The sequence below is a fragment of the Sorex araneus genome, chromosome 2, assembly GCF_027595985.1.
Source record: "Sorex araneus isolate mSorAra2 chromosome 2, mSorAra2.pri, whole genome shotgun sequence".
NCBI classification, from domain to species: domain Eukaryota; kingdom Metazoa; phylum Chordata; class Mammalia; order Eulipotyphla; family Soricidae; genus Sorex; species Sorex araneus.
In genome coordinates, this window is record NC_073303.1 from 366339964 (window position 1) to 366478705 (window position 138742).

At 57.7% G+C, this 138742-nt stretch overlaps 2 protein-coding genes across 8 annotated transcripts in view; both read left to right on the plus strand.

Annotated features, from left to right (window-relative positions):
• The first annotated feature begins 18726 nt into the window (after window positions 1–18726).
• ZNF532 (zinc finger protein 532) lies at window positions 18727–91725 on the plus strand. Of its 7 annotated transcripts, none has more exons than XM_055125420.1 (11): window positions 19992–20190; window positions 21074–21150; window positions 21242–21351; window positions 60980–63573; window positions 73975–74156; window positions 78070–78246; window positions 80693–80855; window positions 82535–82816; window positions 85028–85140; window positions 86594–86741; window positions 89073–91725. In XM_055125420.1, exons 4-11 carry the CDS (start codon window positions 60997–60999, stop codon window positions 89568–89570), a joined length of 4140 nt encoding a protein of 1379 aa, XP_054981395.1. In that variant the 5' UTR covers window positions 19992–20190; window positions 21074–21150; window positions 21242–21351; window positions 60980–60996; the 3' UTR covers window positions 89571–91725. The 7 variants fall into 7 exon arrangements, 6 of the variants coding, with proteins under 6 accessions (XP_054981397.1, XP_054981398.1, XP_054981395.1 ...); XR_008628460.1 differs by lacking the exon at window positions 19992–20190 and having other exon boundaries at window positions 20274–21150; window positions 89073–90924; window positions 91133–91725; XM_055125422.1 differs by lacking the exons at window positions 19992–20190; window positions 21074–21150 and adding an exon at window positions 18727–18867.
• A 6085-nt stretch (window positions 91726–97810) lies between these two features.
• The window catches only part of LOC101548454 (O-acyltransferase like protein-like), a 47566-nt gene continuing 6634 nt past the window's right edge, over window positions 97811–138742 (plus strand). The window contains exons 1-13 of the mRNA XM_055124860.1: window positions 97811–97816; window positions 99161–99275; window positions 110546–110685; window positions 114184–114262; window positions 118929–119070; window positions 122852–123036; window positions 124474–124653; window positions 125163–125265; window positions 129570–129671; window positions 130869–131034; window positions 132160–132239; window positions 134449–134562; window positions 136760–136889. Of these exons, the coding sequence (XP_054980835.1) occupies window positions 97811–97816; window positions 99161–99275; window positions 110546–110685; window positions 114184–114262; window positions 118929–119070; window positions 122852–123036; window positions 124474–124653; window positions 125163–125265; window positions 129570–129671; window positions 130869–131034; window positions 132160–132239; window positions 134449–134562; window positions 136760–136889 (1542 nt within the window). The remainder of the gene's footprint in view (window positions 97817–99160; window positions 99276–110545; window positions 110686–114183; window positions 114263–118928; window positions 119071–122851; window positions 123037–124473; window positions 124654–125162; window positions 125266–129569; window positions 129672–130868; window positions 131035–132159; window positions 132240–134448; window positions 134563–136759; window positions 136890–138742) is intronic.

Here is a 138742-nt window from a genome sequence, read left to right on the forward strand (position 1 = left end):
CACCGTTTTTGCTTGGGGGAGTCTCTTTACCCCGCAGCCTGTGTCTGAGTCTGGGGGTGGGGAGGCCCGCAGTCCTGCCGCGGGTCTGTCACTGTGTGCCTGAGAGGGTGGGGACGCTCTTTGTCCTTAGCCGGTTGTGACGCTGCCTTTCGGGGAAGGCAAAGTGACTTCAAGGTCACAGAGCTCCGCTGCTCGCAGGCCCAGAGCTCTCCATCCACCCAGTCACATCTTCGCGCTCAGGGGGATGCAAAGGTGCCCATGGCTTCTCTTTCAGTGCTGCCTCTTACTGAGGGACACTGTTACTGAGGGACACTGGTCCCTTCCACTGGCCTAAGTGAAACCTGACGCTCAACAGTTAGTTAAAGGCTTGGTGAGGGGGCCAGAGCACTGGTACAGTGCCAAGGGCATTTGCCGTGCATGTGACAAACCTGGGCCCAATCCCTGGCACCCCATATGGTTCCCTGAGCACCGCCAGGAGGAGTTCCTGAGTGCAGACTTAGGAGCAACCCTTGAACATCGCCTGGTGTGATCCAGAAAGAAAGGATGGAAAGAAGGATGGAAGGAAGGAAGGAAGGGAGGGAGGAAGGAAGGGAGGGAGGGAGGGAGGGAGGGAGGAAAGAAGGAAGAGAGGGAGGGAGGGAGGGAGGAAGAGAGGGAGGGAGGGAAGGAGGAAAGAAGGAAGGAAGGGAGGGAGGGAGGGAGGAAGGAAGGAAGGAAGGAAGGAAGGAAGGAAGGAAGGAAGGAAGGAAGGAAGGAAGGAAGGAAGGAGGGAGGGAGGAGGGAAGGAGGGAAGGAGGGAGGAAGGAAGGAAGGAAGGAAGGAAGGAAGGAAGGAAGGAAGGAAGGAAGGAAGGAAGGAAGGAAGGAAGGAAAGAGGGAGGGAGGGAGGGAGGAAGGAAGATAGGAGGGAGGGAGGGAGGAAGGAAGAAAGGAAGGAAGGAAGGAGGGAGGGAGGGAGAAAGGAAGTGAGGAAGGAAGGGAGGAGGGAAGGAGGGAAGGAAGGAAGGAGAGAAGGAAGGAAGGAGGGAAGAGGGGAAGAAGGAGGGAAGGAGGGAAAGAGGGAAGGAGGGAAGGAAGGAAGGAAGGAAGGAAGGAAGGAAGGAAGGAAGGAAGGAAGGAAGGAAGGAAGGAAGGAAGGAAGGAGGGAGGGAGGGAGGGAGGGAGGGAGGGAGGGAGGGAGGGAAGGAGGGAAGGAAGAAAGGAGGGAAGGAGGGAGGAAGCTTGGTGGTGGGTGGAGCTAGCACAGCAGGTAAGGAGCTGGCCTTGCGCATAGCCGACCTGGGCTGCATCCCAGCCGGTCCCTTGAGAATGGCCGGGAGAGATCTCCCAGCACAGAGCCAGGAGGAAGCCCTGAGCATGGTGGCTGTAGCCCCCAAAACAACCCAAAGGCAAGCAAGCAAGCTCGCTGGCAGTGATGTGGAGGTGATGGCTTGCTTTCCCTTCCCTGGCCCGCCAGAGGAGTGTCATGTCCAGAGCAGCAGCCTTGGAAGAAGCGATGCCCGGAGAGCAGCGGGCGGGCGCTGTGCGGGCCGGGCCAGGCACTGGGGGCCGGGTGCTCACGGGGCAGCGTCCGTGACAGCTGGAATCCAGCCACCGTGTTGACACACGCAGGGCCCGAAGCCAGCAGGACAGCGCGGGCCTTTTCTCTGAGCCCGAATAGCTGTCGGGGGTCCAGGCGTGCTCGTGTGGGCTGTGGGAGGGGCAGGGCAGGTGGGGTCCACACTGCGGTTCCCTCTGCCTGGGGGAGGCCGGGGGTAAGGGGTCTGAGGCCTAACCCTGGGGAGGCGCAGGGAGCTTTGCACACGGGGAGGGGCGCCTGGGGGCAGGCTAGGTGCCCAGCACAGGTGCAGACAGACGCGCCTCGGACTCTCCGAGCAGAAGCTGAGCTGCAGAGGGCTGAGGGCGGGTGGGGGGGAGGCAGCTGGTGCCCCATTGTCGCCAACACCACCTGGGCCTGCCAGCTGGCCCCTCCCGGCTGGGAGGGTTCCGGGTCAGCTGGGTCAAAGCCCCAGTGGTGCCCAGAGCCTGTTTTCCCAAGGTTCTAAGCTATCCAGCCCCTCCTCCGAGGGACGCATTCTCGCTTTAGATATGCTAATGCTGTCAATTAGATTACAGGCCGGTCTTGCCTTGGCAGGCTGGGCCTGTTCAAAGGACTTTGCTTATCTCAGGCCTTTTATAGTGGCTTTTTTCCCACTCATTTGCCCCTGAAGGAGGTAAACCTCTCGCCCTAATTCTGAGTTCCATCAAGGTATCTGCCCTCCTCCAGCTCAAACCGTAGGTCCATCCATCCATCATCATTCACCCATACATACACATGTAAACATCCATCTGTCCACCCACCCATCCATCCGTTTGTCCATCCACGTCCATCCATCCATCTGCCCATCTCTCCACACGTACTTATTTACATTTGGACTACAGACTTGCTCGCTGCCATCCATAGTTGCTTTGGAAAGTGGGAAACTGCTGGAAGACCGTCCCCCTGGAGAGGCAAAAGTGATTCCTGGCAGCTCAGGGATGATGGAACATTCTAGAAGGAACAGATGCACGAAGCACCCCGGTATGGGCAGAGCAGCTGCAGGCAGGGCACCCTAGTGTGTAAAGGCCTTGATGTCTTCCCACAGTGCTCGTTCCGGAGCTGCTGTGAGTTCAGAGGCTCTTGCCCATGAAGGCAGGAGAACGGTCTACGAGCTGGAGAAACCACGTTGGACAAAATGTGTGGATTTACGGGCGATCCTGAGCCCGACAGCGCTGCAGATCTGACCCCAACCCGGCTCTAGCCTACCTGGCCCGCAGCGTCTCGCACCTCTTTTTTTTGTTTGTTTTTTTTTGTTTTTGGGTCACACCCAGCAATGCTCAGGGGTTACTCCTGGCTTTGCACTCAGAAATTACTCCTGGCAGTGCTTAGGGGACTATATTGGATGCCGGGGATCGAACCCGGGTCGCCCACATGCAAGGCAAATGCCCTACCTGTTGTGCTATCGCTCTGGCCCCAAGGAAGCCCATTTTATTATTATTATTATTATTATTATTTTGGTTTTGGGGTCACACCCGGCGATGCACAGGGGTTACTCCTGGCTCTGCACTCAGGAATTAGTCCTGGTGGTGCTCAGGGGACCATATGGGATGCTGGGATTTGAACCCGGGTTGGCTGCGTGCAAGGCAAACGCCCTACCCGCTATGCTATCACTCCAGCCCGTCTCGCACCTCTTTGGTTTGCTTGTTTTATGGGTTTGCTTGTGTGTTCGTTTTGGGGTCACAGCAGTGCACAGGGTGAGCAGAGCGATAGCACATCGGCGGGGAGGGTGTCTGCCTTGCATGTGGCCGAGCCAGGTTCCATCTCCTGCACCCCGTTTGGCCCCCGAGCACTGCCTGGAGTGATTCCTGAGTGCAGAGCCAGGAGTCACCCCCGAGCATCGCCAGCTGTGACCCAAAAAGGCCAAAAGAAAAAAAAAAAAGAAAAGAAGAGCAAAGCAAAGAAAAGAAAGGAAAGGAAAGGAAAAGAAATCACTCCTGGGGGTGCTTGGAGGACCACACGGGGTGCCGGAGATCAGCCGAGATCGGCCATGTGCAAGGCAAATGCCCCACCCGCTGTATGGTAGCTCCAGGCACCATTGTCTTGTGTATTGTTTGAATTTCTCCAGAGCACAGAGCCAAGTGTGGCCCCTGAGTACCACCGTGGGGTCACTGTCAATCACTGTCACTGTCGTCCCGTTGCTCATTGATTTGCTCGAGCGGGCACCAGTAACGTCTCCATTGTGAGACTTGTTACTGTGGGGTGTGACCCCAAAATTAAAGACAAATAAAAGTGGGGTGGAAAGTGGCCACACAAGAACTCGAGAGATGTGTTTAGTGTGTGTGGGGGGGGCCCTGAGAGCAGCTGAGCGGGGCGCCACCCCCAGACGGAGACCTGAGCTCCGCCGGGAGTGATCCCAGACCACCGCCTGGTGTGGCCCAAACATGAGAACAAGGAGCGGGTGTCTGCTTCTTATTGAATGTGTGTGGCTCAGCTGGGTTTGCTCGGAGGATTTGCTCAGAACTGTCCGTTGTCCAGAGGGCGGTTGGCAGTTTGGTATTTGCTGGTCTTAGTCCAGAGGCTGGACCAGAAAGGGAACTTTACCTCCTTCCAGTCGGTCATGACGGAACCTTTTCCAAGGAGGCTGTGGGGGCCAGGTGGGGTGAGCTGGGTGTGGCCAGCAGGGCCCTGTGGTCACTCCTGGCACCCAGGCCTCGTGGACACTGCTGTGCTTGTGCTTTCTTTTTTTTGTGTTTGTGATTTTTTTTTTGAGGGGGGTGTCACATGCAGCAATGCACAGGGGTCACTCCTGGCTCTGCACTCAGGAATTACTCCTGGTGGTGCTCAGGGGACCATATGGGATGCTGGGAATCGAACCCGGGTCGGCCACGTGCAAGGCAAACGCCCTACCTGCTGTACTATTGTTCCAGCCCCGTGTTTTCTTTTTCTTCTCCCCCACCCCTGGGTTCCACACCACACCAGGTGTGCTCACTCAGCAATGCTCACCCACAGTGCTCACCTCACAGTGCTCACGTCGAAATGCTTTGCAGAGTGAGCCCGGAGTTCCGGGCTGCAAAGTATGTGCTCCAGCCCTTCGAACCATGTCCCAAATTCATGACTCTACTTTCTTTCTTCCTGGCTCAGAGCATCTAAAACACAAGGTTGGGGCTTTGAAGGAATGGGGGTGTCGGGGGGTCAAGATGCAATCCAGGAGAGGGAGCAATAGCACAGCGGGGAGGGCGTTTGCCTTGCTCGCGGCCAAACGGGTTCAATTCCCAACATTCCATATGTCCCCTGAGCACTGCCAAGAGTAATTCCTGAGTGCATGAGCCAGGAGTAAGCCCTGTGCATCGCCGGGTGTGACCCAAAAAGCAAAAAAAAAAAAAAGAAAACAGATGCAGTCCAATTCATATTGCCACATTTAGTACACAAAGATCCAAGACATGCCACTAAATTTGAATTCCAGGCGAGCAGGAAATACTTATGTTGTATCAGTTGGTTCTGGAGAGTGAGTGTTTGATTGAGTATTTGACCTTGCAACCTTAACTCTTCGGTAAATGCTGTGGGTCGAGGGCGGTGGCACAAGGGGCTGGCACCCACAATGGTAGGGGATGGGTCCAAGCCTGCAGGTTCGAGATTGAGCAGACCGGAACGGAGCAAGGCATCCACTAGAACAGTGAACGGCACAGAAGGGGTCTGAGGCTCAAGTGCAAGCTGAGAATTGGGTTCTGGGGGCCGCAGTCTAGCAGGGACGGGTGCTGGTCTCGCTGGTGGCCAGTCGGGCTCAATACCCAGCACCCCGTGTGGTCCCCCGAGCCCAGCCAAGGAGAGGTCCCTGATGAGAGCCAGGAATGACCCCTGAGCACCGCCGGGTGTGACCCAAACATGACAAAGAATTGCACCCTTCGGGGCCAGGGAGATAGTCCAATGGGCATGACACTTGGCTTGCCATGGGGACCCAGTTTGACCCCCAGCATCATGTAGAGTCCTCTGAGCACCGATGGGAGTGACCCCTGAGCACAGAGCCAGGAACAAGCCCGGAGGACAGCCAGGTATGACCCCAGATCAATCAAACAAAGAAGAGATGCGGAGAGAGAGGTACCTGCTAACGCCGGCACCTGGGGGAATTGAAGCAGGTGAAGGGAGGCGTGCTGAGAAGGTCATCGAACTGGCTGTGCTCTCTCTTGGGGGGGAGGAAGGCGAGGGGCCTGCTAGAGTGGTGGGGTCTGGGGGAGGTTGAGAGCGACAGGCCAGCTGGGAGGGCGCAAGAGCCGCAGTGCACTTCTGAGAGCTGCGGGACTGGAAGCGTTGCCAGCCTTTTCTCTCACTGCCTTGGCAGTTCACTGGGGCTTGGGGTGGGAGGAGAGATCGCGGCTAGAAACCCAAGAAAGCGGGTCCAGAGCAAGGAGGGCCACCCAAAGGCATGCTTCTGCCGCCCCCCAGAAGTGAGACTCAGGAAAGGGCCAAAAAGCAGAACCTTGAGAAAATCCACAGTTAGCTGAGGAATGCAGAGAAACCCACAGAGGGGGAGGCTGAGAAGGGGGCTGGGGGCGGGGGGCGGTGTGCTCTGTGGACAGAGAAGCCAAGACGAAGAGGAGGAGGAGACGGGGCTGTGAGGGGGAAGGAGCGCCTGACAGGGGTCCCAGACAGGTCCCAAGGCAAAGAGATGGGCGCAGCTATTAGTACGGTGGGGTCGGGTGCTTCCTACCCGCGCAGCGAACTCCGGTCCCGTCCCCAGCACTGTACGTGTTCCCCTGGAGCACTGGGAGTAAGCCCTGAGCACTTCCGGGTACAGTCCAAAACCTGAAAGAAAGCACAGAGTTTGGGGGGCTGATGAGGAAGGTCTTGAGTCTCCTGGCTGAGAGGATGTTTGGAGCAAGAGTGGGCTGAGCTAATTAAAAGGATTTTTTTTTTCCCATTTTGGTTTTCGGGCTGCACTGAGTAATACTCAGGGCTTACTCCTGGCTCTGTGCTCAGGGATCACTCTCCGCGGGCTTTGGGAATCCTCGGGGGTGCTGGGGATTGAACCCAAGTGTGCTGCGAGCAGGGCGTGTGCCTTTCCCACACAGTACACTGTCCATCACTCGGCAGCTGGTTAAAAGGTTAAAAGGCAGCAGGGCGGCCCCCGAGATGCTGTAAAGCTGCCTTTGCAAAGCTGCTGGGAAGGCGTGGACCCAAAGGCTGGTCTTGAGGTCAGAAAGGAGAGAAATGCCGCCCCAAAAGACGCCTCTTAAGCATAAGGGTTATTGGGGCTGGAGCAATAGCACAGCGGGTAGGGCGTTTGCCTTGCACGCGGCCGACCCGGGTTCAATTCCCAGCATCCCATAGGGTCCCCTGAGCACCGCCAGGGGTAATTCCTGAGTGCAGAGCCAGGAGTAACCCCTGTGCATCGCCGGGTGTGACCCAAAAAGAAAGAAAAAAAACACATAAGGATTATTTTGAGCTGGTTATGATTTGTAGGTGGAGGGTTGGGTTATACTCTGTCATGCTCAGGGGCTATACCTGGTTCTGTGCTCAGGCGTGAGCCCCTAGTGCTGCTGGGGGGGGCAATATATGGTGAAGGGGCGATAGTACAGGGGGTAGGGCCTTCGCCTGGGTTCAATCTTCGGCATCTCATATGATCCCTCCCAGCTCCAAGAGTGATCCCTGCACATGCGCGCACACGCACACACGAGTGCGCGCGCGCGCGCGCACACACACACACACACACACACACACACACACACACACAGAAGCTTGAAACACGATCGTCCTCAGTTCTTCCTTGTTTTGTTTTGAGGCCACACCTGGCAATACTCAAGGCTGACTCTTTGTTCTGTGCTCAGGCATCACTCCTGGTGGGCTCAAAGGACCATCTTGGATGTCAGGAATCGAATCCAGGTCAGCTGCGTGCAAGGCAGGTGCCCTACCCACGACACTATCACTCCACCCACCTCAACCCTCCAACCACCCTTTTCTAAGAACTATTTCTCTTCCTAAGGGGAATCTCTTTGCAAGGGTTTTCCCTCTCCAAGGCAGGTAAGGATCAGATTGCATGAAGAACTCTTACCTACAAGAGGGTCTGGGCAACCTCCAGGCTCTGTTACCTGCTTTTTTGACCTGCCCAAACTCTCCAGACAAATCCTCTCTCCCTTCCCCAGACAAACCTTCTTCAACTGATGATATCTAGGAGGCAGCTGAGGGAACTTAGATTTCCCGAGTCTCTCTTGGGCATACAGGAGATACACAAGGTTGTGCTGCTGGTGCATTTTTTCTTTTTTTCATCAACAGGATCGGAGTGGGGGATATTTGGGGGAGGTTGGGAGGTTGGTCATCTCAGCCAAGAATCTAGAACAGTAGTAGCACTGCACCGTAGCACTGTCGTCCCGTTGTTTACCGATTTGCTCGAGCGGGCACCAGTAACGTCTCCATGGTGACACTTGTTACTGTTTTTGGCATATCGAATATGTCACGGGTAGCTTGCTAGGCTCTGCTGTGTGGGCAGGATACTCTCTGTAGTTTGCTGGGCTCTCTGAGAGGGATGGAGGAATCGAACCCGGGTCGGCCACATGCCAAGAGAAATTTTTTTCCTCCCCTAGAGGACTGGTGGTGGTTTAAGCTTGCAGTTGTCCATGTCTAGTGCTGTGTTGACTCGATGCTAGATGGGGGCACAAGTTGGAGAATGAGGAGAGAAGCAGCTTGTCAGTAAGGGGACCTTGTGCCTCCCCCTCGCCCCCCACCCCCAGCTCTGTGAGGAGTCTAGACGTCTTTCCTACAGGGCTTGAGTGGGGACTCAAGGGGGGTGAGGCGACGGCTCTGAATCTGGGAAGGGGCCGATCTGGCGCCCTTCGTTTCCCGGACATCCGTGACCAGGCCCGGGAAACTATGCAATACCGTCGCTTCCACGGGGAGGAGCGAGCGTGGAGTGTCCCACTCGGGATTCCAGCGCGTGGCTTTTATCCTGTTGACCTCAAACAACTCAGCAGCTCGTTATTTCACCAGCAAAGTAGGTTTCTGGGGAAGCAACAACAAAAAGCCCCGTGGAATGCGCTGCGGTCTGAGGGCTGAGGGCGAGCCACCGCACACGCCCCAGAACAAAGGGAGAAAGGCGCCTCTGTCCTCGAGGGGCTGCTCGGAGGAGGAGAGCTGGCAGGGTGCGAGTCCCGAGCGCAGGGGCGGGGCTAAGCGGGCAGCCAGGCAGCTACACTTCAGCTGTGGGGGGGTCATGGGGGGCTCTGGCCTGGGCACCGAGTGTGGGTGAGAGAGAGAAGGGACATAGGAAAGTGCCTGCCATAGAGGCAGGCTGGGGCGGGGGCGGGGGGGCGGGGTGGCAGGAGGGAAACTGGGGACATGGTGGTGGGAAAGGTACACTGAGGGAGGGGTGGGTGTTGGAACATTGTGTGGCTGCCCAGACCATGAACAGCTCTGTAACTCTCTATTTCACGGTGATTCACTTAAAAAAAAAAAAGATTACTGAATTAGGTTTTTGTTTCCAAGTTTAATGCTTTTGCTGGATCACCTGTATAATTGAAGGCATATAGTTAAGAAGTTACCCTGGACATTACCTGTGAATTAGTTTCTAATTTAAATGCAGGTGGTACTATCCTAATATGTTGTGGACATTAACCATGATATGCAAAAAGTAGAAATTAAGGGGCTAGAGAAGACAGCACAAATGGTCCGGGCATCTGTCTTGCACATACCTGACCTGGGTCCAATCCCCAGCATCCTATATGGTCCCCCGAGCACCACTAGGAGTAATTCCAAAGTGCAGAGCCAGGAGTAACCCCTGAGCATCGCGGGGCTGACCCCCAAACAAAAACAAGACAAATCAAATAATGCCATTTTCTTATAGCTAAGGATGTAATGAAATGTTGCACTGAGTCTATTTTGACCTTTGAACTATTCATTTTCTGGGGGCTGGAGTGATAGCACAGCGGGTAGGGCATTTGCCTTGCACGCTGCGAACCCGGGTTCAATTTCCAGCATCCCATATGGTCCCCTGAGCACGGCCAGGACTAATTCCTGAGTGCAGAGCCAGGAGTGACCCCTGAGCATCGCTGGCTGTGACCCAAAAAGCAAATAAATAAACAGACAAATAAATAAACTATTCATTTTCTTTATGGTACAAAATATCATGAGATCCAGGAAACTCTTGAGTATTTTGGTAGCAGGGGGGCGCTCAAAGGACCTGGAGCCCATAGTTTGCGTGGGTGATCCCAGGAACACCAAAGGGATGGAGTATAGCAACCCTGGGCCCCTCCACCTCCCTGGCACCAGAGGAGAAATAGACCCCCAGCGCTGCCATGGGCGCCCCAACACCACCCCTCTGCTTCTTTCAATAGGACATAGAAAAGGGTCCCGAAGGTCTTGTCCTTAGTTTAGTTTCAGGGTTGTTTGAGGCAATGTCAGAGTGGGGTGTGTGTGTGTGTGTGTGTGTGTGTGTGTGTGTGTGTGTGTGTGTGTGTGTGTGTGAAGTTTCTCCTAAGCTTTCTACACAGGAAGGGTGGGTAACTCTCACCATTTATTTAAGGATAATGGTATAATGGTATATGTGGTATCCCAGCCATCAACTCCGTAGAGGGATTTGTTGAAATTTGGATGACAGAGTGCTGTTTCCCGGTACCAATTATGATATTAATTATGATATTCTGTAATGTGCACTGAAAGATGTTGCACTTATATTCATATATTATGTATATGTATGCATATATACACATATATATATCATTTTGGGGGCGCTCGATGTGGTGTTGGAGGACTATGAATATGATGCTGGGGATCAAACCCCGCTCCAGCCCTTTGGGCCACTTCCTCAGTCATGATTTGTTTTTTCTTTTGCAGGGGAGGACACCTGACAGTGCTCGGGGCTTGCTCCTGGCTCTGTGCTCAAGAATCAGTCTTGGTGGGGCGCGGGGGAACCACGTGGGGTGCTGAAGATGGGACCGGGTGGGCCATGTTCGGGACAGACACCCTGCCCGTGGTCCTCTTGCTCGGCCCCGTCATCCATGTTTTTATATCATCATCACAGGATTGGGGGAGCCTCCCGCACCCTCCCATCCTTGGCAACACCCCCAACTGGGCTGGTGGTTCAGCAGGGCCCAGGATGTGGTGCTGGGGCTGGAGTGATCCCTGGGCACAGAGCCAGGCGTGGCCCTGAGCTCCACCAGAATGGTCCAGAAGCAGAACAAAACAAAACAAATCAAACAAGCAAATCCCCTAACGATGTGGTGCCGGTGGACCTTGCATGGGCAGAGACCACCGGGGCCACACCCCACCGAGCTCGGGGCCTTCCAGGGCTCCATCCAGAGGGATTTAATTTATTTTGGGGGGTGGGGGTTACACCCGATGATGCTCAGGGGTTACCCCTGACTCTGCACTCAGAAATTACTCCTGGCTGTGCCTGGGGACCTTATGGGTTGCCGGGGATCGAACCAGCGTCAGCCGTGTGCTTGGCATACAATCTACCCACTGCGTATTGCAATTGCTCTGGCCCTCCGTCCAGTGGTGCTTGGGGTGGGGGGAGCATATGGTCCCAGGGATTGAACCGGGGTTTGGGGTACGGTACCCGGTGAGTTCAGGTGCACACGCGCACACGCGTGCTCAGGGATCACTCCCTAACAGAGCTCAGGAAACTCTACTGGTGCCAAGGGTCAAAATGGGTCGGTCACACATAAACAAGTATCTTATCTTACTATCTCTAGGCCTTACATTTTATATAAACAAACAGTTTTAAATCCATGGAAACCCTCCATCTGAAAGGTTGGGATTTTGTTTGTTTGTTTGTTTGGTTCTGGGGCCACACCCAGCAGTGTTCAGCACTTACTCCCGAGATTCTACACTCAAGGGTGACTCCTGATGAGCCTGTGGGTACCATATGTGGTGCCAGGGGTCGAACCTGGGTTGGCTGAGTGCAAGGCAAATGCCCTACCCACTGTGCTGTCATCTTTCCAGACCCTTCTGAGAGTTTGTCGTTGTGTTTTTGTTGTTGTTGTTGTTTTTTGCTTTTTGGGTCATACCCAGTAGTGCCCAGGGGTTGGTTACTCGTGGCTCATGCACTCAGAAATCACTCCTGGTGGTGCTTGGAGGACCATATGGGATGCTGGGAATCGAACCTGGGTTGGCCTCGTGCAAGGCAAATTTCCTGCACACTGTGCTATCGCACCAGCCCCAGCGTTGTATTTTATTTTTTATTTATTTTTTGCTTTTTGGGTCACACCTGGCAATGCACAGGGGTTACTCCTGGCTCTGCACTCAGGAATTACTCCTGGTGGGGCTCAGGGGACCATATGGGATGCTGGGAATCGAACCTGGGTTGGCTGCATGAAAGGCAAATGCCCTACCCGCTGTGCTATTGCTTCAGCCACCATGTCGTTGTGTTTTATGGAGGCCAGGTGGAGATGCTCAGGGACTGCTCCTGACCTAATGCTGAGAGGTCACTCCTGGCAATGTTTGGGGAACCCTACAGTTCTGGGGAATCCAACTCAGAGATCCTGCATGTAAAGTCATGTTCCTGCCCATCTCAATGCACATTTGAGCCTCTATTCATGGGATGGTTGTAAAGTTCTTCTCATAAAAGCATCCCTGGGGGCCGGAGCCGTAGTGCATCGGGGATGGAGTTTGCCTTGCATGCAGCCGACCAGGTTCAATCCCCAGCATCCCATATGGTCCCCTGAGCACTGCCAGGAGTAATTCCTGAGTGCAGAGCCAGGAGTAACCCCTGGGCATCACTGGGTGTGACCCAAAAAGCAAAATATAAATAAATAAACAAATAAATAAATAAATAAATAAAGGCACCCCTGATTTAGTACCAGGATTAAGGCATTTGCCTTTCATGGGACCAATTGGGATTCAGACCCTAAGCACCACCAGGAGTGACCCCAGAGTACAGAGGCACGATTAAACCCTGCGCACTGCCTGGCGTGGTCTCCAAACCAAACCAAATACAAAAAGAAAAACCGGCTTCACTGATGATGCCTTGTGGCACCCAAGAGCCCTTGACTTTTTAACTTCTTGCCTGTGAGAGTGTGGCCATTTAGAACAGTGACCCAGAGAGGAACTTTGTGTTGGAATCTTGTCATTTAATCCCAGGACGAAAGAATTCCTGTGGAAGACGGGACTGGAGGATAGTACAGCGGGTAGGGCGGTGGACCCGTGACTTTTCCATGTAGACGGGATTAGAAGTCATCTGCGTTGGAGGCACAGATGTTAGTGACTGACTCAAAACTCAGAGAAGAGGCGGGGTCAGGAAGACGGGGCTGGAATCAACAGATATTTGGGAGCTAGAATCGACCGTACCCATTGATAGAGCAAATCAGAATGTCCAAGTGGCCCCTGAGAAGGAAGGCTGTGGGGACTGGGGGTGGGGGGTGCCAGATGGGTGTCTGGAAAGGGGGTCCTGCCAGCAGGTCCTGGGTAATCTCTGGAGCTCCATCTGTGAGGCGGAAGGTGAGACACCCTCAGAGCAATGGAGACGGATGCCTCGGCCAATTTCAGCAGTTTGGGCGCTGCTGGCCCTTGGGAAGGGGTGTCAAGTAAGGCAAGGTGGTCCCACCTTTGCATGCCTGAGCCAGGTCCCCAAGTGCTCTGCCAAGAGGGTGCCAAGCAGTGAGCTGCGAGGCTCCTGGCAGGAACGTTTACTCTGCATGTGCCACAGACTAGGCAGTCCAGTACTGAGGGCGATGCCCGAAGGCCTGTGTCCCCTGGACCTCCTCTTCCGGGCATGTTCATTTGTCATCCCTGCCTTATCCACCCATAACCCCTGTGGGCACTGCAGACACTGCGCTGTGTGGCGCAGATGGTGGGGTGTCGGGGCAAGCTGGGATGGGGGTGGTGGTGGTGAATGCCCCTCTCCGGTAGAACCGTGTCCCCATCTCCTGTACCTTCCCATCTCCTTCTTTCTTCTTTTTTTTTTTTGCCTTTGGGTCACAAAAGCCAAACCCAGCCCAGCGATGCTCAGGGGTGACTCCTGGCTCTGCATTCAAGAATGACTCCTGGCTGTGCTCAGAACACCATATGGGATGCCGGGGATCAAACCCAGGTTGGCTGCGTGCAAGGCAAATGCCCTCTCCACTGCGCTATCTCTCCAGCCCCCCTTCTCTTTCTTGAGATCTTTTCTCAGATGTCTTCCTAGCGTCTTTTTTTTTTCTTTTTGGGTCACACCCAGCGATGCACAGGGGTTACTCCTGGCTCTGCACTCAGGAATTACTCCTGGCGGTGCTCAGGGGACCATAAGGGATGCTGGAAATCGAACCCAGGTCTGCCTCATGCAAGGCAAACGCCCTCCCCGCTGTGCTATTGCTCCAGTCCCCTCCCTCCCCACAGCATCTTTCTGATCCCTTCTGGAAGGACTGAGTAGGAAATAGCCAGGGTGCCCCTCCCCATGAGTTCCTTTTTTTTTTTTTTTTGCTTTTTGGGTCACCCCCTGGCGATGCACAGGGGTTACTCCTGGCTCTGCACTCAGGAATCACTCCTGGCGGTGCTCAGGGGACCATATGGGATGCTGGGAATCGAACCTGGGTCAGCTGCTGTGCAAGGCAAACACCCTCCCTGCTGTGCTATCGCTCCAGCCCCGCCCTCCCCCCTCCAAGTTCCTTTTAAGGAAGCCCAGACTTAAAGCAAACAGTTAGCAAAAGGGAGGGATCTCACCAGGCACTCCAAGGCTTCCTCTGAGGAAGGTTCTCCTCTGGTATCTCACCCCACACCCGGGCTCTTCTGGAATTCTCTGGATGGGGTTCACAAAAGCAACTTTCCTTGGCTCTACCCTTATGGTTTCTTTTTTTTTTTTTTGCTTTTTGGGTCACACCCAGTGATGCTCAGGGGTTACTCCTGGCTTTGCACTCAGGAATCACTCCTGGCAGTGCTTGGGGGACCATATGGGATGCCGGGGATCGAACCCAGGTCGGCCACATGCAAGGCAAACACCCTACCCACTGTGCTATCGCCCCAGCCCCTACCCTTATGGCTTCTTGGGTCAGGCCACTGGCCCCACAGTTAGGCCTACAGAGACTGTAGAAGAGAACTTGATTCGTCCAGTAGCTGGGACACGTTTGGGAAAGCCTTCTGAAGGAGGCCCCCCCTGCAGGGGTCAGCTAGCGGAGGCCAGGAGGCTGTGAGCCTCAGGCATGCTGCGTAAGCCACCCTAAGTCTAAGGCCACGGATGACTCAAAGCTACAAAAACCCAAGCAGATGGGACTGCCCACGCCAAGCTTTCATCGACTATAACCAAGGACACCCCATTCTTTCTCTGTCCAGCCCTAGCCCTCAGGAAGTGTGATTCTAGCCACTTCCGGTTCCCTGCGACCACATTGGAACTGATTTGTGCTCCAATAAAACATCTTAAGATACAAAAGAATTGATGCTCCTAGCTTCTCTTTCATTAGAACCGAACTTCACCCTTTCCGCACCAGAGAGGTTGTCTAGCTGGTCGGGCTCTTGCTTGCCAGTGCTGGACCCTGGGTCCATCCCCAGTACCACCAGGAATGAGGACAGAGCCAGGGGTGGCCTCAAAAAAAAAAAAAAAACCAAAAAAAAATCCCTGGATAGTATTGTATGAAAGAGCTTTGCAGGCATTTTCCAACAGGGTGGAGAAAGGGGAGATAGGATGGTGGCTTTGCTGCAGAAAATCTGTTTATAAAATCACGAAGCAAGAGGAAGGAGAATCCTTCCCAATACCTCCCCTCCATCTCTGACTGGCAGGTCAATAATCATTTAAATCTGACTTTGATTCCTTCCAGGGTATGTTTCTGAAGATTGCAAACCAAACATAAAAATAAAACAACTCCCCAGATCCTGAACCAGGAACACTCACCCTGATTTTATCGATATTTATTTTATTTTATTTTTGTCTTTTGGGTCATACCTGGCAGTACTCAGGGATCATTCCTGCAGGGCTCTGGGGACCACATGAAGTGCCGGAGATTGAATTCGAGTCAGCCATGTGCAAGGCAAGTGCCCTATCTGCTGTATTGTTGCTTCGGCCACAGATTATATAAATATTTTGATGTTAAAAATAAGAGATGTTTTCCCTTTTATCTCTACTGGCTGCTCCACTACATTCTAGCTCTTTAAATTGTAATATCAGGATCAAACAACAGTGATTCCTTAAACATCAAGCCAACACATTTAACCAAAAAATTCCCTCCTATGAACTTCTAGGCTTAGCTTTGTTCTTGACTTACTCTGGCTCTGCGCTCAGGAATCACTCCTGGCGGTGCTTGGGATCAAACCCAGGACTGCCACGTGCAAGCCAAGCACCTAACCTGCTGTACCATCTGGCTGTAGCTTAGTTTTAAACGTAGATGTGTGAAGCTTAAGTCTGTTTCGGGGTGGTCTTTTAAGGAAGAGATAAAGAAAAGGCTTCTCTTTTTTTTCTTCTTTCTGTCAGGGAACTCACCTATACTGATGTGCTCTGCCTAACAAAGGAATTTCCTGATTTCAGATTTCATAGTGGAATTTGGAGGGAAAGTGATGTGCAGACTGATATTTGTGTGTAGACACAAAGCAGCAAAGCATTAATGGAGGGAGGGAGGGAGGGAGGGAGGGAGGGAGGGAGGGAGGAAGGAAAACAGGGAGGGAGAGGGAGAGAGAGAGAAAGAGAGAGGACAAAGACAAAGACAGAGATACATGCACACACACACACACACACACACACACACACACACACACACACACATACGGAGGGATTTCACAATTCACCAAGCAGAGGAAAAATGAACACAGTGAGAGTTAGCAATAAAAACAGCAACAACACAATCCCAAAGGACATAGAATTCCTTTAGTTTCTATTTGGCATGAGAATAATATGATTTCTTTGTTCTGCTTTTTCTTATCTACAAGCTCTCAAATAGTTTATTTCTTTTTTTTTCCTTTTTGCACAGTTACTTCTATTTCTGCCCAAAGCAGAGTGGTGCCTGAGGTAGTGTTCCTTACATATGTGGAATAACAGAAAGAACCTTTGTATTGATGTTTTTTTGGATGAAGGGCAATAACGTTAAAAAAAAAAATTAAAACCCCAAACCACAAAACACCAAAACCAAAATACTTAACACCCAAAACTGTTTTCAGCTCTGAAAGGCAGTGATTTTTGTACACTGACTGGTTTGCTTTGTAGCTTTGTAGCAAAGATGCTTTGCTTTGAACATAGATCTCCCGGGGAAGAGAGCGCCTCTGAAACCCTCTTCCTAAAGACAGAGCAGAAATCATTTGCAAGAAGGTGCAGTCTTTTACCTTGAGTAGTCTATAAATTTGAGGTGGTTTTTATTTTATTTCAGTCTTTGCTCGTGGTGCTGGGGATCGAACCCAGGTCTCAGACTGGCAAAGGAAGGGGCTTCACAAATCCTGAGCTTCCTGGGAGTGGGGGTGGAGGCCTATGTATGGATTTTTGGAAGTAGACGCCATGTTAGCTGTTGCAGTTTGTACAAATGATGAATTGTGCATTTAGGCTAATTCCTTCCAGCTTGGCCCAGCCCGGAGCCCGGCAGAGAGGCCTACTCACAAAGGCCCTGGAATTGATGAGGCAGGAGTCGTTCTTCTGCAACCCGACCCTTCCGATAAGCAAGCCAGGCCGGGGTTTGGGTCTAGGATTCTTGCAACTATTCAAACTCCCCGGAGCTGTGCATTCAGGGGAAAGGATGGGGGAAGGGCCGGAGACGATTTCGGAATCCACAAGGATTCCAGCAGCCGGAAGCCCAGGGCGCCCTGTGCCCTGTGCCTTATGGAATTCCGCATATTAGGACGTGTTCGGCCTCTCAAGAGTTCCCCATTAGCAGCTCCTAGTGTATTTCTCAAGGCACTGTGATGTTTTTACACGCATATTAATGAAGGCCCACCTCCGGGAGAAGAAAGGGGGGGATAAAAAGGCCTCCTTTCCAATGAAATCAAGTCCAGGTCAAGTTAAAACTCAACCCACGGCTACCGGCAACTGCTGGCAGGCTCGGAGCCCGGGGAAGTTTCAATTTCATCATCTCCTAACCCTGATGGCTGCAATGACGTTGCCGGCAGAAGGTGGCCAAGAGAGTGGCCAGTCTCTCTCTGAACACGTGGACCCGCGTCCCGTTTAGGGGCAACGCCCCGCGATCTGCGGCGGGCAAGACCAACCCTCCCTGCGGGGAGCCGACCCTTGGGGGGTGGGTGTCATTTGCATGAAAAATCCGCAAGGGCCAAAAAAAAAAAATGTAGTTCCGATTTACATCACACAGTGTCCCTTCACCGAGAACAATGGCATCGGGAGGGGAGGGCAGGCGAAGCCCGGGCGGGCTGGGACGGGAGCGGCGACGTGGTGGCCGCGCGCGCTGCAAACGCCAGGCGGGTTCCAGCCGCCTGGGAATGAAGCCCCGAGTGCGGAGCTGCTTCCTCCACTCCCGGCCGGTCCACCCCCCCCACCCCCCACCCCCCAGGGAGCCTTCCCGGGTCCTGGGGACATTGTCCCAGCTCTTTCCACTTTGCCCTATTTCCAGGGTAAGCGCGATTAGCTGGCCGCGGGGGGTGGGGTGGGGTGGGGTCTTTGCTGTTTCCTTTACAAAAAACCTTCCGGGGAGCCTCCGGGTCCGGGAACCCTGGGGTGGATGAGTGTGTGTGTGTGTGTGGCGAGGAGGGGTGGTGGTAGGGGGGGCGTTGTCTGCAGGACCCGCAGGGCTGGACAAACAGCATACCTGACCCGGGGCCATAGATTGGCTTCCTCTCTGGGCTTGGAGGCTCGTCCACCTCGGTGGCCCAGAGCGGTTTCTAGATGTATCTGTTTGCGTTCAGCCCGCGGTGCCCACCTGCTTTGACGCACCCCGCGTGCTGGTTACAGTTGCACAGCCTTCTTGGGATTGCAAAGACCAGCTATTACATCTCGTTTCCTCAATATCATCTCCCCGCCGACCCCCTCCACGAAAAACCAAAAAGAAAAAAATAATAATAAATCTAAAACCAAAACGCTCCATGAAGCGAACATGCCATGTTTCAATCTGGCCCTAGTGGCTTTTTCCCACCCCCCCCCATCTGAAAAGCAAAACAATAAAATAAAAAAAATATAGAAAATAAAAACACAACATACACACACCAAAACCCAAAACCCAAAACAACAAAAACACCGTGTGTCTTTTCCACCAGGGCTTTCTCCCCACCCCAGGGGGTGTCTTCCATTCTTTTGTGGCTCAGTTTAAGGCGAAAAGGGCTCCAAACCACTAACTCCCCCGAAGGGAGTCCCCCTTCCCGCGGCTCCCGGGAGCGCTTCACGTTGCAAGGGGCTGCGGACAGCGTGCTCCTGCCTGGCTGCTCGGCCACCATTACGACCATCAGCGGCCACCACGTTGCCTCCAGGCTCCCGGGGCGGTGCGCGGGCTCTCCAAGCATCCCGGGCGAGGCCTTGCGTCCTTCCAAACTCGAGTAAGTCGCGGCTCGGGGGCCCCTGGCCAGGACGGGGTGAGCGCCCGCAAGGTGGTTTGCAAAGAAAAAGAGACCAGGAAAAAGAAGGCAGCGAGAAAAGAAAGAAGGAAAGAAAGAAAGAAAAGAAAGAAAGAAAAAAAAAAAGCCCGCCCGAGCCAGCCCGCAGCCCCCGTCTGGCCCGGGCCTCCCCGCGGCGTCCGGGGCGCGGCGGCGCCGGCGGCGTCGGCGGCGGTGGCCGGGCCGGGGTGAGTGCGGGGCTGCGGGGCTCGGCGCCGCCCCCTCCCCCTCCGCCGCGCTCCCTTTTGTTCGCGCTCGGCTCGGGCCGCCGCCGCCGCCGCGCCGCCCGCCCGGGCCCCGCGGCCCCAGCCTAGGCCCCGGCGTGCGGCCTAGAGGCGGCGGCGGCCCCGCACACGCCGCCCCGCGCCCGGCCGCCGCGCCCGGACCCTGGACGCCGCCGCCCGCGCCGCCGCGCGCCGCCGAGGTCATCCGAGCCGCGGCCCGGGCGCCCAGGGCTGGACCCCGCCGCGCGGGCCCCAGCCCGGGGCGGGGGGCGCGGGGCCGGGCCGGGCCGGGCCGGGGTGGGGTGCGGGGGGTGCGGCGCCGGGCTCGGCTGGGGGGCCCCCCCGCGTGCCCGCCCCGCGCGCGCCTGGGGCGCCCGGGCCCTGGGCCTGGGCGGCCGGGGCCTGGCGCGGCCGGGCCTGGGGGCGCGCGCGCCCTGGCGCCCCGGCGGGCCGCCCGCGGTGGGGGGTGCGGGGGGCTGCCCCGAGGGCCCAGGCGGCCGGGCCGGGCCCCGCAGGTTCCGAGCTAGGAGGGGGGGGGCCCACGTGAGCGCCGCCGCCCGCCCCTGCGCGCGGGCCGCGCACCCAGGCGGCTGCGAAAGGCCCGAGCGCCCCTCTGGCGCGCTGCCCCTTCCTCTGGCCCCCCCCGCCCCCACCAGCCGCCCGCCCTGGGTTTCTTCCCCGAGGTGAAGGGATTCGGACTTCTCCCCCCCAGGTGCTTGAAAGAAGAGAAGGTTGGAGGAGGAGGAGGAGGAGGCTGGGGGGGCCCCGCTGCTGCTGCTGCTCCTGCTCCTGCTGCTGCTGCTGCTGCTGCTGCTGGGAGCGAGGAGAGGGACGCGGGGAGGGGGCTGGGTGGGGTGGGGGTGACAGACAGCGAGGAGCCTGGTCAAGCCACCAGCGCTCGGCTCAGGAGGCCAGGCCGGCTCCCGCAGCCGGCGCATCCCCACCTAGATTGCTTTCTTGGGGGCTCTTTGTCAGCCACCAGCCCAGGGAACACACACTCACACACGTACACACAAAAGATCTGGGAGCCAGGTTGTGGGAGGTAAGTGGGGGAAGGAGCAGGAGGGGAGAGCAGTGTCTGCGGGGGGCTTGGCGGGGGTGGAGGGCAGGCGGGGGGGTTGGGCCCTGCTGGGCTCTGGGGTGCTGCTAGGGTGAGCCTCTCTCCCAGCCTGGGCCGGGGCGTGTGTGTGTATGTGTGTGTGGGGTGCGCGCGTGTGCGTGTGTGGCAGTGAGTGGGGTGGCAGGGGGGTGGGGGCCATCATGACCTTCCCCTCTGCACCGAGGCCTGAAAGGGAAAGGGCCCCCCCCAGCAAGATTCACCCCCTGTGCTGCTGATTTTCAGGGACTTGTTGGCAACTTAGCGAGGGTTGCCATAGCTTTTTTATGTAGGGTGACCAGAACCGGCTGAAACTGGTTTGAGGCAGATCAGCTCCTGAACACAATGCAGTCCCTGAGAGTTACTACAGTGGGATAGCAGCTTCCTCCCTTCATGGCAGCCAAAAGCAGAGGCGCTTGCAGGAAGGTGCACCCCAACACGTTATGTGAATGCACACTTAGACACCACACGCCTCTGTGTGCGACTCACCCAGCCCTCCACGAGTCTGTGTAGAGAAGATGGGGGAGAAGTGTGCAGGTTTGCAAGGTCTGAGCTTCCTTGGGCTTTTTCCTGCCTGTTTTCTTCTTTTTTCCTTTTTTCCTTTTGCTGAAGGGATGGACAAGGAGCTGAGATTTATGGCCCTTATTAAAGGAGAAAATGTGCCTTGTAGGGTGGGGACACTTGGTTTGTACAGTCTCTCTCTCTCTCTCTCTCTCTCTCTCTCTCTGTGGTTTGGACAGAACCAAACCAAACTGAACTGATGGATTTGTAATGGGAGTTTGTGGGTTGCTGGAGAATGCTACTTTGCATGCTTTTTCTTCTCTTGCAGGCTATGTTGTGCTTTGTGCTTTTCTTTTTAGAAGCTACTAAAGGGTGTTGGGGCACTTCTATGACGAAGGCCAAAAGGTAACAGTATTGTTCTAGCAGAGGAGCAGGAATGCTTGCCAGAGATGCTTTCAGCATACATGCCGTCTTTTTTTTTTTTTTTCCCTTGTAGGCCTGTGGACTGGGGCTGCTTTTAACCCTTTCAGATTTGCAGAGAATGCAGCCGTGTGGCCGTAACTGAACATTGGTCCAAAGCCCTTCCCAGGGGTCAAGGTTCACAAGGTGAGATTTGATCTTTTGAGCATGAATTTAAATCTGTATTCTGAAGTCCCTCTCAGCCCCCAGCCTGGCCGTGGATGGGCACCCTGGCCAGAGCAGCTGGGTTCAGCTGGAGAAGAAATACTCTCAGGGCTGCCCAAGTGCAATGGGGATTCGAGTGACTCTGGTGGCATTGCTAGCCAGGCGAGCTTCATGGAATCGCCCCGTGTCAGGCGCTTGGAGAGAGCCAGGCCTGGAGAGAAGCAGGTTTTGAGACGGGGAGGCGGCTGGGCCTGGTTTGCATAAGACTCAAGCAGCGCCCTCAGCCTTTCCCCCAGGATTCCAGGAAGAGGGAAGGGAAGAGGGCCGGGAAGCCCTTCGCCAGCCCCTGGCTGCCCGGCCTCCTGTTTAGGAAGGCGCTTGAGGAGGAGCCTGAAGGTACCTTTGCCTTTTGTTCCTTCACCCCCGTCGTCCTTTTTCCCCCTCCCCGGGCTCCCTCTGAGCCTGAAAGGTTTTCCCCCTCCGAGTCAGGCGGTTGGAATGGCTCTATTGATTTGGGGGGCTGCTGACGGAGAGGTCGCCCTTGGATTATTCGCGGCATGCCTTTTGCTGTGGTCCAGGGAGGCCGTACCAGGAGGAAACCGGGGCGCCTGGCTTCATTTGTGAAAAGATGTCTGTTAGGCGAGGCTGTGCCGGGGGCCGCCACGGGAGCCAGCTCCGGGCAGCCTGCACCCCTCAGCGCCCCGGGGGCAGGGAGAAGAAAGAACAAAAGCACGGGGGGCTCGCAGGCACGTTTCGCCTTGGGGTTCCTTGCGAGGATTCCTGCAGCTTCCCCAGACAGGAAGCCAGCGGCCCCCGGATGCTCCCCGCCGCACTGATCGCCTTGGCAGATAGAACCAGCCCTGGCCTGGTGGCAGGGACAGGGCGGCCGGGACGTGCCCAGAGGAGACAGGGTTGAAAATAGATCTCTCCCCCCTGCTCGGGAGGGTTGTTTTTTGGGGTTCCTCTTTGAGCTGGGCAGAGGGGACTTTTGAAAAATGCCTTTAGAATCGGGGTAGCTGGGGGCTGGCAGGAGGTTCAGGGAAGGGTGTCAAGTACAATGAGGTTTTTTTAAAAATTAATTGTTGGACAGAATCCCCCCCCTTGCCCTCCCCCCATGGCAGAGTATCAGCGTGTGATCAGACTGGCAGAGGGAGGCGAGAGAGCCTGGTTAGCTCAGAAGACTTGGTGCCGTATTTAATAGAGATAAATGTAATCTCGGCCGCTAGACCCCTAAATGGCTTACATGACGGGACAAAATTCTGTACAAATCAGTGTGCTCAAATTGGTTTCCAAGTCGACATTATTTCTGACGGCCAGAGGTTCGGCGTCTGAGGGTGGCAGAAATCTGCCTGCAAAGCAGGGAGCCCCGTCCACCACGTTGTGTGTTGTGTGAGCTGCCGCTCTGGCTTTTCTGGTGCCAAGGAAAACTCAGATGGCAGCGCTGATAAACCTTCATTAGCTTAATACAATAAGCTGCCTTAGAAAGTAGTCCTTCACTGCCGACTGCGGAAAGTCAGTGATTTTTATTTCACTTTGACAGCCCAACCTGGCAATGACTCCTCCTTGATCATAATGCCCAAAATCATCTCTCTCTCTCTCTCTCTCTCTCTCTCTCTCTCTCTCTCTCTCTCTCTCTTCTGGTCAGGCATTGCATGTTACAGAATGTTCTGGTTTTCTCTCCCTGTGGTTTCCAGCTTTGTTCCTTCCTCCCTCACCCCCACCGCCCCCTCAAGGCCCCTGGAAAATAGCATTTCTTTTGCTTTGAGGCCAGGGTTTCCCGCCCCCCTCAGCTTGGGGAGCTGGTTCTCGGGGCAGGTATGGGGCTCCCCTGGGCCTGGGCTTTGTCGGAGGTGGCGATCTCCCGCGGGGGAGAACAATGCAGCAGGCCCAGGTCGGGCCGGAGCCCGAGGCACGCCGCCTGGGCGAGGCGCTGGGAACGGCAGGCGGGGAGCGGGAGGCGCCGCCCCTGGACGGGCTGCTCTCCGCCCGCCCGAGTGGCACCTCCCTGGCCCCGGGGCCTGTGTCACCTCCCCCCCCCCCACACCTCAGCCCTGGCTGCGGCCATACCTGGAGCCGCTGGGGCTGGGCTGGGTGGGGGTGGGGGGTCGAGCCTCCAGGTTTCCAAGGAGATGGAGGGGCCGCCCCCTCCCCTCGCTGGAGGAATGTGTGGGCTCGCCTAAGGAGCCGGAGAGGCCTGGGCCGGCCGCCTGCAGGGACTCTTTGCGTGCCACCGAGGATCACCCAGGGTGCTCGGAGGGTTGGTGGCCCCACGTGCTCGCAGGCCAGGCCGAGGCCCAGGTTCCCCTCGCCCGCGCCGGCCTCACAAAGGGCTTCTGGGCTGCTCCTGCGAGGCGCCCAGCCCCCCTCCCTGGCCTCCCTGGAAATGCTTCCCGGGGCTGGGCTCTGGCCCACCCTCTGCCTTCCTGCTCCGCAGGAACCCGGCCCGGCCCTGCCCTGCCTGGCGCTGTGCAGAGCTGCACACCAGCCCGGTGGCCGCCCAGGGAAGTGTGCGTGTGTGCGTGCGTGCGTGTGTGCGTGGGTGTGTGCGTGTGTGCGTGTGTGTGTGGGTGTGTGCGTGTGTGTGTGTGTGTGCGTGTGTGTGTGTGCCTGTGTGTGTGTATTGGGGATTGCTCCCTGCCCACCCAGTTTCCGTGGTCCAGACAGTCCCCCTCACCCCACCTCTGCGTTTTCCTTGTGAGCGGCCACCGAGTCAGCTCGGGACTGACCCGTTTCTGCCGTCTGGGTTCAACTGCGGTAAAATTCTCTCTGGAGCAGCTCTTTGGGTCTGTGGGGTCGGACAACTGGGAACCCCCACCTCAGTCGGCCCATCCTGCTCCCCTGAGCCAGAGTCCTCTCTCTCTCTCTCTCTCTCTTGGCCCCGGCCCCTCAGCTGCTGATGGTGGTGTCCCCGCCTTTGTTCGCTTCCGGAAGGTCACCCAGACGGCCTCAGTGCCCTTAGCCACATACACTTGCCGGTCAGTGGCACCCGTGTGGGCTCCCATTCTCTGTCTCTGCCTGTATGGGCGTACCGCAGCGTAGACCCTGCAGCCAGCGATGACCCCGACAGGGGAGGGCAGAGTAGGGGCTTGTTCCAGTTGTAGGTAATCAAGACTGTGGTTGCGCTCCATTTTTTTTTTTTTTCAGTTTCGCGTGGTGGTTCTCAGGGCTTACTCCTGGCTCTGTGCTCACGGATCACTCTTGGTGGGGCTGAGCAGGGGTGGGGGGGTGGGCAGAGACACACCCTGTGTGGTGCTGAGGATGGATCCCAGGTCAGCCACACGCAAGACAAGCGCCCCACCCGCCGCCGTGTGGCTGTTGATACCGAACACACACATGGGTTTTGTCTGAAGCCTTTTCCTGCCCCGTGGCTCCATCCTTGGCGACTCCTAGATGCCCAGGAATATAGACGTTGGAATGAGAATAAACTGGGCTTGTCAGCTCCCCAGGAAGTGCTCGCCTCGTGGCTACTGTGGATTCTTTCGCAGCAGGAGACGGAGAGACTGTTCTCGAAAGACGTGAGTGAAAATTGAGTGGGCTACTAGAACACGCTGATGCGCGGATGATGATGTGCCTTAGAGCCCGGAACTAATCGGAATTAGACACTCCCCTCACGGCCCCCGCCCCCAAGGAAAGGGAAACCCCCTGGAGCTGGTAAAATGCCCTTTATTTCCTCCAGCACTTATTTGTCATCTCTTTGGAAACGAGTTAATTCTCAGAGTGGTCTTCAGGTTCCGGGAGGGGCCTGACAGGTGCAGTGTCAGTTTGGAGAGGGGGACGGAGATCTCGGAGATCCGGGTTGGAGTCTTGGTCGCCTGAGCAGATCATTACTAATTGTGACGTGACTGATTGGCGGCCACCAACTCTTGGTTGTGTTTGAGTATCTGAACGTACTTAGCCTCCCTGTCTTGGAACTATGGAAGCCAGGGAAGCCGGGAAGAGCTGAGGTTGGAAGCGGAGGTCGGGCTGTTTTTCTTTTTCTTTTTCTTTTTTTTTTTTTGCTTTTTTGGGTCACACCCGGCAATGCACAGGGGTTACTCCTGGCTCTGCACTCAGGAATCACTCCTGACAGTGCTCAGGGGACCACATGGGGTGCTGGGAATCGAATCCGGGTCGGCCGCATGCAAGGCAAACGCCCTACCCGCTGCGCTATCACTCCAGCCCCCTGTTTTTCTTCTTTTCCAAGAGGTTGAACCGGCTCTGTGGGAGCTGGGCAGAGGCTGAGGTTGGGCTGTCTGGAAAAGGGGAAACGGTGCAGAGGAGGGGTTCGGAGGGGTCAGGAGGCGCTGAGCAGAGGGCTTGGGGGTGTGGAGGGGAAGGAGGGCAGTATTGTGGGGGAGGGGGCGTTGCAGGGGTGCCTGTGCTGCATGGAGAGGGGCGGGGTGTGCTCACTGACCTTCCGCAAGCCGGGGACAGTGGGTGCTGGAGGATGGTGGGGGATGGAGGAGGTAAGGCCCGGGCCAGACCGGTCAGGTGTGGCCTTCCTGTGGGCCCAAGACAGAGGTTTTGGCGCCTTAGGGGGGTTGGAAGGACAGAAGGAGGAAGGACCGGGAGGGAGGGCAGGAGGGGGGGATGAGGGCGGTGTCTAAGGTGTGGCTCCCACTGGGTTTGGGGCTGGAGCCAGACCCCCTCCCACACACTCCCACCTCCCCACTGTGTGACTTGCCACTGGTCGTCCCGTCCCGTTGTCCTGCAGCTCCCAGGTAGAGGAAGCGGAAGGCCAGCGGGGTGGGGACGCCTGGAGGAGGGCTCCCTCCCAGAGGAGTCCAGGGCTCCCTCCCAGACTTGTGCTTTTTTTTTTTTTTTTAATGGGAGGAGCTGTCCGGGGAGCTGGCCTTGGCCTGCAGGCTCTGTTTGGCCCTGAGGGGTCCTTTGGGAGGAATTAGCCCTTGCACATACCTGGGCTGCCCTGCAGGCCTGGCCTTGCCTTCCTGTTCCTCCTTTCAGGACAAAGCCTTTGGGGGAAAGGGAGACTCTGGCAGCCCAGGGGCAGGTGAGAAGCTAGGGGTACCCCCGGAGCCCTGCACAAACACCCCGGCCTTGGTGCTGGCCCTGCCAGGTTGGGCTCCGGGCTGTTCTGCCTTAGGGGGCGCGGGCAGTCGGGACTGGGCTGTGGAGCCCTGGGGAGGAGGGAGGGTCCCGAGGCCGCGCAGGGTGGCGGACACAGTAAGAGTGCGTGCTGCAGGGGGGAGGGGGGAAGGGCCCTGGAAGCAGCGAGGGTCTCCCGGATTGAATCCCACAGAGAATCTGTGTACACAGGAGGGGGTGGAAGTAGCATGTGGCAAAGACTTGAAACCTCTTCACCCTGGCTCTTGGGTGAGGATGCAGATTGGAGCCAGGAGACATTTCTTTGAAACAGATCAGAAAATCAGATGGAGTGGAAAGTGGGAAATCTGTTGCCACCCCAAGTGCTATTGAAAGATCTTTATGAATTTCCACACAGGAAGTTCTCAATTCTGCTGGCTTTAGCAGGAGGGGAGGGGCATGAATCCTGCTGGTTCTAAATCTGGAGACCTCATCAGTAGTTTTTAGATAAACTGTAAAAAGGGCTTTTGTTCGTTTTGGTTTTTTTTTGAGTCCACCCTGAGGTGCTGAACGGGGGCTGACTCCAGGCTCTGTGCTCATGGATCATTTCTGGCCGGACTCAGGGGGACCGTGTGTGGTGCTGGGGACCGGACCGGGTTTGGCCACGTGCAAGGCCACGGCCTTACCCACTGTGCTACCTTTCTGGCCCCGGCAAATGCTGTTTCAGCTGTCCCTTGTATTCCCTGGCTCCCTTCTGAGTAGTGCGTGTTTGGTTTGGGGCCCTCCCCAGAGATGCTCGGGGCTTTCTCCCGGCTCTGTGCTCAGGGTCACTTCCCAGTGGTGCTGGGAGAATTGCGATGCCAGGAACTGACCGAGGCGCAGCACAGAAATGTGGGCTTTAGGGTTTTTTAATTTAATTTAATTTTTTTAAATTTAAACCATATCTGGTGGTCCCTGAGACCTGTTCCTTGTTCTGTGCTTGGAGAATTCAGGGAACCAAGTGCTGGGGATTGAACTGGGGTTGGTGGGAATGAGAGGCGAGGCCCTTAATCTAGCTCTCTGCCCCCCTTCCAGTTTTTTAAAATGCAGTTTATTTTATTTGGGGGCCACACCCTGCAGTGTTCGGGGCTTATTCCTGACTCTGCTCAGGGGTGCTGGCTGCATACAAGGCAGGTGCCCTCCCTGAGTGACCCCTGAGCAGTGCTTGGGGATTCACCAGGGTCCCCGCCCTCCCTCGCCTGCCCCTCGGGCCCCTTTTATTTCTGGTTTTAGTTTTGACTCACCCTTCGTTTTGGCTCAGTGCTCCGGGATCTCTCCCTCGCTGGTTCTTTGTATTCTTTGATTTTGAGCCGGTGATGCTCAGGGGTTACTTCTGGCTCTGCTCTGCACTCGTGTCACTCAAGGTGGAGTTCTAGGGACCAATGGGGTGTGGGGGTGGGGGGGCTGTCAAATCTGGGTCAGCTGTGTGTAAGGCAAGTGCCCTCCCGCTGTTCTGTGGCTCCAGCCCTCTCCCGCTGTGGCCTGGGGCACTGACCGCTTGTGGAACCGGGATTTGAACTGGGGTCACTGTGTGCAAGGCAAGCACCTTGCCGGCTGTACTGCCGCCTTATTTATTTATTCATTTATCTATCTATCTATCTATCTATCTATCTATCTATCTATCTATCTATCTATCTATCTATCTATTTTTGGATCATACCTGGTGATGCACAGGGGTTATTCCTGACTCATGCACTAAGGAATTACTCCTGGCGGAGCTCAGGGGACCATCTGGGATGCTGAGAATCGAACCCAGACCAGCCGTGCGCAAGGCAAACGCCCTACCCGCTGTGCTATTGCTCCAGCCCCCCCTTTTTTTTTCCTTTTTAACTGGTGGTGCTGGGCGGGGAGGCCCCTGGGGCACTGGAGATCCAGCCTGGCACTTGCAAGACGAATGCCACCGGCTCAGACCGCATCCCCGGGCTGGCTGGCCTTCAGGACCTGAAAACCCCTCTGGCCTTGTATTTTGCGTTCTGCCAGACTCCGCCGCTTTCCATAATCGAGGCTGCCAGATATGGCGAAGAGGAAAGGCAGGCTCCGGCTTTCTGCACCGTCCTCAGCTCAGCTGGCTCTCTGAGGGACGGCGACTCCCGCTCTGCAGCCCTCGGGCCCTGCGCCGGGTGTGGATGGTGACAGTTGTCTTCCCGGAGGAGCAGTTTTGTTCTTCTCTGGTCCGGGGTGTAAGAGTGAGAGGGATGGGAAGCTGGGCTGGGAAATCCCCGAACCCCTGAGTCTCCTCGGGGGCGTGGGCCGTCTCCGGCTTCCCTGCCGAGGCAGCGCGGGTCCCCGCGGGCTTGGCTGGGCTCCGGGCCCTGCTCTTGGGACACCCGGGCCGCTGCTTCTGGAGGGTTCGACCCCAGCTTCTGCTCGCGGTCCCAGCCCTTGCGTGGGACGAGGCCTCGCTTCATCCAAGTCCTGGTCACTGAGCTGGTCCCCTTTCCCGTGTTTGTGGAGTGGCTGGGCCCCCCTGCCTCGAGCTCCTGGTGGGCAGTACCAGGCCTGCCTTGACCTCCTGCATGCAGGGCACGTGCCCGGCCGTCGGCTGGCTCCTGCCTCCACACGCGGCTGCCTGAGGAGCAGGCAGGGTTCGAGGTGCAGCTGGCAGCCTCTGGCCGACTTGCGCCTGGCTGGGGCCCTGCCGGGACGACCTTCAGTGGCCCCCGCCCAGTTCTCCACACACCCCCTTGGGCTTTATTTTAGCTTTGGACCACACCCAGCGGTGCTCAGGGCCTGTCCCTGGTGCGGGGTGGGGAGCGGGTACACTGCAGTGCTGGGGCGGGGGGTGCCGGGCTTTGTGCTCTCCCCGTCCTGGCCCAGGTTCCAGGGTCTGAAACTGCTGTGGCTGAAATTGGGGAAGGGTCTGAAGAGAGCGCTGAGGGCCAGGCGGTGACCTGGAGCCCTCCCTGGAACCCCCCAGGGAGCACCTCCCCCCCCCCCAGGCTAGTCCCTGAGTGAGCCCCACCCAGGCCCCCTGAAGGAAACGTGGGCAAAGTGCTGTTTTTCTCTCCTTGTTCGAATGCCCCCCAGGGTCGCCCCCTTTGTCCCCGGTGTTCCTGAGTCACGTCTCTGCATGACAGGGTCTGGCCCAGCCTTTCTCAGCTTTCGGGGTCTCTAGAGCCCTTGGAGTATTCCCCAGGCCCTCCCCGGCAGGGCCACAGGTGAAAATCACATACATGGGGGGTCAGGGGTGGCGGGGGCATGAGATTAGGGCGCCCCAGGAAGGAAGCAAGGTTGGAAGCCGGCCGCAGTCTAGCCGGCGTTTCTCAACCCTCCCCCCCCCCCCCCCCGACTTCTGGCTCACTTCTGTTTTCTTCACTTCCCGCTTCCCTGCGTGGCCCCCTAGTTTCCGGCCAGGGGGCCCCCTGGAATATTCTGGCCACGAGAAATGCTGGTCTGTGTGTTGGGGTGTCACTGGAGAACGGGGGCTGCCTGGTTGGGGGGACGGGCGTGCCCCCCGTGTCCGCAGGGGGACTGGTCACTCTGATGGGCACAGCAGTGGCCCGAGGTCTCCGCCCGGCTCGCCGTCACTCCTGGTGGTGCTTGGGGGTCAGTGTGCTGCGGTGGTGCTCGGTCCCTCGGCCCTGGCGAGAGTCTGCGTGTGTGCCTGGCCCCCAGGGGGTTGGGCACGAGGGGCCGCACGCTGGCTTGGAAGCTGGCCTGCTTCTGGCGGAGCTGGAGTCCGAAGCTCCCACCGCTGCCCACGTTGCCTTTGCAGGCGTGCCCGTGAGTGCCGGCCAGCCGGAACTGACCCCTGGGTCGGCTCTGGGGAGGGGACCCTGGGGGTCCTGGATGAGCATGGCTTCAGCGGGCCCCCTCTTCTGCGTTATTCTGGCCTGTCTCTCTTGACCCCTGAGCTGGCAGCCGAGCTTTGATGAGACAGGAAACCGGCTTTTGTTGGTTTGGGGCTGCAACTTGCAGTGCTCCCTGTTGACTCCTGGTTCTGCGGTCAGGGATCACACCCGGCCGAGGGGGGACTAGATGGGGGGCCGGGGATCGAACCTGGGTGGGTTGTGTGCAAGGCAAGCGCCCTCCCCACTGTGCTGTTGTTACTGCGTAAGTGGGTTTTCCTGAGCCGGTTGGGTTCTGGGGCATGTACGAAAGAATTGCACACAGATCTCGGAATTTACGGAGTTAGACTTTTTTTTTTTTTTGCTATTTGGGTCACACCTGGCGATGCACAGGGGTCACTCCTGGCTTTGTACTCAGGAATTACTCCTGGCGGTGCTCAGGGGACCATTTGGGATGCTGTGAATCGAACTCGGGTCAGCCACGTGCAAGGCAAACGCCCTACCCGCTGTGCTATCACTCCAGCCCCCGGAGTTAGACTTTCTTGTACAGTTCCAGTCGATGGGTCCAGGCCTCTCCCTTGACCCATGTATGAGGCCACTCGTCCTGTCCCTGGCTGTTCGGTCCAGTGCACGACAGCTTCCTAAGTCCTGCCCCTTGCCCCCTGCTCGCCTCCAGCGGCGCTGGCCCGGTCTGGTCCTGCTCTGGTCTCTCCCCGGGGTTGGCTCCCTGGGCTGAGTCCTTGTCCAGCCTCTTGAGGACAGGACCCAGTGCTTTCTAGACGTCTCAGTTTTCGTCGCCTCCAGCCATGGTGACATGCTTGGGGCCTGTCGCTGGGCCTCTCTCAGACTGCCCAGTGGCTCCTGTTGTCCTGGCAGACGCGGCACGAACACGTGGGCAGGCCCTGCCGTCCTGCTGGTTGCCGGAGCATCAGAGCCAGGCCTGACTCTGTCCAGGCCGAGGTCAGTGCGGGGGCTGGAGAGAGCCTGGGCTTAGCCGCCTGTTTCCCGGTGTCACTTCCCACCCCTGACCCTCTCTTCCTCTCTTTGGATCCGGTGGCTTTTCAGTGGCGAGATTTAAGCCGACCCGCTGAGGTATAGAGCTCTCCCGGCACTCCTGCTGGCTCACCCTCTCTCCGGCCCTGGGGCAGTTCTGTTTTTCTTTTCTTTTTAAAAAAAAATTTATTATTATCAATTTGTATTGATTCACCGTGAAGTACAGTAACAAAACTTTAATGTTTGAACTTTGATCATACAGTCATCAAACACCCATCCCTTCACCAGTGCATGTTTTCCACCACCCAAATCCTCAGTATCACCCCCCGCCCCCCGCCTCCATTCCACACCTCTCCCTGCCCGTGTGGCAGAGTATTTGCACAATCCTCCCTTTCTCTACTTTAGTTACCTTCGATATTTCGAGACCAGTCCCACCACCGCTCATACCTGCCGAAACGGCGATGCTAGACAATGTGTTTTGTATGGCTTATTAGGGATACAATATAATGTAGGAATTCTGAAAATTTTAATAATTAGGGTCTGGAGAGATCGCTGCAGCAAGTTGGCTCGGGTCCGGGATTCGTTTGTGTGTCTGGTTCATGGCTGTGTGGGAGCTTAAGTAGACGTGGGCGGATGTGGCGTCATCTCAGAGTCCCGTGGGGGGGTAGGGGGGAAGGAGAAGGGCCCGCTCCTCCCCTCTCCCGAGAGGCCTGGCGTTTCCTATGAGGCCTGGCGTTTGTTGCCGTCACTGCTCACTCGTACCTGGAGCTGCTTGTTGACTTCTAGATTTTCTATTGGTTTTTTTTTTTTTTTAATATATTCTTTATTGAGGTGCCATAATTTACAGAGTTATTCATAGCACCCAGCTTTATAGTCGTTCATGATCAAATGCCAGGGGTACAGTTTTCTGTCATCAGTCCCATCACCAGTGTCAGGGGCTGCGCTCTCGGCTGGGCTGGGAATGAACCCAGCTGACAAAGTGTCCTCCCCGCTGTGCCGTTCCTCCGGCTCCCCTAGGACAGTTTTATTAATTAATTAATTATTTTGCGCCACACCCAGCGGTGCTTAGGGGGTTACCCCTGACTCTGCACTCAGGAATTACTCCTGGCGGTGCTCAGGGGACCACATGGGGGATGCCGAGGATCGAACCCAGGTCGGCGGCGTGCAAGGCAAACGCCCTCCCCGCTGTGCTGTGGCTGCAGCCCCTGGGAAGTTGTAAAGCCTGAGGTTAGCTCTGGGAGACAGGTGGGAGGGGGCTGGGGTGCCCGTTGTCATTGTCCCAAGTCTCTCCCCCCGCAGAGCAGCCTTGGTGAGCGACTGCCCGTGTGTTTCGGGGGTGCAGTGCCCCGTCCAGGGGAGAGACAGTCAAAGCTGTCGGGCTGTCGCTGCGTGGACCCCTGTGCCCGACAAGGAGTCAAGGGAGCCGTTGGCCCTTCTTCGGCGTGGGAGGGACCCTGAGAGTGGCTGAAACGCCTCCCCTGCTTTTCCGGGACTAGTCGCCAACCTCCAGCTCAGAGTCGAGAGTCGCGTCCTGGGGCCGGGCCCCGAGGCCCCGGGAGAGCGTGTGAGTCCCGCAGAGGCTGTCCTGCCGCGTCTGGCTGCACTGCAAGCAGCGGGTGTTTGGGCTGCACACTGACGGAGACTGGCCGTGTTTGGTCTGGGGAGAGCCGCCAGCCTGTCCTGGGACAGCGTGCCCCGCCCCGTGTCGCGGGAGCCCTGCTTGAGTCCTCGCCCTCCCTGGGCGCCAGTGTGGGGTCTGGACCGGGGGGGTCCGCACACGGCGGCGGACTCATTGCCCTCAGCTCCCCTCAGAATCCGGAGCCCGGGGCAGGTTGTAGGAAGGGGCGTGGGTGGGCTGGGGGGAGGGGGGACAGCACTCGGGCTGGGTGTGGGTCCACCCGAGAGAGGGGCGGGGCGGAGCCGCGGGGCGGAGCTGCTTGCAGCCTGGACGGGGCGTGGCTGTAGGCGGTGGAGGCCTGGCCAGCCTGGCCACGGGCAGCATGAGACGGGCCCGAGACTGGGCAGGTGGCGTGGGAGGGTGTTGGAAGGTCCAGCAGAGGTGGGCGGGCTCGGGCCCAGGGGCCAAGGCGAGAGCCAGAGAAGCAGGCGGCGGCGGGCTGGGTGGCCTGGGGGGGGCGCCTGTTCACAGGGGAGGGTCTTCGGGGTGACGGGTGCCCGCACACACGGCAGGGGTGGGGAGGGCGAGCAGCCTCACCTCGCGACCGTGGCCCCTCTTCTCACCTGCCCCGCGGCCCGAGTGCACACGCTGGCCGGAAGGCCACGGAGCAGAGGGGCTCGAGCTGCGTCCTCCGTCCCTGGTCCCTGTGCCGTCTCCCCCCACCCCCCCCCGCCCCTCCCCAGGCCTGGAGGGCAGCCGTGGGAGGAGCGACAGGAGGAAGGAGAGACCGTGCACCCCAGGAGAGCTGCTGAGCCGGCCCGTCTCTGGGTGGGCTCGGGGAAAAGGAGAGGGTCGGAGTTGGGCAGCTGAGACCGGGAAGGGAAGCGGGCCCAGTGAACCTGGAGGCGGGGGGACTAGCTGGTCACCCTGGGGCGGCCGCCGGGGCAGCCGTGTCTGGCTGGTACCCCGGGCCTGGCGTGGCTGGGCCCTGCAGCCACCTGCCGAGTGAGCGAGCCGTCTCGCCCGGGGACCAGGGAACAGGCCGGGCCTGGCGGGGGGAGAAAGGCAGCAGGGGCCTGCTCTCTGTTACTCCGGCACAAAGCCACTCCGTCTGGCCTTGGTATTCGCTCCCTACGCACGACGCCAACGCCGACTGTTTGAGTAGTGCCCTGCTGGAGGGCCTGGAAGACGGTCACGCTGGCCCAATGGCTGGGGACACGTTAGGCCAGTGCATGCTTAAGGCCTCTCCTGAGCACATAGGTGCACATCTACATCTGTGTGTGTGTGTGTGTGTGTGTGTGTCTGTGTCTGTGTCTGTGTAAGGCCTCTCCTGAGTGTATACATGCACGTCTACATTTGTGTGTGTGTGTGTGTGTCTGTGTAAGGCCTCTCCTGAGTGTATACATGCACATCTACATTTGTGTGTGTGTGTGTGTGTGTCTGTGTGTGTGTGTGTGTGTGTGTGTGTGTGTGTGTGTGAGAGAGAGAGAGAGAGGAGAGAGGGGGGGAGGGAGGGAGGGAGAGGGAGAGGGAGGGAGGGGAAGGGGAGAGTGAGAGCTGCTTCGTACAGCAAGTCTCTGCCTTATCTGGCCAGTGTTAATTTGGGAGAAAGATTTAAACGCATAGTTCAGCACTTGAATAATAATAATAATTAGCTTTAAATGTTTTGGATGGGGATGACTCAAAATAGAATTTCAAAATAGAGTTTTGAAGAATTACATTCCTCTCATCGTTAGCGTCCGGGCCGGGTGGGGGGGGGCTTGTCTGCTTTGGAGGCAGTGTGGGGGGCTCACCGTGGCGGGGGTTGGGGCACCGGGCCGTGCTGGACCTGGGCCGGCCCCTGGAGCTGTCGTCCCAGTCTGGGGGGTGAGGGGCGAGGTGCGGGGGTGAGGGGGGTCTCTATTTGAGAGCAGGCTCTCCAGGGGCCACTCCTGCTGGTGTCGGGCAGTGACGGAACCCTGGGCCTTGTGTGTTGGCCACAACCCGAGGTCCGCAGTGGTCACTGCTGACCCGTGTCTGTGGACGTGTCAGGTTCAGCGGACACGTGTCTGGTTACAGTGCTCCCGTTTCAGGCTGTGGGGGAGGTGCTGGTGTGTGGCCCTGTCCTCCGCCCTCGGTCTCCGGCTCGGCCCGGCTCCGTCCGGCCTGTGCAGGGGTGCGGCTCCTGGTGCCTGTGCCCTTCCCACTGGCTCCCAGCGCTCGAAGGGCGAGCACGCACGCGCAGCTGGTTCCTTTTCTGTTTTCCCCTTTCTGGCTTCAGGGCCACCCAGCGGTGCTCGGGGCTTTCTCTGTGCCCAGGGATCACTCTCGGAGGGGCCGGCAAGCTCGAGGCGATCCCGGGGATTGAACTCGGGTCTGCTGCGAGGCGTCGTCCCCGCCTTGTGGGGCCCTCTCCTGCTCCTGTCCTCTGGCTGAGTTTGTTTTGTTCTTCGGCTCACAGTAGCAGGCCCTGCGAGAGGCTGTTGAGTAACTTGCCTAGAAACGAGTCTTGCTTAATCAGCTTAAAGATGTTAAGTAACTTGCTTAGAATTCTGTATGTTTATATTTGGGGGTGTCGGGGGTGAACCCAGGCCCCTTGCACGCCAGGTTGGAACTTGGCCCCTGAGCTGTGGCCCCAAGTCTTGGCTCTGTTTTCATGTTTGTTTTTTCCACTAGTGTTCTGGGGACCCCACCTGGCTGCGGGGTGGGGGGCGGGCGCAGAGGGCATGTGCTGCTGGGGGTGTGACCACGCGGTGTGCTCTGGTTCAGAGTTGTGTCATTAGGGAGAGGCGGGTGCGGGGGATCCGGATGATTTTCAGGAAACAGGGCCATGTGAGGGCCCAAGGACGCGGTGCTGGTTGGGGGACCTGGGCCACCCGCAGTGCTGGAGAGGGACTCGGGTTGGCCGCTTGTGAGGCACATGCCTTTGCCCCTAGACTGTCAGTTCCCTCACGCAGTTGTCACTTCTGAGGCTGGTAGGAGCCTTAACCCTACCCTAACCCTAACCCTAACCTTAACTCTAACCCTAACCCAACAACTAATCCAACAACTAACCCTAACCCTAACCCTAAACAACCACTAACCCTAACCCTAACCCTAAACAACCACTAACCCTAACCCAACCACTAACCCTAACACTAACCAAACCCAACCACTAACCCTAACCCTAACCCAAACGTAACCCTAACCCTAATCAACCTCTAGCCCTAACTCAACCTTAACTCTAACCAAACCCCTAAATCTAACCCAACCCCTAAATCTAACCCTAACCCTAATCAACCTCTAGCCCTAACTCAACCTTAACTCTAACTCTAACCAAACCCCTAAATCTAACCCTAACCCAACCCCTAACTCTAACCCTAACCCTAACCCAACCCTTAACCCTAACCCTAGGTCTAATCCAACCCCAACCCCTAAACTAACCCTAACCCAACCCCAACCCCTAAATTAACCCTAACCCAACCCCAACCACTAACCCTAACCTAACCCTAACTCCATCCTAATTCCTATCCCTAACCCTAACCCAGCCCCTAACCCAACCCCCTAACCCTAACCCAACCCTTAACCCTAACCCTAGGTCTAATCAAACCCCAACCCCTAAACTAACCCTAACCCTAACCCAACCCCTAACCCAACCAACCCCTAACCCAGCCCCTAACCCTAACGCAGTGGGCTTCAGCGTCTCTGGGGTTCGTCCCACTGCCCCCCAGCCCAGTCATGGCTCTTTCTCTGTTCTCAGGGCCAGCGGGTGCTTCTGCTCCTTCCTGACGCCAGGATGTGGCTTCCAGGATGCCGAGCGTGGGCTGGGGTGGGAGTGTCTGAGTCCTGGAAGAGCTGGTGATGTGTATCAGCTACTCTCGGGGGTGGGGCCTCACTGTCCCTCCTGTGCTGGCAAGGGCCACGGGTCCCCGTAATTCCTGGTCTCGGGCACTGGGCTTGGGGCAGTGACTGAGCGGGGAGAAGGTGAAGAGGCAGCGGCTCCTTTCCTTAGTTTTCTTCCCTTTGCCACAAACAGGCCCACGCATGCGTGTGTGCGCGTGTGTGCATGTGCATGTGTGTGTGAGAGAGAGAATGTGTATGCACGTGCTTTTTTTCTTAATTATGGGTCTTACAACAGAAAGAGCCTTTAACTTTCGCTGTACTTAATGAACCAAACTCCTGGTTTTGGGGCGACACTCATAGTGCTTGGGGGTGGTTACTCCTGGCTTGGGGCTGAGGGGGTGGTGTGTGTGTCATTTGGTGCTGGGGACCGAACCCAGGACTCACACATGCAAGGCAAGAAATCTGCCAGTGAGCCATTTATCCCTGGCCTTCGGCAAATGTTTTTATATGTTTAATTTTTTTTTTTTTGCAGGGGCGGGGGGGACACGCCTGGTGGTGCTCAGGGGCTTCTCTCAGCCCAGTGTTCGGGGTCTGTCGTGGCGGTGCTTGGGGACCACGAAGTGCCAGGGGTCGGACCCGTGCCTCCTGCATGCGAGGATGCTCTCTGGCCCGTCGAGCTGCCAGGGGCCCCAGTCACACAGGTTTATGACCATCCGTGTGGCCGGAGCGTTCGGGCGGAGCCTGTCAGAGATGCCTTTCTCACGCCTGGAGCTGCGCTGGGCCTTCTCGGTGCCCGAGGCCTGGCAGGGGCTCCCAGAGAACATCTGCAGGAGACACAGCCGAGGGCGAGACAGGGTGGGAGCGTCCCCCACCCCCACAGGCAGCGCCCCCCGCCGCTCCCGAGGAGGGGGAGAGTTTACTTAATTTCTGGGGGCCTTATCCGTGGGCGATGCTGGGGGCCGCAGCCCAGGCCTCATGCTGGGAGAAATGTGCTCTCCTGCTGGGGGCCACGTCCCGCTGGCCCCTGGGTCCTCACCTCTCGGTCGCCCAGGCAGGGCTGGCTCTGCTCAGGCACCCGGGGCCTCGTGGGTCGGAACTCAGACCTTGCGCTGGCCCTGGGCAGCACTTGCAGCCCTGGAGCTGGATTCCGGATTTCCCGTTTGGAGAGAAACCCCAAAGTGGTGCTCAGGGCCGGGGGGGTGCTGTGCTGGGTGTGGGAGGTGGTGGGGGGCGGAGGGGTGCAGTGCCAGGGACCCAGTTCATGGCCTTGGGCGTGCCAGCCACGGCTGCGGTTCTCAGAGCGGTTTCCCTGGCCTGAGAATGGTGAGAACAGGATTCGAGTTTGTTCTCATTCTTTCGGTTTGTGTTGGATCCGCTCCCGGTGGTGCTCAGGGGTCACTCCTGGAGGGCTCAGGAGGCCCCAGGGGGTGCTAGGGATGAACTCAGGCCAGCCGTGTCTGGGGGGGGGGCACCCCAGCCGCTGTGCTAGCTCTCCGACCCCTCATTCCCAGGGTGGAACAAAGGTGTTGCCCTGGGAAGCGTCTGTGGGGAGGTGAGCGTGGGGCGAGTTCCCAGCTGCAGCTCCACGGGGGAGGTTCTCCCTGGGGGTTCGCACCAGCACTTGCAAAGTTCAGGGGGGTCTTGAGAATAGGAAACTGTGTGCATGCGTGCGTGTGCGTGCGTGTGTGTGTGTGTGTGTGCATATACGTGCAGTGTGTCTGTGTGCATGTCTGTGTGCCATGCATGTCTATTTCCATGCGTGTGCATGTGCACGTCTGCGTGTGTGCACATGTGCTACGCGTGTCTGTGTCTCTCTGTATGTGTGTCTGCATGTGTGCACATGTGTGACAACATATATCTGCGTTTCTGACCGTGTGTGCCATGTGCCACTTATGACTGTCCATGCGTTGTACACAGGTCTGTGCACATACGTTGTGCGATTGTGTCCGTGTCTGCATACGTCTGTGTGCCCGTGCGTGCACGTGCATGTCTGCACATGTGCTGTGCGTGTCTGTGTGTACGCGTGCATGGCCAACCTTGCAGAGTTCCGGCCTTGAAGCCCTGTGACCCCCTTTTGCCGAGAGGAGTGTGTCAGCGAGGTTCGGGGCCTGTAGTTTGATGAAGTTGGTGGCGAGTGTAGGAGCTTGCTGAGTGGGGTGCGCCCTCTCCGGTCTTCCTCCTCCCCCTCCTCCCGCGCCTCGAGCCCGCTGACGTCACCAGCCTCCTTCTCTGCTTCTGTTTTCTCTCTATTCTGGGAAGGGAGTTTTAGAATGAGTTTATTTTTAACGCCGCCAGCCAGTGGGCATGCCGGGAGTGAAAACTTTGGGGGGGTGCTCTCATTCTGGAGATGAAAGGACACCTTTGTCACGATCCCAGAAGTGGTGGAAGTGAGTGTGGTACCCAGTGAGGGCCGCCAGCCCCTGCCTCCTGGAGCCGGGGTGCAGCTCTGCGCACGGGGGGGTGGGCTGGGGGAGCCTCGCCTGCCCACAGGGAGCGGGGGTAGGTCAGGGGCCCTGGGGTGCCTGGAGGAGCCGGTCTGCCTCTGTGGCAGGAGACGCTCTGGGGGGCGTGGTGGGTGCTGGGAGCGGGTCTCTGCAGATTTGGGGGAGGAGGGAGAACACATCTTTTCCTCAGATGAGGTTGCAGTAACGGATGGTAGTTGTTGGGGGTTTAGTGGCCGTAGGGGACTGTCCTGGGCACTGAGGGTACCACCGAACAGCATCCCTGGCCTCAGCCCGCCAGCCGGTGCCAGTAGCACGCACCCCACCTCCAGCCCCCTGTCCCACCAAGTGTCCTACCCTGGTGGACATAGCCACGGACCAGGGGGAGTGGAGGAGGGGCACGGAGCCCTGACGAGTGAAGAGCCCCCTGGGGGAGACCCCCCTCTTGAGGAAGGCAGGCAAAGCAGCATCCAGCTGGCAGATTCTCAGGGAACTGAAGGTACCTTTTCTGGTTCTTCAGGCTGAGCCTTGCGCTGTTTTTCACATGTCATTCTATTTGATTGGGGTTGGGGCCACACCCCGAGGTGCTCAGGGCTTACTACTGGCTCCACACTCAGGGATCACCCCCGGACCGTATGTGGTGACAAGACAGGCCTGAACAGGCCGTGTGCAAGGCAAGCAGCCTCCCTGCTGGACGATCACTCCAGCCCCTGCAGCTATTTTAAATTCAGATTCAAATTGATTTTTTTAAACAAGTGCTCGAAACCTGAATGAGAGCTAGTAGCAGGTCGAGCTTCTGCTTTGATTGGCGCATTTCCGGGACCAAGGCAGGATGTAGTTTTGATGTGCAGAAACTCAGAAGGTTCTCTTGGTAGCGAAGGGGAATTGCTTTGAAGTTCTCCCTTTCTCTCCTCAACCCGCCACTTCTAATTTAGAAAATCTGTGCTCTGCTTTAAGCTAGAGTTGCAGAGAGGCTGCATAGTAACATGGGATTTCTAAAAAAATGCCAAAATCATATTTCTTCTAATGCTTTTCCGAGTTTCAGTCCTATACTAGGAATCTTTGGTTTTTACGACTTAAGTGGACGATAAGTGATTTTTTTTTAGTTTTGAAATCCTGGAATTCACCCAAGCAGATTTCTTTTTTAAGGCATCTAACAGTGAAGATACCAGAGGATTTTTTTCATGCTTTCTCATCACGGAACACTGAAAATCCCACGATAAGTAGAGGCTGTAATGAATTTTCCTGGAGTCTATTAGTGGTGACAGGTTTAGGCCAGATCCTTGCAGTATCTCTCTAAATTCATCGATGGACTAGCTAATTGCGAGGACATATGCCTCACGCTTTAAACAAATGCCTGCGGTAAGAACTGGAGCTTATGCAGACGCGTCATTGAGAGCTTTGTCAGGCGTGATGAGTTTGATCGCCCTTAGGTTCATAGGAAATTTAAACTTCTTTAGAAATAGGAGATTCTTGAAAATGTAAACTCACTTAGGTAGATGACATTTGAAAGATTTAAATATTTTATCCCTGCTGCTTTCCTGTGCTCTTCCAGCTGTCAGGAGACCCCCCCAACCCCCAACACACACACACACACACACACACACACACACACACACACACACACACACACACACACACACACTCTGTGAGAAAGTATAGGGAACTATAGCACGGCCTTGCACACAGCTGACTCCAGTTCAACCCCTGGCACTGCCCGGAGTGATCCCTGAGCACAGAGCCAGAAATAAACCCTGAGCACCGCTGAGTATGGCCCCAAGCCAGAAATATTTAAAAATATTTAAAAGCAAAGTAGTTTTTAATTTCTTTGCCTCGTCCTGGATGCAGCCCAGAGTTTCACGCATGCAAGGCAACTGCTGAGCTATACGTATCCTTGCCCTGAACAAAGTTCTCAGAAACTCATTGCTGCATGCTTATTTTACAGAGCAGGGACCTTCTTGGGCCGGAGAGCTAATGCAGGGGGTGAGGGGCTTGCCTGCGTGCCGCTGACTCTGGCTTGATCCCCAACACCGCATCTGTTCTTGGGCATCTCCAGGAGGGACCCCTGAGCACTGTGGGGTCTGGTCCCATCCCTGACACCTGTTAAGGGAGCATTGTCAGGGCTGGGAATATAGTACAGGGGCCAGGGTGATCGCATGGGGCCTTGCAGGTGGCCGACCCTGGTCCCACCCAAAGCACCACTGATTCCCCCAAATGACACCATATGCAGCCCTGCAGGCCTGGAACACCCCCTGGTGTCCCCAGCACGGCTGAGCCCCAAGTGGCACTGTGTCCTTGCACTGGACTGAAGCCCAGTTGGCAGAGAATTACTGGGGTTTCTGCACCTCCTGAACATGGTGTGTGAGAACCCCCAAATCAAGTGTTCAGCAAAAAGGAACAGGTAGAGCCAGACCTCAGGAATCTAGACGGTGAGGTGGTTGGTAGGGCCCATCACGATGCTGGTGCTCAACACCCATGGCTCATACCTGAATGTCATTTTTTTTTTTTCCTTTCTGAGTCACACCCGGAGATACTCAGGGCTTACTCCTGGCTCTGCCCTTAGGAATTACTCCTGGCGGTGCTCAGGGCAATCATATAATTGAACCCAGGTCCAGCATGTGAAAGGCAAACGCCATACCCACTGTACTATTGTTCCAGCCCTTATACTTTAATGTCTTCACTGTCATTGTCACTTCGTTGTTCATTGATTTGCTGGAGCGGCCACCGGTAACGTCTCCATTCGTCCCTGTCATGTGCTAGTGTAGCCTGATGGCGTATTGGGGGCTCTTTCAGGATCAGGGGAATGAGGACCATTGTTGTTACTGTGTTTGGCATATTGAGTATGCCACGGGTACCTCGCCAGGCTCTGCCGTGCGGGCAGGATACTCTCGGTAGCTTGCCGGGCTCTCCGAGAGGGACGAAAGCTTTGGGGCGGCCTCCGCAGGTGTTCCAGTCTACCGAATGTAAGCGTTGGGTCGACTGGCATGTTGTAAGGATCTGCACACTGACAAACACGCACCTGCCTGCGTCTCTGGGCAGCACCTGGGACACCTGCGGCCTCGGGTTGATCTCCTTGAGGTTGATGGAGTGTGCCCGGAGGTTGTTGAGCAGCTGGCAGAGCAGGACCCCATCGCGGAGGGTCTGTGCCAGGTCGAACACCTGCACCGAGTCCCAGGGCACCCGGTGGATGGCTGACAGCACCCCGCAGTGGATGAGCCACTCTGCGCAATGCCGCCACGGTTCTGTGCCCGACGGCGCTGTGACTTGGCCTGGTCCGGGCAGGCTGCGATGCTGCGGCCACCGCGCGGTTTCTCCTTGCCCCGCCGACACTTTCTGTCCGAATCTTGCAAAACAGCCGGCGGTGGCCATCAGGAACCACGTGCTGAGCTGCACGTTGTCTGAGGCGGGATGGTGAGCCGGGTTCGGGAGAGCGCGAGGGGTTCGGGTGGTGCCGGTGCCATCTTGCCTCCAATCAGATAAGGGAAAGGAGGAGGGAGTGTCTGACGACGTGTCTTAGGAGGGTTTAGGAATATGTTCGCTCATACGTGAAGCTCAGCCAGAGCGTGTGGAAGGCGGCCTGGAGCTGGTGGCGGTTGGGTAGTGGAGGTCGGCTGCCGGGGCTGGGTCCCTTGGGGCGGGGAGGGCTCTCACCTGCCCCCCATCTGGGGTGCCCCGAGTGAAAACAGTCTGGCGCGGAGTCCGGTGGCATGGCTAGGGGGGCCTCATTTTATGCTCCCTTCCCGGAGAAGCCACTCAAATGTCTTAATTAGCAAATTGCAACTGGTGTGTTAAGAAGAAAGGGAAATGAAAATGAAGAAGTAGGAAAACAGGGGCTGGAGCAATAGCACAGTGGGGAGGGCGTTTTCCTAACACGCAGCTGACCCGGGTTCGGTTCCCAGCATCCCATATGGTCCCCTGAGCACCACCAGGAGTAATTCCTGAGTGCAGAGCCAGAAGTCAGCCCTGTGCATCGCCGGGTGTGACCCAAAAAAACAAAACAAAAAAAAGTAGGAAAACAATAGAGAAAAATCAATGAAACAGATTTTGTGAAATGTCAGCGAAATTGATAGATAAATCCCCAGTGATGAAGGAGAAAAAGGGGAAATAAAAGTAATGAGATGGAGCACCTCACGGTAGGAACCACCCCCCCTCACATTAGCCTCTCTGAGGGTGCTGCCAGGAAAGTAAACTCGGAAGCTTGGGTCTCTTCTGTGAGAAATGTGAACTCCCCAAATGTATCCATATGAAGAGTCCTAAAGTGATTTTTCCAAGTGAAGTAGCCCACACTTTATATTTTTAAAGTATCTTGTGCATTCATTTCAAGTGTGTTAAAAAAAATTTTTTTTTTAAGCCCATAAGTATTTGAGGACTCGATAAGTGGCAATGAATTCTTTCAACTGTCTCAAAAGCTCTTTATTCATCTCCGCCACGGGCCGCAGGGACGCCTTTCCCGTCGGCACTCAGCAGACGCGGTCACCTGCACCCGGGCCTCTGGGCTGCGTTTTCCTGCAGAATCCTGCAGACAGTGCTCGGGGCGTTTCTGTGAGACTCGTTTCTCGGGCGACTTCCGGGTTCTGGTTTTGGTGGTGCCGGCGGGGTTTGGGCCATCCCTGGCAGTGCTCAGAGCTCGCTCCTGGCTCTGTTCGTTTCTGGTGGTTCCCGGGCTACCCTGTAAAGTGCTGGGGGTTGGGCCTGGGTTGGCCGCAGGCAGGGCGGAGCCTTCCCTGATGGAGGGTCTTTCTGGTCCCCAGGATTCGCTCGCTCTCTCTCTCCAGCTTCTGCCGTTTTTTTTTTTTTTTTTTTTTTTTGCTTTTTGGGTCACACCTGGTGATGCACAGGGGTTACTCCTGGCTCTGCACTCAGGAATTACCCCTGGCGGTGCTCGGGGGACCATATGGGATGCTGGGATTTGAACCCGGGTCGGCCGCGTGCAAGGCAAACGCCCTACCTGCTGTGCTATCTCTCCGGCCCCCTCCAGCTTCTGCCTTTTTAATCTCAGTGTGTTCCGCGGGCCTGGGCTTATCTGGTCTGGAATGCCTTGACTCGTGGCTCTAGGTGTCTTATCTCTGGTTCCTGGAAGTTCTCTGCATGGTTTCTTCAAACAAGCTTCTGTTCTTTCTCTTTTTTCCGTTGGAACCCCGAAGATAGCAGTATTATTCCCCCTGATACTTGCCTCTAGTGCGTGTACTATACTCATTGGTTTAAATTCTCTTTGTCACTAGTTTACACCTCTTTATGTGTGTGTGGGGGAGAGCAGGCCACCCCTGGTGGTGCTCCGGGCTTCCTCCTGGCTCTGTGTTCGGGGATCACCCCTGGCTGTGCACTGGGGACCATAGGGCGTGCTGGGGATTGAGCCCAGGTTGGCCAAGTGCCCGCCTGCTGTACTATCTCTCCGGCCTGGTCTCTCCCCCCCCTTTTTTTTTTTTTTTGAGGAAGTGGGGGTGGGGAGTGGCGGGTGGCACATGTCCAGAGCATACTCCTGGCTCTGTGCTCAGGGATCACTCCTGGCGGGGCTTGTGGGACCATGTGGGGTGCTGGGGGGGATTGAACCTGGGTCGGCCGTGTACGAGATGAGGGTCCACCCACTGTACTCTCTCTCCACCGCCCTGTTCCCACCTCTCGACCTCGGATTTTCACCTTCTTCCACTTGATCGCTGAATCCCTCCCTAGCATCTTTTGTTTGCTTCCGGTCATGCTTGGGGGTGTCCGGGCTTACTCTCTGCTGGCTGGCCGTGGTCCAGGAAGTTTGGGTGGGGGGTGCTTTCCCCCCTGCAGGGCTGCACCGGGCTTGCAAGCGGTCAGACGGATCCTGGCAGCTCAGCTTGTAGGTAGCGGCAGTGGAAGGGGGAGGGGAAACACACGTTTGTCCCCCTTGATGTGCCCTCAGGGGCTGTAGAGGCTGGTCTGGTGTCCAGTGCTTGGTGTCCAGCAGGATCCGGGCAGCACCCCCGGAGAGCCCCTGCTTAGCCATGCAGATGCCCCGAGCACAACCAGGCGTGGCCCCCAGACAAAACAAAGGAAGCAAGGTGCTAAGGGTTGTGGGGGTGCTGGGTCTGCTCAGGTGAAGGTGTTACTGAGGATGCCGAGACAGGCTCTGGGCCCGAGCTGTTGCCCTCACACGCCCTGTGCCCCGACCCCGCGGAGCTGGTCTTCCCGGTGGCTTTCCCGGCTCCCCGGGGCTCCCGGAGGTGAAGGCTGGGTCTGCAGGACTGTGTGCACTTTGGATCCTGGGTGCGGCTCTTGGAGCCTGGTGGCCCGGTGTAGCCTCCAGTCAGCTCTCACGTGTGTCTGTCTGTGCTTCACGTTAGAGCCATGGGTGTTTTGTTTGTTTGTTTGTTTGCTTGCTCACCGGAGGCGAGTTCCGTCCTTTGAAACGTAGGCTCTGCTTTCCAAAGAGCGAGAGGCATATTCAGGGCGCGCTCCGGGCAGGCCGGGGTAGTCTGTTCCCCGGGCCCCAGAACCTGCGGCAAGTCAGCACATTGCTATTTTGGACGCTCGAGCAGGAGAAAGCGCCGGTCACGTGGGCTGCCGGCTGTCGCTTAATCTGGGGATGTTTGCTGCAGGTTTAGTCACGGGGTGATCCAGCGCCTCGTGTCCCCAGTGCTCTGGGTCGGGGACTCGGGGAGATGGATGCCGACATGAGGGTTCTGTCCTGAGCGCCGGGCAGGCTGGGGGCCGCCTTCCCTCCCGTGCGCGTGTGGGAGTGTCTGCGAGGGGGGGAGAGGAAACCCCTGGTGTGAGTCCCAAGGGAAAGCGCAGTGGCGTGGCGGGGGGGGGGACTTGAGCATTCTGGAGCATTTGGTGGCTGAGCTGTTTCCCCCAGGACTCGGGGAACGGAGAAACAGGGCCCCAGGCTGGTCGGTAGAAGGTTCATTTCTCTCTCCTCCCCGGCATGGTCCGATCTCTCCCCTCACAGCACAGTGGTCGTAGGTTTTTTTTTTTTTTTTGCTTTTTGGGTCACACCCAGCAATGCTCAGGGGTTACTCCTGGCTTTGCACTCAGGAATTACTCCTGGCAGTGCTTGGGGGACCATATGGGATGCCGGGGATCGAACCCGGGTCGGCCGAGTGCAAGGCAAATGCCCTACCCGCTGTGCTATTGCTCCGGCCCCTGTGGTTGTAGTTTTGGTCCTGGTCCCCGTCATCATAGTTCCCCCATGCTGGCCTCCTCGCAGGCGCCAGAGTCCTCTCTCCCCTTACCTGCTTCCTCTCGTGTGGCCCCGTAGTCCTCTGCTCCCGGTCACGGCTGTCATCTAGTCGTCCTTCTCGTCCTCAAAGACCCCAAAGTTCCAGAGTCTCCGAAGTCTCAGTCCTCCTCCCCTCTTCCCTTGCAGGAAACACGGAGGGTGGGGCACACAGGGGTGGGGTTGAACATTGTCTAACAGCCAGCAGAGGTAAAGCCCCTCCTTCAGGGGAAGTTCTAGGAGATCAACTCAAGGACAGAATCTCACCTGAGGGTTCAGCACTCCAGACGACTTGGAGATCCGCTCAAGGGATCCGCTCAAGGGCGGGATTCCACCCAGGGTGTGTTGCTTTCTCCTTTCCTCAGCTAGTGATCTATTTAAACAATCATAGTAAACTTCACTGTCACTGTCATCCCGTTGCTCATTGATTTGCTCAAGTGGGCACCAGTGACGTCTCCATTGTGAGACTTTTTACTGTTTTTGGCATATCGAATACGCCACGGGTAGCTTGCCAGGCTCTGCCATGCGGGCGGGATACTCTCGGCAGCTTGCCGGGCTCTCCGAGAGGGACGAAGGAATCAAACCCGGGTAGGCCGTGTGCAAGGCAAACACCCTACTCGCTGTGCTATTGCTCCAGCCCCATAGTAAACTTATTTCTTATAATGTTTCTAGTCATTTTGTGTGAACACAGTAAGAGATATATTAAGCTTAAAGGGTGACTCTTTCTGGGGACATCTTGTTATATATTCCAGACAATAGTCCTCAGGCCAGGTTAGTCTTTCCTAACCCCAGCAAGGTCCTTACTTGGTTACTTCTGTTTGGGTCATGACAGAGTTTGTCCTATGACCATGCCCTTAACCTATTATACTTATGGCGCTAAGCTTGTCTCCTTTTGATGCCAAGGTCGCTCACAGCTTGCCCTGGGTCCATCCAGTCCCTTCGTCGGGACCCTGCTTTTGGAGTGCTAGGAACTGAGGCTTAAGTCAAGTGAATATGGATGCCCAGGAGTAAATATTATTTTGGAGTCAATTAACACCCTTATTCCAAAGCATAGCATGAACTGTCGTCCTGTGTCTATACAAAAAGGACACTGCTAAATAAACTGTGCAAATAACATAAAGAAAAGAGAAAAGCAAGATAGGATTATTAGTGCTTGATGGGGTTGGGCATGCCTCAGGAGCACTGTTGTGGGAGTAACTCAATAAACCTAAGCTCCTGTGGGAGGGGCAAGGACAACCCAATGTCATCCAACACTCGAGGACTGCTGTTGTGGTCACCGTGTCCTCTTCCAAATCCTGGTCCCTCTCTGCAAGCCCTAGACCATGCTGCGCTGGCCTGAGATGCGGTTAGCCCCGCTTCCTGAGGAAGTGGCCGTGTGGCCGAGAGCCCGAGAGCACATGCCCTTTGGGTTTTCTTGGGCCAGGGAGGGGCTCAGACGGTGAAAGAGCCCTCTGCAGACAGGCTTGGTCACGTTTGATTGATTTGCCGTTGGTAGTGCTGGGGGTCGAACACGGGGCCTCATTGCAGATGCTCAGGGGTTACTCCTGGTTCTGCACTCCTGGTGGTGCTCGGGAGACCATCTGGGATGGCTGGGGTCAGACTCGGGTTGGCCACCTGTAAGGCCAGCGCCTTCCCTGCTGTGCAGTCCCTTGGCCCTGGAGGCTATTTGATTTGATTTCGCAGTTTTTAAAATCCGTCTATTTTAAGGTGCTGTGATTTGCAGTTCTGTTGAGGATCAGTACTTGCACCATCAACATTGTACTCAGCGCGCGAGTGTTGGCTGCCCCCCCCGCCCCGCCCACGTGCCAGAGTCCTCCCACCCTGCCCCTGCTCACTCCTGTCACTTTCCACCTTCCATCGCTCCCTTCCTAAGGATGCTCGCAGCCCACGTGTGAGAGAGATCGCTCTGCATCTGTCTGTCCCTCTCCTCCTGACTCACTGTGATCAGCGTGATCCCCTCAAGGTCTGCCCCACCGGTGCGAATTGCCTGGTTTCATCCCTCCTGCCCGCTGTGTGGGATTCCGTCGGATAAACATGCCGCGATTTCTCCATCCACCCGCTTGCAGCCAGGCGCTCAGGTTGTCCCCTGGCCTGGCTGTGTGTGCAGGGAACAGAGGTGTGCATAGATCCTCGAGGATTAATGGTTTTGTAGTTTGGGGAGCCAAGAAATGGTGTTGCAGGGTTGTATGGGAGTCCTGTTCTTACTTTTTCGAGAACTCTTGGAGGACTTTTTTTTTTTTTTCCTTCTTTTTTTTTTTTTTTTTTTTTGCCACACCCAGTGGTGCTCAGGGCTTACTCCTGACTCTTTAAAAGTGTTTATGGCTCATTCCTGGCAGGGCCCGGGGAACCGTATGTGATACTGGGGATTGAGCCCAGGTTGACAGAGTGCAAGGCAAGCACCTTGACCGTTGCCCGATCTCTGCAGCCTGTGATCCAAGACTTTAAAAAATTTTTTTTTCAAAAATTCATATTTTGTCTGTGGGGCCACACCGGGTGATGCTCAGGGGTAACTCCTGGCTCTGCACCCAGCAATCATTCATTCCTGGCGGGCTCGGAGGACCATAGAGGATGCTGGGGATCAAACCCAGGTTGTTGGCGTGCAAGGCAAGCGGCCTCCCCACTGTGCTATTGCTCCAGTCCATGACACAAGACTTTGTATCAAAGACCACTTCGTGTCTCCGAGGCCCGCGTGTAGTGTCCACTCTTCCTGTTGGCTGCCCCCTACCTTTCCTTCCGCGGCCTTCCCTGTCCTCCTCTCCCTCCAAGTAGGCCGATGGTGCCTGCCTTCCCTAAAACACTCTTTATAGCGGATGGCACCATTTTTATCACTTATTTCTTTTTGGGTTTGGGGGCCACACCTGGCAGCATTCGGGGCTTCTGGCTCGGTACTCGGGGATCACTCCTGATGCACAGGGGGCCGTATGCGGTGCTGGGGATCAAATCGGGGGTGACTGTGTGCCAGGCACGTGCCCGTGAAGCTCTGCCAAGAGCCGGGGTCCTTCAGGATGTTCCATGAAGGTTCTGGGTAGGCTCAGAGCTGTGTGGTGGGGCAGAGCATGCTTACACTGGGAGGGGAAAATGCTTGTGATGTCAGAGCCACGGCAAAGGCGGTTATCCTAGAACTGTGCGTCTGTAACCCGGTGCTTCTGCACACAGTGGCGGGCCACACCCGCGATGTCAGCGCTGACCTCTGGCCAGGCCCTCTGGGAACTTCCACTTTCTGTGGCTTCTGTTCTGGCTCTTGGTGTTGGGGTGGGGCCTTCGCCACTGTTGCAGCAGAAATGCCGGGAGGGCCAGGGGGACAGGGAGGTGCCCGGCTGCTCCCGCCTGGGGCCGGGGGGCTAGCTCACGCTCCTTCCCACAGGCCACCGGGCTTCTGACGGGGTCACGGTGCTCCCTCCCCTGAGATGGTGAATCTTAGACGCTCCAAGGCCATGGGGAGGGGCTGCCCTCTGGACAGCGACTGGCCATAGGAAGCCGGAGGGCGCCCGTCGTGGCCCTGTCCCTCCCCTCCCTGCCCCACTACTATAAAACACTGTGGCTTACAAAGTTCATGGTGATCAGTTACAGGCATTCGACATCCCACTCCACCAGGGTCACCTTCCCTCCATTTTCCAGCCACCCCCCGAGCCCGCCCCCATTAGCAGGCCCACGGTAATCTGTTTTATATTGCTTATTACCCCTGCACGGTTAGCGGGATAATCACGGGTTATTCCCATGGAAGATGATTCGCGAACATTGTTGTGTCTCACCATTGGCACATTAGGAACTGTCTGTGGGTTTACTAAGTCGGAAGTTATGCCTCTGTGTTAATGTTTTTGTTAGTCCAGATTGGTTGGCTTTTTTTTTTCTTCCTGTTTTGGGTCACACCCAGCAATGCCCAGGGGTTACTCCTGGCTCTGCACTCAGAAATTCCTCCTGGCGGTGCTTAGGGGACCCTATGGGATGCCGGGGATCGAAACCAGGTTGGCCGCGCGCAAGGGAAATGTCCTCCTACCCGCTGTACTACCCATCTGGCCCTTGGTTTTTTTTTGTTTGTTTGTTTTTGTTTTTTGCTTTTTGGGTCACACCCAGCGATGCACAGGGGTTACTCCTGGCTTTGCACTCAGGAATTACTCCTGGCGGTGCTCAGGGGACCATATGGGATGCTGGGAATCGAACCCGGGTGTCGGCCGCATGCAAGGCAAATGCCCTACCCGCTGTGCTATCGCTCCAGCCCCCCTTGGTTGTTTTTTAACGTAACATCTGATCCAAGCGGGTGCACTGCTGCTGGCCTGTGAGTGTCGTAGAGTTTGGGGATGTCAGTCTTCCGGAAGGATCTTCAGCAGCAGCCCTTGGGAAGCTCGCTCTGCGGCGTCAGGCTCCTTCCTGAGCGAAGACTGACCGGTGAGATGGAGAGTTTCACGAGAGGGCTGAGCTGGAGAGCTGCCCTCTGGAGTGGCCCCCTTTGGGAGAGCCCTGCCGCCCGCCCCCCTGCGCCTGAGGTTGCTGGTCACATCTGCGTTATCCTGGGTCGCCAGAGGGAGGAAGCCCCTGCTTCTGGCCCTGGACTCCGCCGCTCCGAGAGGTCCAGCTGTGGCCCAGCCGGGTCCGGGCAAGGTTGCTGACCTCCCCGCTCTGCCCCCCCTTCACTAGGGTAATCACATCACAAGTGACACTTTTTTTTTTTTTTTTTGGTCTTTTTGGGCCACACCCGGCAATGCTCAGGGGTCACTCCTGGCTCTGCACTCAGGAATGACTCCTGGAGGTGCTCGGGGATATGGGATGCCGGGGATCGAGCCTGGGTGGGCCGCATACAAGGCAGATGCCCTTCCCGCTGGACTGTAGCCCTGGCCCAGGTGACGCTCCTGACAGAATGTTTCCCCTTTTCCCGAAAGGTGTGAACACCTGAAAACAAGGTGCTTAGCCCAGTAAGTGTAGGCCCCGCCTGGCTGTTCCTTCCTCGTCCGCAGCTCCCTGCCCCTTCCCTGAGGACTTGCGTTCGCTTCTGTGCTGGCTGCTCCTGAGACTTCGCTTCCCTCAGGCCTGAATTGCCAGGCGCTGCGGCATCTTAGGGATGGAGCTGGCGTGCTCCGCCCGGGCGGGCGCTCTCGCTTTCTCGGCGGTTTCAGCCAGATGGATGTCCCGGATAGTTTCAGAATTCCCCGTGCCACGTGGTGATGGGGCCGTTGGTTACAGGACACGCCCGTGGGACTCTGTGGGAGCACTGTGTCATCAGCAACGCCCTGTGTCTCCCCCTCTCCCCTCCCCCACCCCTGTCCCTATGGGCTTTCCTTGGCCATCTGTCGCAAAGCTTTTCCCCGGGGAAGACAGCAACTCTTCTTTATGGTGTGCTTCTGAGATGCGTTTAGGGGCGAGAAGGGTCCTGGGGTCAAGTTGACCCTGGGGGTCGTTGGTACATTGGAATATTGAAGATCGCAGCAGTGGGGTGCAGGCAGGTAAAGGCGAGGAATCTAGCATCAGCTTCCAACTAGATAGGCCTAGTTAGACGTCTTTGTTCTCTCCACATGTCCACACGCTGCTCCTCTGGGGAGACAGTGATGGGGCAATAACCCTGCTGCGCCCAGGGGACCCTCCCTGGTTCAGCCTGTCCCCTGGTGGCCCTGCCCGGTCCCCTCCAATCCCTCCCTTCCCCAGCCCCGCCCCTCCAGCCCTGCCCACTACCAGCCCCGCCCACTCCTGACCCCGCCCACTCCTGACCCCGCCCACTCCTAGTCCCGCCCACTTCCAGTCCCGCCCCTCCAGCACTGCCCACTCCCAGCCGCACCTCTGACCTAGTCCCGCTTTTTCCCAGCCCTGCCCCTTCCTAGCCCTGCCCCTCTCCCCACACACACCCCTTTCCCAGCCACGCCTCCCCCCCCCCCCCCACACACACACTTTTGGGCATTTTTGTTTTGTTTTTCTTTCTGGGTCACACCCAGCAGTGCTCAGCACCTACTTCTGGCGCTCTGCACTCAGGGAACCACTCCTGGCGGGCTCCGGAGACTGTGTGGGATGCGGGGATCCCACCTGGGTTGGGCGGATGGAAGGCAAACATGTGCTCCACTGCATGATCCAGCCCCAGCACTGTAGCACTGTAGCACTGTCGTCCCATTGTTCATTGATTTGCTCAGGCGGGCACCAGTAACTTCTCCATTGTGAGACTTGTCGTCACCGTTTTTGGCATATCAAATACGCCACGGGGAGCTTGCCAGGCTCTGCCGTGTGGGCAGGATACTCTCTGTAGCTTCCCGGGCTACCGGGAATCGAACCCGCCGGCCGCGTGCAAGGCAAACGCCCTACCTGCTGTGCTGTCCCTCCAGCCCCAGCACCTTTTCTTATTTTCTTTTTCCCCCCATTTTTGTCTTAGGGCCGCATCCGGTGTGCACTCCTGGCTCTGCACTCAGGGATTTTTCCTGACGTGCTCAGGGGACCACATGGGGTGCCAGGGATCAACCCTGGGTCGGCCGTGGGCAAGGTGAACGCCCTCCGTGCTGTACCGTCCCTCAAGCCCCGTCGGGTGGCCGCTGACGAATTCCTGTGCCCCTCACAAGGGCCCCCCACAAGGATGAAAGCTACAGCAGTGTCTGTCTGGTGTGTCTGCCGGGAGTGGATGTGGCCAGCCGAGACCGCTCCTGTCTGGGTGGGCTCGGTGTGTCTGGGTGGGCTCGGTGCCCCTGCAGACGGGTCGCTGTGTCTTTGCCCTGCAGACAGGTACCGGTCACTGTGTCTTTGCCCTCCAAGGGGGTCTTGGGCCTCGGGTGCACATCCTGTACCAGAAGCCACCTCCGTCCTCCCAGTCTCCTTCCCAGACGTCTGGTAGGTGTCGTGGAGCTCTCGAGTGGAAAGGGCCGAGTGAAGTCAGCCGGGGATTCAGCTCCCGGCCCCCGGAGGCTTTGAACAGGAGGAAGGTGGATTAGGCCATCGGAAGATAAAACTCTAAGTCCGGAGAGGGACTCCCAGCTCTGGGAGGACCTTCCGTTTCAGATGGGGAGCCTGGCCCCGCAGAGACATGAAAGACCCCGAAGCTGGGGCCGAGACCCTTCAAAGGCCTTCAAAGGGCCAGGCCAGGGCTGGGGTTAAGCCTGGCTCGTCAGCCCTCCCCTTTGTTCTGGCTGTTCCTTCCCCCGAGGGCTTGAACAGGGGTGGCAGAGATTCTCAGGGTGGGTTGGGGTGGATTTTCTCTTTGAAATTGGTCGGGGTAGGGGCTGGTTGTGAACACTTCCTTCTACGGTTGCCCTGAGTTGGATGGGTCAGTTCAGTTGTTTCCAAATTAAACAAATAGTTTTTGCCGAGTCGATTTTTGGAATATGAATCCTGCAAAGGTTGTTGCCGGAGCCCTGAAAGCTTTTCTTCCCACCATCTCCTTCCCCATTTCCTTCCCCCAAAGACCTTGACATTGGGGAGAGGAGATCGGAAAAGAGAGAAGTGCCTTTAGAAGTCCTTTTTTGAGTTTTCACACAATCCGATATTGCAGGGGGAAAAAAAATGAGGCTGCACGGGGATTTTACTTAGATAACGCTTTCAGAGCAAGAATGGTGGTCGCACCCTTTGGCTGTGCAATGGGACTGCGGTGGGTTTGAGGTGGGGTTTGTGAGCACTGCTTTGTGCCTGTTTCCTGAGTCTGGAGAGAATGATTTCAAGTTGCTTCCATGGATGAGAGATAGTGAAGTTGGCATCACTGTTTGTTTGTTTTGGGCCACGCCCAGAGGTGCTGGGGCATTCGTGCTGGCTCTGTACCCATGAACTGCACCTGACAAGTGTTCGGGTGACCGTATGGGTTGCTGGAATTGAACCCTGGGCCACATGCCAGGCAGATGTGCTACCCACTGTCCTATTGCTTCCTGTCCCTGAAATTAACATTATCGTTGCGCTCTCGTTGGTCATGTATTTTGGTTGTGGGGCCACAGCCAGTGGCGCTAGGTTTATGCACGGCCCTGCACTCAGGGTCACTCCTGGTGGCCTCGGGGGGAAGCCTACGGTGTGCTGGGAGTCGAGCCTGGGTCTGCTGCGTGCAATCCTTACCCTCCGCACTGTTGCTCCGGCCCCTGTTGAGCTCTCTTGGAAAGAGTTTTTAATGTTTTGGTCAAAGAGAGACGTGTAGGCCGACTTGGAGAAGCCCAAGCCAGCTAGCCCCGAGCGCCTGCAGCTGTCAGCCCTGCTCTTCCGGTGCTGATGGTTTCTCCTCAGCGCGGGCCTCCGGACTCCCCCGGGCGGTGTGGGCGGGAAGGATGTCCGGGGTCAGCCTCATCCATCCTCCCCGCGTCCCCGGCCAGCCCTCGAGGAGTCATGGGGCTCGAGCGCCAGAGCCTTCCTTGGCCCGTTGTCTGAAACAGGGATCGTTCTGCCGGGCGCCCCCAGGCCTGCCTTTCCTGGGGCACGGCCTGGGGCGAGAGTACAAATGGGGACCAGAGGGCCGAATAGTTAAAGGGGGGGTCAGGAAACATCGAAAAGGGACATTTAAATATTTCAGAGGTGTTTACCATATGTTGAATATTTCAGAGGTTTCTCTCACGTGGGGGCCGTGGCCAGGCCCCCCACCTCACCCCCAGTGCCTAGAACCCCTTCCCACACCACCCTCAGGGGCCAGTTGGAGTCACCTGTGCCCCCCCTCCGCCCTGTAGTGCAGGCAGACAGACAGACAGGCTCTGGGCCTCCTCCTCACTCCTGGTCTCCTGGTCATGGGCTGGGGCAGGGCACGCCGGTCAGTCAGGGTGGGCTCCCGGCTCCCCCTCCCCCTGTAGTCCGGGCCAGCTTCACAGAGAGGACCCGAGCCCCGGCAGTCCAGTGGGCTGCCAAGAAAACTCCGTGTCTGTCTTGTGAAGGGCTGGTCCTCCTGGGCCTAGGGCAGAGACCCCCAGGTGGGGGACTTGGTGGGGGACTCGGTAGGGGGTGGGGGGTGGGGGGCCTGCCCGTGCACGGCCGAGTGGGCAGGGGTCTGCCCTGCTGCCCTCACTGAGGCTTGGGCCTTGCCGTTCTTGCTACGGGCCAGAAGCTGGGGCCTGACGCTGGCCCCGGCTGGACCTTTGTCATTGGATGGCGAGACGCAGCCGTGAAGGAGGGACGGGAGACGGAGTGCAGCGGTGACCCGGCTCCTCGAGAGCCAGAGCAGGTGCTGGGCTGGGCTTTGGTTCTTGGGGGGAGTTTGGGCCACCCCGAGTGGGGGGTGCTCAGGGCTTCCTGCTGGCTCAGCGCTCAGGAATTACGCCTAGCAAGAGTCGGGGGGGGGGGGGAACCTGCGGGGTGCCAGGGATCGAACCCAGGTTGGCTGTGTGCGGGGCAGTCGCCTTCCCCGCCCGTTTCTCTTTCGTTCCTGAAGCTCCGACGGCACGGGGCGGCCTGCTCCAGCCTTTCCCTGGGGACAGGGTCCGTGGGTTTGGGGACCAAGTAAGTCCTTGCCGTGTGCTGTCAGGCCTGCCGGCCGGGGCCAGGATTCCTGCCCAGGGTTCCGGCATCGATTTCTGCTGCCGAGTTCCCCGTTCTCCCGCCTCCACCCCCCTCCCCCGGCACCCCTTCCCCCGTGTCGCTGCGTCCTGCTGTCGTCCCGTGGCCAGCCTCCACACCTGCTGGCCTCTTTGTCCTCGGCGCTGTGTGTTTGGGGGGTTTCTCATGTTGGCGGCCTCCTTCACGTCACCTGCTGGCCCTGCCCGAGAGGGGTCCTGCTCCCCTACCTACAGATATGCCCGTCCATATCTTTCCCGGGCGCCTTGATTTCTCTTACACCCTGTGAAATGTCTCGGGCTCGGACGGATGCATACAGGGGCCAGGACAAGAGGCCCCGTCAGGCCCACGGGAGGTGCAGCGAGCTCGTTCCTCCGGTCAGCCCGGGTTCTTGCTGGGGGTCAGGGGAGGCGGTCGCCGGAGGACCGGCTGGCCTGGCCCTGCCGGTGTGTGTCTGGGCCGCAGGAAAGTGGGAGGTGGACACGCGGGGCTGAGTGCCGAGGGGTCCCGGTTAAGGTCGGGTAGCTGGAGTGAGCCTGGGGAGGACCGAGGGGAGGCCAGCTGGGCTGGAGGAAGGAAGGGTGGGCGAGGCCAGCCCGCAGGGCTCGCCCTGGAGTTGGCTGCCCAGGGGGGGAGGCGTGGCATGGGGAGGGGGAGGGCCCGGGCCAGCTCGGCAGCAGCCCGGGTGGGCCTCAGCCCCGGGGGAGGGCCGCCGCGGCTGCCTGGAGGTGTCCGGGCAGCTGGCGAGGGAGGCAGTGTGGGAACGCGCAAGGCACGTCCTTGCTGGCCTCCCAGCGTGACCTCTGAGGGCCCGGTGCTGGGGTGGCCGTAGGGAGAGGGGCGCGGAGGTAGGAGGCCGGAGCTCCCGGAAGAGGCTCTGGGCGCGGGCAGGAGGGGCCGGGAAGGGCCACGGGGGGCCTCCCTGGCCCGCCTGCAGGCGGCAGGAGAGGAGGAGGAGGGCAGGGCAGGGCCGGCTTCCCCGAGACGCGCCGGCTCTGGGTTCCTCTCCCTGGGCACGGTTTGGACTCTGCTTCCCTGCACGGCCTTTCTGTGGGGGTTCACTGACGGGCGGGTGTGGGGCCCCCCGGGCAGGCGGGGCGCTCAGGAGCCCTTCCTGGCGGGCCTCGGGGCGACCACGCAGAGCCAGGGATGAAGATCGGGGCTCCTGCCCACCCCCGCTCCCCAGAACTCGGGCCCCAGGCCTCGGCGCTGTCTCTCCCTGCCCTGCCCCCCGGCCATGCTGAGCAGGGAACAGTAGGTGATTCATCAGAGAAGCCCAGCACGCCCCGGGCCAGGGCTCTGTGTGGGGCCCGCGGGCACCGCCAGAGCTGGGGAGGCCCTCGGGGTCGGAGCAGTTGTGCCCGCGGCTGCCCGCGGCGTGCCTGGTGCCCTGCGGAGGTCATCATTGGCGTCTGGACAGGCCAGCGCTGTCCCTGGACGCCTGCCGTGTGGGCGCGGGGCCTTGGGCGGGCGGCTGAGTCTTGGGAGACGCTGTGGTAGCTCCGTGTCTCGTTTGCTTGGTTGGTTCTGGGACCTGCACCCGGCGGTGCTCAGGGATCACTCCCGGCGGGTGCCGGCGTGGCCGTGGAGTGCCTCGTCCCTCCAGCCCCGTTTAGCTTCCCCCAAGGCTGCCCTCGCCGGAGACGCGCCTCCCTGTGTGTGTCTGTGCGTTGGTGTTGCTGTGAGGAAGCCCAGGGCCCCGCGGGGCACGGGCCCCAGTGTCCTCGGTCCCCCTCGCCCGGAGGGAGGCCCTGGGGCCCGGCCTGCTCTGCGAGAGGTCACGGCCAACATCCGTTCCCAGCTGGCGGCCGAGCCGTGGTGGAGGCCTGGCCCACCCCGGCCGCCCGGACTGTGGAAGGCGGTGCCCGAGAGACAGTTCCCAGGGCAGGGACGGGGGGCAGGGGGGCGGGGGGTGGCGGCAGCCGGGGCCGAGGCCGCGATTTGGAAGATGAAAGGCAGTTGGCTGTGCAGGGGTGGGGCGTGAGGCCCGGAGAGCTGGACGCCCCTCCCTGCTGGTTCCTGAGTCGAACCTGGAGGCCCGGGCATGGTCCCACGGGGAACGCAGTCCACGGGAAGAGCAGCGCCTCGGAAGCGAGTCACCAGAACGTTCTTCTGCTCACAGGAGGAGGAGGAGAGTTTGAGGAAGGGGTTCGAGCGCCGGAGTCTGCCGGAACGTCTCCCTGCAGCGGGGCGTGGGTGGCCGGCAGTGTGGCCGGCGGCAGCTGGGCTGCAGAGCAGACGCCGATGGCCAGGGCAGGGCCCTGGGGGTCCCCCACCGCGGTTGACGGGCACTCTCCCCTGGACGAGAGCAGGAGTCCGTTTTCGGGGGCCTGGGTGAGCCCGCGCCGTCACCCTGCAGGCCGCTGGGGACTCGGGGGTCAGCACTTGCCGGCCGAGCGCGCCGGCTCTCTCTCCGGGGAAACCGAGACATGAGCCGTCCTTGGGAAAGTTCTGGAAGGCTTCATGTTCGATTTGCTGTTGTTCGGGGGCCACGCGGGGCTGGGGCTGGGCCGGGGGTGCGGGTCAGGGCTACAGCCGGGCTCTGGCCCTCGCAGCTGTCTCCCCGCGGGCTGTCAGTCCCCAGAGAGGAGAGAGGGACGTCCGAAGGAACAGCGGCCTTACTCGGCCTGCCTGTGCCCGCCAGGACGGAGGCGAGGGGACGGCAGGGCCGGACGAGAGGCAGGGGGCCCGTCACGGCCCAAAAGCTCTTTTGATTTCTTCTTTATTTATGTTTTGGGGGTGCACACCTAGCCGTGCTCAGGGCTTACTCTAGCTCTGTGCTCAGCATCCACTCCTGCTGGTGCTCCCAGGGAGCCTCTCGGGTGCCGGGGTAGAACCTGGGTGGGCCGCCAACACCTGCTGTGCTTTTGCTCCGGCCCCTTGATTTCCTGGTAACATTTTTGTTTGTTTTTGTTTGGAGGCACCGCTATTTGCAAAACGGTTAATGGTAGGATTTCAGGCCTAAGACATCCCAGCACCCAGCCTCTGCCTCCCTCTGTTCCAGTGCTCCCTCCCATCTTAGCCCTCACCCCCACCCCCTGCCTCAGTTTCCTTTTCTGTCACTGGACCATGCATTTTCCATGTCTTTGGGTGGAACGGTTTGTTTTTTTTCTTTTTTTGGCCTGCAGCGCCAGTGCTGTGAGTGAATGCCAGGTTATTTCTGTGGCATTTCTGTGCGAAATGAAGAGGCTTAGTGCCTTTGAAAGGAGACATATTTCAGGGGGTAGAAATGAAATGAAAAACATTTGCTAGAATAACTAAAGCCGATCCTGCTGGAAAATGAAGCCATCGCGGAAGCTGAAATGCCGTCTTTTAATATTGTCTCTTAATGGAGACAACAGTAATGCTTTTTTTTTTTTTTAGTGGGGTGAACACTGAAGCAAGCTGCCGACCGTAAACCTCTCTCCCCTGTGCCTGCTCTCACGGAGGTGGGAGTAGAGCCCTTGCCCCCTGCCCCGCTGGAACACGTTCCCTTGTGGTCCAGAACGCGGGCCGGGCAGTGACGGCCGGTGAGCAGTGCTGGGTCGTGCGGGGCCTCTTGGCCGCGGGCCGGCCCTGTGCCCAGCCAGCCACCGTGGCCACCGGCAGCTCAGGTTTCAGGGCTGCCGCCCTCACGACCCCGGGGGAGGAGCGTGTGGGCAGGCCGGTCACGATGGCCATCTGCTGCTGCCCCGCGGGGCTCCGCACTCAGCACCCAGCACCCTGGCCGGGAGCTTCCCGCCGTCTGCTTTTCCGCCCACGTCTCATGCAGGTGCCCTTGGAACGGCCTCCCGGAGCCAGTGTCCGAATTGCCACCGTGTCCTTTGTTCTCTGGGCGACACCTTGGTCACGGGACCACGGTGCTGGGGCCCTGCTGGGTGAAGGGAGGCCCCTCCCCCCTGCACACACACACTCGGCCCAGGGGTGTCCAGAGCTGTCCCCAGTGCAGCCCCCGTTAGCTGTGCAGGGCCTGGGGGTCACCTGCCCTGTGTGGGGACCCCCCGGGCAGGGTGGGAGACGGGCAGGGCCTGCGTGGACGGCCCCCGAGCGGTGAGCCCCCTCCCCACGTCCCTGCGGCCCTGCTGGTGCCCGGCTGTGACCCTGGGGCTCCCGAACAGCCAGCACCGTGGCGAGTGGTGTGGGGCGGGGCACCGTGAGGCTGGTGCTGTGTCCCCAGGCCTCCCCTGGCCCCAGGGCCCTGGGGCAGCTGGTGCACCGCGGTGTTTCCCTGCCAGAGGCCCGCGGTGGCCCTGGCACGGGGCAGGGAGTCTCAGCTGGGACTGCCCTCCTCATGTGGCGTTTCCACGGGGACGGTTGTGGGGACAGATCCTGCCTGGGCCCCCAGGAATCGCCCCCTTATTCTTAGGACAGGGACCTCCTTGGCAGCGCCACCCCCCGTGGACAGTGGCCTCGTGCTCGGGGTGCCCTGCCTGTGCTGGGCCTCCTGTCCGGTGTGTGGTCGGCGTCCCCCCGGGAAGCCCGAGGGGAGCTCAGTTCCGGCCCCCCACGGCCCCCCTGCACCCAGCAGGAGTCACTCCTGAGGGCTGTGGGGGGCCCAGTCGGGCAGGGGCAGGGGAGCAGTGGCGGCCTGGCAGGGGTGTGTGGGCGGAACCCACCGCCCGCCTCACCACCTTTTGGTGCCCCTGCCTCCTGCCCGCTCCCCGTGCTCCCTGCCCTGTGAGCGTCTTCCGTCCCGGTTCCTCCCGACTCCTCCCTGCTCCTCCCCCTCTTCCCTCTCCCCCTTCTCTGTCCCTTCCCTGGACCACACTCCAGGCAGCATGGGACCTGTGCTCTGTGTGTGTGTGTGTGTGTGTGTGTGTGTGTGTGTGTGTGTGTGTGTGTTTGTGTGTGTGTGTGTGTGTGTGTGGTCAGCTGGGGTGTAAGCAGGGGTGAGGCCTGACCGGTCTCCCACACACCTTTGCACACAGAAGAGCTCGAGGGGTGCTGGGGGCTGCAGGGAGGAGGGGGAGCTGGTGAAGCCTTATTTGGGGGGATTTGCTGTTTTCAGGGGCCACACCTGGTGGTACTCTGGGGGGTCCGCTGGTGCTGGGATGGCCCCTGCAGGCAGTGCCTGTGCTCCCCCACCTGCCTACCTGACCCCCGCAGTCGCCCCTTCATGTATCTGCCCGGAAGGACGCTTTCCTGAGCGACCCTCACGTCTCGGCCGAGTGTGGGGGGTCCCCCTACCCGTAGGCTGTCCCCCCTCCTGACGCTGCGCCCCGTGTTCGCACGCCGGCGCCCCGGTGTCCGAGAGGCCCCGGCCGGCCTCCCCCCAGCGGGCCCCGGGTGCCGAGCGCTGACGCCTTGTCCTCTGCCCCTCTGACAGGACGCCCGGGCCCCTCGATGACCATGGGAGATATGAAGACCCCAGACTTCGACGACCTCCTGGCGGCCTTCGACATCCCGGACATGGTGGACCCCAAGGCAGCCATCGAGTCGGGGCACGACGAGCCCGAGGGCCACATCAAGCCGAGCGCGCCCGCCGAGGACGACGCCCACGCGCCCGCCGCCGCTGCCGACGGCGGCGTCAGCGTCATCGTCAAGAACGTGCGCAGCCTGGACGCCGCCGAGGGTGCCGACAAGGACGGCCACGCGCCGGCCGGCAATGGCCTGCACAACGGCTTCCTCAGCGCCGCCGGCCTGGACGGCTACGCCAAGGATGGCCCCAAGGCGCCCAAGGCCGGGGACGGGCCCGAGGGCGCCCTGCGCGACGCGGCCTTCAGCCAGTTCAGCCCCATCTCCAGCGCCGAGGAGTTTGACGACGACGAGAAGATCGAGGTGGACGATCCCCCGGACAAGGAGGACGCGCGTGGCGGCTTCCGGGCGCATGTGCTCCCGGGGGCCGCCCCCCACCAGGACTACGACAAGCTCAAGGCCCCGGGCGCGGAGAGCGGCGGCAAGGCCGGCTCGGCCACCGGTGCCGCCGTCGCCCTGACCTCCACCGCGGGCGGCGCCGACAAGGGCAAGGCGGCGAAGAGGGAGGCGGACGTGGGCGGTGGTGCGGCCGCCGGCCTGGCCACCTACGAGCCCTTCAAGGCCCGGAAGACGGAGGAGAAGCTGAAGGAGGGCTCGGAGAAGGGGCCGGAAGCCCGGGCCCACGAGGCCAAGCTGGGCGTGGAGAAGGGCGAGGGGGGGCTGGGCGCCAACCCGCCCCCGCCGCGGGCCAAGCCCTCCTCCAAGCTGTCCTCCTGCATTGCTGCCATCGCGGCCCTGAGCGCCAAGAAGGCCGCGTCCGACTCCTGCAGGGAGCCGGCCGCCAGCCCCCAGGAGCCCTCGCCCCTGGCCAAGGACGCCCACGAGAGCCCCCGGGCCGCTGAGAAATCCCCCGAGGCCCCGAGCCTCATCGACGGTCCCAGGAAGGGCCCCCCGAAGCCCCCCGACAGCCCCCGCAGCATCTCCAGCGAGAGCAGCAGCAAGGGGTCCCCCGCTTCGCCCGCCGGCTCCACGCCCGCCATCCCCAAGGTCCGCATCAAGACCATCAAGACGTCCTCGGGCGAGATCAAGAGGACGGTGACGCGGGTCCTCCCCGACGTGGAGCCGGACGCCGCGGGCAAGAAGCCGCCCGAGCCGCCGGCCGCCGTCATGGCCTCGGTGACATCGCTGCTGAACGCGCCCGCCGTCCTGGCGTCCCCGCCGCGGGCCCCGCTGCCCTCGGCCGCCGTGGTCACGGGCACGGTGACGCCGACCGAGCTGACCCCTAAGCAGGTCACCATCAAGCCGGTGGCCACCGCCTTCCTCCCCGTGTCCGCCGTGAAGACGGCCGGCTCGCAGGTCATCAACCTGAAGCTGGCCAACAACACGACGGTCAAGGCCACGGTCATCTCGGCCGCCTCGGTGCAGAGCGCCAGCAGCGCCATCATCAAGGCGGCCAACGCCATCCAGCAGCAGACCGTGGTGGTGCCCGCCTCCAGCCTGGCCAACGCCAAGCTCGTGCCAAAGACCGTGCACCTCGCCAACCTGAACCTCCTGCCTCAGGGCGCCCAGGCCGCCTCCGAGCTGCGCCAGGTGCTGGCCAAGCCACAGCAGCAGCAGATCAAGCAGGCCATCATCAGCGCCGCGGCCGCCGCCGCCGCCGCCCAGCCGCCCAAGAAGGTGTCACGGGTGCAGGTGGTGTCCTCGCTGCAGAGCTCCGTGGTGGAGGCGTTCAACAAGGTGCTGAGCAGCGTCAACCCCGTGCCCCTGTACGTGCCCAACCTCAGCCCGCCCGCCCAGGCGGGCATCACGCTGCCCGCCCGCGGCTACAAGTGCTTGGAGTGCGGCGATGCCTTCGCCCTGGAGAAGAGCCTGTCGCAGCACTACGACCGGCGCAGCGTCCGCATCGAGGTCACCTGCAACCACTGCACCAAGAACCTGGTCTTCTACAACAAGTGCAGCCTCCTGTTCCACGCGCGCGGCCACAAGGAGAAGGGCGTGGTCATGCAGTGCTCCCACCTCATCCTCAAGCCCGTGCCCGCCGACCAGATGACCGTCTCCCCGGCCAGCAGCGCCGCCGCCGCCGCTGCGGCCGCCGCAGCCGCCGGCAACACCCCGCCCAGCGCCAACGTGGTGGTGTCCGTGTCGGCCACGGGCGGGGGGGCGGCGGCGGTGGCGGCGGCGGCCACGGTGACCACGGTGGCCGGCACCGCCCCGGCTGTCCCCGCCTCTGTTGTCGGCGGCGGCGGTGGTGGTGGCGGTGGCGGCGGCGGTGGTGCCGGCAACAGCGGGGGCGCCCCGCACACGGCCCCCAAGATCCAGTCGGGCATCACCGGGACGGTCATCTCAGCTCCATCCAGCACGCCCATCGTCCCGGCCATGCCCCTGGACGAGGACCCGTCCAAGCTGTGCCGGCACAGCCTCAAGTGCTTGGAGTGCAACGAGGTCTTCCAGGACGAGACGGCGCTGGCCACCCACTTCCAGCAGGCGGCCGACGCCGGTGGACAAGTAGAGTATCTTCCGCCTGGTGGGACGGGGGCGGGGGCGGGGGTCTCGGGGGTGGGGGGTGTCCGCGGGGCTAGGGACCGCCGGCTGGGTTGCATGAGGGGGAGCGTGTGGGTGGGGCCGCGTTGCTAACGGGGTTGGGAGGGTCAACCTGACCCCAGAACCCGGGCCCTTGGGCGGGGCCGCTCCGCCGGGACTTGGGGGTCTCCTGCCTCAGGGTGGGGCTCGCTCTGCAGCTCATCTCCCTCCTCTGGGGCGCGGCGTGGGGGTCGAAGACGCCCCTCGGGAGCCCTCGTCTGGCGGGCATTCTTTCCGTCCATGCAAGCCGGGACGTCTGGAAGCCGGGAGACTCGGCCCCGGCCGTGGTGCCCGCAGGAAACAGTCTTGTGACGGGTCAGGTGGCGGCGCCCGGCAGCGTGTGGCTCCCTGAGCCTTTGTGGGTGCAGCCCTGGCGGCGTCACACCCTCGGGTCTTTGCTCGGGACGGACAGCCCCGTCGACCTAGAATCCCTGGTGGAGCCCGTGGGCCCCTGGCGAGAGACCGCCCCTCCCCCAGCTCTAGGCAGGCCCAGGACGTGGGTTTGGGTCCTGGGCAGAGACAGCACTTAGGGAGCTTGTGGTCACGCGTCCTCACTGGCAAACTGGGTTGTCCCTCCCCGTCCCACCTGTGCCCTGCCGGGCCCTCACTGAGAGGCTGGTGCAGCCAGGGTGGCAAGTTCTTTGCTGGAGTGTGAGTCTGGAAAGCCACACCCGCCACTGCCACCCTTTCCCTGGGTGTTGGCCTGTGCTGGTAGTGGGGGGGGGGGGACTGAGAGAGGGCTGAGGGAGGGCTGTGGGGGGGGCAGGCAAGCAGCAAGGAGTCCCGAGGGCGGGTTGTGCAGCTCAGGCCCCCGTGTCTCCTGGGCGCCCACGGTGAGACACTCAGGGCCAGGAAGGTGACGCGTTCCGGTGACTGTCCCCACTCCCGATCCCCCCCCCCTCCGAGGCGCCTGCCCTCTTCTGCCCTGGCGGGGCCAGCCGGGCCTCCCTCTCGTGCGTGGTGCTGGCCTGCCGAGGCGGCATGATACTCTCGATGTTTATCCATTTATAAGCAAATTTCATGACTTCATCTCTCCTAAAAGCTGCATAGTATACCATTGGGTAGATGTACCAAAGTTTCTTTAACCTGTCATCTGTTTTAGGGCACTCGGGTTGTTTCCATATTTTGGCTATTGTGAACAGTGCTGCAATGAATATATAGGTACAGATGTCATTTCTGCTGTGCTCTTTTGAATCCTCGGGATATATTCCCAGAAGTGGTATTGAGGGGTCATGTGGAAGCTCAATTTCTAGTTTTTGAAGGACTGTCCATATTGTTTTCCAGAAAGGCTGGACCAATCAGCATTCCCACCAACAGTGAAGGAGCGTCCCTTTTTCCCCACATCCATGCCAGCATTGGTTGCTTTTGTTCTTTTGAATGTGTGCAAGTCTCTGTGGTGTGAGATGATAGCTCATTGTTGTTTTGATTTGCATCTCTCTGATGACTAGTGATGTGGAGCACTTTTTCATGTGCCTTTTGGCCATTTGTATTTCTTTTTTGAGGAAACTTCTGTTCATTTCTTCTCCCCATTTTTTGATGGGGTTGGAGGTTTTTTTCTTATACAATTCTACAAGTATCTTGTATATCCTGGATATTAATCCCTTATCAGGTGGATATTGGGTAAATATCCTTTCCCATTCTGTGGGCTCTCTCTGTATTTTGGTCACTGTTTCTTTTGAAGTGCAGAAGCTTCTTAGTTTGATGTAGTCCCATTTGTTTATGTTTGCTTCCACTTGCATGGTCAGTGCTGTTTCGTCCTTAAAGTTGCTTTTAGCTTCAATGTCATGGAGAATTCTCAGCAGGTTAATTTCTCAGTGAGGTCTGTCCTCAGACGGTGGAGTCTGGCTGGCAGTGAAGAGACTGCGTTGCTTTCTTCCGGGAGCTTGGTTTTATAGTCTCTGGCTGTTGGCTGTTGGTGGGATTACATGGCGGTGCTTGGGGGACCATATGGGATGCCAGGGATCGAACTGGGTTGGCCACATGCAAGGCAAACGCCGCCCTACCCACTGTGCTATCACTCTGGCCCCGTGATCTCAGGAATTCTTGAGTGAATCTACCTGGGCCTGGGGTGTGTGTGTGTGTGTGTGTGTGTGTGTGTGTGTGTGTGTGTGTGTGTGTGTGTGTGTGTGTGTGCAGGCTCTGTGTATATGTGTATATGTGTGCAGGCTTGTAGATCTCAGCCTATACCTGGGCCTGGGGTGTGTGTGTGTGTGTGTGTGTGTGTGTGTGTGTGTGTGTGTGTGTGTGTGTGTGTGTGTGTGTGTGTGTGCAGGCTCTGTGTATGTGTGTGCAGGCTTGTAGATCTCAGCCTATACCTGGGCCTGGTGTGTGTGTGTGTGTGTGTGTGTTTTCATCATTTTGGCAGGGTGGACAGTCCCTTTTCCTTAGAAGTGACGACACTCTAACAGTCTCTGTGGGGGGATGCAGGTGGGGGTGGGGGGCACAGCAAGGTGGGGTTTGGAGGGGTCTCGGCGGGCTTCGGCTGGAATGGAGAAGAGCAGCCTGCGTTTTCTCCGTGTTAGCCTCCCTCTCCTGTTCTGGCTTTATCTGTTTGGGGCCACACCCGGCCGTGCACCAGGCTTACTCCTGCCTCTCCTCCACTCGGGGCTGGCTCCTGGGGGCCGTGCAGGATGGGGGATCAGGCTCGTGTCCGCGAACACCCTCCCCGGCCTGCAGGCTCTTGCTGGGGACCTTTTTCCTCCCTCTGCAGTGACGCTTCTGGTCGGTGTTTGAAGTCCCGTGTCTTGGACCTTTTGGGTCAGCGAGAAACTCCACCTGCCTGTCTCCCTGTGAGGGCCGGGCGCACCCGTGCCCAGCGGGCGGCGTGGGGCATGTGCATTGGGGTGTGACTGTCTCCGGGCCTGCCTGGGTTTTGTGGCGAGGGCGTGAGCCCAGTGTCCTGCGTCTCAGCTCCCAGCCCGTGCTTCTCTCTCTGGTGCTCCCGAGACCAGCTGTTGCTTCCTTTCCCTCCGCTGCCCTGAGTCCACGTGGGGTCCCCAATCCCTGGACCGAGGTGTACCGGGGCGCTTGTCTCCCCCAGCAGAGGCTCTTCCCACCCCTGCCAGTGCTCAGGGAACCACATGGGATGGCTCTGTGCAGAGCAAGTGTCCTACCCACTGTGCTACCTCTCCGGCCCCCTCTCCCCACTGTTCACCCGCTCTGGCTCTGCTAGGGAGTGCCCAGTGGGTGGGCTTCTTGCCCTCTTTCCTTCAAGGAAGACAGCTGCAGAGAGAGCACAGCAGGTGGGGGGCTTGCCTTGCTCACTGCCCACCTGGGTTTGATCCCCACCGCCCTGAATGGTTTCCTTAGTCTCATTAGGAGTGATCCCTGAGCACAGAACCAGGAGTCCGTCCTGAGTCCACCAGGCCTGAACCCCCCCACCAAAACTCCATGAGGGTTGTTCTACCTCAGGTGGGATGAAGGTCCAGAGGACCAGGAAGCGACCCCCCTCCCCCCATCATTCCAGTACTGCCCGCCCCTCTCTCCGTCTCGCCCAGGTCTTTGGGTACCCTGGGCTGTCGTCCTTCCCAGCTCACACGCATCAAGTTGACCCCCTTTGAGATGACCCGTGGACAGGGGTCACTGAGAGTTGGCGCCTGTGGACAGGCTGCCCAGCACTGATGGCCCTAAAGGGTCCGAGCGGGTGTGTTCTCAGAGGCCCTGTGTGCGGTGTGGCCCTGCTGAAGTCCGGGCTGGCCCTCCCCCTCCCGGGGTCCGGCCCAGGCCCTCTGGGTCCCACTGCCCCCAGGCCCACGCCCAGGACTGGGGGGGCTACGGCGTCACGTGCACGCCAGTCTTCAGGACTCGGCCTGCACCCACTTGTCGTCCCGTCCGGAAGTGCCGGCAGAAGAGTCCATCCCTAGGACAGATGGACACGACCATGGGGACAGACAGCCACTGGGACAGACAGCCACTGGGACAGACAGTCTGCCTTTCTGGCTGTGCAGCCCCAGAGAGTCAGACACATGCCACTGACTTTTCTTCTTTGGCTTGCGGGCCCCGTCCAGCTTGCTCGTGGAGTTACTCCTGGCTCTGTGCTCAGGATACTGGTGGGGCGTGTGGGACCAGGTGGTTTTATTTTACGTTGATTTTTGTTTTGGGGGCCACACCCAGCAATGCTCAGGGGTTCCTCCTGGCTCTGCTCTCAGGAATCCCTCCTGGTGGTGCTCGGGGGGACCATATGAGATGCTGAGGATCGAACCTGGGTTGGCTGCGTGCAAGGCAAGAGCCCTCCCCGCTGCGCGATTGCTCTGGCCCCGCGAGCCTCTGGCTTCCACACAGTCGGCGCCGTGGGGCTGTCCGCTTTGAACCTGTCTGACTGATGGTCGCTGGCTCTGGGGCACAAGGAGGGGTGGGATCAGGGGTTCAGGCATTGTCTTTCTCCCCAGGAAGCATTCCGAGCTGAAATCGCCCTCCCTCATTCAAGGGCCTCGGGATGTCACGGCCTCACCCCGGAGGGCAGCCGGGGCCACCCTGAGCCGTGTACAGGGCGGGCGCCGCTGCTGTGGCAGCTGCCAGTGGACCAGGAAGGCCCGGTTCTTTATTGCTCGCTCGTTATCCTTTGCGCCTTGTCGTGCTGATAACCTGAGATAGAGATGTGGAGGTTCTGCCCTTACCGGGTCAAAGGGATTGTGAAAGTAAATAAGTAATAACCAGCTGAGTAAATCCGAAAAGCTAATTGCCTTTATTAAGTGGCTCGTGGTTTGGGCGCCTTCCCTTCTGGCTGGGGAGGGCTCGGGAGAGGGTGGGTGGCTTCTGGCCATGTCGCCTTCGGAGCCCAGGAGGGGCCTGTTGGGCAGATGACCTCAGCAGCGCTGACCAGCCCGGTCATGCCATGGGGCCCAGTGAAGGGTTCTGTTTCTGGGCGAGGCTCTGGCTGCAGTAGTTTTTTTTTTTCTTTCTTTTTGGGTCACACCCGGCAATGCACAGGGGTCATTCCTGGCTCATGCACTCAGGAATTACCCCTGGCGGTGCTCAGGGGACCATATGGGATGCTGGGATTCAAACCCGGGTTGGCCGCGTGCAAGGCAAACGCCCTACCCGCTGTGCTATCACTCCAGCCCCCAAGGCTGCAGTAGTTTTTTAAATTTTTTTTTATTTAAGGTAGTTCACAATATTTGATTACATTTAATATTCAAATGTCACTGGAGCAATAGCATAGCTTGTAAGGCATTTGCCTTGTACGTGGCCGACCCGGGTTCTATTCTTCGTCCCTCTTGGACAGCCCGGCAAGCTACTGAGAGTTCCCACCCGCGGGACAGAGCCTGGCAAGCCACCTGTGGCATATTCGATACACCAATTCCACCACCATGCCACCTTTCCCACCACCGTATTTGGGATGTTTCCATCCTAAACCCCAATCCCTGGACCAAAGCAGAACCGAAATAATATATTTTGTATTATTTGTTGTGAAAAACCGCTGAAAATGCTATAAAAAAGTATCCATAGAGGAAAGATTGTGAAGATTGTTCTATTTTGGCAGGGGCCAGTAAGCCCTTCTATAAGAGATCACTAAAAGGTTAAAGGTTGAGCCTTGTGAACCTTCATATATATATGTCTATATATATAGACATATATATATATATTCCTCTATGATTGGTTGCCTGCTATTTGACCCCCATCAAGTGTGGTGTGGTATCTTGGAGTATGGGTAGAGTGTGTCTTATGATGTGTTGTGTGGCCATAAATCTTCGCTGTCCAGGAATAGGTTCACTCATGCGTGAGGCTCAGCCCGAGCGTGTGGGGTGTGTGTGGCTTTGAACATGGTGGCCCTTGGGTTCTGGAGTTTTTTGGCTGCTGGGGCTGGGTCCCTCGAGGCCTCGAGGGCTCTCACCCGCCCCCCTCTGGGGCGCCCTGTGCAGTTGGTTTTTGTCTCGGCCGGCTGACAAGGTGCTTAGCGTAAGTGATTCCATCTTGGGGCGTCGCCTTTCTGTCTTCTCGTAAACAGATTATTCGAAGAATGACCCCTGGGGGTCACTTCTGGACTAGCTTCCAGGGTGCCAGGCAGAGGGGACTTAGCCGCAGAGGGTGCTTTCTTGCTTTCTTCCTACAGTTTCTAGAACTTGCCGGGTGACACGGACCTGTCGCCCCCTGGTTAGATGGTGCCCAGGGCTCCAGCCCGGCCTCTTGTGTGTCGCCCGCTTGCTCGGGCAGCGTTTGGCCCCTTTGCGGCAGACTCTGGCTGTGGGTTTTCTGGTCCCGTTCTCCTAAGCACATAATTTTAATTTTGGTCAGACGAGGCTGGGCTCAGTTTGTAGGTTCGTGCTCCGAACCCTTCATTTCTGGCCCAGCGATCGTGTGGGTAGATTAGACGTGTCCGCCCCGCCACTCTGCAGATTTGCTCATTTAGCTGTCAGCCCTCGTTAGGGACATTTCAGCGCGGCAGAACGGTTTGCAGCCGGCCCGGCCAACCAGCGCGGGGAACAAAAGGTAGAGAGAGTCCTTCTGTGAGGCCCGGTGCTGTTTTGTTCCAGTGACAGGCTGTCTCCACGGTCTCCTTGTGAAATCGGATGAGAGGGAAAGCCAAGAGGTGCCCTTTATTGATGATGTTGTTTTTGGTGATTATGCTGTAGGTAGAGGGTGACGGGTCGGCTGTCAGTGAGGCAGAAACAGTCACACGCATCTGGGCTGACAGTCAGGCGGGCACAGATGTGACCTTTCGATCACGTTTCAGGCTGTTGCCCGCGCTGGGGCTGTTGGAAATACAAGCGTCAGTGGGTGCTGTGCTCAGTCCCAGGTCTGCCTGGCTCATCCTCTCCCCTCCCCGTACCCGTTCAGGCTCTTTGCCTCCTTACCAGCGGGCCGGAAACCCGGAGGGCCATTGACTGCGTTGCCTGGACCAGGTCTGACGTTCGTAAGCCCTACCCGAATCCTTCCGTGGGATGGCCAGGGGCCCCTCGTCCCCTCCCTCCACGCCTGCCGCAGGAACCGCTCAGTGGCTGGAGCACACGTGTTACATGCAGGGCGCCTGGATCCCGTCCCCTTCACCAGGTGGTCCCCCCGAGCACTGCAGGAGCAGTCTCTGAGCACTGTAATTAGAGTAACAAACCATCACAACAGAACAAAGGCTATCCCCTGGGTGTCAGGGCCTGGGTTGGGGCAGAAGATGGAGTGGGAGGAGCCGGGGCCTGACCTGAGACAGCATCTTCCTTTCACTCGGGAGGGGGGCTGCTAAGGTGCTTCTTCCTCTAGCCCTTAAGACACCCATGTTCAGGAGGCCTGCGTCCAGTGTCGCCGACACACGCCTTACCCCCCCGGGGCCTTCTCTCTGGGGCCGGCCTGGCTGTGCTGCACGACTGTCCTCTCTGTAAGTGGCCTTGGCTTGTGCAGTAGAAGGGTAAGGGTTCCCGGGGTGTAGCTGAGCTCACGGATTAAGAACAGACAGCGTTGGGCCGGAGCCATAGCACAGCGGATAGGGCGTTTGTCTTCCACATGGCCGACCTGGGTTCGATCCCCAGCATCCCATATGGTCCCCTGAGCACTGCCAGGGGTAATTCCCGAGTGCATGAACCAGGAGTAACTAACCCCTGTGCATTACCAGGTGTGACCCCAAAAGAAAAAACAAAAAGAACAGACGGCGGGGAAGCCCTGGCCTGTCCGTGTGCTTAGACGGCCCTGAGCCTCATCGCCCCAGACTCCCGGGGTCCAGAGAGGCTGGCCGGACCTTCTCCGTTGGACCCCATGTGGATGTGGGTCTTTGCCCACCCGGGACATGCTACTTGAAACGCTTGAAGCGGGACCAGCAGGCAGAAGGCAAGGGCCCCTCTGTCCCTTCCCTGGCACGTGCTTGTGTGGAGATCTGCTGCCGCCACGCCGGGATCCAGAAGGCCAAGGGCACCTGCCCTCGCCAGCACAGCCCCCCCCAGCCCCCCGCCCCTGGAGCACGGAGGCACGGGCCTTGGGCTTGGGCTGCAGGCGGCCCTGGGGCCTCCCCGCCTCGTTTCTCATGGACTGGTGTCTGGCCTCTGGGAGCTCTCCTTGAGTAATTCCCGTGTGTGTTTTAGTGACCCGTCAGGATCAAAAGCCTTCCACCCACCAGCACGTCTGCAGCCAGTTCTGCACGGCCACTGAGGGGCCACCAGACCGCCTCTTCCTCTGACTTTCAGGCAACACTCGTGCTGGGGAGTTTGCTCTAAGCTGCCTGAGGGCCGTCTCTCTCTCTCTCTCTCTCTCTCTCTCTCTCTCTCTCTCTCTCTCTCTCTCTCTCTCTCTCTCTCACACGCACACACACACACACACACGGTGATGCTCAGGGCTTACTCCTGGCTCTGCACTCAGGAATCTCTTATCTTCTGGCAGTTCTCAGGGGGCCATATGGGATGGCGGGGATGGACCCCCCTCCCCCGCACCCTCCCTTCCCTCCTCCCCCCACCTCCCCACCGTTGGCCTCGTGCAAGGCAAGTGCCCTAGACCATTGATCAGTCTGAGCTGAATGTATACCCTTGGCGAGCCGTGTTGAAATTAATGTGCTCAAGTACTAGGAGGAGGGGAGGGAGGGAGAGAGGGAGGGGGGGAAAAAGAGAGAGAGAGAGTATGGGAGAGGGAGAGGGAGAGAGAGAGAGTATGGGAGAGGAAGAGAGAGTGTGGGAGAGGGAGAAAGTGTGGGAGAGGGAGAGGGGAGGGAGTGAGAGGGAGGCTGTGTTCTTATTACTGGTTTCATCTTAGTGGCGTAGAGAGTGTTTGAGTGTGCGTTTACTGAAAAGCAGCCCAGAAATACATATTTTAAGAGGCTTGTGGAAATTCAGACATTGTAATTCTCTGCCTGGGATTAATGAGTACGTGGGGAAGCAAATGGAAGACTTGAGTTCAAAGAGACGAATGCCTACCTGTGATAACGCGGATGCCAGCAGGATCTTATAATTAACGCATCTGCTGACTGGTTTCCTTGTTGCGGCTTGTTTTAATCTTTGGGAATATATGTTATTAGAAAAGGAATGTATTTTTAATGATGCTAAATGACCTCCTCAAAGCTGCCTGTCATGTTCTTATTTTGTGATTGTAATAAACATTTTATGGGATGAAATTCGTCTTTCGGTCCTTTCAGGAGAAAACCAAGAGAGAATTTTCTCCAGTGAGTTTTTTGTTTTTCTTTTAGTTGATTGAAGATTTAAACAATAATTTGGGGGTACAAGTCAAACCGCCGAGAGAATAAAGAGTATTTAAAAAATATTTTTTTCTTACTCCATTGTCAGTATGATCATTTTTAACCTTAGGCAGGCTCTGTATCTTGAGGCTTTCTTTAGTCAATTCTACAACAACCTGTGTATTTTAGAAGGTGGTAGGTACCCAATGTTACATGAATGTTTAAGTGGTACTCAAAACACATTTATATCAGCTGTCATGCTGGGGTTATTTTGCGGGTATAGAGTTCTCAGTTTATATTTGAGATTTTTGTTTTGGTGTTTCAAACGATGCCGTATTTAGTGCTTCAAGGCTAGGGGTGAGTGAAAATCACATGCATCGGCCTTTCCAGGTGTGTCGCCATGGCAAGCCCTGGGCTGCCCACGGGATCAGTTCTTTAAGCTCTCTGAGGTCCAACTTGGTTCCAAAATGTGTGGATCTGAACTCAGTCGATCCGTGGTAGTTACCAGTCACGCATGGGTCAGTTCGACTGTTTATTGTTTGTTTGCTTTTTGGGTCACACCTGGTGATGCTCAGGGGTTACTCCTGGCTCTGCACTCAGGAATGACTCCTACAAGTGCTTGGGGCACCATACGGGATGCCGGGGATTGAACCCTGGTTGGCCGAGTGCAGAGCAAATGCCCTACCCGCTGTACTGTCGCGCTGGGGAGACCGTGGATGGCTGTGACCGGTCTTTGGTATTCCTCTAGCTGGGGCCGCATGGCTGGACGGCCGAGACTAGAGGAAAACCAACACGCCCACGGGATGCTCCTGGTTCCTTTCATTTCGAGGAAAGTCGGTTTTATTTTGGCCGAGGTGTGGGGCTGTCACTGCCGCCCCGACAGATGCCCGTGAACCCGGTGTAGGCGAGGGTCTGCCTGCCACCCTGATTTGCGGGCCCCCCTCCCCCTGCTTGGCGGTAATGCAGAGTCAGGTGGGACCCAAAAAGGCGTCTGCCCGTGGCCGCCCTTCCCTCGCCCCTGTACTCTGGGGTGACCACTTAGGGACACCGACGGGTCCTCAAGACTCCGGCTCGGGGATTTCCCGTTGCCCTTCCAGAGGTCGCTTTAACCCCGGGGCTTCTAGTGGGGCGGGGGCCGCGTGGGCGAGGGGCCCCGTTGGCTGGCTGCGAGTTCTAACGAAGCTTCTTTACGTCCCGAACGACACTTCCTAGGACCAACCCTGTCTCCCCTTTGGTTTGTCTAGAAGACTTGCACTGTCTGCCAGATGCTGCTCCCTAACCAGTGCAGCTTCGCCTCCCACCAGAGAATCCATCAGCACAAGTCGCCCTACACGTGCCCCGAGTGCGGGGCCATCTGCAGGTCGGTGCACTTCCAGACGCACGTCACCAAGAACTGCCTGCACTACACGCGCAGAGTCGGCTTCCGGTCAGTAGGGCGCCGGGACCCTGGGGCGGGGGGCGGGGAGGGGCGGCACGGCGACACCCCAGCCCCCGGGGAGCTGACGGCAGAGTCTCTGATGGCCCCCCGTGAGGTCTTTCCTCTGTGCCTGCCCTGCGCACGCGCGCACAAGCACGCACACACACGCACACACGTGCGCGCGCCCACCTACACGCACACACGTGCGCGCGCACCCACACATACAGATGCACGCATGTATGCGCACACACGCTCTCTGGGTCCCAGTGCCTGTGAGAGCGCACTTGTGCCCCCTTTATCGAGGCACCCGTGTTGGAGGGGTCCGCCGCTGATGTCGCGCTCCCTGGAACCGTCCTTGCCCCCCTTCCCCACGCAGCCTGGCTCCGGGCTCCTTTCCGCACCCCCTCCCAGCACTTCTCTCAGCTCTTCTCATCTTTCTGGAAGCTTTTTGGGTGTGTTTTCTCCGACACCCACGTGGCGGGTCTCACGTTGGTCTGGCTGGTTCAAAGCGGGGACCCTCAGCTCCCCCGGCTTAGGGCCCTGAACATCCTTCCCCTACCCCCCGTGGGTTTCTGATCTCCGAGACCCGCCTCGCTGCCCGCGGGCCTCTGCTCACAGAGCTGATGCTGTAGCCTGCGTGGTGGGTGGCCTGGTCATCCCGGGCCCTTCATGCTGTTCCCCCTTCGGAATCAGAGTTCTGGTGTTTTATGGAAGTACGTCTTTATCGGTGTGAGTTTGATTTTCCTTGAATTGAGGCGATGGTTCGTTGCTTTCCCAGGAGGCTCCTGGCCTTTGCACGTGCTTTTCTCAAGCTTCCAAACCCGAAAAGCACCAAGACTCCCTGACTGGGAATGGCCCTCACGGAAGAAGACCTGGGGTCTGAGTGCTGAGGAACCTGGGTTCCGTGGCCCTTGCTCTCACTTGGGTCGGGTGTGGATGGTGCGTCCTGTCCATGCTGTGGTGCCCCCGTCTTCAACGTGGCCGGTGCACGCCCAGTGGCGCCGGATATTGTGGAATAGACGGAGAGTCTAGGTGTGGGCTCCGGGGGCCCAGGAGGAGTCGGTGGGTGAAGAGGCCCTGGGGGTGCCAAGGCTGTGCCCGGTGGGGGCCGGGATCCTGAGTCCCGCCGGGGCTTGGAAACTCGCCACTGGCTTCTGTGTCTAATCGCAGGGAGCAGTCTGCAGCCGTTTTCCTGGTGCTGTTCTTTTAACCCACGCCAGACCTCGCTCAGATGGTCGGTTTATTTTCCTACTAAAATAACAGGGAGCCTGGGCTGGAATGAGCGGAGGAAGCGAGGCGACTGAGAGCCGGCTCCCGCTGGCCTCTTCCGGGTGGGGGCAGGCGCTCAGCCGCTGGCCCTACAGAGGGTCCTCCTGGGACCCAGCCTGCCCCCCCCACACCCCCCGTTTGCAGAGTTGCTCAGATTTGCTGCTTTGAATTTTCACGTTTAGTCTAGATTCCCCCCCTGGACTTCAGCCTTCAAAGGGGCTATGAGAATACTCTGTTTCTTCCTTTTGGGTGGGTTTCTGGGCCACTGCCGAGGTGCTCAGGGCTTCCTCTGGCTTTGTGCTCAGGGATCACCCCTGGCAGGGCTTGGGTTTACACGCGGTGCTGGGGATCGAACCCCGCGTGGCCACGTTCAAAGCAGGTGCCCTGCCCGCCGTGCTGTCTCTCCGGCCCTGGGTATTCCGCTGCTCCGTGCGCGGCCACTGCTTTGGGCGAGGAAGGAAAGTTTTCCCACGCTCCCCACCCCCAGCCTACGCTTGGTCCTTCGCAGTTCCCCAGCTAGCCCGGACCCGGACAGGGTTCGCCTCCCGCCCTCTGTCGTGGCTCCCAGGTGGCGAGGCCGCGCTCTCTCGAGCCACAGCCTCCTCCGCTCTCCTCCGCCTCGTGAGAGCCCAGGCTCTGTCCAGGAAGGGGAATCAGTCGCAGTCCTGTAGGCGATGCACTTTTTTATTGTCGTTTGGGGGCCACACCCCAAATGATGCATGGGCCTCACTCCTGGCTCTGCACTCAGGACTCACTCCTGGCGGTGCTGGGGGGACCCTGTGGATGACAGGGATCGAACCCGGGTTGGCCGCGTGCAAAGAAAGCGTCCTCCCCGCTATACTGTCGTCACTGTGACCCAGGTTTTTTTTTTTTTTCTGCTTTTGGGGTCACACCCGGCGATGCACAGGGGTCACTCCTGCCTCTGTACTCAGGAATTACCCCTGGCGGTGCTCAGGGGACCATATGGGATGCCAGGGATCGAACCCGGGTCAGCCTCGTGCAAGGCAAACGCCCTATCCGCTGTGCTATCGCTCCAACCCTTCTGACCCAGCTTTTTTAAAAAAAAATTTTTAATTGGAAAAAGAAGCTGGAGGGGGCCTTGGGACAGAAAAGCCGTCGGGTCTGTGAAGGAGTTTGAGCTCAGGAGGGAACCTCGAGCCCTTGACGTCGGCTGGCCTGTGGCTCTTGAACTTGCTGTTCCAAGTACTGGCCCTGCCGACCTTTCTCCCTCGAGGGCCTCCATCTCCCGGGGCCTCCCGGGTTCCGTCTGCTTGCCCCGAGCCGCCTCCTTCCCCCGCATTTCTCCCTGGGTCCTGATTCTCTGGCCCTCGGGTCCCTCTCACGCCAGGCTCCCCCTCGCCCTTCCTTTGTCCTCGTGACCTTCAGCTGCCGGGTTCCTGCCCTGGAGGGGAAACCTTTTTCCTGCATCGAGATGTCTCGTTTCCCCGGCGACCGTCTGTTTCCGCCTGCTGGCGCCTGCCTCTGCGCAGGGCTGTGAGGCCCCGGACGGTTTCCTGCCCCCCTGCCCCCCGCCGGTATCAGCTCTTGCTCACATCTCCACTGCTGGACCTCAGGCTGCCGGACACTCGGGTCCTGGGCGCTTCGCTGGGAGGCCGCCCGTGTCCTCCGAGGGGGCGACCATCCTGAGTCTGCCCTACGCGTCACCTCGTAGGCGACTCCAGAGGTGATTCACTCCCAGAGACAGCCCAGGCCGGTGGTCGTGGCCTGTGGTACCTGCTGGTATGCGTTGGCACCAGCCGTCCAGCTTGCTTGCCGCCCCGGGCCCACGGCACCAGGTGCGGAGAGTGGACACTCCCGCCCTTGGCCGTGCCGTTTGGGGGCAGGGTGCCTCAGCACCCGGCCAGGGGTGTCCCAAGTGCTAGTGGACCTGTCCCCGATCTCCAGCAGGGTGCTCACCTTCTCCTCCCCACTGTCTGGAGTCTTCACGGGCTTTTTACTTTTTTTCTTTTTCTTTTTTGGGTCACACCTGGCAATGCACAGGGGCTACTCCTGGCTCTGCACTCAGGAATCACCCCTGGCAGTGCTCAGGGGACCATATGGCAATAGCCCTCCCTGCTGTGCTATTGCTCTAGCCCTTTCATGGGTTTTTTAGAAGCCTGAAAGATGTTCAAGAAATAACAAAAACAACAACAGACGAACCCTGAGAGTTTCACTCTTCTTTCTTTGTGATTTTCCTTCGTGGCTGCATAAAACTACGTGTCAAGCACGTATGCAGGCGGAGCCCGTGTGCTCGCGTGCCCATGTGGCCGAGCACGTGTGCCGCCCGCATCTCCCCTCTTGAGACGCGTGCTTTCATGCTCCCGTGTCTGATGCCGGGCTGTGTGTAGAGGTGCTCTCCACCTTTGGAGAGGCCTGCATTCTCCCTGGTGCGTGGTACCCTCTCTCTCACTTTCCCTGCTTCCTCTCCTCCCAAAAGCCTCCAATAAAATCTGTTTTACTTAAAACACACACACACACACACACACACACACACACACACACACACCATACACGCAAAAAAAAAAAAAAAACTCTTTACATGTCACCCATAGGAGGAAAACAAAATAGACCAAGACCCACACCGCCCCCAAGGCTGCTGGGCCCGGCGGGGGTCCGGACAGCCTCTCACGCTCCCGCTCTGCTTCCCCGCCAGGTGCGTGCACTGCAACGTTGTGTACTCCGACGTGGCCGCCCTCAAGTCCCACATCCAGGGCTCGCACTGCGAGGTCTTCTACAAGTGCCCCATCTGTCCCATGGCGTTCAAGTCGGCCCCCAGCACCCACTCCCACGCCTACACGCAGCACCCGGGCATCAAGATTGGAGAGCCCAAGTGAGTGGGGGGGGGAGACGGGGCATGGCGGGGAGCGGGGTGCTCCCCGGAGGGGGTGGGGGGCGGGGGCTGGGGGAGGGGCAGGTCCCCCACGACGTCCTGTCTGCAGCTGTGGCCTGTTCCGTGCGCTCCGACGTCTGTTTTGCTGAGCAGGTGATATTATATCGGTCGGGTTTGTTTTTCCGTTCGTTTGTTTTGGTTTGGGGGCCAGCCCTGGCTGTCCTCAGGGGCTGTTCCCGGCTCCGTCTTCAGGAGTGGCCGGTTTGGGGCCCAGTGCTCAGGCCGTAGTCCTGGTCTCACACTCAGGAATCACTCCTAGTGCTGCGTGGGGGACTGGATGGGCAGCCGGGAACAGAATGTGGGTGAGCTACTTGCAAGGCAAACGCCCTCTCTGCTGTATTATTGCTCCTGCCCCTTGGATTTTGGATTTTGGTTTCTTTTCTTTTTTTTTTTTTTTGCTTTTTAGGTCATACCCAGTGATGCGCAGGGGTTCCTCCTGGCTCTACACTCAGGAATTACTCCTGGCTGTGCACAGGGGACGGTATGGGGGGTGCTGGGAATCGAACCCGGGTCGGCCGTGTGCAAGGCAAACACCCTACCCACTGTGCTATCGCTCCAGCCCGGATTTTGTTTTAATGGGATTTTTATCAAGTAAATTCTAGGAGATTGTTTTCAGGGCAAAGGGTGGGGTATGGGGATGACCCAAGAAACTTAGACACTCTCACTCCCCCATCTTCCAATTTCTCCATAGCTTTTTCCTTACAGAAATACCATTTATGCAATAGCAACTTTTTTTTTCTTTCTTAACCTGAAGTTAGTTTGAGATCTGGTACCTCAGTTGATGGCTTCACAGCTGCTCTTGAGCCTTGGGCGAGAAAAGAAAAATTTCTTTTCCCTGCCTCCGCTGTGTTCTGCGTTTGGTCCGTTTCTGCCTCTGTCAGCTGAGTCTCTGCTGACGAAGCGGGACGTGAGCGGCCGGCTGGCGGCTGCCCACAGAGGAGGGAGGCTCGGCCTCCATCCCGTGTGGGCAGGGCTGGTGGGAGGAGGCTGAGGGGGAGGCCGTGTGGGGGCAGGGCGGTGCCGTGCCAGCTCCTGGCCTCCTGCCCTCCTTCCAGCGCTGGCTCGGGGGGCTCCTCGAGGATCTTTTTATTCCTCTTGGTGCCGACGTGGGCTGGCATCCTCCTGAGAGGAGGCCCCCCGGCTCCCGGCTCTGGGGGCATTTTTGCCCAGAGCGCCGCAGTCACGAGGCCTTAGGGAGAAGGCAGCGTCGCACCAGGCCTTGCTAGGTTTTACTCCAGCACCGTCTTTGGGGGAGATGTTGGCAGAGCACTGTGGACGGCTGGGCAGAGCGCCCCGAGGGCCGGGAGACAGGCTTTGAGTGCAGACCACCCACATTCTGTCCCTGGCAACCACCAGGAGTGACACTCCTGGGACTGCTGGGTGTGGCCCCCAAGCCCAGACAGATGGCATGGGAATGGCTCTTGCGCCAGCTCCGATACAGTGGGATGTTAGTGCGGGGGGGCCTTCACTCTGATCTTGGCAGATGCTCAGAATGAAGTGGACTTTGAGTACAGCGGGGAGGGCACTTGCCATGCGCGTGGCCCACCCAGGTTCTGTCCCTGGCAACCCCATGTGGTCCCTGCCCTCCCTGGCCCCGCCAGGAGTGATACCTGAGCCGGGAGCCAGCCTTGAGCACTCCTCGGTGTGGCCACAAACCGACTGAAACACACTGACCGATGGATGGAGAAGACCAGGGGTCAGCATCCAGCGGGAGAGATTTCCCCGGGCGCTCAGAGCCGGGCACAGGGTCACCTGCGGAAGACCCAGGATCAGCACCAGCACGGGGGGGGGGGGGGGGACAGGCTAGGCCCCCGGCACTGCCAGGGCGCCCCCAAGACAGGACAAAACCCACAACAATACCTGCTGTGAGTTTTCTCCCAAGCAAAGGCAGCGAGAACCGCCCAGCGCGGGCGGGCTGACACCCAGGGGTGTAGCTCCCGGGGCCTGGTGGGAGGGAGGGAGGAAAGGCAGCGCAGACCCTGGAGTCAGGTCCTGAGACCACTGGGGCCCCGAAAGGGCCTGGGTGGGGGGGAGAAAGAGGATCGAGACCCCCCACTCCTGAGTACTCCCGGGTCTGACTCCAAAAGCCAAAACAGAAAACCCTGAAGTACAAAGTCAGGAAAGGTCGTGGGGCCAAGAGGCAGCGTGGGGTTACGGCGCCTGGCTCGCAGTGTGGCCTGGCACAGGCTCGAACCCCGGAACTGCGCCCAGTCCCCTGAGCACCACCAGGAGTGAACTCTCCCGAGAGGCACGGGGAGCGGAACTGCACTGTCAAGCCCGTTGCTCTGCGCTATCCCGCCAGTCCTTGGAGCGTGCTCCAGGGCGTCTGCCTCCCTGCCGTCCCAGCGGCCCCGGCTGATGCCCCCCCCGCCGCCTTCTCTCCTAGAATCATCTACAAGTGCTCCATGTGCGACACCGTGTTCACCCTGCAGACGCTGCTCTACCGCCACTTCGACCAGCACATCGAGAACCAGAAGGTGTCGGTGTTCAAGTGTCCCGACTGCTCCCTCCTTTACGCGCAGAAGCAGCTCATGATGGACCACATCAAGGTGCGCGGCCGCGGGGCTGGCCCCGGGTGGGTCCCGCACCCTCCTGGCCGGAGACCCAGGGCAGCAGGGAGGGCGCTGGTCTGGCACACGGTTGACCCGGGTGTGGCCCCTGGCACCCCCTGCGGTCCCCTGAGCACAGTGGGGTGTGACCCCCCCAAAATTAAAAAAATTAAAAATTAAAATAAAAATAAAAGGGGGAGGGGCTGGAGCAACAGCACAGCGGGTAGGGCATTTGCCTTGCACGCGGCTGACGCAGGTTCAATTCCCAGCATCCCATATGGTCCCCTGAGCACTTCAAGGAGTAATTCCTGAGTGTAGAGCCAGGAGTGACCCCTGAGCATCGCTGGGTGTGACCCAGAAAGAAAAATAAAAGGGGGAGCCAGGACCAGAGCGACAGTACAGGGTCAGGCACTCGTCTTGCATGCGGCCAACCTGGCTTTACTCCCTGGCACCCCATATGGTTCCCCAAAGCACCCTCAGGAGTGACCTCTGAGCACAGAGCTAGGAGTAAGCCCTGAGCACCACCAGGTATGGCCCTAAAACTTATAAAATGACAAACAAATCCAGGACCGGAGAGGTAGGGCCTTGGCCCGGTATGTAGCTGACCAGGGTCAATCCCTGCCACCCCTCAAGCTCCCCCGAGCCCTGAGCAAGGCGGGATGGCCCTCAAAATAATACATAAGATAATAAGCCATCATTACGGTTCTGTTTTTTTTCCTTCGTGTGAATCTGGTGACTGTGATGATTAATTTTTTTTTTCCTTTTGAGAGCTTGGAGGGTTTTATGAGACTTTAGAAATGGGGACAGTGGCAGATTATATTAACAGTGTACTGGGGCTGGAGTGATAGCACAGCGGGGAGGGCGTTTGCCTTGCATGCGGCCGACCCGGGTTCGATTCCCAGCATCCCATATGGTCCCCTGAGCACCGCCAGGGATAATTCCTGAGTGCCAGGAATTATAGAACCAGGAGTAACCCCTGAGCATCGCTGGGTGTGACCTAAAAAGAAAAAAAAATTATATTAACAGTGTACTTAGAAAGTAAAGGCCTTTGCTTTGATTTTTTTTTTTTCTTTTTCCATTTTGGGTCATACCTGGCGATGCACAGGGGTTGCTCCTGGCTCTTCACTCAGGAATTACCCCTGGAGGTGCACGGGGGACCATATGGGAATATGGGATGCTGGGAATCAAACCCGGGTTGGCATCATGCAAGGCAAACACCATACCCACTGTGCTATTGCTCCAGCCCCTCTTGCTCCCTTTTTAATGCATTGTGAGGAGCGGGCACTCAGAGAGCAGATCTGGCTTCCGCCAGCCCTGCCCATGGGGTACGTGGCTAGGCCCCGCGCTCACACGGGGGTCTCCGTTCCTGAGGGCACACACCATCCTCTTGAGAGGCTGGAAAGGTTTGCTCCGGAATTCTACAGTCCTTGGACCAAAAAAACATATTAAATTATCAGGAAAATCTAAAAACTGGTGGATGAAAGCATTAGGGCCCAAGGATCAGATCGGCCCAGACTTACCGGATATGGGTGGGGGGGGACCGGGCCAGCGGAAGGTGGAGCAGAGAGGAAGGAGCGTGGCCTCGTGGCCGTGCAGGCCGATGCCCGCCGCCCCGCGGTGCTGCCCGGTGCTCGCCGCAGTGATGTGTGACCACGCTCTCCTTTCCTTGTACGACACAGTCTATGCACGGCACGCTGAAGAGCATCGAGGGGCCTCCCAACCTGGGCATTAACCTGCCTTTCAGCATCAAGCCCACGACGGCCAACCCGGCGGCTCCCAGCAAGGAGGACGCGCGGCCCGTGAACGGGAAGGAGAAGCCGGAGAAGAAGTCCCCGTCGCCCGTGAAGAAGTCCATGGAGCCCAAGAAAGTGGCCAGCCCCGGGTGGACGTGCTGGGAGTGTGACCGCCTCTTCACGCAGAGGGACGTCTACATCTCACACGTGCGCAAAGAGCACGGGAAGGTGGGTGCCCGGCCGGGACCCGGGGCCGCGCCCTTCCAGCTCTCTCGGGCGGTGTTGCGTGTAATTGCCTCCCCTGCCTCCCCCAAGGTGGACATGAGATCGCTGTCCACATTGTCCTTGTGACCAGAGAACAGGAACTACAGTTAAAAACATTTGAATTAAAAAATAATTTTTTTTCCTCTTTTGGGTCACACCTGGAGATGCTCAGGGGTTACTCCTGGCTCTGCACTCAGGAATTACTCCTGGCGGTGCTCGAGGACCCATATGGGATGCTGGGAATCGAACCCGGGCCGGCCACATGCAAGGCAAACACCCTACCTGCTGTACTATTGCTCCAGTCCCTTGTTTTTTTTCTTTTGGGGGGAGGGGGTAGGGTTGTGGGGGCCACACTCTGCAGTACTCAAGGCTTACTCCTAGTTCTGTGCTCAGGGATCCTTGTTGTCAGGGATTAGGGGCCATCTGGGGGTACCAGGAATTGAAACCAGGTCAGCCACATCCAAGGCAAGGGTCCTACCTGCTCTGCTGTTACTCTGGCATCAAAAGCATTTGAGTCCTCATGTTTAGCCTTTAGATAAATAAGGAAAAGAGAAAGACAGTGAATGTTTGGAAAACTTCTGGTAGCATTTGTAGGACTTGCCTGCAACATGCTTCTCTTTCTCTTTTTTTAATTTTTTTTTTTCTTTTTGGGTCACACCTGGCGATGCACAGGGGTGACTCCTGGCTCTGCACTCAGGAATCACTCCTGGCGGTGCTCAGGGGACCCTATGGGATGCTGGGAATCGAACCCGGGTCAGCCGAGTGCAGGGCAAATGCCCTACCCGCTGTGCTATCACTCCAGCCTCTCTCTTTTTTAAAACTAAGCCTGGAGGGGCTGGAGCGATAGCACAGCAGGTAGGGCGTTTGCCTTGCACTTGTCCGACCTGGGTTCGATCACTGGCATCCCCATCTGGCCCCTGGGCACCGCCAAGAGTTAATTCCTGAGTGCAGAGCCAGGAGTAATCCCTGAATGTCGCTAGGTGAGGTCCTTGTAAAACAAAGTAATAATAATTTTTAAAAAGCAGGGGGATGGGGATGTCCTGCGCTTCTTAAGCGCAGCAGCAGCGCGCGAAAGTGCTGCGGGGGATGGACCCCGGGGTCCACCCGCCCTTCCCGCCCTTCCCGCGGCCCTACGGCCCCTGCCCCGCTAACTGCCCTTCGGACCTATCTTGCACCCCTGAGATTTCTGTCACCGGCTCAGAACGCTGCACAATTCTTGGCCTGTGAAAAGCAGCGTTTCTTGGCACATGGGACAGTGACTGGTCCTAGACTAGGAGGCGGGGGTTTGGAGAGAGGCTGGGTGGGATGGACTCGAACTCGGCCTCGCAGCTGCGCGCCCACGCGGATGCGGAGTGGAACTGCCGGGTGCGTGCGTGGGCGGGGAGGGGGGCGCGCACGCTGTGGCGCGCTCGCGCTGTGCAGAGGGGCTTTCGGGGGCCTGGCGGGGCTGGGGGGCGGCACCGTGCGCGCCTGGAATGCACGGTCGCCTCTTTGCTGAGTCGGCGTTCGGCTTCCCCGGATTTCAAGATTCGCTTTGAAGCAGAGGCAGGCAGCTCCGCCGTGCGGAATCCGGCCCCCGGGGTTGGATTCCAGTGTGGGCTGTGTTCCGTAGCCCTCCCGGGAGAAGGCAGGCGGCGGGGGCGGCGGGAGGAAGTTCCCAGCTGCTGGACTGCGGGGCCCGGGCCCCTTGAGTCAGCCGGTCCCCTCTGCCCGCCCCCCGGGCTGCCCTGGCACCTCTCCCCAGACCAGGCACAGCCAGGGCCCCTCGCCCCAGCCCCGCGCCCCTGCCTCTCTGCCCTACTGGCTGCCTTCCCGGACACCCCCAGTCACCGCCACTACTGCCCGTCCCCCTGGGCCTTTGTCCTTTGCCCGGACATACTCAAGTGTGCACACACTGATTAGGTGCTTACATGTACACTCACACGCTCGCACATGCGGACTCATGCGCACACACGAGGACTCCGTGACACACCTGTGCATCCCCCGGCAGGCTCTGGGACACACACGCTCCCCCCGTCCAGTTCCGTCACGTTTCTCTAGCAACAGTGGCTTGGTCACCCCGGCCGGTCAGGAGCAATCTTTGGTGCTGGGGTCTCCCGGCGCTGCGCTCACGTGGCTGTTCTCTGGCCTCTGTCCCGGCGCCGCGCTCACGTGGCCTCTCTCCTCTCGCCGCAGCAAATGAAGAAGCATCCGTGCCGTCAGTGCGACAAGTCCTTCAGCTCCTCGCACAGCCTGTGTCGCCACAACCGCATCAAGCACAAAGGCATCAGGAAAGTTTATACCTGCTCGTAAGTCGCGGGCACCGGGCCGGGGAGCGCGGGGAGAGGACGCGGTGCCGGTGGCCCCGTGTCTGGCCCCAGAGCGCCTCGCTGAGCTGGGTCCTGCCGCGCCGGGAAGCAGCCGTGCCAGAGGAGTGCGCGGGGCACCGAGAGCTCACAGTCACAGTCCGGCCCAGGGCCGCCAGTTGGGCACAATGACTGGCTTCGTGGTCCAGAGCGAGGCTGGGTCCCGGGCGGGCCACGCCCCCTCCCTCCGACAGGCCGGGTGGGAGCAGACACGTGGGCTCCCTGTCGCCCGCCCTGGGCTTTGCAGCTTTTCTGGGGGAAAATCTTCCTCCAGGGGCGGCCGCCCCGGCCTCGAGTGCGTGGGAGTAATGAGGTGCCCAGTTGAAGCGGGCAGGAACGAGAGGCCACATCACCGCGCTTGGTGTGTCACTCACCTGGACGCCAGGTGTGGGCCGCGTGGCTGGTGGCCCCGGGGACCCAGCAGGGGGTGGCCCCGAGTTGAGCCTGGCCAGGAGCATCGGGCTGAGGGGACTTTGGGAAGGAAACGGGGGAGAAGGTTCTGGGCCGCAGAGTGGGGAAGGAAGGCCTGGTGGATGTGGCAGGCTCGGGACAAAGAGGAGGAAGGGGGCAGGGGGAGAAGCTCATGCAAGGCAGGAGCGTGCCACGCTGCCCACAGAGGGCGAGGCCGTGGCCCGTGGGGCTTGGGGGCCGCTCCTCAATGCCGCAGTTTGAAGGCAGCGGCCGTGGCGCCCCCAGTCTCCTGCCGCTGTTCCCCGGGGGCCCAGAACCTACCTGCCTTCCCCTCCTTTGGGCGTTTCTGTTTCTCTTTTCTACTTTGGAGGGGGCGGGGCGCTTGGGTCGCACCTGCAGGTGCTCAGAGGGCCGAGAGGCACTGGGTCAGCCACACGCAAGGGCAAGGTCGGGGCCTTGACCCTGCACCCTCCCTCGGTGGCCCCGACTTGGTTTATTTTTATTTATTTTTTGGCTTTTGGGTCACACCCGGCGATGCTCGGGGGTTACTCCTGGCTCTGCACTCGGGACCAGTTGTGATGCGAGGGGTTCAACCCAGGTCGGCTGCATATAGGCCAATCCCTGCCCACCGTACCAACACTCTGGCCCCCAAAACCTTTTTTTTTTTTTTTTCCAAAGAAAGCAGCCCGCCTCTTGTTCCTGCCCAGCGGGCCCCGCTCTCACCCTGCTGGGGATTTGTTTATTTTTGTGTGTGAGCTCACAAGGCACGGCCAGGAGTGAGAGACTGGGGCCTGCCTGGGGGCAGGGGGCGGGGGTAGCCCACCTCCTCGTCTCAGCAGCACCCCGTGTCCAGGAAGCACAGGCCCCGGACAGCTGCAGGAGGGGGCCCAGGGGACACTGGGCTGGACCGTGGCGTCTCCCGTGCAGGGGTGGGGCCTGGCCCCGCGGCCCGCGGCTTACCTCCGTGACCCCCTGTGCCCCGCAGGCACTGCCCCGACTCCAGGCGCACCTTCACCAAGCGGCTGATGCTGGAGAAGCACATCCAGCTCATGCACGGCATCAAGGCGCCCGACCTGAAGGAGATGGCCGAGGCCACCACCGAGGACGACACCGAGACCAAGGAGGACACCAAGGTCCGTTGGGGCGGGGGCTGGGGTCGTGTTCTCTTCTCCCACCCACCCACCCCCCACAGGGCCGTCCTTGCTCCGCACTTTGTATTTTTTTTTTTTTATCTTGCTCCTTTATTGGAGCGTAACTGACCGCGTCCTTCCCTGAGCCTCTGTCTCCGGGGCTCCCGTGCTGTTCCTTTGATCAAGGGTCCGTCTTTGTTCCCGGACTGTACTGTTTCCATGGCTACCACCTCGCAGGCCAGTGTGAAGCTGGGGAGAGTGATGGTTGTGGAAGGGGCCCGGTGGGAAGGTCACGGGGCTGAAGCAGTAGAACAGCGAGGGATAGGGCAGCGGGGGGAGGGCATTTGCCGTGTACACGGCAGACCTGGGTTCAGTCCCCAGCATCCCGCATCTTGTGTGTTCCCCCCAAGCATCGCCAGTAGCAGTTCCTGAGCACAGAGCCAGGAGTAAGCCTGAGCAACGCTGGGATGACCCCAAAGCCCAAAACGAAAAAACAACCAGCGGGTAGGGCATCTGCCTGGCACGGGGCAGGCCTGGGTTTGGCCCCGGGCATCCCGTATTGCCCCCTGAGCCCACCAGGACTGGAATAACCCCTGAGCACCTTGGATTGTGGCCCCGGAAAACCAACAAAAAGGTCATGGTGCTTCCCAGTGGCTCCCTGGAGAGACCGTGTCGGGCCAGGCCTGCCTTCCCCTCAGACGGCGGGGGGGACCTGAGTCGGGCCCACGTGCCCCCAGGGGCAGGTCTAGCTCAGGCCACCTGTGCGGCGCGGCTGACCTGGGCCTGCTGGCTCTGGCTTTGAGCTGTGTGCAGCGTCCCAGAGACACGCCCCACTGTGCCTTCAGAGGCCTGCTTCCCTCTCTCTCTTAGATTTAATTTTTCAATTTTAATAAAAATTTTAAATTTCGGCTCTGTGCTTGATACATTTTTTTTTTTTTTTTTGCTTTTTGGGTCACACCCGGCAATGCACAGGGGTCATTCCTGGCTCATGCACTCAGGAATTACCCCTGGCGGTGCTCAGGGGACCATATGGGATGCTGGGATTTGAACCCGGGTCGGCCGCGTGTAAGGCAAACGCCCTACCCGCTGTGCTATCACTCCAGCCCCTTGATACATTTTTTTTTAATGCTAGCGTGTGAGGAATCTAATGTTCCGACACGAATCCCAGCACCCAGGTCCCACCCACCCCCGCCCGCCTCCTTCCTGGGCACATTGTGCAGTTGAACGACTGTCGCTGTGATTGGCTTGTGCCCCTCTTGGGCTGGCTGTAGGGTCTGGGTGGGTCTGAGCCCCTCCCCTGTGCCCACCCACATGTGTAGAGACCCCGGCCCCGGCCCTGGCCCTGTCATGCCCCCTTCTTACTTCCCTCGACCTGCTCATGATGTAATCTAGGGCCCCGCGTCGGAAGCGTCTTGTCCAAGGCTGAGCCCGGCCCAGGGCGCCTTCCTCGGTGAGCCTTTCCCTGGAGCCCTGCAGGAGATGCAGTGGACAGGCCACCGGGCAGGGTGTAGTTCAGGACCCGGTGTGGGTGACGGGGGCCCGTAGGCAGGGCCTGGGACAGGGAGGGCTGTCCCTTTAGCCGACGTGTTCGGAGACCACCAGGGGGGTGGACTTGGCGTTGATGAGGTTCCCACGCTCTGCGGAGGGAGCACGGCCACAGGGAGTGACCATGTGCCGCCATGTTCTTTCTTTCTTTCTTTCTTTCTTTCTTTCTTTCTTTCTTTCTTTCTTTCTTTCTTTCTTTCTTTCTTTCCTTCCTTCCTTCCTTCCTTCCTTCCTTCCTTCCTTCCTTTCTTCCTTTCTTTCTTTCTTTCTTTCTTTCTTTCTTTCTTTCTTTCTTTCTTTCTTTCTTTCTTTCTTTCTTTTCTCATACCTGGCGATGCACAGGGGTTACTCCTGGCTCTGCACTCAGGAATTCCTCCTGGCGGTGCTCAGAGGACCCTATGGGATGCTGGGATTGAACCCGGGTCGGCCACGTGCAAGGCAGACGCCCTCCTCGCTGTGCTGTCGCTCCAGCCCCAACGTTCTCTTTCTAGGCCCATGACTCCAGCTCTTCCCCATCATCGTCCCCTCCCCATGCTCACCCGGTCACTCTGCCTCCTCCCCCTCCCCCGCCTCAGTCCCCAAGTGCGCAGGCAGCGGCCCGACTCGTGACCTTTGCGGCTCTCTGCACCTGGGCTGGTCCCCTGCGGCATCTGTGTCCCCCCACCCCCTCCGAATTCTCATCAGGCTGAGCCGGCACCCCGGGAACTTGCTCCCGGTCCCGCACGCCCGGTGGGTTTCAGCCGTGCCCTAACGCCCTGTCTCCTTTCCTCCCCCCCCCCCCCCCCGAAGGTGCCGAGCCCCAAGCGGAAGCTGGAGGAGCCGGTCCTGGAGTTCCGGCCGCCGCGCGGCGCCATCACGCAGCCGCTGAAGAAGCTGAAGATCAACGTGTTCAAGGTGCACAAGTGCGCCGTGTGCGGCTTCACCACCGAGAACCTGCTGCAGTTCCACGAGCACATCCCGCAGCACAAGTCCGACGGCTCCTCCTACCAGTGCCGCGAGTGCGGCCTGTGCTACACGTCGCACGGCTCGCTCTCCCGCCACCTCTTCATCGTGCACAAGCTCAAGGAGCCGCAGCCCGTGGCCCGGCAGAACGGGGCGGGCGAGGACAGCCAGCCCGAGCTCGCGGCGGGCCCCGGCGACGACGAGGCGGCGGGCGGCGGCCCGTCGGACAGGAAGTGCAAGGTGTGTGCCAAGACCTTCGAGACGGAGGCGGCCTTAAACGCGCACATGCGGACCCACGGCATGGCCTTCATCAAGTCCAAAAGGGTGAGCTCCGCGGAGAAATAGCCGCCGCCGCCGCCGTGCCATCACCCCCCCGCCCCGCCCCGGCACCAGGCAGGTTCTTTCAGACCAAAACCCGCCCGCAGTGTGACGGCGCTGGCGGACCCACCCGGGATGTCGCGACTCAGCCTCCCCCCCACGGACCTCCTACACCTCATCGTGTGTATCCTCAACACTAAGTATTGAAAAAACCAGTATTTGAGTTGCAAAAGAGTTTGTATATATTCAAAGGAATAACTTTTTTATACTCTTTGTTACATGTTTGTATCTGTATCTAGTGGGAAATGTTTTTTTAGATTTATTTTTGTGATTTTTTTTGTTTTTGTTTTTGTTTTTGTTTTTTTAACCTTTCCCGGTTAGAATTTTGCTGTTCTGTTTTGGTGGGTGTTTTGTTCGGCTTTTGTTCTTGTTTTTCAGTGTACCGTTTCTTTCCAAGTTTTTGTTCCACAAGCCGTTTTCTCGAATCAGAGAAACCATTTGTCTGTTACAGATTTGAATGGGTCAGACTGAAGTACGGGCTCAGCTAAGGCCGGGTTTTTTTGTTGTTGTTGTTTGTTTGTTTGGTTTTTTTTTTTTTTTAAGTGTTTTTAGCATTCACTTAACTGTCGTAATCGTGGGTCTCAGAAACACTTAGGGACTTTTTAAGTGTCTTAGCACTCTCCTCAATGTGCCTGCTCCAGTGCCCTCCGGCACACGGCCGCCCGCGGCCTGCCATGCCCACCCCAGCCACCGGCAGGTAGTTTGTCCCCACCGACAGCGGGTGGAAACCTCGGCCAAGACCCAAGACTGCAGGCGGACTCACTTACCTCCCTCCTGGAATGGGAACGAAGGGTGCACGGCCAGGGCCGAGGGCTCCCGGCCGCCACTTGACACCCCACTGCCAGAGCTCCAGGGACGAGCAGCGAAAGGGCTGGACTATGGGGACAGTCACGACCGGTAGATTTGTACCGCCACGATTTTTTCCCTGTCATTTATTAACTCACAAAGACGCACCTGAAAAATATCAAGTATTTCTCTAGCTCTTGACAGAAAAAAAAAAAACCAAACATATATATATATACACATATACATGTATACATACATAGGCACATATGTATGTATGTATATGTATCACAGTTGACTTAACCCTGTGCTGAGGAAAGAGTTGGCGTTTCCTGTTCTGGGTGCTACTGCTAAACGTCCTGGTACTTAAGAGTTGGGGTGTCTGGCCCCCCCTTCCGGCACGGACTTAGCGATGCGGTCTCGCCGACCCCACACTGAGCCACACCCGAGGTCAGCTCTGTCCTTCCACCGAGAATGTCCTGTCGCCATAGCTGTGCTGCGTGGAAGACCAGCAGGGGGACGCTCCTGTCCTGTCCATGTATGTATCGTCCTCTGGAAGACCTCTGTGTTTTGGTTTTCTCGTGTGTGTGTGTGTATGCGCGTGTGTGTGCGCGTGTGTAAGAGAGAGAGAGAGAGAGTGTGCGTGTGTGTGAGTGCGTGTTATGTGTGTCTTTTCTTTGCCATTTTATATCTTGTATTTATCCCGGAACATGTTTTGTACTGTTTTTTCTTTTTTTTTTTTTAAGAAAAGAGATTCTGTTGTGTATATAGAGATACTTGCATGATATACTGTGCTCGCCGTGGCCCCCTCAGAAGCTCCGCCGAGCTCCACCGCGCGCCTCCCTGTACTCAACACATTTCAGATGTAAATAAAGGCGGGACCTCTGGCCCCTGGCCGCCTGTGAGCGAGTCTTTGTCATCGAGGAGGGTCTCTGGAGGGTCTCTGGCGGCTGCGTGCTGTCGAGGAAGTGAGCGAGAGCCGGGGCCAGGGCCGGTCTCAGCGGCTCCCTCTGTCCGGCGGCACGGTCTGAGGGCGTGGCGGGCTCGGCATCACTTGGCCGGCGACGCGGTGGCTGACCCTCGTTCTAGTCAATACCCGTTTTGCTCTTCAGTTTGCGCCCGTAGCACTTTCTCCTCGTCTCTGCATTGAACCTTGCAATAAGCCCTGGGGTCTCACGGGCCCGGCTGTGAGCCCTTCTCGGCCTCCTCGCCGGCCGGCGGCCCCGCCGAGTGGAACCCGGCTCCTCCTGCTCTTCACACCAGTGCTCACCTCGTGTGTTTCTGTATATATTGAACAGATACTCAAGTTATTCACCAAATAAAAAGTATGTGTACAACATGGAACTAGAAGTTTCGTTTGTGGCCCTGTGACGTCCAGTAAATAGCCTGGAAATCGGTTGACCGAGAGGTGCTTGGTAGAATGAAAGAGGGTCTGTTCTATGCCCAGTTCAACAACCAAGAAAGCTTAAAAAAAAAAAAGAGCCAGAGACATGATCCTACAGGCAGGGTGCTTACCTTGCATATGCAGCTGACCCAGGTTCAATCCCCAGCACCTCATATGGTCCCCTGAGCACTGCCAGGGGTGATCCCTGAGTGCAGAGCCAGGAGTAAGTTGCAAGCACCTACAGAGTGGGACACACACACACACACACACACACACACACACACACACACACACACACAAAGGTGTGTGTGACAGTGGGGTGGCGGGTGGCTGGAGAGTGCAGCAGAAAAGCCACTTCTGCCTTGTTACTTTGCCAGTGAACAGTTTGATCCCCAGCACCGTATATGGTCCCCTGAGCACTGCCGGATGTGGCCAGCATTGATCCCCCATCCTGCCAATTCCTCCCAAATGCCCAGACATCCCCAGTGAAGGGAGAACTCCAGGACCTAGGGCAGCTCTGGTCCTCCAAGGAAACCCAGATGAAGAGCGCTGGCAAGTGGGAAGGTGGCAGGAGAAAGAACCTGGGCGCCAGCCAGGGAAGGGGGGTGTGGAGGAGGATGCCACGAGAAGCCGGGCGGCGTGGCAGGTGAGACAGACCAGTGTGGCAAGCCAGACTCCTTGAGTCCACACAGCCAACACCGGACAGGGCTCCATGTGGAAGCAGAGCGCCCACCCTGCCCGCTGACAGCCGGCACCATGCAGGGTGGATGTGGTCAAGGCAGGAAGTGGGGCGTAGCCCTGAGATCTTGGGGTACCGTTGGCTGCCGTTTAGGGAGATCCCGGGCTGACAGCAGTTGTACACTACGGGCTAAAGGTTTGTACTCCGGGTGTTTGGCGGGAAACTTTGGGACCTGGTTAATTGGCAGCACCGTTTAAGGTGGTCTGGAGTCTCGTGGAGTTAGACTGAGTTAGACCATGCAGGGGTTACAACCTTAAATATGCACAAGACATTTCTTGCTCACCATGGGTGGACTTGAGGCTCTTCCAAGTCTCCTGATCCCCTTACACCCTTAACCCCACGAAAAATTGCATAAGGTAAAAGGAAGCCCAGTTAAGTGCTCTGGCCCAGAGAATGACAAATGTTACATCTGCCATGCTAGCACTGTAGCACTGTCATCCCATTGCTCATCGATTTGCTCCAGCGGGCACCAGTAACATCTCCATTGTGAGACTTGTTACTATTTTTGGCATATCGAATATACCACGGGGAGCTTGCCAGGCTCTGCTGTGCATGCGAGATACTCTCGGTAGCTTACTGGGCTCTCTGAAAGGGATAGAGGAATCGAACCCGGGTCAGCCAGCAGTGTGCAAGGCAAACGCCTGCAAGGCAAACGCCCTACCTGCTGTGCTATCGCTCCAGTTCACATCTGCCATGTTACTGGCCAAAACCATTTGCCTTTTTTTTTTTTTTTTGCGTTTTTGGGTCACATCCAGTGCTGCACAGGGGTTACTCCTGGCTCATGCACTTAGGAATTCCTCCTGGCGGTGCTCGGGGGACCATATGGGATGCTGGGAATCGAATCTGGGTCGGCCATGTGCAAGGCAAATGCCCTACCTGCTGTGCTATCGCTCCAGCCCTGTCCAAAACCATTCCCATGGTCTTACCCAGTCCCAAGGAGGCCAGCGGAGCACGGTCAGATCATGCCCAGGATACAAATGTGAGCATTTGATTCAGAACTGTCGCCGATGTAGGTCATGACTGCTGGGCAGGATGCACCCCGGGCAGTGGCTGGCGAAGAACTTCCAATACAGCATTCCAGAGCAGTGGCTCGAGAATTCCATGTGGTAGGACACAAAGAATGATCAGCTTGGTCTGAACGTTTAAATACAGGTGATTTTTGTGTGCGTGTGGATTCCTTTTTTTAAAAAAAAACTTTTGAGCTTTAAAATTCAGATCTTAAATTCAAGTACAAGATTTCTTTAACAGAAGCACAGACGTCAACATTGGGTAGTTCCAAGCAGCCCTTTACAGCTGTGCACATTATGATTTAGTAGGTGGCTGCATGTTTTTTAAAAAAAAAAATCAGTTCTGGGGGATGGAGAGGGAGTACAGTGGATAGATCGTTTGCTGTGCACATGGTTGGCTGATCCAACTTTGGTTCCCAGCATCCGAGGTGGTTCCCCGAGCACTACCAGGAATGACTTCTGAGTTCAGTGCCAGGAGGAACTTCTGAGAACTATCAACTGTGGTCCTCCAAAGCCCCCAAAATTGAAAAAAAAAAATCAATTCTTCAGAAAGAATACTGAAGGGTAAAAGGATGTCTGAACTAAGAAAATGAAAAACACAGACCAGGAAATAGACCGTCTCATACACATTTCCTGCAGATTCCCAACTCCTACTCCCAACGGTTCCGGAGGGCAGCTGTTTCCCGGGTGGGGGTGGTTCTTCTCCCCAAGGCCTGCGAGCTGCTCAGTTTGGGCTCTTGAGTCAAAGGGGGAATTTCCGGTTGCAAACCAAGACCGAGACTAATAGAAAATATTTCATACTAATGTATTTGTCATGCTGTGGGCACTGGTTTTCAAAATAACTACTTAAAGAGGGCCGAAAAGAGGCTTGTTAAGGAACTGTATAAAATAGAATATGAATTTTTTTTTTTTTTAAAGCCACGCATCTATCCCAGAAAGAAAGGACTGGAAATAAAGGGTGTGACAAGTCTGGGGTGCTACAAATGCGATTAATACAGACACATACAGACACACTGCAAGTCAGATGCTGTAAAGACCCCCGGTGGTCGCTCTTGGTTTGAAGCACACTGTGCCTCAATTTTAAGTTTAGGTTACACAGATCAAATAAAGCCAATAGTCCGATTAATTGTAAAGCTTCGATCTAAAATTTAAACTGGAGCTGAGTGCTCCCAAGACAGACATACTGATGATACGTGCGTTTCCTTACACACTTGGCTCCCCGAAGGCCTGACTGTATACTTTGGGGGAGACCCCAGTCCAATCCTTGGCGTTGTGTGAGCCCCGAGCACCCCCAGGAGTGACACCGAGCATTGCCTGGTGTGATCACCCTACTCCTCTGCTTTTTGAGTCACACCCATCGATGCTCAGGGGTCACTCCTGGCACTGCACTCAGGAATTACCCCTGGCCGTGCTCGGGGGACCATATGGGATGCTGGGGATCGAACCCGGGTTGGCCGTGTGCAAGGCAAACGCCCTACCCGCTGTGCTATCATTCCAGCCCCCACCCTACTCCTCTGATTCCTCACTTTGCCTCTACTGAAATGGATCCTTGAGTCTTTATTTTATTTTTATTTTATTATTTATAGTTTTTATTGAATCACTGTGAGATAGACGCATACAAAGCTGTTGGCGATTAGGTTTCAGTCATACAGTGCTCCAACACCCATCCTTCCTCCACCAGTGTCCCCAGGTTCCCTCCCATCACCCCCATTCCCCACCCCCAGCTCTCTCTCTCTCTCCCTCTCCCCTCCCCCCCTCTCTCTCCTCTTGGGCATATGGTTTGCCATACTGAGAGGTTATCTATTCCCTACTTCTTGCCTGAGTCCTTGAGTCCTGCCGCTCAGGGTTTCTTAGCAACCAGGAGCCTCAGGTCCCTACAGAGATCACCGCAGACCTTGGTGCTGTGACTGTGCGCGGGTCTGCAAAGAGCCTCACTCCCCGCCACTTGAAGCGCCTGGACTTCACGAGTGTTGGGATTCTGTAGTCAGCAGAGCCCCCAACCTCTCACTCCAGAGAACCACGCCTCCGGCCCAGAGGTCTAGGTGCGAGGCTGAATCTAAGACCCTCCTGCCGGCCTGGCTAGAAAGCGGTGTTTTCAGCCCCCTGACCTTGCCACAGTCCACAGGCTGACCACGGAAAGTCCCTGTCACGGGCCTTGCTTGATCCCAATCACCATCTCAGTCAAGGGAGCAGGTGGGATGAAAATGCTCCGCCTCTGGTTTCCTAGGAGTGCCTGTCTCTGGTTTCATAGGAGTGCCCCCATTCCTTGGAAAGTTAGATCGGGGGCATCTGGCACCAGCTTGCTTTAGGAATTAGGGTCCTCGCAGGACACAGCCCGCCGAAGGGGCCCCTCTGGAGATGTGACTGACGGGACCAAGCTCAGCTGTGGGCTGCAGCAAGTCCAGGCAATGAGCCAGGGCTGGGGGGCCTGTTCCTGCCCCCTTCCTCGGAGCAGCAGAGCCAGGGGGGCTGAGGCCCTAGACGGGAAGGCAGGGGTGCGAGGAGGACGGCCACAGGTGACCCACCCGCCTACTCGCTGCCTGCATCTCCCGCCCACAGCCCCCTCCGCCCGGGCCACGCCAACGCTTTTTTTTTTTCTGCTTTTTGGGTCACACCCAGCAATGCACAGTCCTGGCTCTGCACTCAGGAATTACCCCTGGCCATGCTCGGGGGACCATATGGGATGCTGGGGATCGAACCTGGGTCGGCCGTGTGCAAGGCAAACGCCCTCCCTGCTGTGCTATCGCTCCAGCCCCCCACGCCAATGCTCTTGGGCAAGAAGTGCTGGGCACTCAGCACACAGGAATGCCGCATGGACCTGGGGGTGTGCATGGGGGGGGCCCTGGTCAGCTCCTGGAAGGGCACACACGCCCGGGCCTGCCCAGCTCTCGGCATGCCCCTGATCCCCTGCGGGCCGCTGCCAGCTGGAGCCGGGGGCGTCGCACTCATCCCACACACCTTTGGCGTCCCGTCACCTCCCCAGGTTCGTCCTGGAATGTCCCCCTTGCCCTAATGAGTATTTTGACTTCAGGAAACAAGAGAACGTTTCCCAGAAAAGGTGCCCGCTGCTTTCTAAATCCGGTCTGGTTCTGCCTGACTCATCGCGACTATTTATAAGGTGGCCCCGTGTCGAAAGGAGCTGGTGATTCACAGACCCCGCGCTCCCCTTCGAGCCGCTGCTCCCGGAGCTGTGCTCGCCCCATTGCCACTCGCTCCACTGGGGCGGGTCTGTTTCTGGACACAGGACACCGCAGGACCGTTTTCTCGGGTGGGGGATGGGGAGGTGGCGGTGGGGGCCATCCAGACCAAGGCTTCCCCTCTCACACCTCCATCAGTCCCAGAAAGGGCGGCTGTATTGCTTTCTGGCCTTCAGATCATGTCAAGGTTAATTGGTTTTTTGTTTTGTTTTGTTTTGTTTTGCTTTTTGGGTCACACCCGGCGATGCACAGGGATTACTCCTAGGAATTATTCCTGGCGGTGCTCAGGGGACCATATGGGATGCTGGGATTCGAACCCGGGTCGGCCGCGTGCAAGGCAAATGCCCTACCCGCTGTGCTATCGCTCCAGCCCCGTTTTTGTTTTTTTTTTTAAATTTGCATTTTGGCTCACAAGGCCTGGCGATGCTCAGGGGTTACTCGTAGCTCTGCACTCAGGAGTTACTCCTGGTGGTGCTCGGGGAACCATATGAGAGGCTGGGGATCGAACGCAGGTCCGGCTGCATGCTAGGCAGATGTGCTTCCTGCTGTACCATCGCTCTGACCACCCCCCCTCTCCCGCCCCGCATCCCCCAAGTCAAGGCTAATTGTGCTGGTATGCCCCAGAACACACACCCTCACATCCTGTATGGAACAGCCGAGACTCGACCTCGGAGCTACGAGCAGAGAGGACAAGGTGGTGGCAGAAAGGAAGGAAGAAAGAGACACCTCGGGGCAGGACAACGGTCTCTCACCTTGAAGGCAACTCTCGTTGATCTTGACGTCGTCAGACCCCTGGGGGATGCTGCGGGCACTGGGTGTCCACAGGCAGCCCCACTTCCTGCTCTGCAAACAGAGGGTCGCCTCCCTGACCGCATGCACTGACCCCCTACAGTTGGCCGAAGTGCTGCTTCTCTTCTGACTCGGAGTCCAGGGTCCCCGAACAGCAGGCGGGTGTAAGCCGGTTCCTCTGGGGCTCTACTGGGATGCCAGGAGCAGAGAGCCTCCAGCCCTACCTTGGGCCTTGCCCTTACAGGGCAGGGAAGGGCCAAGCCTCGGGAGGAAGTGATGGGTGGACGCCCTAGAAGGGGTCCAGCGACATGGAGGTGACACCAGTGTGGACAGGCCGAAGCTCACACTAGCTTCTCTCTGAGTGAGGTTCCATGCAAACCACTTGGGAGCTCACTCTTTATTCCATTGGGATGATTTGGGGTGGGGGCTCCTGAGCATTGCCGGGGGGTGTAGCTGTCTTTCCAATGACACTTGTGCCGAAGTCGCAGTGAGGATGAGGTGAGGATACAGCCCTGCTTGCCCTGGTCACCTCACAGCGAGCCCAACACCTGCTCCTGCTTTTTCTTTTTTTTCTTTTTGGGTCCCACCCAGTGATGCACAGGGGTTACTCCTGGCTCTGCATTCAGGAATTACTCCCGGCAGTGCTCAGGGGACCATATGGATTGCCAGGGATCGAACCCAAGTCATCACATGCAAGGCAGATGCCCTCCCCGCTGAACTACCTCTCCAGCCCCCGCTGCTGTTTCTCTACACCCCGCGACTCCGCGGCGCTTGGTCTGCCTGCTAGGCCCTTGCTGACGCCTCAGCAGGTAGCACTGCTGCCTCAGTTTCCCCACGGGGGCTCACTTCTTTTATTTATAAATATTAATTTTTTCATTTTGGATCCCACCCAGCTGTGCCCAGGCTTTACTCCTGGCTCTGTGATCAAGGGGAGAAGTTTATCAAGCCCGGGCTGGGCTGAGCTGCAGGGAAGGCCCACCCACCAGGAACAGCTCCCCAGCGCAGCTCTTCCTGTCCTCTCTTAGGGACGGGGTGAATGGGACTCCTCCAGACCGGAGATGAGGTCTCCTCTCCCGTCCTCCTGTGGGTTGGTCCCTCGGCAACCCCAGCGCTGGCGCTGGGCTCACCCATCCCTCCCCGCCACCCTGCTGTCGCTTTCCAAGCCTGGCCGGCACCGTGGAGGAGGCCTCAAGTACGCAGATGTGCCCCTTTTGGCTTCTCGCTGGTCCAGATGTTAGAGAACTTGGATTCATAATCCTTCCTGGGCAAAAGCCAAGGGTTGCCACTTAGCATCCTCACTCTGTCTTCCCCGCCCTGAGCTAGCCCAAGGTCACGGTCCCGGGGAGCCAGGCTGCGGGTGATAATCCCCGGAACGAAAGGAAGCCAGGTGCTCGGCGGGCCGCACGCTCAGCAACGCCCCTCCACAAAGACGAGCTGCACGGGAATCAGTTTCCACGGTTTGTTCCTCCTTCCGCGTTGCAGGTGGCCCAGGGAAGCAGCTCCGGCGAAGGCGCGAGCGGCACCACCTTCCCGCCAACCTGTCATGGATGAGAGGCGCGAGGCTATAAAGCCCTTCATGTCCAGGAGAGTCCTAGCTGCCGGTGAGGCGCTGGGTGGCCATGGCCGCGGCTTTCCTGCTCTGCCTCCTTGTTTTTCAGTTCCAGCTCCCTCGTGTCTTCCCTGCAAGGAACATTTCCCGCAAGTGCCTGCAAGACACGGATGAATTCCTTTCTGACCTGAACTCAGCGGCACCCAAAGACTACGCGCTCAGAAGTAAGTGGTTGGGGCTGGAGAGATAGCACGGCGGGTAGGGCATTTGCCTTGCATGCGGCCAACCCCGGTTTGATTCCCAGCATTCCACATGGTCCCACCAAGCACCGCCAGGAGTTATTCCTGAGTGCAGAGCCAGGAGTTAACCCCTGTGCATCACCAAAAAGAAAAAAAAAAACAAAAAAACCAAAAAAAAAAAAAACCCCAAACAAAGAACCAAAGTGAGGAGAGGGTTGCAAGGAGACTCGATTTGCAGGTTGGCCCCTACGTTGCAAAGGGAGGAGAAGATTTCCTGCCTCAGGCCCGAGGGGAAGCCGTGTTCATCCGAGCAGAGGCATTTTGGCTTAACGAGACGCTCCATAGTCACGTGATGTCATTTGCTAGTGTTGAGTCGGGCGACAGGAGGGCACTGGTACATAGGACATTTGGCTGATGTCTTTCTCTAGACCTGTAGTCAGCTTTAGATAAGTGGCTTCATGACTTGGGAAACAAACCTCATCTGTAGTTGGGGTTCTTTTGGTGGCTATTTGGGGGTCCTCTGAGCAGGGCGTGAGGACCCAGGGCTGCTTCCTGAGACTCACTCTGCAAACCAGGTGGAATGATCTGGTGCTCAGGCCCAGCACCGCTCGGGGACACAGGGTTACACCTGCTGGCACTGGGAGGGACATACGGTGCCAGGGATCAATCCCGGGTCCTGGCACGAGCCAGGCATGAGCCCATGTTCTGAGCCGCCTCCCTGCCCTCCTGATAAGTTTGGTAGCAAGTTCTAAGGACGCTGCGCACAGGCCTAGCTCAGGCTAGAAGGAAATTAGCTGGTGCCAGATCTCGTTGGAAGTGCTATGGATACACTCCCGGTGCCAGTAAGCTCCTTTTTTGTTAGTCTCCAAAAGTCATCCTCATGGCTGGAGGGACACAGAGCTTCCTGCCAGGAAGATGCAGAAAGTCCGATTTGTTTCCAGTGGCGTCGCCTCTCCAAGGAGAGTGATTCCCTGCGGACACTGATCAAAACCCACCCACCAGAAAAAAAAAAAAAAGGCCAGACCTTTTCCGGCGTTTCCAAAGCCAGAGAAAAAGAACTGAACGTTTCCCATTTCACACACATGACTAATTTATTTTGTCTCAGCAAACTCGTGTAGCGCTGCGTGTGCCATAAAGATCAACGAAAGTTGGATCTCCCCGGGCAGCTCAAAGCGGCCTGCTGGGAAGCAGCAGGTCATTCTTGGCTGCGTTATTTGTTGAGGTCACCTGTGGTGCTCTGGGATCACTCCTGGCCGTGCTCTCGGGGATCACACGTGGGGCTGGGGATCAAAGCTGCGTCAGGAGCATGCAAGGCAAGCTCTATCTCGTCACCTGCGAGGAGTGCCAATGGCAGTAACCTGGGGAGAAATAACGCCGGTGAACCCGGGGGCTTCCTTGCACCCCTGCACGGGGTCAGGGGTTATGCTTTGCTACAACGCTGGGTGATAGTCACAGGGAGCCAAGTGAAGGAACCCAGGCCACAGTACCCACGGCCCAATCAACCACCAGCTCGGGTTCCTGAGGATGAGTCGGTCATTGTCATCATGGGTCACAGCCTCATTATTGATTTCTGTGCCCATTCATTCCCCAGGGACATTCCTGAACCTGGGAAAGCTGATTTGTCCACCGCCCCCTTTAGTTTAAAAAAATGGGGGGCTGGATGGGGCTGGAGTGATAGCACAGCCAGTAGGGCGTTTGCCTTGCATGCGGCCAACCCCAGTTCTAATCCCAGCATCCCATATGGTCCCCTGAGCACCGCCAGGGGTAATTCCTGAGTGAAGAGCCAGGAATAACCCCTGTGCATCGCCGGGTGTGACCCAAAAACCAAAAAAAAAAAATGGGGGGCTGGAGCATTGAGTACAGTGGGAGGGCATTTGCCTTGCATGCCGTCGACCCGGGCTTGATTCCCAGCATCCCATATGGTCCCCGGAGCACTGCCAGGAGTCATTCCTGAGTGCATGAGCCAGGAGTAACCCCTGTGCATCACTGGGTGTGACCCACAAAGCAAGACAAAAACAAAAAAAAAGAACAGGGGCCCTAGAGATAGTGCAGGGGGGTTAAGTCCCTTGCTTGCCTTGCACGGCTCACTCTGGTTCTATCCCTGGCAATACATATGGACCCCCCAACACTGCCAGGAGTGACTCCCAAGCACAGAGCCGGGAGTAAGCCCTGAGCATTTGGGCCCAGAGTGGACCCAAACCGAAATGAAAATAGAAATGATTCCAAGATGAAGGGTCCAAGAGGGCAAAGGGTGATTTATGGAGATGGGCGAGATGTGATTAACAAGGGAGCCGGCGTCCCATCTGTTTGTCCCGAGGGCCTCTGGGTTCCGTCTGGATGGACCGGCTCACCCTGGAGGCGGCTGCTCAGACCCTGCCCGAGACAGCTGAGCTCAATGCTGGTTCCGACCTTGTTTTCCCAGACAGTCCTGGGGCTGGGCAAACAGTGAGAGTCAATATTTGCAGAGTGTTTGTCTCTGGGCACGGGGCCCCCTGTCCCGCAGAGACGATGGCTCAGTCAGAGTTCTGACAGCCCCTGGCAGGTGCGCCCACAACAACCCTCGGGACAGGTCACACGGAGGCCCAGACACAGATGCCAGGAGTCTCGGCCCAGCCACACAGGAGAGACGGGCTTTGCACCCGGGTGACCGTTCCCACGCCCGCACCTTCCACCTTCCACCCCTCAACGTGGCAAACACACAGCATGAGCAGCAGAAAGGAAGGAGGCCGAGCTAGTGTCCTGACCTGGGGGGGTGGGGAACCAGGGCGGTGTGTGCATGAGAATGAAGGTGCTGATTTGCTGATGGAGCACCAAGGCACCCCCAGAATTTGCCCTGGGAGGGTGGGGGTCTGGCGCGGCTTTGGTGGGGAGGCAGCTGGGAACCCAGCAGTCTTCAGCAAGGGGTGGGCCAAGTCGCCCGGTGATGCTCCTAGCGATGCTCTAGGAGCCACGGAGTGCCGGGGATCAAGCCCCATGCAAGGAAAGCGCCTTAACTTATACTTAGACCCCTCCCCTGAAGCTGTCGGTTATTTGGGGGGCCCCAGAGGTGCTTGGGATGTGCAGGAACCCCACTGGCCACCCTCTGCCAAGCTTGCTGGCATTTTTATACAAGGACCAGAGGCTGTGGTGCTGTGTGGGCCCTTCGGTTTCAGGGATACAGGGTGGGGGGTCTGTATGTGTGTGGGGACCCCAGGCAGGGCCACACCCGCTGGTGTTTGAGGGACCAGGTGGTGCCAGGAATTGAACCCAGGTCCAGCCCGTGCCGGGCATGCACTCTGAGGGCTGTACTAACTCCTGGGCCTTCACGGTACAGTTTCCAGACTGGGGGTGAGCTCAGGTAGGTGTCTCTTGCCTTCTTCCTAACGCCTTGCAGATCCAGTCACTGCTGCCTAGTGACATTTTGGAGCTCTGGCTCTCATCCAGAACGCACAGGGATGATGGTGATGATGATGATGATGATGATGATGATGATGATGATGATGATGATGATGATGTGTGTGTGTGATCCTATTTTGTGTGGCAGTCACACACAGGGGTGCTCAGGGCTTACTCCTGGCTCTGCATTCAGGGATCACTCCGGGGACCCCATATGGGGTGCCGGGATCAAATTCAGGTCAGCCCCAGGCAGAATACCCCCCCGCTGTCCTGGGCACGCCTTGCCCTGTGCACTACACTGTGCTGAATCTTCCCTGACGCCCACAGATGGCTCTAAGCAGGGCATCCGGGCACAGGTGAGGAATAAGGGGAAGAGCAGAGTGCGGGTGCTCCTTGGGAGGAGAAGTTTCTGGCCAAAGGCCTGGGCGTGGTCACGCCTCGAGCAGAGACGGGCTGAGCAAGGCTGATGGAGACACTCACGTGGGACCCCCAGGGCGAAGGCCACAGTACGGGGGTCAGCACGCAGCAGAACTCGGGAACGAGGCTCCTTTCTCTCTTCCCGCCAGCCTTCCCCGTGCCTGGGTTGTGTCCCATCTTGGGTCCCCATCTGCTCCGATAGCTCCGATGCCTCAGTTCCGCACCCCTCCTTCCCTTTGCAGCTGTTATTTAGAGGATTGGGGGCTCTTGCGCCCACTGGTTTGGGGAGCTCTATTGGGGTGCAACTAGAAATGGCTTACACATGCCGGGGCTCACGCTCCATGCCCCTACTGGGCACCCAGAAAAATCTCATGAGGGAAAAGAGATGATCTGACGGACTGCTTCAAAGTCCCTGGGTCTTCAGATGTCAGTTACCCTTGCTGTAGTGAGCTGGAGCGTGCCCCGGGCTCCTCCCACGAAGATCTACGCTGATTTCAGTAGCTGAGATTGGTCCTTGCATGGCAGAAAAACAAAAAAGAAAAAAAAAGATGGGCGAGCGGTTTGGGCTATGCCGAAAGTAGGTGTCAGTCCTGGCAGTACTAAAGGGACCGTGTGTGTGTGTGTGTGTGTGTGTGTGTGTGTGTGTGTGAGATGCCAGAGGTCAAACCTGGGTTTCCTGTATCCAATGTATTATTTTTCAGCGCATTCCAGGAAAATAATCTTTACAGCTATGGCTAAGGTGAAGTCTAGCACCACTGGGGGATTCTCCAGGTGGGCGATCACCTGCGTCCTTAGGCTGGGGATTCTCCAGGTGGGCGATCACCTGCGTCCTTAGGCTGGGGATTCTCCAGGTGGGCAATCACCTGCGTCCTTAGGCTGGGGTGCGGGGTGGGACTGATGCATTCAAAGGGAAGGGAGCATGAGGGCAGAGGCAGAGTCAAGGGGTGCCGTCGTTACCATGGCTGGAATGTTTCCCTAGGATCTCCAAAAGGAGCCGTTACCCTGGGTACTTGGTTCATCCCTGTGATGCTGACTTGGATTTCCAGCTTCCCGAACCGTGCTGAATATGTTTCTGTTGTTTAAACCCCTGGATTTGTGGTCATTGTTTTTTAGCAATCAGGGGAGATAAATACGGTCACATAAGTGAACTCTGTGTGTGTGTGTGTGTGTGTGTGTGTGTGTGTGTGTGTGAGAGAGAGAGAGAGAGAGAGAGAGAGAGAGAGAGAGAGAGAGAGAGACAGAGACAGAGAGACAGAGAGACAGAGAGAGTGTGTGTGTGTGTGTGTGTGTGCCTGTGGGGGGGTGGGGGCGGGGGGTGGGGGGGTTCAACCATTGGTCAGCACTGGTCTTTGACATGGGAATAGTGGGAGGTGGAGTGGGGCCCACTGGGAGGTGGTTGCCAAGGTGGTTCCAGAAACTAATAGCTAGAGATAGTGCAGGAGTTGAGATCTTTGCCTCACCTGCTGCCATCCTGGTTTGATCCCCAAACTCAAATGGTTCTCCCAAGTACCTCCTGGGGTAACTCCTAAACACAGAGCTAAAAACAGTCCCCCAAACCCCACTCCATGCCTTGATGCCTTGAGGGGCTAAATACCATCAGATCTCTAGCAGCAGATGGTTTGAATTTTGGTCCCACCAACTACAAAATAATACAGGACAATTCAGCTCTGTATTTCCACGTCTCCAGTGTAATACCATGACATGGCATATGCTTGAGAAGGGTTAGTTGCTGAACTGAGTGTTCCTTTTAAGATTCATTTCTATCTTAGCATTCTAGAAACTTCTGTGATCTGTGGTTTCATGTTATAAGAGCATCCATTTTTATTTATCTTTATTTTTGTTTGGTTTTTGGGGGAACACACCCAGCGATGCTCAGGGGTTACTCCTGGCTCTGCACTCAGAATCACTCCTGGCAGTGCTTATATAAGATGGGATGTCAGGGATCGAACCTAGGTTGGCTGTGTGCAAGGCAAGTGCCTTACCCACTGTGCTATCTCTTTGGCCCCTGAACATCCGTGTTGCAAATGGGCCAAAGTTCTTTTGTGCCTCTGTTGAAACCTAGAGATGAGTCATATCTGCATTCTAACAGTCACATAGCATCACCACCGTGTGAGGAAGCAAATTTCCCTGCCAGCTAATCCAGCTGAGTTGGAATGAGCTGTTTTTAATTTTGGAAATTAAAACTTGGAATGATGGTTATATGATTGGAAGTAGCAGGTGGACGTGAACCCTGAGTTCATTCTCTTGTTCCCTCTCTGACAATCCCGTTGTGGTTTGACGAGGACAGTGCCCGGGGCATGAGTCTGAATAAAGCAGTTTGTCCTTTCGAGTTCATCATCAGAAAGGAAGCAAGTGTGATGTGAACATTTGCATCACACACAGACGTCCCCGGCCAGGGAAGCATGCATCCAGCCAGCATGCAATGTAGAACACAGCTTGGGACAGAAACTGGACTTTAATCCTTTAATCAAAGCTGCTTTCTCTCATGGTGATGATGTCTTGTGGATATTCGAATGCAGAGGTGATGAATTTCTGAGATGGAGTGCAGGAAAATAAGGCCCAGTCAAACATCTTGCATTTAATAACAAGGTTATGCTTATTTAAGTTGGGGAGCAAACCCAGGGTTTCCCACAGGCAAGAAAAGTCTCTCCCACTGACGTACATCCCTGCCTGAATCATCTATTTTTTCCTTTTTTCTTTTTTTAACTGCCGGAATCATCTTAAATTAAAAAAAATGTCTTTCTGAGTTTTTTTCTTTTTCTGACCACACTTGGCAGTGCTCAGGGATTACTCCTGGCAATGCTTGGGGGACCATATGGGGGTTATGGGGGTGGAACCAGGATTGCCTTCATGCCAGACTTGCACCTTAACCTCTGTGCTATCTCTCCAGCCTCTCATCTTATGTTCTAAAATGTGGGTATACTTACAACATGAAGCTGAAAGCTGTAGAAACTTCTAGAATGCTAATCAATCTTGAAAGTAGTGCTCATTTTTCTCCTGGGTTTTGTCTAAGGGTGAGAATAGACTCCTTATCTTTTAAGTGGGGGCACACCTAGTGATATGGGGCTTTTCCCAGCTCTGTGCTTGGGGTACTCCTAGAAGTGCTCAGGGGCTATTATGTGATTCTGGGGAGGGAACCCAGGCCCCCTACATGAGAGCTCGTATACAGCCTGCTGAGCCATCTCTCTCTCTGGCCCCAAGGCCGATATTGACACCTTTAACTCTAACCATTCCACTTCCTACCACATCAAGTTCAAGAACTTGAAATTCCCAGTTGCTGATAAAGACGAGAATTTAGAAATAATTCAGTCTATTTAAAATCAATGCATGGCGGGGTGGGGGGAGAAGGCAGCTGGAATGGAGAAGGGATCACTAAGAAAATGATGGCTGGAGGAATCAGTCGGGATGGGAGATGTGTGCTGAAAATAGATAAAGGAGCAAGCATGATAACCTCTCAGTATCAGCATTGCAAACCATAAAGCCCAAAAGTAGAGAGAGTATGGGGAATATTGTCTGCCACGGAGGCAGGGGGAGGGTCGGAAAGGGGGGGTATACCGGGGATATTGGTGGTGGGGAATGTGCACTGCTGGAGGGATGGGTGTTTCATCATTGTGAGATTGTAACCCAAACATGAAAGCTTGTAACTATATCTCACGGTGATTCAATAATAAAATAAAATAAAATAAAATAAAATAGGGGCTGGAGCGATAGCACAGCGGGTAGGGCGTTTGCCTTGCACACGGCCAACCCGGGTTCGAATCCCAGCATCCCATATGGTCCCCTGAGCACCGCCAGGGGTGATTCCTGAGTGCATGAGCCAGGAGTGACCCCTGTGCATCGCCGGGTGTGACCCAAAAAAAGAAAAAATAATAATAAAAATAAAATAAAATAAATGTGTCGGATACTGGGAATGCAGCTCAGTGATAGAATGCTCCCTTGCTCTGTGTGGTGAGCCCTGGGTTGGATTCCTGACTCTGGAAAAAAAAAAAGGCGACTAGTTTTGTTGTTCGTTTTGGGGCCACACCTGGCAATGCTGGGGGTTGAACTGAACCGGGGTCAGCCCTGTGCTGGGCAAGTACCTCACCCACTGTCCTACCCCACCCCCAGAATGCACCTAGTTTTTAAAATCCTTGTTTGTCCTCATGCAGGGACAGCCTCAAAATGCAGTCTGGAACTGAATTTGGACTTTATGTTTTCCCAGTTTATTTGAACCGGGTAAACATGTATGGGGCTTCTCTGAGCCCGACATGAGTGGGGACACAACCCCTCGGGCCCAGGGGACAGACCAGTGAACAATGCTCAGTCTTCAGTGCCAGACACTACGGAGGAGGAGTTGTTTTGGGGGAACCCAGCCCGCAGTGTAGACGTGGAGGCTGAGTCAGCATTTCATTGGCCGACTAAGGAGGAACATTCCAGACAGATGGACAAGTGCGGGCCTGGTGCCTTCCCGACACCAAGAGGTGGGTGTGGGACCTGGGCCCGTGGAGGCAGGGCGCGTCCTGACCGGCGCTGGGGACCCTGCTCGGGTGTGCAGCGTGAGCCCTGAGGATGAGAGCCCGGCTTCACGGGAGGACCGCTGGGAAATGCTGGGAGCACCGCCCACAGCAGGTTGCTTGCTGCCTGCCTGTCGGGCCCCGCTGGCGACGCTCTGTCTGGCCCCTGGCTCGGAGCCCAGCTCGGGTTAAGAGCTCTGCACGCTCTTCCCTCACGAGCCAGAGTTAATCTCGTTTGTGCCGTGGCCGGAAGTTGCCTCCGTGGCAGTGACTCGACACGGCTTGCTCTGTGAAGTCACTTCCACGTGGATGCAGCCAAACCCCAAACCCAGGCGGGGCCGCACCTGCCAGGGACCAAAACGCAGGTCTATCTAGAGTTTGCCCCAGCCCCTCCCCCCCATAAATAAAACACTCTTTTAAGGGAAATTTTAAAATTGTACTTTGATTTGGGGGCTACCTCCAGCAACACTTGAGATTCTTCCCGGCTCTCTGCTCGTTAGTGACCCCTGGGGGTGCTTGGGGGGGGTCCGTGCGTGGTTTCCCTGGTAGGCGGCAGGCCAGGCTAGTGCCCTAACGTCTCTGCTGCCTCTTGGGGAGTTTTTACCCGGTGCCTTTGTCTCGTGTAATTATAGCACAACGTCCAAAAAAGGAAAGCCCCGGAGGTTAGTTTCTGCGTGTGTGGTGGTAGTTATTTTAGCACGCGAGTAGGTCTGTATAACACCCTCCGTTCCGACAGCTCTCCGACGCGGCCAAGCCCTCGCAGGCACCTCCCACCCCACTCTCTGTCCCTGGCCCCTGGCGCCCAGCGGGGTGCGGTTGCTTCAGAAAATGTTAAAACCGCCAACTCTGCCAACGTGATGATAACTTGGCTTCCCACGGGGAGAATGAAAGTGCTGTAAGAAGTTCGGAGGGAAAAGCAAAACTGCACAGGAGGAAAGGGAGTTCAGCAAATACCCGGATAGCAGACGGAATGACCAGACCCAAGGCATTCTCCACACCAGCCCTTACAAGGGATTGTGAACAAGCAAAATAAGACATGGGCTGGGGCTGGAGCAATAGCACAGCGGGTAGGGCGTTTGCCTTGCACGTGGCCGACCCGGTTCGATTCCCAGCATCCCATATGATCCCCCGAGCACCGCCAAGAGTAATTCCTGAGTGCAGAGCCAGGAGTAACCCCTGTGCATCGCTGGGTGTGACCCAAAAAGTAAAAAAAAAAAAAAAAAAAAAAAGGGATGGGCTATAATCACTGAGCCATACCCTGGGGCCCACAGACTTTTGTTTTTTAGAAAGCTTATTTTATTTACTTACTTACTTACTTAATTAATTAATTAATTGGGGCTGGAGCGATAGCACAGCAGTTGGGCTTTCGCCTTTCACACAGCCAACCCGAGTTCGATTCCTCCACCCCTCTCGGAGAGCCCGGCAAGCTACCAAGAGTATCGAGCCCTCTCGGCAGAGCCCAAAACAGTAACAATAAGTCTCACAATGGAGACGTTACTGGTGCCCGCTCGAACAAACCGATGAGCAATGGGATTTATTTATTTATTTTTTGGGGTCACACTCGGTGATTCAAAGGGGTCACTCCTGGCTCATGCACTCAGGAATCACTCCTGGCAGTGCTCGGGGGACCATATGGGATGCTGGGAATTGACCCCGGGTTGACCACGTGCAAGGCAAACGGCCTACCTGCTGTGCTGTCGCTCCAGTCCCTAGAAAGCTTATTTAGACACTGTGGGTTACAAAGTTGTCCATACTACAGGTGTTACAGGCTTTGGTCCTCCAGCACCAATCTCCCCATCCGAGTGACCTTCCTGACCTTCTCTCTACCATCGTCTCCGTTTTCTCAACCGCCCCCTAAGACTTCCCCCTCCACAGGCGCATGGTAACTTGCATTATGTTGCTTGCTACAACCAAATGGCTAAAGAAATGATCAAAAATACTTCAGCAAAGTTCATGAAAATGAGTGTTCACTAAGCTGGCCAGAGCTGGTTGAGCCTTCTGTGTTACCGTTTTTGCTTGTTGGCTTCTGTTACCTTTTTTTTTTTTTCTTTTTTGGGTCACGCCCAACGATGCTCTGGGGTGACTCCTGGCTCTGCACTCAGGAATTACTCCCGGCAGTGCTCAGGGAACCCTATGGGGTGTAGGGGATAGAACCTGGGTTGGCCGTGTGCAAGGCACAAATGCCCTCCCGCTGTGCCCCGGCCCCCTTGTCTGTTCTGTTACTCTCTTCCCTGTGCTCCTCCTGGAGTCCCAGTACTGCGCTCACACACAGGCTCCCAGAACCGCAGGGTCTGTAGCGCTGGGCTGAGTCTTAGATACTCTCAGAGAAGCTGTGGAGTTAGGCCTGCGGCGTGGTGGCCCCAGTGCGGTTGGATGCGGCCACTGGGGCTTGGTTCTCCTGAGCGCGCCCCAGAGTCTTCAGCGGGGAGACTGGGGTGTCCATTGCAGCGCTTGGCTTGCATCGCCTTGGAAATTGAGCTGGTGAGTTGGAAGAGCAGGGCCGGTGGCTGGTCATCGAGGTGGCAGCTATGGAGGTCGACCTCTATTTTTCTTTTTTTTTTCCCGCTTTTTGGGTCACACCCGGCGATGCACAGGGGTTACTCCTGGCTCTGCACTCAGAAATTACTGCTGGCGGTGCTCAGGGGACCATATGGGATGCTGGGAATCGAACCCACGTTGACCGCGTGCAAGGCAAACACCCTCCCCGCTGTGCTATTGCTCCAGCCCCGACCTCTATTTTCCTAAGACCTGCAATTCTCTTCTTCAGAGACACAGTCCCTGTGACCGGCCCATGCCTCTCTGGGCCCCTCAGTGCAGGCTCAGGACCACCACAAGCATCCCCTCTCTGTCTTGTTATCTGGGTCATTCAAGTCGGAGGGGTTCCAGAGGCAGCGCGAGGGCCCGGGGGTCCCCCGGGACACGCCGCAGGAACCTAACGGGGCCCACCTTCTCCTGTGTGTTGCGCTGCAGTGTACGACTCCGTGGGGAAGCTTGGGAGCAACGTTCTGAGCGGAAACGTCCACCGGCTGGGCTCCTACAGCGAATGCCTCTCTGCCCGCGCCCCCGGGGGCCACTTCCGGGGGCAGTACTGCAAGCTGCGCGTCCGGCAGGTGAGCAGGTGGGCGGGCGCGTCCGGTGGGGCCTGAGAAGGAACCGGCGGGGACCTGCTCGCTGCCCTCTACTCTACAGAACGCATCAGCTCTTTATTTTTAAATTAATTAATTTATTTCGCTTTATTCAGTCACACCCGGCGATGCCCAGGGGTGACTCCTGGCTCTGCACTCAGGAATTCCTCCTGGTGGTGCTTGGGGGACCCTATGGGATGCTGGGGATTGAACTCGGGTCAGCCGCGTGCGAGGCAAACGCCCTCCCCGCTGGACTATCGCTTTGGCCCGCATCAGCTCTTTCGGTGTCCTGGCAAGTTGCGGAAGGGAGGTGGCGGGAAGGGCCGAGCTGGGCTGCCCACCTTGCCCGCCGGGCCTCCGGGGCTTCCCTCCATGCCGGCACAGGGTCCCCCAGCACCCTTCTCCACAAGGATGTCTTGCAAAACACTGAAGCACTCAGCAGTGGGCAGAAGTGGTCACGTCTTCTGAGGGTAGCTCCCACCAGCTAAGTGGGCCCCCTGTTTCCCCCCTCCCAGCCATGACCTTTGTAGGAAATCCAAGGTCAAATCTCCGGCAGCAGCCTCACTAGCGGGGCTCAGAGCTTGTGGGCCGCCCCCTTTGCTCTTCCTAGGCTCAGCCCCTCCAGGGTCAGGGGTCAGGGCGGTGCTCTCTCCGGGGGCTGTCTGTCCTTCCTCCAGGCTGAAGCTTCCTCTGATCCCCAGCCCTTAAGGAGGTCCCTGGGGTGTGGCCCAAGCCAAGGGGCCAGAGCCTGAACTCCTGACTCAGCCAGTTTCAAGGAAGGAAGGAAGGAAGGGAGGAAGGAAGGAAGGGAGGAAGGAAAGAAGGAAGGAAGGAAGGAAGGAAGGAAGGAAGGAAGGAAGGAAGGAAGGAAGGAAGGAAGGAAGGAAGGAAGGATGGAAGGGAGGGAGGGAGGGAGGGAGGGAGGAAAGAAGGCACTTCCATTCGCCCTCACCCTTTGTCAGAGCAGGGCGGCTTTGGGCTGCACATTTGAGGTTGTCCCGGCAGACAGGCCATGAACCCATTCAGCGTTCATGACATCACAAAGGGGTCATTCCTCTGGAGCTCATTGATTTTATTTTTTAAAAAAAGAAAATTAAATTTTAAATTTTGGAGGACTCACACTTGTTGATGCTCAGGAGTTACTCCCGGTCTGCACTCAGGAATTACTCCCTCATGGGACCAGATGAGATGCTGGGGATCAAACCCAGGTTGACTGCGTGCAAGGCAAACGCCCTAATCGCTGTGCTATTGTTCCGGCTCCCCGTTTGTTGATTCTTTGACTCAGGGGTGAGAATGGGGGATGCTAGGAAGAGCCTTCTAAATTCAAATGGGATGCCCATAGTAGTAACAGGATGGGATGCCCATAATAGTAACAGGAAATGGCATTATTGGCTGTTTGATAACAATGGGTGTTTAATAACAAGTGTTCCAAAATTGATGCTATGAAATGTGCAGGTAATGGTTAACTACTGAGGCCAGGGGTCGCCCGGGCCTCCATCTGTCCTGCTGTAGGTTATGGTAACAACGCCCTGAGGGTTAGGTCAGCCTTCAAAAGTCATATCTCAGTTCCAGAGCAGATGAACGGCTTTATGTCAGAGCAAAGGGTCAGACCTACACCATCAGGTAAGTTACAGGCTTGGGAAAAACCAGCCAAGAGTGTATGTTCTTAAAATTTATAATGCAGTGTTTGCTTCATTGGAGCAGAGATTCTAATTACTGGCTTGATTCATTCATAAAATCAGTCCCTGATCTATTATGTCCCACTATGAAGAAATGGTCCTGGCACGCTGTCCATGGCGTATTCGATATGCTAAAAACAGTGACAACAAGTCTCACAGTGGAGACGTTACTGGTGCCCACTCGAGCAAATCGATGAACAGCGGGACAACAGTGCTCCAGCAGTGCGACAGTGCTGTGAAGAAATGGTGGCTTGCTCATTGTGGACAATTGTAGAAGTATTATCCTAAGAAAGAAAGAAAGAAAGAAAGAAAGAAAGAAAGAAAGAAAGAAAGAAAGAAAGAAAGAAAGAAAGAAAGAAAGAAAGAAAGAAAGAAAGAAAGAAAGAAAGAAAGAAAAGGGACCGGAGTGATGGGTAGGGCATTTGCCTTGCTTGGGACAGGCCCAGGTTCCACCCCACCATCCCCAGGGTCCCCCGAGCCCACCAGGAATGACTCCTGAGTGCAGAGCCAGGAGCAAGCCCTGGGCACTGCGGGTGCGTCAAGACCCCCAAAAGCCTTTCCTTCTCTTTGTTACTGTTCGGAGTCGGGGGTCGCACAGGTGCTGGCGGGGGCTGTGCTTGGCCGTCCCTGAGTCCTGACTCTACAGCGGCAGTGTGACTGGGATCCAGGCCCTGTGACTCGGGGATCCAACCCTGGGCTCCAGGCCTGAGAGCAGGTGCAACCCCCCTGCCCCCTTACACCCCCAGCCCCAAGTGTCCACTCTTGGGGCCAGAGAGACAGTGCGGCTGGCTGAGAGCAGGCTCTGTGTGCCGAGGCCCAGGTCCGAGTCCCGGCTCCACGCCGGCCCCCCAGCATCGCTAGGAGGGACCCCAGAGCCCAGAGTCGGGAGTCGCCTCTGACACCCCCAAACACAATCAAGAAAACAGGTTCCTGAAGTATCAGTGCCTGTTCTGGGTCTGAGATGCCCTCCCCACAGTGCTCAGGGGACCCAGGAGATCCTTCTGGTGATTCTTAGTCAACCAGGCCAGAGGCTCAAGGCGAGGCCCCCGGGCATGGTGTTGGTCACGAGGGCAGCGTCTGGCTGGGCCACTCCGCAGCTCGGAGACCTCCAGGGGACACCCAGAGGTGCTCAGGGGACACGCGGGAAGGAGCTGGAGTCTGGCCTGCCATCAGTCCACCAGCCCTTTGAGCCGTTGCCACTGGCTCTTTTCCCCCCTCGATCTAAGTATCTATTTATTCCCAACGCACAGACTCGGATCTCCTAACGATGTCCATCCTGCTCAATGCAGTCACCTTATTAGACCTCAATAAGTACAATACTTAGTTCAATACTTAGACCTCGGCTTACCCTCACTCGCTCTCACACGACTGGAGTATCTCAGAATTGTTCCACGTGCCAATTACCGAATAATCAGGCTGTTCCCAGCGTTTGGCTGTTGGAACCAGTCTGCAGTAATTGTCTTTCTCCGGCCCTCCTTGGGCCCCGGTGTGATTCTTCCCTCAGGAGGGGCTGTCACAGGGGTCCACCGGCTCTTCAGGACTTGTGATGTGGCACAGAGATGCCACGAGACAGATTATCCCCGCATGCAGCTGCCTTTTGAATTAGCTCCTCGGTGAAGCCCGACGCGTCACCGAGTCCTTCTGTCAGTACAGATGCTCTGAAGCCCGGAGCCCGGCCGTGAGGGGTCTCTGTGTCCACAGACGCCTGCAGGCCCTCTGCCCTGCCCACTCCCGCCAGACCCTGACGGTGGTCTCTGCCTGACTTGGCTTAAGAGGTTCAAGGCCGCCGTGCTCTGTCTTCCAGGACGGCACCGACTACAGCGTGGGGGTGTGTGTCCCCGACTCTTGCTCCGAAGAGGAGGTGACAAGGATGTCTTTGCTGGGTAAGCGGAGGGACCTGCGGAGGGAGGAGGGTCTCTGCAGGAGGTGGGGGCCCTCACCACTGAGCCAGCACCCCCAACCCTGCCCCTCCCCTGCTCGGGTACTCGTCATCATGAAGGGGGCTCCTGGCTGACCCTCACTTCTTTTTTTTTTTTTTTTTTTTTTGCTTTTTGGGTCACACCTGGTGATGCACAGGGGTTACTCCTGGCTCTGCACTCAGGAATTATCCCTGGCCGTGCTCAGGGAACCATATGGGATGCTGGGATTTGAACCCGGGTCGGCCGCATGCAAGGCAAATGCCCTACCCGCTGTGCTATCGCTCCAGCCCCTGACCCTCACTTCTTGAAGCAGCTGGGCTGGGGACAGAGCAAGTGTGTCCGGGGCGGGAACATGGACCCGGGTGGAGGAGGAAGACCCTGCTGACAAGGAGAGGCCTACACAGGGTGTGGCGGCTGGACGCTGACCATGGTCCGCACTACCACAAGGGAATTTCTGCTGTGGCCCTTGCGAGTGGGGACTGTGTGAGGGCCGTGCATCGTATTAGACTGGGGACTGGTCCTGGTTGTCACCTCCTCGCCATGGGAAACCGTCTCCCTGAGTGACAGCCTCTTCCAGGGCCCAGAGAGGGATGGACGAGGACTTTCAGTCTGGCCTAAACTCTTGGGGCCCTTCAAGGAACTTCCAGCTGGGGCCCTCCCGGGTCTAAGTGCCTGTTAAGCCCCAGGGAAACGGGTCTGACGTCCAGAGCCTTTCAGGATTTTCACACAAAGAGCTTCCAGCCTGAAATGGTCAGTGCGACTGTCTTTCTATATTAACTCTTACTTTTTTCGCTTTTTGGGTCACACCCGGTGATGCACAGGGGTTACTCCTGGCTCTGCACTCAGGAATCACTCCTGGCAGTGCTTGGGGGACCATAGGGGATGCCGGAGATTGAACCCGGGTTGGCAGCATGCAAGGCAAACGCCTTACCCATTGTATTATTGCTCCAGCCCCTATATTAACTCTGAGACCCAACGAACACCTAAAACACACAGTCCAGCAAACGGGCCGCTTCTCTGCTCACAGAAAACTCCCACAAGAAAAGTGGGGCTCCCCTCGGGGAAAGGAATTCTGATCCCGGGGAATCAACCCCAACACAGCCCCTCCCCTGTGCACGTCACAAAGGGGGCTCCTGGCTGACCTCCAGAGGGTGGATGGTTTGTTCCCCGGCTCACAGAGCTCAGCGGCCACGTGACTTGCTGGATGATTGCACAGCATCACGCTGGGAATCTTAGGGAATGTTCCTCTCGCCCCATCACTCAGGAGTCGGCCAGCGTTTTAGCAGTTCCGCTCCAGGAACCAGCCACAAAGCCGAGTAGAGATTTCTCTTCATATCACAATACTACACATATTAAAGCTCCCTTATATAATTAAAAATATTTATTCATGTTTTGGCAGTAGAGCTGCTGCTGTCTGGTCTATCCCTTCTCAGCCCCGTCACCCCTCAGCCCTGTAACAGGTCTGGAGCCTGAGGTTAGGGGTTTGCGTTCAGTCGCACAGATGGGTGAGACCACGGAGTACCTGTCCTCCCTCTGACTGTCTGTCCTGACGTCACCTCCTCAGTTCCGTCCTCGTAGCAGCACACTGCACAATCCCACCTCTTCTCGTGGCTGAGTTGAATTTCATTGGGCAGATAGAGAAAAACTTCTTTTCTCCCCCCAAAGAAATAAGTATTTATTTCTGTAGCTATGAATTTTTTTTATATATATTAAGGTAAGATGCCTAAGAGGTTAAACAGCGAGTTCCAAATGTTGGTATCTTCAGAAACATCGATGAAACATTGGAAAAACAAAACAGAAATACCAAAGCCATGCGCCACAGACACTCGTTGAGGAAGTCATGATTCTTTGACTTTTTTTGCTTTTTGGGTCACACCTGGCAATGCACAGGGGTTACTCCTGGCTCTGCACTCAGGAATTATCCCTGGCGGTGCTCAGGGGACCATATGGGATGCTGGGAATCAAACCCGGGTTGGCCGCATGCAAGGCAAACACCCTACCCGCTGTGCTATTGCTCCAGCCCCAGTCATGATTCTTTGACGGTTTTGAGATCCGCTAAATTAAGTAGCTGAATGCTTGTGCAACCATGTAAGAAATGATGACATTACACCTTTGTTTTCTTTATCATCGATTTGAAGAAAAAGATTGTAGAACAACTTCTTTATCTTGGTCTGTCTTTGAACATATGGTTTTATTGTTTTTGTGTATTTTTTTTTCTTTTTGGATTTGAGCCCACCCCTGGCGGTGCTCAGGACTTCCTCGTGGCTCTGTGTTTAGGGCTGAGTCCTGGTGTGCTCGGGGGACCCTGTGCAGTGTTGGGGAATAGGACCCTGGGGTGGCTGTGTGCAAGACAAGAGCCTTCCTCGCTGCACCACCACTCCGGCCCCTAATAGTCTTTATTTTGAAAGGTGTCTACCAATCAGCCTCATTTTTCAGGCGAATACAAACACGAGTGTTCACCAGAGTTGAGGTCAGAATAAAACGAAAGGTTGGAAATAATTATGATCCATGGGGGGGGGGTGTTGATGAAAGGGCCCTGGGGCAGCAGTGGGATGATGCCGCTCTCTGGGAAGCAGGAGAACAGGTGGGCGCACGGGTGGGTGGAGCAATTTGGTCTCTGCTGACCCTGCGCCTTCCTTCAGCTCAGAGGTGTCACTGGGAATGGAGGCTGCGGGGGCGGGGAGGTTCCCATCTGCTAGGGGTCTAGGGGTTTCTCAGCAGGCTCTTTCACCTCTGGTGGGAGCTACCCGTCCTTCCTCTCTGGTCTGGAGCCCGCCAGCAGGCCTGGAGCTCAGAGGGGCAAGGCACAGAGCTTGACCTCAGGATGCAGCGCTTCTAGGGTCAAGTCGAAGGAAATCCCATGCAGAATGGTGGTTTTTTGTTTTGTTTTGTTTTTAACTTTTTGGGTCACACCTGGTGATGCACAGAGGTTAGTTACTCCTGGCTCTGCACTCAGGAACTACTCCTGGCGGTGCTCAGGGACCATATGGGACGCTGGGAATCGAACCTGGGTCAGCCGTGTGCAAGGCAAACGCCCTCCCCGCTGTGCTATCACTCCACCCCAAGAATGGTGGTTCTGGATGCACAAAATTTCAACCATTCCCCTGAGCATCTCTGGCTGGAGCTCCGAACGCTGCCAGCACCTTGGGGAGGCTGAGAATCTCGCATAAGGGGGGACCTGGACCTCCTCAGTACCCTCAGAGGCCCCACACCCTCTGCCCCAAATTTTCTTTTCTTTTGCGTGTATGTGTGCGTGTGTGTGTGTGTGTGTGTGTGTGTGTGTGTGTGTGTGTGCAAGGGCCCATACCTGGCGATGCTCAAGGGTTACTCCTGGCTCTGCACTTAGGAGTCACTCCTGGCAGTGCTCGGGGGACCATACGGGGTGCCGGGGATTGAACCCTGATTGGCCGTGTGCAAGAGCCTTCCTTGCTGCACTCTCACTCCGCCCTCTCCCCCAAATTTTCAACCCACTGCACGAGTTCCTGAGAATGACAGTAGGTCACCCCAGAGCAGGGAGAGTCTAGAGAAAACTGGGGGGTGACGATGATTCCTCCCCACCACGGGACAGGCTGGTTCTGCCCATCAGCTCACCCCTGTGGATCCCAGGGTGGGCTCCACCGCCCGGGGCTCAGCACGCACGTGCACCCCAATTTCTGCCTCCCTCCCTCCCTTGGACCTCCTTCCCTGGAAGCCTCTTCGTCCAAATCTCCCTTTTGGTCCCAGAGAAACTCGGGGCTTAGGACACCCCGAGGGAGGGTCTATTCTCACCAGCGGGATCTTCTCGTGAATCCCTTCCCTCGGCTTCCCGCGCCAGTCACCCCAGTTCCCAGGGCTGAGGGCCGGAACCCCTCGGGTGGGAGGGAGAGGGACGCCAGCCCGGGACAGGGCTGAGAGCCCACTCACGTGTCCGGTGTGAGTCTCCGGGCCCTCGACCAGGACAGGCGGCGGGGAAGGGCCGGGTCTTGCGCTCAGGGTGGCTTCGTAGCCACGACGGAGCTGACTGGTGTTCCTGGGAGCTGTGGCGTGTCGCCTGTGCAGGGGACAGGGACAGCTCTGAGCTGGACAGGAAGGGGCTTGGGGTTAGGGCTGTAAGTTCTCTGGGCAGCCAACAGCGGGGCGGGAGGCAACGGTGATTGTTTCTGGGGGTCTGAGGTAGCTGGGGACGAGCCGAGCTGAATCCGGCCAGGGATGCAGAGAGCGCGTCCTGCCCGGGCTCACGGGCTGTGGGGGGCCCTTCCCAGCATCTTCCGCCTCGAAGACCCGGCTCTCCTGCTGGGGGGCTTGTCCCGGTCCCTCTGAGCACGTGGACGAGAGTCAGGCGCCCCCACTGCCTCCTCTTGCCCCCTGAGCTGGAGACGGTGAGCAGTAGCTGCACCTCTCAGCCGAATTCTGTTTGAAATCACAGCGCGAGGGCTGGCGACACGGTGCAGCGGGCTCAGCACACGCTCGGCCTGCGGAGGCCTGGGCCCAGCACCTGGCTTGTCCCCGGAGCCCGCCGGGAGCGACAGAGCAGAGCAGGGGCCAGTCCCTCGCTGGCGTGGCCCCGAGTCACCGAGGAGGGGAAAGTGCTCAGACGAGCGTGCCCCTGCTAGCGCGGGATGACTGAGAGGCCTTTCCTCTCTCCTCGAAGGTGTTTTGAAGTTCCGGAACGCTCCGTTCGAGGCCCCTTCCCTCGCCCTCTTCGCCCTGAATTCCTCCTCCTCGGCCCGCAGGCGCGCGGCCAGGTGCGCGGCTGGAAAGTTCCCCCTGGACCTGTTCGCAGCCGTGTGTCTGTGAGTCACTGCGTCACGGCAGGTCGGGCCCGCGGGAGGTCTGGGGGGCTGCCGTTCGCTTGCTTGTGCTGACCACACACAGCACACTCACACCACACCATACCACACTCACACCACACCACAGCACACTCATACCACACCATACCATACCACACCACACCACACTACACCACAGCACACTCACACCACACCACAGCACACTCACACCACAACACACTCACACCACACCATACCACACTCACACCACACCACAACACACCATACCACACTCACACCACACCACAGCACACTCATGCCACACCATACCACAACCACACCACACCACACCACAGCACACCACACTCACACCACACCACAGCACACCACACCACACTCACATCACACCACACCACAATACACTCACGCTATACCACACCATGCTCACACCACACCACAGCACACCACACCACAACACACTCACACCACACCACAATACACTCACACTATACCACACCACACTCACACCACACCACAGCACACTATACAACACTCACACTACACCACATTCAAACCATACCACACACACACACACACCACACCATACCACACTCACACTACACCATGCCACACTCACACCACACCACAGTCACACCAAATTCACACCACACCACACTCACACTGCACCACATGCACAACATACACCACACTACACTCACACCACACCACACTCATACCACATCACACTCATACCACACACCATACCACAGTTTCACCAAACTCACACCACACCACACTCACACCACATCACACCACATTTACACCACACCACACCATACTCACACCACACCATGCAACACCATACTCACACCACACCACACCACACCACACCACACCACACCACACAGCAGTTCCTGTGCTGAATGCCCAGGCTGCCTCGCAGGAAGGCATCTACGTTCACCTCAATCAGAGCACGAGCTTGTGGGAGGTTCTTCTGATGAAGGCAGGAAGGGGCCGCTGAATTGGGGGGATGTGTTTGCTCCCCATATATTCCTGCTCCTCTCCCGGGGCTGAGGATGCATTTCTTTTTTTTCCCAAGCCCACAAATGGTGTGCCCCAGCTCCCACACCCTTGTAAACAACGCTCTCTCACTAAAAAAGTATAGAAATAAAACACCCACAACAGACAAACAGCAGCAAACCTCTCCTCACTGCCGCCAGTATCCCGTTCTACCTTGACAAAAAACTGGCGCCCTTGTGGGAACTGAGCGAACTGGCTTTACTTACATGTAAGAATTTGGGAATGCGGGGGCTGGAGCGATAGCACAGCGGGTAGGGCATTTGCCTTGCACGAGGCTGACCCGGGTTCGATTCCCAGCATCCCATATGGTCCCCTGAGTATCGCCAGGAGTAATTCCTGAGTGCAGAGCCAGGAGTAACCCCCGTGCATTGCTGGGTGTGACCCCCCCAAAAAAAGAATTTGGGAATGGGAGTTTCCCGGTAGATCCATCTGTTAAATTATCCCCCCCCTTCACTCTTTCCCGTGACAATCACAGCTGCCCTCTTGATTTATTGTTATTTTGTTTGGGGGCATTGAACTGGGGTCAGCTCGCCCCTTACCCATTGTACTATCTCTGGCCCCTCATAACTCATTTTAGGGTTTAATATTAGATATAAAGACGATGAATCCTTAGTCTTACTAGCTGCAAATATCTTCTGCTGTGTTTTGGTGATTTTTTTTTTGTGCTGTTTTATGATATTTGGGTTGTTTTATTTTTTTGGTCACAATTTGTGGTACTCAGGGATTACTCTGATTCTGTGTTTAGGGATCACTTCAACAGGGCTCAGGGCACCATAGCAGTATTGGGGATCAAACTTGGGTTGGTCACGTATAAGGCAATCACCCTACCTTATTACTCCTCCCTCCTTCCTTCCTTCCTTCCTTCCTTCCTTCCTTCCTTCCTTCCTTCCTTCCTTCCTTCCTTCCTTCCTTCCTTCCTTCCTTCCCTCCTTCCTTCCCTCCTCTCTTCCTTCCCTCCTTCCTTCCTTCCCTCCTTCCTTCCTTTCCTCCTTCCTTCCCTCCTCCCTTCCTTCCCTCCTCTCTTCCCTCCTCCCTTCCCTCCTTCCTTCCTTCCCTCCTTCCTTCCTTTCCTCCTTCCTTCCCTCCTCCCTTCCTTCCCTCCTCTCTTCCTTCCTTCCTTCCTTCCTTCCTTCCTTCCTTCCTTCCTTCCTTCCTTCCTTCCTTCCTTCCTTCCTTCCTTCCTTCCTCTCTTTCTCTCCTTCTTTCTCTCTCTCGGTTATTTCCCCCCCACTGTATTTTAACACTGTGATTTACAAAATCATTCACGATGATTTGTTGCAGGCATTCAATATTCCAACACCAATCCCACCACCTCTCCCACCTTCCCTTCACCACTGTTTCCATTTTCCCCAACCACCCCTCCAGCCTGCCCCCGTAGCAAGCCCACAACGATTTATTTTATATCACTTGTTACCCATAAATGGCTAACAGAATGGTCAAAAAATATTTCCGTAGATGAGAATTGTTGTATCTCACCATGGGAACATTAAGTCCTTGTCTGAGGGCTTACTAAGCTGCTGTTACGAGTTAAGCCTTCTGTGCTAATGTTTTGGTTATTTGAGAACGGTTGGCTTCATGTACATCCCCCCCAATCTGGTGTGCTCCTGCTGGGATGGGAGTGTTGGAGAGTTTGGAGATGTAGCCCGCTCCAGAAAATCCAGAATACTGAACTGGGCGGTATGGCTGAAGGCATGATATGGCAGCGGGTGTGGGGGGTGGGAGCAGCTGCTGGGGCTCTGTGAATGGGGGGTCTGCCTGCCCCCCTCCTGGGATCTCCCCAGAGGTACCAGTCGGGAACGGGTGCCTGAGCAGTTACTAATTCTTTACACTGAGAAGGAGGTGGGCTGAGCATTGGCTGGGGATAGAGTGCATGCCTTGGTCGAGTTCTGTCCTAGCACCACACACACACGCACACACAAACACACATACACATGAACACACGCATATGCACACACATGCGTGCGCACACACACATGCGTGTGCACACACGCCCACACATGCACACACACGCGTGCACACGCACTCACCAAAACAAAGTAAACAATTTTAAGGAGTTTGGGGCTGGAGCAATAGCCCAGCGGGTAGGGCGTTTGCCTTGCACGTGGCCGACCCGGGTTCGGTTCCCAGCATCCCATATGGTTCCCTGAGCACCGCCAGGAGTCATTCCTGAGTGCATGAGCCAGGAATAACCCCTGTGCGTTGCCGGGTGTGACCCAAAAAGAAAAAAAAACAATTTTAAGGAGTTTGATAAGATCTATTAATCTTTTATCTTGCTTTTTGATTCCCCCCCCCCATTTCTATATTAGAATTCCATTTCCAGGAGTCAGGAAACGATGAGGCTCTGCGCTAGGGCTCTCGCCTTACGTCTGAGGGCTGCTTGGGTCTGCAGCGCCTCACGGTCCCCAGAGCACCCAGGAGCACCCAGGAGCAGTCCCTGAGCCCTGGGCTGAGAGGGGCCTCCAAGCACAGCCAACCCCCAGAAAAGACACCCAGGATCCGGGCGGGGAGAGAGCGCCCCCAGCGGCGGCTCCGGGCCCTGCAGGTGTCCGGCCCGGGCTCCATCCCGCGCTGCCCATCACGGAAAGGATCACTTCCGCCCTTGCAGTGGGGCCGCACCCGGGCAGGGGCTTTCGCGGTGTGTGTGTGGGGTGGGGGTGGGGGTGGTCCCGGCGGCTCTGTTAGCGTCTGTTGCCACGGGGTCAGGCCACTGCTTTGCTCTTTGCAGGTTCTTCACCCTGCTGGGCCCCGCCCTGCCTCTGGCTGGGACCTGCTACGTGGCCTTCTGGGGCGGGGCGTCGCCCGGGCCCGGGGCCCCGCTGGCCCGTTACGGGAGCCTGCGCCTGAGCCAGCGGCCGCGGAGCGGGCAGAGCGACAGCTCGCGGGGCCCAGGAGCCCCCAGCCGACGACGAAGTAGGCACCGCAGCTCCGCGGGCCTCCCTCCCTCCCTCCCTCCCTCTGCGCCCCAGCCAGCCCCGCGCTTGCTCAGCTCACAATGCAGCACGGTCCCCCATGTGTTTCTGGGCTCCTCCAGAGCTCCTGCTGTGCTCGGGGGGTGCGTGGGCAGCCCAGCTGCAGCGACGCTGGGTCACAGTGTCCAGCGCGGCAACCACACAGCCGACTCAGAGCCTCCTGGCTCTCAGGAGGAGGACGGTTTCCAAAGAAACCAAGGCCAGGGGAGTGAGCGGATGAAGCCTGGCAGGGTGTCCCAGGGCCAGAGTCCTTCTCCAGCCGAGCAGCCTGGGTTGTGTTTCAGTTAAAAGTGAAGGACGTTCAGGGATGGAGAGAGAGAGTACAGCGGGGAGGGCGCTTGCCTTGCCCGAGACCAACCCGGGCTCTGTCTCCACCACCCGTATGTCCTCCTGAGCACTGCCAGAAGGGATTCCTGAGCTTAGAGCCGGGAGTCAGCCCCGAGCATCACCAGGTGTAGCTCCCAAAAGACAAGACCAAACCCGAAGCAAAAGCCAATCTGTGCGCCTCAGGTCCTCCCGTCCACACGGCGAGGCGAAGAACACCACCCGCATGCACACGCCCTGAAACAAGAACGGCCAAAGGTCCCGAGAGCTCGTGCATCTGGGGCAGGCAGGCTGAGGTGCATGATCCAAACAGGGCCAGAAAAAGCCATCAGGGTCCTGGAGAGACAGTGTGGTGTAGGCGCTTGCCTTGCACGTGGTCACCCAGGTCGGACCAAATAACCCAAATAATAATGACTATTTGTGTTGGGGGCCACACCCAGCCATGTTCCTGGCTGTTCCTGCCTCTGTGCTCAGATTGACCCCTGACGGTGCTCCGGGAACCATACTCAGTGCTGGGATTCGAACCAGGGTCTGCTGCATGCAAGTGCCTCATCCCTTGTTCTCTCTCTCTCTCCCTCCCTCTCTGGCCCCGCATGCTCATTTTAAAACGAGGAGAGACAGGGCTGGAGCGATAGCACAGCGAGTAGGGTGTTTGCCTTGCATGTGGCCGACCCGGGTTCGATTCCCAGCATCCCATATGGTCCCCTGAGCACAGTCAGGAGTAATTCCTGAGTGCAGAGCCAGGAATAACCCCTGTGCATTGCCGGGTGTGACCCCAAAAGCAAAAATGAATAAATAATTGAATAAAAAATAAAATGGGGAGAGAGGCTCCAGGAGTGAAAGGGCCTGCCCAGGAGACTGGATCCAGGTGAAGTGGGTCGGAGCGGGGAGGAGGAGAGGAGTGAAACATTTTCCAGGGGCCTCAGACGGATCGAGAGGGGGCTGGAGGAGAGACGGGGTCAGCGTGAGTGTCCAGAGAGCAGGCTCACGGGGCTGTGCTGGGCTGCTCTGAGCTGGCCACGGCATGACCAGTCACACCTCTGCTCCCCCCCAGGGTTCCCCGAGGCCGTGGCCCACGCGCTGATTTGCCTTTCTTGGCAGAAGAGTGTGTCAGCCGCCTGGACGCCGGAGACGCCCGCAAGCACGTGCCCAGCGCTGGACGGCATCCGGGCCTTGAGTCTCCTCTGGGTCATGTCCGGGCACACCGCTCAGATGACCGCGTGGCTGTCTTTGGGTGCGGAGCCTTCCTGAGCCCTTGGGGTGGGGGTGAGGGCGCGACTCTTCCATGGGGGTCTTCATGCCGGGAGAGGGGGAGATGACGGGCTCCCTCTGGCTTCGTACTAGGGCATCACTTCCCACGGCGGGTCTGCGGGTGGTGTCCAGAGGCTGCAGGCTGCCTCCCAGGTGCTCAGGTGACCCCTGCACCCCAAGCTTCACACGCTTGGCTCCAAAGAGCTACGGTCCTTCACCCGCCTCCTCCCTGCAGGAGAAGCAGCCAGTCTCCAGGAATTCGCCCAACCCCCTGTCCAGAGGGGCCAAGCACATCTCAGGAGGGGGGTGGGGGGCCAAGCCTTGAGAGTCCAGGGAGGGCCTGTCTCGGCCGCCAGCGCTGATGCCAGGCCAAGATGACCTTTGAAGGGATCCTGGGAGGCACCGACCCCCCAATGCAATTGCATGATGTTGCTCTTTAAGCCTCGCAATTTCCTCAACTCAGGAGACTCTGCTTCCCCTCGTCTGTTGCAGATAACGTGCTCGAGTGGAAGAGCAGGGTCCCCCGGAGCCCGCTGCACCTCTACTCACGGAGCGGCCCCTTCTACCTGGCCGTCGACACCTTCTTCCTCATCAGGTGACACAGTGTTTGCTCTGCTCCATGCCTGCGGCTCCTTGGGGCTCCATGTGTGTGTGTGTGTGTGTGTGTGTGTGTGTGTGTGTGTGTGTGTGTGTGTGTGTGTGTGCGTGTGTGCGCATGCGCGCGCACGTGTGCATTAATGAATTTGTATGTGTGTGAGTGTATGTGTCTGAGTATGACTCTGTATATGTGAATGTGTGTAAGAGTATGTGTTTATCTGTGTATGTGTATGCATGTGTGTATATATGTGATGAGGAGTATGTACATGTGTATGTGTGTATATGCATATATGTGTCTATGAGTATATGTATGTGTATGTATGTATGAGTGTGTGTATGTACATTGTGTGTGTCTATGAGTGTATGTATGGGTATGTATGAATGAGTGTATGTGTGTATGAGTGTATATGTATTTATATGTGTATCTGAGTGTCTGTATGTGTTCCTCTCTATGTGTCTGCATATGTGTGTTTGTCTCTGTGTGTGTACCTCTGCGTGTGTGCATATGAATGTGTGTATGCTTCTGTGTGTGCCACTGTGTGTATATATGAGTGTGTGTATGCCTTTGGGTATGTGTGTGGGATGTGTGTATGTGTGTATGCCCTGTGTGTGTGAGGTGTGTGTGTATGCCCTGTGTGTGTATGTGTGTGCCTGTGTGTGTGTGTGTGGTCTTTCTCCCTTTAGTGAGTGAAGGGACTAGCTCGAGGTAACCCCTGCACCTTGCTCTACCTCGGAACCTCCCGTTGTCACAGAGAAGGGGAGCTGGAGAGATTGTGTGGGCCAGACACCAGGGCCCTCTCCCGAGTGACCCCGCGCGTCCCGCTGATAAGCTCGCGCTCTGCAGCAGGGGATGCACCGCGGGGGCAGCAGGGAGGCAGCTTCCCACAGGCAGCTCGCCGCTGCCCTTCGCTTCAGGCCTGGGTGGGAAACGGCCCCCCAGCCCTTGGCACTCTGTGTGTGTGTGGGGGGGGTGGTCATGGGGCTGTGAGCCCAAAGCATGAGCAGTCATTTCTCTGTAAATCTCAATACCTTAATAAAAGTTGACCAAGGGCCCGGAGAGACAGTACAGCACTAGGGTGTTTGCCTTGCACAGGGCCGACCCAAGTTCAATCCTCAGCATCTCACATGGTCCCTGAGTAACTCCTGAGCACAGAACCAGGAGTAACCCCTGAGCATCATCGGGCATGGTCCCAACACCCTCCCCAACACTTTCCTGATTTGATTTTGCTCTTGCTCCAACAAGCCATAGAAACCTACATATGAATGTGTTGTTTATGCACGAATGTCCATGTGTATGGACACTTCATGGCCACATATGTAGGGGAACGCATACGTAGGCGTGTGGCTCTATCTGCGTGCATGCTGCCTGCATGTGTGCTGGCTCAGGGTCACTCTTGGAGGAGCAGGGTTCCACACGGGCTGGCTGTGCCCAGGTCAGCCGTGCTCGGTGGCGCCTGGGCCAGCCCGACGGTGCTTGGGGGTCGCTTGTGCTCCAGCCCTCTGGGTCCTCTCTGGCTCGGAAAGTTTTATTTTGGGGGCCCAGGAACTGAACCAGGGCTTCACACACATGTGCAAGGCACATGCTCCGCTGCTGGACCCCTGAAACAGTTTCTTCACGGGGTGCCAAGGCTTGGCTGTGCTGGTTTCTCCGAGGGGAGGAGAGAAATGGAGTCCGGATGCCACACCCCGTCTCCGAGACAGCTGGAGGGGCGAGTTGGGCCATGTTGGCAGCAAACGTGGCCTTCAAAGAGGGCAGAGGGGCGGGGCTGGGGCGGGGCTGGGGTGGGGCTGGAGCTGGGCCGGGGGCGGGGCCGGGGCGGGGCCGGGGGCGGGGCTGGGGGGCGGGCGCTGGTGAGGGCCTGTGGTGGATGCAGGGGGGTGCAGGGATTTTGCCCCTGAACATCAGCCAAAGGAACAGAATTCTGTGGCTGAGTAAACACCAGGCCAGAGAGGCTCCCTGCCTCGGGCAGGCCGCGTGGGCAGTGCCCCGGCCCTGGGAGGCAGCTGCCAAGCACAGATGCAGGTTGGCACAGCCAAGGGCAGAACTCAAGCTGGAGAACTGCCTCAGAAGGGAGGAATGAAGGTCAAGAAAGGTCCCGGGGAGACCCCAGAGAAGCCCTTGGACCCCCGAGATTCTTGCTCACAGGCCAGCACTGTGAACTGGTTGCTAGAAATGCAGAGTCTGGGGGGCTGGAGTGATAGCACAGCGGGTAGGGTGTTTGCCTTGCATGCGGTCAACCCAGGTTCGATTCCCAGCATCCCATATGGTCCCCTGAGCACCGCCAGGGGTGATTCCTGAGTGCAGAGCCAGGAGTAACCCCTGTGCATCGCCAGGTGTGACCCAAAAAGAAAAATAAAAAAAGAAATGCAGTCTTAGGCCCCACTCCAGGCTCTCTGGATATTACACTCCGGCCTGTTCCTAGACCCTGGGAGGTTCTGCCTCTGGCAGTCTGAGCCCCAGGCGATGGTCTCAGGAGGGAATTTGGGGGTCTGGCAGCATGGAACCAGATAACCCTCCCGCCCCGCCCCCGCCGTGCCATTCTCTGCCAAAGCGGTGAAGAAATAATTTTCCTCCGTCTTTATCTCTGTTCACTTCTATTGTTCATTGCCAGCCTTGGGCTCTGTTTGTTATGTTTTCAATTTCCATTTGATTTCCTGTTTGGGTTTGGACTATACCCAGCGGTACTCAGGGACTATTCCTGGCTCTGGACTCCAGGGTCACGCCTGTGGTGCTCAGGGGTCCCCTCTGGTACCTGGGATAGAACTGGGGTTGGTCATACACAAGACAAGTACCTTGACCGTTCCCCAGTATTATCCTAATGGCCCTACATTTGGTTTAGTTCAAAAAGTACACATATCAAAACTGCATTTGAACATGAAAATAGTCCTAATAGCCAGACATTGGTATATATCGCCACAATGCCAAGCCGAGCGATCTTCTATCCCACACAATTCCCACCATCTGTCTATACGTGAGAATGAAAACCACACGCATTTTTGCAGAGACCCGGAGACCATGTTTGCTGACAAAGATGCTGCTTGATACTCAGAGAGGAGACCTGGGAGCACGGTCCCCCCCAGCGAGCAAACTTAGAGTCAGACCCCAACGGTGTTTGTGTTATGCCCAAACCGTGTCTTGACCACGATGTCACTCTGCTCGCGTGGTGGGACCGGACACCCTCCATCAGAGGTGCTCCCGAGGCATCGCTGCCTTCCAGCCCGACCTCAGACGTCTCTGGCTAGCGTGGGGTTCCTGGACTCTCCATCTAAGTCTCGGGCTCTCAGTCCCTGAGCTGGTTCTCTGCAGAGCCTCTTCATTCCTCACGGTGCCTCGTTACGAGAGGGGCTGGGGCGCCAGCGCCAGGAGTGGGCTTGCTCAGGCCCCTGACACCGTCTCTCCTGAAATGACCAGGAGGCTGGGGCGGGGCTGTCTCTGCTCACCCCTCCCCCGCCGGGGCGCCTGTAGAGGGTCTGAGAAATAGGGCTCCTGTGAGAGAGAACCCCACTTGCTGCAATTCAGAAGAAGATCTCCCTGGCAGAGGAGAATATTCGCTGATCCTCCTGGATCCGTTTCAAGCCCAGCCTCCCGGCCCCCAGCCTTCTTTTGGGGCTAGGGAAAACACGGGTTCCTGAGGGCACACCCCCGGGCAGAAGGGTATGAATGCCAAGGGGCCCAGAGACGCTCGCAATCTTGTCCGCTCTGACATTATAGCTCCGCAGTCACCTCTGCTCGCTTGCCTTCTCCTTCTCTTTCTGTTATTTTGGTCATGGTGGGGATGCCATCACCCTGGTGCTGAGGCCGATTGGTGCTTGGTGGGGCTCGTAATGTGGGAATAAAACCCAGGTCTTTTGCACGTGCTGTCACGGTTTCCCAGTCACTGTCCCCGCTGTCCCTCGCCAAGCTCCCTACACCCCACCCAAGGTCTAGTTTCCTTTAGCTAAAGATTCTGGGTATAGAGTTTATCAGCAGGTGCCTGATGAAGAATCGTTGGTTTGGGGCCACACCTGCAGTGCGCAGGAATCACTCCTGGCGGTGCTCAGAGGACCCTCTGCAATGCCAGGGCTAGAACTCAGGCCGGGCACATGCCAGGCAAGCACCCTAACCCCTGGGCTGGGGGCGCTCTCCACCAGCCTGGCTCCAGGATCGCTGAGCTCAGGGCACTGGCGGAGTGCTAGGGGCATGAGCAAGAAGGAAAGCCTCATCCTTTGAGGTCTCGGCCACGTCTGTGACTGCGGTACAATACTCACTGGATCCGCACTGAACCACCCCTGACGAGACGTCACCGCCACCTTCTCTTCCAGCGGCTGGTTAAGCGCAAAGTCACTTTTAAAGCTGCGCCAGAATTCCGACGAAGGGCTAACACCCAAGTTCCTCCTCAGATACTTCCTCGGCCGCCTTTTGAGGTAGGTTTCTCTCTCTAGTCACTATTGCTATGAAATGCAGGTCAGTGTACAGCTGAGCCCCGAGAGCGAAGAAACTCTCCTCATGGGTCCCCTTGAATTGACTCTGGGTGAGATGCGCCATCTTGCCCAGATCTTGCCTCATGCCCTGAGCTGCCAGGACAGGCCCCGGGCACCGTCGAGTCTGAACTGGAATCAACCGGCTGGAAAATGATTTGAGGGGATGCAAATGATCGCTGCAAACAGGCAGGGGTTCAGGCCTCTGTTTAGAACTTTGGTGATTTGAAAACATCCATATGGGCGGATGTATTTTATTCCAACCATCACCCAGGTGGGATGCAGCCTGGGCCAGAAGCCTGGGACCACCCATACCTGGCAGGTGCTCAGTATCGCAGGTGGGGCTTGGTGGGGGGGACGGTTGGTTTGATTGTTGAGCTTTTGGGGCCACGCCAGGAGATGCTCAGGGTTTACTCATGGTTCTGCACTCAGGAATCACTCCTGGCAGTGCTTGGAGACCATACGGGATGCCGGGGATTGAACCTGGGTCAGCTGGATGCAAGGCAAACGCCCTCCCTGCTCTACTATAGCTCCAATCCCCATCAAGATGTTTTTTTTTTTACAACTGGAAATCTACCTCTTTTTTTGGTTTGTGTTGTAATTTGGGGTCACAACCAGCAAAAGCCAGAGTTTCCTCCTCCTGACTCTGTGCTTGGGGGTCACCCCTGGTGGGGTCCCAGAGACCCTTCATGATGCCAGGGACTGAGCCAGCGCTGGCTGCAGGCAAGGCGAGTGTCTTGCCGTGTCTGCCCTGTTGTCTTTATGTACTTGACAGCCCCGGAACCCAAATCTTGATGTTGCTCAGCCTCTGGCTGCAGTGGGTTCGTGACACATCATCGTGCGAGGACTCAAACTTCCCAAGAAGCCACAGACGATGGCCAGGGAGAAGGACTCGGCAGCTGCTGTGTGTCTGGGCTGCCTCAGGGAACTCTCTGAGCCTGGCTCTCAGGCCGAGACACGGGGGTGCACCTGGCGGGGGTTTGAGGTGTGGCGGTGACCAAGCCCCTCACTCAGGGTGTCCGTGAGTGAGGGGCTCTCGCGCCGAGGGACCTGGGCACCCACAGGGTGGCTCATGGGCACCGCGCCAGGCGCCCCTCTCCTGGGTCCCACTCCAGAGTGCCCCGTGTCCTCTCTCCCCGCCAGGCTGCAGCCCCTTCACGTGTACTCCGTATGCCTGTCGGTGACCTTGTTCTCGCTCGTGCCCTGGGGTCCCGTGTGGGAGGTGCCCCAGTTCCATCTGGACAGCTGTCGCCAGGCTTGGTGGACGAACTTGCTGCTGCTGAATAACTTCCTGTCGGTCCGCCAGCCGGTGAGTGCCAGTGAAAGGGACAGGCGGGGACCTGCCTGGGGTCTGGCCCAGGGCTGGAGAACTTTCTCCTGGGTGTTCTGGGGGCCGGGTCCCACCACAGGAAGATGGGCAGGGAGACCTCCTGTGACATGGAGAGGCCGGGGGGCGGGGGGCTGCACCACCCAGATTCCTGGGGAAACTCGGAGCGGGAGAGCTGGGGTGCACAGGCAGAGGGGTCCATTCTTGGGGTGCTTGGCCTGGACGCAGCCCACAAGCCCCTCACACTTCCTAGCCTATGGAAGGCATGGCCCTCACTCCACAGAAAGCCCACAGCACCATTATAGGGTCCCCTGAGTGCCTCCAGGAGTGATCCCTAAGCACAGAGCTAGGAGTCATCCCTGAGCAGCACTGGGTGTGCCCCCAAACATCCCCCCATCCCATTACAATAATCATAATTTTGTTGTTTTGGTTTTGGGCCACACCTGGCCATTCCCAGGGCTCACTCTTATCTGGACACTCAGGGCTCACTCCTAGCAGTGCTCAGGGAACCCTCTGGGCTGTCTGGTTGAGGGGCTCAGACACCTGGTTGAGGGGGATCGAACCCGGACCGGCTGCGTGCCAGGCAAACGCCCTCCCCGCTGGGCTGTGGCTCCAGCCCAGTGCTTTATAATTAGCACAGGCTCATGAGAGACGAACAGCGGTCACGCACACGACAATGAAGCCAGGATAATGGGCCACTATAATCTGGTCTCCCCCCGAGCACTGCAGGGGACTGATACTGTAGCCCATGGCTGACTGTGGCTGACCACAGAGAGGGGAACCCTTGGGACAGGCACAGCTGTCCACGGCATTCAGGCGACACAGACTGAACCCCAACCCACTGTACCCAGACAGCGGCCACTGTAGTTTTCCAAACCAGAGAGAAAACGTGCCTGAGGTCCAGGTCAGCCAATAGCCACCACTGGCCAGTGGCTGGTGACCGTGGCCAGGATCGGGGGACACAGGGCGTGTCAGGGATCCTGTGACTGGAATCCCTTTCTCTTCCCGGGGTGAGCGTCCCCACCGCCTGCTGCCTTCTGGGGGGGTGGCCCCCAGCAGCACGTGAGACCCACAGAGCCGACAGCTCCCCCCACCCTTTCTCTGCAGTGCAACGGCTGGACGTGGTACCTGGCCAATGACCTCCAGCTCCACCTCCTGGCCCCGGTCCTGGTCTCTGTCCACGGAAAGTGAGTGAGTCCCTGGGACAGGGCCTCTCCCCTGACTCGCAGGATGCCCCGGTTCGGTGTTAGGGTCCTGGTGGGAGGGACATGACCCCCATTGGAACACCGAGTGTCCGGCTTGCCCTCAGCTTCCCCTCGACGCCCGCTGTCTGCTGTGAAGCTGGGTGTCCAGCAGTGCTGGGCTTGGCCTCTCTGTCCAGCTGCCCTGTCCCGACACTCCTTGCCGTGCCTGCCCTGACCCGCACGCTTTCCAGGCTGAGGACCCAATAGGTCATTTTTGAGGCCTCTAGATTATTTCTGATTTTTTCATGATTGCAAATGTCACCTCAATAGCCATCCTCAACATGCTGCTTTTGTCAGTGGGCCCCTCGGCTGCCCGGCACTGCTCGCACTCCTGGCCGAGGGGCTCGCGCAACTGGCCGAGGGGCTCGCACAGCTGGTTGAGGGGCTCACACAGCTGGTTGAGGGGCTTGCACACTTGGTCGAGGGGTTTGCACACCTGGTTGAGGGGCTCAGACACATGGTTGAGGGGCTCGCACACCTGGTTGAGGGGCTCAGACACATGGTTGAGGGGCTTGCACAGCTGGTTGAGGGGCTTGCACACCTGGTTGAGGGGCTCAGACACATGGTTGAGGGGCTCGCACACCTGGTTGAGGGGCTCAGACACATGGTTGAGGGGCTTGCACAGCTGGTTGAGGGGCTTGCACAGCTGGTGAGGGGCTTGCACAGCTGGTGAGGGGCTTGCACACCTGGTTGAGGGGTTTGCATACCTGGTTGGGGGTTTGCACAGCTGGTGAGGGGCTTGCACACCTGGCTGAGGGGCTCGCACAGCTGGTTGAGGGGTTTGCATACCTGGTTGAGGGTTTGCACAGCTGGTGAGGGGCTTGCACACCTGGCTGAGGGGCTCGCACAGCTGGTTGAGGGGTTTGCATACCTGGTTGGGGGTTTGCACAGCTGGCGAGGGGCTTGCACACCTGGCTGAGGGGCTCGCACAGCTGGTTGAGGGGTTTGCATACCTGGTTGGGGGTTTGCACAGCTGGTGAGGGGCTTGCACACCTGGCTGAGGGGCTCGCACAGCTGGTTGAGGGGTTTGCATACCTGGTTGGGGGTTTGCACAGCTGGTGAGGGGCTTGCACACCTGGCTGAGGGGCTCGCACAGCTGGTTGAGGGGTTTGCATACCTGGTTGGGGGTTTGCACAGCTGGTGAGGGGCTTGCACACCTGGCTGAGGGGCTCGCACAGCTGGTTGAGGGGTTTGCATACCTGGTTGGGGGTTTGCACAGCTGGTGAGGGGCTTGCACACCTGGCTGAGGGGCTCGCACAGCTGGTTGAGGGGTTTGCATACCTGGTTGGGGGTTTGCACAGCTGGTGAGGGGCTTGCACACCTGGTTGAGGGGCTCACACACCTGTTGAGGGGTTTGCACACCTGGTTGGGTGGTTTGCACACCTGGTTGTGGGGTTTGCACACCTGGTTGGGGGGCTTGCACACCTGGTTGGGGGATTTGCACACCTGGTTAGGGGGTTTACACACCTGGTCGAGGGGCTCGTGCCCCCGGCAGCAGGCCCCTCAGGAGTACCTGAATCTCTCCGTCCCCGACCTCTGCTGCGCCCTGCGTCCCCGTCTACGCGGTCTCCCTGCGCCTTGGGGGTGTGCCCGGACCCCGTCTGGCCTTACCTCCATGCCTGCAATGTGGCTTCACGCTCCCGCCTGCTCCTCTCCCCAGCTCTTTCTCTCCTAAGTCAACAACCACTGCTGTCAATGTAGTGCTTCGTTAGGCGACAAGAAGGGACAAGCATGGTCCCCCTTGCCGGGAGGGGCGGGGGGGAGCAGACCCAGCTGTGCTCAGGGCTCACGCCTGGGAGTGCTCAGGGGACCATACGCAGTGCCAGATCGAACCCAGGTCGGTCACATGCAGAGCCGCCATCTTAACCCCGTCCTGTCTTTCTGGCTCCGGGCTTTGTTTCGTATGGGGGTCACGGTGCTGGGGCCCGTGTGGCGAGGGGAGCTGCCTCCGCCCTCGCTCTGGCCCTGGCGGGAGCCTCAGAGGGAGGCGGCCGGAGGCTGCTCCAGACACAGGAGCTGCAGCCCAAGGTCGTGCCGGAGGCCGCACAGCCACAGACGTGTGCCTAGGCCGGCGGCGGCGGCAGGAAGCCCGTCGGAGCCCCAGGCCACTAGCCCTGGCTGGCCTGCACGGTCCACCTCCCTCTCTTGGCAGAAGCAGACGCCTCCTGGTGGTCGTGGCGACCCTGCTGATGCTGGCGTCCTTCACCGCCACTGCTCTGCTCACGCTGCTTCACCGCCTGCCCGTGGCAGATCCGTCGGAGGCGAGGTACCCGCCACCTCCACCCGCCGGGAATACCCGCACCACCCACCCGCAGGACCCCTGCGTGCCGGCTGCCTGCACTGTGGCTAGGAAAAGCTGGGCGGGGTGCTGGGCTCTGGGCGGAAGGCCGAGGGGTTTGTTCCCGGACTCTGCATCCTTTCTGAAGGCTGTGGAGGGCGCGGTTCCCCCACCAAGGCACAGGGCCCCTCACTTCTCGGAGGAGAGCAGCGCCCCCGTGTGGCTCTATGCAGATCCTGCAAGCAGCCGCTGGGAGAGTGGGGTAAAAGGCAGGTGGGGAGGGTGGGGGGGGGGTCTCCTGCATGCACAGCGCCAGCCAGAGAGCCCTGGGAAGAAACAGCGTCCCCCACCGAATGAGCTCAACCTCCCGACCCGTCACGCCCAGCCGTGCCTCCTCTGGTCTTGGCATGGGCCGTTCCCTGCCCTACAGTGCTTTTCCTTCAGGACTGAGTTTGGGGCAGCACCTGCTCCTCCCTTCCTCCTGGTGCCCATTCCAAGGTCACTTTCTCAGAGCCCTCTTTGCCATAGGACAGCTCAGAGCAGCGCCCGGCTCGCGAGTCAACTGCATATACCTGTGAGGGGAAGGAAGGACGGAGAGAAGGAAGGCAGGAGGGATGGAAGGAAGGAAGGAAGGAAGGAAGGAAGGAAGGAAGGAAGGAAGGAAGGAAGGAAGGAAGGAAGGAAGGAAGGAAGGAAGGAAAGAAGGAAGGAAGGAAGGGAGGGAGGGAGGGAGGGAGGGAGAAAGGGAGGGAGGGAGGAAGGAAAAGGGGGGGAGAAGGAAGGAAGAAAGGAGGAAGGAAGGAAGGGGTGAGGGAAGGAGAGATGGAGGGAGGAAAGAAGAACATAAGGAAGAAAGGAAGAAAGGGAGGAATGAAGGAAGGAAGGAAGGAAGGGAGGGAGGGAGGGAGGGAGGGAGGGAGGGAAGGAGGGAGGAAGGAAAAGGGGGGAGAAGGAAGGAAGGAAGAAAGGAGGAAGGAAGGAAGGGGTGAGTGAAGGAGGGAAGGAGAGATGGAGGGAGGAAAGAAGAACATAAGGAAGAAAGGAAGGAAGGGAGGAATGAATGAAGGAAGGAAGGAAGGAAGGAAGGAAGGAAGGAAGGAAGGAAGGGAGGGAGGGAGGGAGGGAGGGAAGGAGGGAGGAAGGAAAAGGGGGGAGAAGGAAGGAAGGAAGAAAGGAGGAAGGAAGGAAGGGGGTGAGTGAAGGAGGGAAGGAGAGATGGAGGGAGGAAAGAAGAACATAAGGAAGAAAGGAAGGAAGGGAGGAAGGAAGGAAGGAAGGAAGGAAGAAAGGAAGGGAGGAAGGAAGGAAGGAAGGAAGGAAGGAAGGAAGGAAGGAAGGAAGGAAGGAAGGAAGGAAGGAGGGAGGGAGGGAAGGGAGGAAGGAAGGAAGTAGGTGAGGAGGAAGAGAGAAGGGTTGAGGTGAGGAGGGAGGGAGGAGAAGGGTGGAGGGAGGAGGGAAGGGGAGAGGGATAACTCTTCAGGCCTTTGCCCAGGGGACTGTCAGATCCTGCCCATCAGCTCAGGGGCCTCTGGGTGACCCGGTGACAGTCTCACTCCCGAGAGCCACCAGGGGCCTCTATTGGGGCCCTTCCAGCCCGGCTTCTCACTGCGAGTCCCCGGGCTCAGTGCTGGCCCAAGGGTGCAGTGTTGCTCGGGCCCTGCGTACTGCAGGGACTTGCTGGTGCTGGGGGGCTCTGGTGATGCTCGGGGAACCGTGTAGTGCAGGGATGGGTGGGGTACCTTCTCTCGGCACCCCCTGAGGAACGTTTCCCCCGGGTCTGCAGCCACACTGTTCACACAGCTGGAGCTGAGCCTTGGGGGTATCCCAGGGAACCCGGTTCCCTTAGAGCTTCCGCTTCCTGTAGAGAACCGCTCCTGAGGGGAGAGTGCGGAGCCCCGCCAACACGCCCCCAAACCCGCCCCAGAGCATTCAGGGCAGGAGCCCAGAGGGTCTCAGCTCCCGGGGCGGGGAGAGGGGCCCAGAGGGTCTCAGGTCCCGGTGCGGGGAGAGGAACATGTCGGGCGGATGTGAGCCAGCAAAAGTGGCAAGGGTGTTGGGAGCTGGATCTCTTGGGAAAGGAGCTCCGGGTAGCCCCGTTTCCCGGACATCACCAGGGACCGTCCGAGCTCAGACCATCGCCCTGCCCTGTGTTGGCGGGGCTCCACACGCCTGTCCTTGTCCCCAGTGAGGACGTGTCTGTGCTGTACTTCCTGGAGTACTACACCAAGCCCTACTGCCGCTGCGGCCCCTTCCTCCTCGGCCTCTTCCTGAGCCTGTCCATGCACCAAAGCCCGCCGGCGACCGTCAGGACCAAGGTGAGGCCCTCACTCACCTGCAGCGAGGTCAGACCCCCCAACACCACACCCCTGCTGCAGGCAGGACTCAGACGGCTCGTCCGTTCTGCTCCAGCATCATCTTCCCTCCCTCCCTCCCTCCCTCCCTTCCTCCCTTCCTCCCTCCCTCCCTCCCTCCCTCCCTCCCTCCCTCCCTCCCTCCCTCCCTCCCTCCCTTCCTCCCTTCCTCCCTTCTTCCCTTCCTTTCTCCCTCCCTCCCTCCCTCCCTCCCTTCTTCCCTTCCTTTCTCCCTCCCTCCCTCCCTCCCTCCCTCCCTCCCTCCCTCCCTCCCTCCCTCCCTCCCTCCCTCCCTCCTCCCTTCCTTCCTTCCTTCCTTCCTTCCTTCCTTCCTTCCTTCCTTCCTTCCTTCCTTCCTTCCTTCCTTCCTTCCTTCCCTTCCTCCTTCCTTCCTTCCCTCCTTCCTTCTTCCTTCCTCCTTTCCTTCCCCCCCCTCCTTTCCTCCCTTCCTTCCTCCCTCGCTTCCTCCCTTCCTTCCTTTCCTTCTTTCTTTTGTCACACCATCAGCTCAGGGCTTACTCCTGGCTCTATGCTCAGAGATCACTCCTGGTGGGGCTTGGGGGACCACACGGGGTGCTGAAGATCGAACCCAGGTCTGTTGCATGCAAGGCAAACACCTTTCCTGCTGTACTGTCCCTGTGTGATGCTTCTTAGTGCTGAAAATATGATAGGGCCTTCAGAGAACAGACTTGGGCAGGCCAAGTCGGGGCGGCCCCCCGTGGCCGCTGCTTGCCCTTCAATCTCAGGGTACCAGGGGTCACCAGGGTCCCTACTCGGAGACAGGCTCCCCGTCAGGTCCTCAGAGTGGCTGTCAGGCCGCCCCACACCCACTTCACATGGTCGGTCCTGATCTCAGAGGAGCCCTGGGACTCGGGCCGGAACGAGACTGACCAATTTTGGGTCCACAATGTTCCAACCAAGGACCTCGGTTCTTTGTCTTCCGTTATTTGTTATTCTAGTGCCACCCTTGGCGGTGCTCGGGGCTTGCTCGTGGCAGGGCTCTGGGACCGTGGAGGGTGCTGGGGATCGGGCAGCCTTCCCGCTCCTCCGTCGTTCTTGTCTTCCTGAAGGGAAGGATCTGGCAGGAGATGAGTTACCATTCCAGGTGCGGCACCAACAGTCATTACCTGGCAAAGGAGCACGTGCAGGGCTGGCGCCTCGGAGAACCTTGGGTCTCTGTGTCCAAGGAAGCGGTCAAGAGAAGACAGAGGGCAGTAGGGGATGAAGGGCAGACAGTCCTCACTGAGATGCGGGAGTGTCACGGGAGACCCACGTGCTGGGGGCACGAGGTTGGAAGGAGTGAGCTGGCCGAGGGCAGGGATATGGATGGGGGGAGACAGAGACACAGTACAGGGTTCAGGCACGTTCTCTGCACAGATCTACTGACTCCATCCTGGCACTCCGTGTGGTCCCCTGGTCTTGCCCAGAGTGCTCCCTGAGGACCGTCAGCGGCACCTCCTGAGCAGAGTCAGGAATAATCCTGATTTGAGCTTCACCTGTGTGCGCCCCCCAACCCCACCCCCCAAGAGTATAAGAGCTTGGGAATGAGTAGCACGATTGGGGCAGTGCTAAATCTGCACACGTGTCTAAGAGTGACACATATGCTTCTGAGTCACACGTACCATTAGCATGTAATGAGCAAGGGGTCACGTCAGTCAGTATGTATTTGGCGCAGACAGAGCAAGGGGTCACGTCAGTCAGTATGTATTTGGCGCAGACAGGGGAGGGAAGTGAGACAGGGCCCCCCTCTGTAAACAGAGCTTGCTCCACCAACTGGCTGGAACCCGCCTCCTAAATCATCTCTCTCTTTTTTTTTT

What these genes read in the sequence shown, in the direction of transcription:
- ZNF532 (XM_055125422.1), top strand. Translation starts at nt 60,997, where the DNA reads ATGACCATGGGAGATATGAAGACCCCAGACTTCGACGACCTCCTGGCG. An exon ending in CGGCCGACGCCGGTGGACAA is followed by an intron (nt 63,574 to 73,974) that starts GTAGAGTATCTT and finishes TGGTTTGTCTAG; the next exon opens with AAGACTTGCACTGTCTGCCA. An exon ending in AGACCAAGGAGGACACCAAG is followed by an intron (nt 86,742 to 89,072) that starts GTCCGTTGGGGC and finishes CCCCCCCCGAAG; the next exon opens with GTGCCGAGCCCCAAGCGGAA.